This window comes from Thalassophryne amazonica, chromosome 16 (assembly GCF_902500255.1).
Source record: "Thalassophryne amazonica chromosome 16, fThaAma1.1, whole genome shotgun sequence".
Classification (NCBI taxonomy): Eukaryota; Metazoa; Chordata; class Actinopteri; order Batrachoidiformes; family Batrachoididae; genus Thalassophryne; species Thalassophryne amazonica.
In genome coordinates, this window is record NC_047118.1 from 59,341 (window position 1) to 203,519 (window position 144,179).

Sequence of the window (144,179 nt, forward strand, 5' to 3'; positions counted from 1 at the left end):
CTGTTTTAAAGAAATGAGAGGCACAAACACTGTAAAGAAACCAGTCAGAGAGAGACAAATATATTTTATGTTCTGCGCAGAGGAGGAGGATAAGAAGCAGCTTGTAAGTGCTCAGCTCCAAAGCTCTCCTAAAATCCCCTCCTCTGGCTCGGCTTTTTATTTAGTTCACCAACATGAGAAAAAACAAACAAGGACAGTCAGGGAGAGGTTACACATGAGTCATGTCTGCAAGAAGGAAATAGCAAAGCAAGGTAATGGCTGGAACCTTCCATTCCTGCAACATGAGCCTTGTGGCTCGTCAAAGCAGGATAAGGCACTTATGCAAAATGAAAAATAGTTTGCTCAATCATGAAGAATGCAGACTTTCTTTCTTTTTAAAACCTCCTCTTCTCACAAAGAGGAAAAGTACACGTAGTCATAAAAGGAAATAAATGTTAATATAAGCATGAATTATATAAAATAAATGATAATATAAGCATGAACTATATAAAATAAATGATAATATAAGCATGAACTATATAAAATCCTTGACATAATCCTCCCTGTTTATCGTTTATTTACATAAGTTTGTCATGTCCAAAACACACTTCAATAGAAAATTTGTCCACTTTAACCACTTGTCTTATTACATTTTCAGCTAAAGCTTCATGGGCTAAGAGTGTGTTAACTCATCACGTCAACAGTTCAAGCTTAAACTGGAGTTGTGGGCTTTTCAATATCATCATAATTCTCAACACAGTCATTATAGTTTTCTCCACTAAGGTCTGACTGTTTCAATGCTTGATATTTTGGCATAATTTGTTGGAAAGCCAGATTACACTGTACAAATGTATTTGAGACCATTTTGACAACCATTGTTTTGATAGAAGGGATCACACAACACATGCAAAGTCCAATCAGAATTAGGACTACAATAACTGGTGTCATTATTTTCAATAGTAACTGCAACCATGGTCCTGAAGTCAACCAGGACCAGGGATCCCACTGGCTCACGGCTAGGGTGCCTTTATGCATTGCATCACGAAGTTTATTCAGCTCTATCAATGCGTCCTGCACATCCACTGAATGAATGTAGTCTGGGATGAAATTACAGCATGTTGTGTTCAGCAGAACACAAACTCCTCCCTGTGAACCAGTAAGCAAGTCTAAAACCATGCGATTTTGCATCACCATGGTACGTAAAGTATCTATTTCAGTATTTTGAGCTGCTACTATTTTCTCAGTTACATTCATGAACAGACCCAATCGATAATTCAGAGTTTCAATCATTAATGAATTTTTTACCACTCCTATCCAGGGGAACAGTGAATGTGCTATTTTATCTCCTACAGACCACAATTTTTGGTCCTCCGGTACATCCGAGCCCCACATGTGATCATGTGGCAACACATCTGGTTATATCGATCTCCTCCGTCTGGTGCTGCCATTCTTCTCTGTGGAGGTCCTTGACACTACCACATATGTATGGTCAGTCACCTGGGTAGGTGCACACACACCACCCCAATTTGGTGGGAGACTCATGTACAGCCTGGAACCACAAAGCCAATAGATGTCATCATACACCGGAGTACCATTTACAGGTGGTAGCAAAAACTTACTAACATAAGCACATGATTCATCCGTTCCCCATGGACAGGAGCCTGTATGATTACATCCATGTCCAATGTGATGAAGATAAGTACCATCCACATAATATGTTTTGGTTATGCTTAAATCATTTGATAAAACATAAGCTTGGGTACACAGACGTTTCCTAATTTTACCTACAGTTTTATTCCCTGTCCCGTAAAAGCAAATCGGGAATGGCTGTTGTGATGACAATTTAACATGTGATGATATTTTTGCATTTCCCTTCAGTCTTACACTTGGGCATGCTTGTACATCTTCTGTTGAAGTCCCTATCATAAAAGTGGTTGCACTGAGACAAGTGGTATTACGTCTTATCAGATTTGCTGAGAACTGTTGTCCCCGAAATACAGTTTGATTATGCATCCGTGTGATAAGACATTCTGTCACCCTAGCAGGGTACGGTTTAGCCGTCAGATACTGATACTGTTGACCATAAAATTTTATTACAGAGATTAGAGCATGCCATAGGTATTAAAGGCACTGCGCTGCGGTGGTTTGAATCATATTTATCTAATAGATTACAATTTGTTCATGTAAATGGGGAATCGTCTTCACAGACTAAGGTTAATTATGGAGTTCCACAAGGTTCTGTGCTAGGACCAATTTTATTCACTTTATACATGCTTCCCTTAGGCAGTATTATTAGACGGCATTGCTTAAATTTTCATTGTTACGCAGATGATACCCAGCTTTATCTATCCATGAAGCCAGAGGACACACACCAATTAGCTAAACTGCAGGATTGTCTTACAGACATAAAGACATGGATCAATCAATCAATCAATCAATTTTTTTATATAGCGCCAAATCACAACAAACAGTTGCCCCAAGGCGCTTCACACTGCAAGGCAAGGCCACACAACAATTATGTAAAACCCCAACGGTCAAAACGACCCCCCGCGAGCAAGCACCCGGCCACAGTGGGAAGGAAAAACTCCCTTTTAACAGGAAGAAACCTCCAGCAGAACCAGGCTCAGGGAGGGGCAGTCTTCTGCTGGGACTGGTTGGGGCTGAGGGAGAGAACCAAGAAAAAGACATGCTGTGGAGGGGAGCAGAGATCAATCACTAATGATTAAATGCAGAGTGGTGCATACAGAGCAAAAAGAGAAAGAAACAGTGCATCATGGGAACCCCCCAGCAGTCTACGTCTATAGCAGCATAACTAAGGGATGGTTCAGGGTCACCTGATCCAGCCCTAACTATAAGCTTTAGCAAAAAGGAAAGTTTTAAGCCTAATCTTAAAAGTAGAGAGGGTGTCTGTCTCCCTGATCTGAATTGGGAGCTGGTTCCACAGGAGAGGAGCCTGAAAGCTGAAGGCTCTGCCTCCCATTCTACTCTTACAAACCCTAGGAACTACAAGTAAGCCTGCAGTCTGAGAGCGAAGCGCTCTATTGGGGTGATATGGTACTACGAGGTCCCTAAGATAAGACGGGACCTGATTATTCAAAACCTTATAAGTAAGAAGAAGAATTTTAAATTCTATTCTAGAATTAACAGGAAGCCAATGAAGAGAGGCCAATATGGGTGAGATATGCTCTCTCCTTCTAGTCCCCGTCAGTACTCTAGCTGCAGCATTTTGAATTAACTGAAGGCTTTTTAGGGAACTTTTAGGACAACCTGATAATAATGAATTACAATAGTCCAGCCTAGAGGAAATAAATGCATGAATTAGTTTTTCAGCATCACTCTGAGACAAGACCTTTCTGATTTTAGAGATATTGCGTAAATGCAAAAAAGCAGTCCTACATATTTGTTTAATATGCGCTTTGAATGACATATCCTGATCAAAAATGACTCCAAGATTTCTCACAGTATTACTAGAGGTCAGGGTAATGCCATCCAGAGTAAGGATCTGGTTAGACACCATGTTTCTAAGATTTGTGGGGCCAAGTACAATAACTTCAGTTTTATCTGAGTTTAAAAGCAGGAAATTAGAGGTCATCCATGTCTTTATGTCTGTAAGACAATCCTGCAGTTTAGCTAATTGGTGTGTGTCCTCTGGCTTCATGGATAGATAAAGCTGGGTATCATCTGCGTAACAATGAAAATTTAAGCAATACCGTCTAATAATACTGCCTAAGGGAAGCATGTATAAAGTAAATAAAATTGGTCCTAGCACAGAACCTTGTGGAACTCCATAATTAACTTTAGTCTGTGAAGAAGATTCCCCATTTACATGAACAAATTGTAATCTATTAGACAAATATGATTCAAACCACCGCAGCGCAGTGCCTTTAATACCTATGGCATGCTCTAATCTCTGTAATAAAATTTCATGGTCAACAGTATCAAAAGCAGCACTGAGGTCTAACAGAACAAGCACAGAGATGAGTCCACTGTCCGAGGCCATAAGAAGATCATTTGTAACCTTCACTAATGCTGTTTCTGTACTATGATGAATTCTAAAACCTGACTGAAACTCTTCAAATAGACCATTCCTCTGCAGATGATCAGTTAGCTGTTTTACAACTACCCTTTCAAGAATTTTTGAGAGAAAAGGAAGGTTGGAGATTGGCCTATAATTAGCTAAGATAGCTGGGTCAAGTGATGGCTTTTTAAGTAATGGTTTAATTACTGCCACCTTAAAAGCCTGTGGTACATAGCCAACTAACAAAGATAGATTGATCATATTTAAGATCGAAGCATTAAATAATGGTAGGGCTTCCTTGAGCAGCCTGGTAGGAATGGGGTCTAATAAACATGTTGATGGTTTGGATGAAGTAACTAATGAGAATAACTCAGACAGAACAATCGGAGAGAAAGAGTCTAACCAAATACCGGCATCACTGAAAGCAGCCAAAGATAACGATACGTCTTTGGGATGGTTATGAGTAATTTTTTCTCTAATAGTTAAAATTTTGTTAGCAAAGAAAGTCATGAAGTCATTACTAGTTAAAGTTAATGGAATACTCAGCTCAATAGAGCTCTGACTCTTTGTCAGCCTGGCTACAGTGCTGAAAAGAAACCTGGGGTTGTTCTTATTTTCTTCAATTAGTGATGAGTAGAAAGATGTCCTAGCTTTACGGAGGGCTTTTTTATAGAGCAACAGACTCTTTTTCCAGGCTAAGTGAAGATCTTCTAAATTAGTGAGACGCCATTTCCTCATGGATGACCTCTAATTTCCTGCTTTTAAACTCAGATAAAACTGAAGTTATTGTACTTGGCCCCACAAATCTTAGAAACATGGTGTCTAACCAGATCCTTACTCTGGATGGCATTACCCTGACCTCTAGTAATACTGTGAGAAATCTTGGAGTCATTTTTGATCAGGATATGTCATTCAAAGCGCATATTAAACAAATATGTAGGACTGCTTTTTTGCATTTATGCAATATCTCTAAAATTAGAAAGGTCTTGTCTCAGAGTGATGCTGAAAAACTAATTCATGCATTTATTTCCTCTAGGCTGGACTATTGTAATTCATTATTATCAGGTTGTCCTAAAAGTTCTCTGAAAAGCCTTCAGTTAATTCAAAATGCTGCAGCTAGAGTACTAACCGGGACTAGAAGGAGAGAGAATATCTCACCCATATTGGCCTCTCTTCATTGGCTTCTTGTTAATTCTAGAATACGTAATTATTGTATGGCCTTGCCTTACAATATAAAGCGCCTTGGGGCAACTGTTTGTTGTGATTTGGCGCTATATAAATATAAATAAATAAATAAATAAATAGGTATAGAATGTATTAAATCCTGCAATTTCTGCACCTTATCTGCATAACATGGAATCCAGGCTCTGCAATAATTACAGATACCTAAGAAAGTCATCATTTCCTTTTTTGTTGACGGTTTAGGCGCTTTGCGAATAGCGTGCTTTTGATCGTCTTGTATTCGTTTCCCCTCAGCTGATAGGGCGTGGCCTAAATAAGTCACTTGTGGTTGCACGAACTGCAACTTTTGCTTTTTAATTTTACTTCCTGTTTCTGCCAAATGTTGCAAAAGCATCATAGTACATTTTGTACAGCTGTCTTTTGTCTTTCCTGCCACCAAAATGTCATCTACATACACCAAGATTTGTGAATCTTCTGGTGGAGTAAATGAAGATAAGCAACAATTTATTGCTTGTGTAAAAATGGTCAGACTGTCAGCAAAACCTTGAGGGAGTCTTGTATATGTGTATCTTTTCCCTTTGAATGTAAAAGCAAACCAAAATTGAGAGTCTGGATGAACAGGTACTGAGAAAAATGCATTACTGGTGTCTATGACAGAGAAGTACATGTTTCCAGGACTTAATCTATTTAACAGCGTATGTGGGTCTGGTACCAGAGGAGCGCTAGTTTCTACTGCAGCATTTACTGCACGTAGGTCTTGTACCATTCGCCAATTCTGATTGTCTGCTTTTTTCACAGGATATATTGGAGTGTTACAGGATGCATCTAAACATTCCCTGATGACTCCTGCTTCCAGTAATTCTGCAATAACCGGTTCAATTCCTTTTTCTGCTTCAGGTTTTAACGGATATTGTTTGATCCGTGGTCTCCAATCAGATCGTGGCTTAATTTTGACTGGCGGAATATTTTTCAACAGTCCTACATCTGTGGGTGCATTCACCCAGAGATGAGGAGGCAGTTTGGCCAATAAAGTCTCATCTTCCTGTGTCAACAACACAGATGTTGTTAAATTTCAATCATCCAGGTCTACTTCATGTATCACCGGTGTCGTCCAAACACTTACAAACATGTATTTCCGATACAAGCCTGTGGATGGACTGAAATCCCACACCGACACTGCATCTGCTTCGTGCCAATTGTACCATTTGTCTGCACTTTGGGTCAGCACTACACTACACACAGAGGTGGTTTTTCTGTCTGTGTATAGGTGTGCTACTGTCTGTAATTCTGATGGAATTTTCAGAAATCCTGCTCCATACCTTTCATCCTTTTGTGGAGTGAATAGCATAGTTATGTGTAGATCTTTTGGTGACATCATTACTACGTGTTCTCTGTTTTCACAGGTCATCAGACCTTCCTCCAATAATTGTTCAGTTTGTCTCAACTCCGACAGATCCAAAGAGTACTGCCAGGCCTGGGCCAAATTTGTATATACAGTAGCGGGCTGTCTCACAGCTCTCATACCACCTACTGTTGGCGTGACTCCTATAGATAAGGCAGTCATCAAATCTCGTCCCAGTAAATTTACTGGACAATGGGGCGAATAAACCACAGAGACACAAGCAGTTTGATCCGTTTCAGGATCTTCAAAATTGACAAACTTCAATATTTTCTCTGAATTCACCTGTCCATTTGCAGATTTTACCCAAACAACTTCTTTTGCTAATTTAGTTCCAGGAGGTCTGTCTGTTATCACTGTCCTACATGCTCCTGTGTCACAGAGAAAATCCATGTCCTGTCCATTTACCTTTAGAGTCACCACAGGTCTTTCTTCCTCTTTATGGCCTCGACTCTCATCTGTGCTTCACTGAGCCATACTTTTGCACACACTATTTCTCCTTCTTTTCTTGCTTTCCTGTTACCCTTTTTATTTGCTGCTGCTGCCGTAAGTTTTAACACCAAACCTTCACAATCTGGCACAACCAATTTACCTGAAAAGCCATATTTCTTTTCCATTTTGTTATGTACTTCAGATTTTCCGGATTGCGTTTGTGCATGTATTTTTCGTCGCCCTGAAATAGGGGCTTATTTTCTGTGCATGTGTTTCCCATGTTGGTCACCTATTCCCCTTCACTCTGCAAAGTTCAGGTCAAGCTTCTACCCCGTGGGGCGGACTTTCTTTGGAATCCCCCTCTTTGCAGACTCGTCGGGAATATGTGAGTGTGGTGCGTATGGACTTAAAATGACCTACTTTGCAGACGACAGCTTCACTTTTCTCCCCTGATAAAATGGGATATCAAGCTGTCCGTGCTTCAGTCACTCACAGTCCCATTCTCTCACATTCATACCACAAACACACTTAGTTTCACTTTTGGAATATTCAATTAATTTGCGTCTCTCTAACTGCTTCTCCTGAAATTTATTTTTACTCCTCCTGTATTTCTTAGCCGGATGGGGACTCGAACCCCTCCGCCAAATGTGCCGGCAGGACCGGAGACTCTAACTCCCTCCCCCGCACTTTATTCTGGATGGGGACTCGAACCTCTCCGCCAAATGTGCCGGCAGGACCGGAGACTCTAACTCCCTCCCCCCGCACTTTATTACCCACGTTAACGTATTTTATCCTCACAGGCAGGCAGTAATTATTTATGTTAATTTGTTGCGCCTCTCATTTGGTTCGGAGGCGTCATCAATCTACTGCGGTGAGCGGAGGTGGACGTCTATGGTCACCGGCCCGACGGAGAATTCACTCCTCAGGACTTTCTTCAGTGCGCGCTGTCAGCAGTGCGTCTCCCTCCTTTCGCTCGAGAAGATCTGTCGACGCCCCACGTTGGAAAAAAACTGTTGGGTTTGCACCCTGTTTTAAAGAAATGAGAGGCACAAACACTGTAAAGAAATCAGTCAGAGAGAGACAAATATATTTTATGCTCTGCGCAGAGGAGGAGGATAAGAAGCAGCTTGTAAGTGCTCAGCTCCAAAGCTCTCCTAAAATCCCCTCCTCTGGCTCGGCTTTTTATTTAGTTCACCAACATGAGAAAAAACAAACAAGGACAGTCAGGGAGAGGTTACACATGAGTCATGTCTCCATGAGGGAGATAGCAAAGCAAAGTAACGGCTGGAACCTTCCATTCCTGCAACATGAGCCTTGTGGCTCGTCAAAGCAGGACAAGGCACTTATGCAAAATGAAAAATAGTTTGCTCAATCATGAAGAATGCAGACAACAAGTCTTTCTTTTTAAAACCTCCTCTTCTCACAAAGAGGAAACGTACACGTAGTCATAAAAGGAAATAAATGTTAATATAAGCATGAATTATATAAAATAAATGATAATATAAGCATGAACTATATAAAATCCTTGACACACACATTACTACTTTAATATTTGAGATTTCTCCCCTCCACCCAAAAAATAACAGAAATTTATGTTTGCACTAGTTAAAGAATTATTTTATTTCTCTGTAACTAGCCAATTTACCTCACAATGTCTCATAAATAATTTACGATTACTATTATTAGTAGCAGTAGTAGTGCATCCCTCTGACAAAGTCCAGGTTATGCCATTTAGCAGTGTGTAAAATAATAATTTTAAAAAGCCTGACAATTTTTCTGACCGTTTTGAGTACAGTTTTATGGTGAAATTAGATCTTGGGTTTAAGACTGAATTATTGTAATATAAGCAAACCAACTTGGCAAGCATCATAGTAAGAAGGCAAACAAACCACCACCAAGACCACTTCAGTGTACTAATTCCACCCCCCGATTCTGTTTGACCCAAGATCTACTTTTAAAGTTGACAGTGTATTGCGATCTACCAAGCCATATTGAACGTTTTTTTTTGTTTGTTGGTTTGTTGAACTTGTTAGTCCTTGAAGATCTCATTCAATTTGGATTTTGAGGGACCCCATAGGGAAATCATATATTGTGGCCAGAGTAAAGGCCACTGAGACATTTTATGATGCTGGACTACATTAATAAAGAGGACCTGAACTGACAGGATGAGGATTACCTCAAACACAAAACTGGGCATTAACGGCTACTGAACAACACACAACTCAATTTCTTCATTAGTTTCATCCACGTTATTGTTTGGAAATTTTACTTTTGTTTCTCTGGGTTTATTTTTCTTCTGTTTGGGATAAAATGGCATCTCCAGTATAGCTTTGTTCTTCTCTGACGTCAGCAGACACTGGCACAGAGACTCACAGATCTTTTTCCATGAGTCCATCTCGGAACGCCAAAGTGCAGATCTGGCTCGGATGAACTGGGACACTTCGCTCTCAATGCCTTTGGCCAAGCTGATGCTGTCTTTGCAAATAAAGAAGACATCCATGCCAAGGAAGAGAGCATTGAGTGCAATAAAACTAACCCTGGCAGTCTTGGAGAGGGCGAAGGGCCCTTTGAGTGCCGCCTGTCCGATCTCTGGGATATCTGTGGCCACGTTACTAACTGTTTTACCTTCGATAGCTGCCACTTTTGCTGCATTTTCAATTGCCTTTTCATTTCTGAGGACTTTAGCTGCAGAGGCAGCATCAACAAGTAAATCAATGCCTCTTCCAATAGCACTAGTGTTCGCCACCACCTTCACGACTCCCACAGTCACTGGTCCAATCGGACTTTCTTCCATTCTTTTTTCAGCTTCAGTGTACACCTCCTCCAGGCACCTCTGGAGAGCCTGTACATCCTCCATGAAACTCTCAAAGACTTCATGAGATTTTTTTGTGTGCTTGCGATTGACTCCGATCTCTGTGGCTGTGGTTACAGTGCTGTTAACAGCACTAGTAACACCCAACCCAACTCCAGTCATTGTCAAAGCCAATGATGCTCCTGCTGTGAAAGGAATCAACGCCAAACCAACAATGGAAAACACGCCACCAACTGCACCGATTGAGCTGCCTGCAACACTGGAGATCTTTGCGCCCTTCTTCATCTTGTCAAGTTGAACAGCGCTCTCCTCCAGGTCCTGTAGAAACTGGAGCATTCTGGGTTCTCGCTGGCTGAACTCGCTGATGAAGGAGCACTGAGACTCTTCAACCTGGAACATGAAGCCAAGTTGAAAGTGCTGATCCAACCTGTGAAAGAGAAGGATTATGGCAGAGCTACAGAGGCAGTGTTTCTATCTTTAAAAAGTTCTTGCCAATGTTCTAAATCTGTTGCAAAATTGCACAATATGAACTACTGGGGAAGGCGCTGCCATCTTGTCCGCGAACATAGATAGAGCTCTACAGGGAGGGTAGCATTGGGAATTTACAGCAGGCCACAGAGCAGGTGATTAGAGACCCTGCAAGGCTTATGACAAACGTGGATGTGGAATCCATTAGCTTACCTGGGGAAATTAGGGCAGAAAATCCACTATCAATCAATCAATCAATCAATTTTTTTATATAGCGCCAAATCACAACAAACAGTTGCCCCAAGGCGCTTTATATTGTAAGGCAAGGCCATACAATAATTATGTAAAACCCCAACGGTCAAAACGACCCCCTGTGAGCAAGCACTTGGCTACAGTGGGAAGGAAAAACTCCCTTTTAACAGGAAGAAACCTCCAGCAGAACCAGGCTCAGGGAGGGGCAGTCTTCTGCTGGGACTGGTTGGGGCTGAGGGAGAGAACCAGGAAAAAGACATGCTGTGGAGGGGAGCAGAGATCGATCACTAATGATTAAATGCAGAGTGGTGCATACAGAGCAAAAAGAGAAAGAAACAGTGCATCATGGGAACCCCCCAGCAGTCTACGTCTATAGCAGCATAACTAAGGGATGGTTCAGGGTCAGGGTTCAGACTATGGTGATAGTGCAGTTTATCTACCAGGGAGGGAAATTCAACAGGTTGAGTCTGTGGCCTGCTTCCATAGACGTGTCCATAAAAATCATAGAGGGATATGCTTTCCAAACTTAATACCCATTACTACATTGGATGATGTTGAAATTGAGGATGGCCCAGTGGTTGTTCCAGCAATATCAGAGATTTCATGTCTGCTACCTACAACTCGCGTGGAATGTCTCAAACCTAAACCTACTTCTAGGTATCTTATATATGCTACTCTGGAACCACCCCTAAACCCAAACAGTCCAACTGTCAACCCCACTGAAGTCCTTAGTCTGGGTCTCGTTAACATAAGATCACTATCCTCAAAATCGCTGTTGATTAATGATCTAATTATTGATCATCACCTAGATATGATTGGGTTATGTGAAACCTGGCTTAAACCTACAGCTGTCCTCCCCTTGAATGAGGCCTGCCCACCAGCATATACATTTAGTCACGTCCCTCCTGATGCGAAGCAAGGTGGGGGTGTTGCTCTTATTTATGAATCTAGGTTTAGCTTATTAGCTGTTGGGAGTCACAAATATAACTCGTATGAGCATCTGATTCTCTGCTCTGCTCAGGATATTACGCATTGCCAAGGTCAGAAGAATAAAAATCAGCCATATTACTTTGTCACTGTATATAGGCCTCCTGGCCCATATTCTGAATTCTTAGATGAATTTGGTGTGTTCATCTCTAACTTGTCAACTCATGCAGATAATTGATAATTCTGATCATTGGTGACTTTAACGTTCATATAAATAAGGCTTCTGATTCCCTCTGCAAGTCATTTATGGAAATTGTGGATGGATTAGGATTTTGGCAATGCATTCAGGACTGCACACACATTCGTGGAAATACACTGGATTTGGTTCTTGCACGTGATATTGCTGTCATGAATATTGACATCATGCCTCTTTCATCAGTGGTCTCTGATCACTCGCTGATTAGGTTTACAGTTTCGCTGCCGTGTTTAGTGGAACTGCAACCTTATTTATCACTATGGCGACGCATCAACTCCTTAACTAAGACTGAATTTGAAGCTAGACTGCCTGATGTCTTAGCGTCACATTTGGCAACTACCCAATCAGTAGACAGTCTTATGGATAGTTTAAACTCAGTGCTCAAAACTACACTCGACATGATTGCGCCACCTGTGTTAAAACCACGCTCCCCCAAAACACAGTCACCTTGGTTCAATGATTATCTGCGTGACCTCAAGCATAAGGCCAGAGGTCTAGAATGGAAATGGCTATCTTAGACTATAAACATGCATTATTGGCTACAAAGCGGACTTACTACTCTGATTTGATAAACAAAAACAAGCATAACTCAAAGTTCTTGTTCGACACGGTGGCAACACTTATTCATGGACAGCCACCTGTAGCTCACTCTCCTTTTACAGCACAAGATTTCCTGGATTACTTTGAGAGGAAAATAGAAGACATCAGGTTAAACATATCCCAGCATGCCTTAATCCAGCCACTACACCCTGCTATTGATGTGGGCGCCACTACTGAGGTATTACCTAGGTTTACAGAATTTGATAGTATCTCACTAGGCATGCTGATGAAACTTCTAATGTCAACAAAAAGCACAACCTGTTTATTTGATCCTATACTAACAAAACTGTTTAAGGACCTGTGGCCCACTCTTAATCTTTCTTTAAACCTCTGGGGCCGACGCCGTCGTATACGACGGCTAAGACCAAGCTTTACTAAATTATAAATAACTTTTTAATGATATGAGCAGTGGTGGGCACAGATAACCAAAAAATTAACTTCGATAACAGATAATCAGATAACTGAAAAGTTATCTTTGATAAACATAAAACAATAAACCACCCAAAAATGTATCGGAAGTTACAGATAATCAATAAATTCCAGTATTGTCTCTGGTACACTTGCAACTACTAACTAACTGATTTTGAGGTTTAGTACCATGATCGCTTCTGAAAGCATCAAAAGCGACAACAGACCCAAACAATGGGCCCACACTTCTATCTTTGAACATATTGACCCCTGATGGAATTTTCTATTTGCTACATGGCTTCCAGCACAGAAGCAACTAAGAGAAGCTATAAAGCTCAACTCTACTCAGTCACAGGCCGAGGTCTTGGAAAATAAAGCCCTGCTGAGTTATGGTTTGGTGTATAAATAAAATGAATACTGATAGAATAAGACCATTAATGTCAATTCTGTCATTTGTACAAAGTTAAAATATAACATATATCTTTTAATGTTGAATAATGCACTAATTCTGAAGTTTTGTAACAAACACAGACAGATCGCAAAGGATTCTGGGTAAAATGTGCCTCGGCTAAACACTGATTGGTTGGTTGGTTGATTATGTAAACCAACACGTTAATGTGACGTGTTGTGTGTTGGTGTTTACAAATAAATGTGCTTTTGTAAAATATTCCATTTTCTTATTTGTAAAAACAGGCATTTAAAAAAAAAATAAATAAATAAAACAAAACAAAAAAAGCCAAGTTGCAATTAAATAACCGTCTGATATAACTGGTGTCAAAATAAATAGAACACTGTCATGATCTACTGGTGCCAGTGCAAGTTTTGGCCCTTTTTCAGTTGATTTTTCGTTGGTGTGGGAATTTTTTGGATCGCATCAGTGTCAGGTTAATAGCGCGTCCTGCATCGTTTAGTATACATGGAGTAACGAGCTGCTTTTAACATCTCACGACCACCTCTCGCACTGTGCATGTGCAAACACCGCAGACCTGTCTTGTAAAGTTTTTTTTTTTTTTAAACTTTGATGTCTCCCATTGAGAGTTTTTGTAAATTAAGTTAGAAAAAAAGCTTCTGTTTATGTTTTGCTTCTGGAAACAGGAGTCCGACGTGTGTTTTTTGAACATACAATGTGTGTGAGAACATAAATCATGTGCTCTGAACTTTTACACCGTGCAGTTCTGTGGTACACTTTGAGCTGGAACCGCATACAGAAAATATCAGACCAGCTTCAGTTTGAATACTGCCATGAACACTACTGGCCAGTAGATGGCAGTAGAGACTTGCCAAAACAAAATTCCAGATAATCTGTGTCTGCTGCTACTCTGCTATGTTTAAGATGCATGGAATTTAATAAACGCAAACACAATAACGTCTATAAACCCAGAGAATATATTCACAAGAGTTTTAGGCACTAGAGTTTAATGCCCTTATCCGTGGAGCCTGATCAGAGTGTCTCAAATGCATTTTTCATGTCATGAACGTACTGAGATTACCCTATCCTACCCATAATGCACCTGGACACACAGCATGCACACACTAAAACCTTAAAAATTAGCGCATTACTTTAAAGTAGACCTGCATTGAAATAAATGTGGTCAGATTTCAGAAAGAAATAGCTGATATGTATTTATAAGACCCTTGTGAATGCAGTAAAGTAAATCTGTAGGCCCAAATTTGTAATTCAGTGGAGAATCTTCGTTTAAAAATGACAAATTTGCAGCTAAAATTTAGCCCTCTGTGAAAACAGTTTGTACAGCCGTATCATTTCCATGACGTCAGGGACAAGACGACGCGCTCCCGCCTTCAGTCCGATCCCGCTTTGAAATTGATTTTATCTGTTAGTAATGTTACTGTTATACACATCCTAGTTTCAACATCCAAAAGTAAGCTGCACTGAATGTGAGATACAGCTCTGCATGCCCGGTCTGCATGCTCAGATCAACAGCGAGCGACATCGACAGCAGGCGCCGTTCTTCCCCGATGCCTCGCTCTCACTGCCCCTGATGCACTTACCGAGTGCATGTGCTCGTTAAATGCCGCCGCGGGCCACTCACACCCCCATGTCTGCTGTGCAGCTGCAGACACGTCCCTGTCTACTGAATTGAGGTGCAGCCAACTTGGCACAAGTCCTGAGATTACGCTCGCTGTTTAATGCGAGCGGCCGGTACACCTGTTGCTGCAAGGACAGACTTCTTGTTGCAAAATCCACAGCACCGCACTCTATCCATGAAGCCAGAGGACACACACCAATTAGCTAAACTGCAGGATTGTCTTACAGACATAAAGACATGGATGACCTCTAATTTCCTGCTTTTAAACTCAGATAAAACTGAAGTTATTGTACTTGGCCCCACAAATCTTAGAAACATGGTGTCTAACCAGATCCTTACTGTGGATGGCATTACCCTGACCTCTAGTAATACTCATTTTTGATCAGGATATGTCATTCAAAGCGCATATTAAACAAATATGTAGGACTGCTTTTTTGCATTTACGCAATATCTCTAAAATCAGAAAGGTCTTGTCTCAGAGTGATGCTGAAAAACTAATTCATGCATTTATTTCCTCTAGGCTGGACTATTGTAATTCATTATTATCAGGTTGTCCTAAAAGTTCCCTAAAAAGCCTTCAGTTAATTCAAAATGCTGCAGCTAGAGTACTGACGGGGACTAGAAGGAGAGAGCATATCTCACCCATATTGGCCTCTCTTCATTGGCTTCCTGTTAATTCTAGAATAGAATTTAAAATTCTTCTTCTTACTTATAAGGTTTTGAATAATCAGGTCCCATCTTATCTTAGGGACCTCGTAGTACCATATCACCCCAATAGAGCGCTTCGCTCTCAGACTGCAGGCTTACTTGTAGTTCCTAGGGTTTGTAAGAGTAGAATGGGAGGCAGAGCCTTCAGCTTTCAGGCTCCTCTCCTGTGGAACCAGCTCCCAATTCAGATCAGGGAGACAGACACCCTCTCTACTTTTAAGATTAGGCTTAAAACTTTCCTTTTTGCTAAAGCTTATAGTTAGGGCTGGATCAGGTGACCCTGAACCATCCCTTAGTTATGCTGCTATAGACGTAGACTGCTGGGGGGTTCCCATGATGCACTGTTTCTTTCTCTTTTTGCTCTGTATGCACCACTCTGCATTTAATCATTAGTGATCGATCTCTGCTCCCCTCCACAGCATGTCTTTTTCCTGGTTCTCTCCCTCAGCCCCAACCAGTCCCAGCAGAAGACTGCCCCTCCCTGAGCCTGGTTCTGCTGGAGGTTTCTTCCTGTTAAAAGGGAGTTTTTCCTTCCCACTGTAGCCAAGTGCTTGCTCACAGGGGGTCGTTTTGACCACTGGGGTTTTACATAATTATTGTATGGCCTTGCCTTACAATATAAAGCGCCTTGGGGCAACTGTTTGTTGTGATTTGGCGCTATATAAAAAAATTGATTGAAATTGATTGATTGATGTCTCGGCAATTGGAGCTGAGACGCTGAGAGAGGTTTATATATTTTTAATGACTGGGATTCTTTGTGGGTCTCGCCTCCATATCCCGTGATGGTACCGGAGGCGAAAGACAGTAGATTTTCATTGCGACACCACTCAATCAAATGGGCATATGAAAAAGTCCCCCAAAATAATTTTCAGGCAAAAATAAAAATAAATGTATACTCACCAAACGTACCGCAAGACAATATGAAGTTTGAAAAAACCGTTGATCCTTCCGTATAAGACAAAAAGGTAAGCGATGCAAACTGACGTAAATCCACTAATTACAATTGGCGCAATGCATGCTGGGAGAGGGTCTTGTCCGTGACGTCTCGGCAGCGTCCATGATGAGAGGGACAATTTGCGGAGGGCTAAATGTTAGCTGTAAATTTGTCATTTTCAATTGAAGATTTCTCCGTTGAATGACAGATCTGGGCTTGCAGATTTACTTTACTACATTCAGAAGGATCTCATGTGTAAATGTAAGTCATTTTTTGTTCAAAAAATCTGACTGCATTTTTTTCAATGCAGGTCTCCTTTAAAACTAAAACATATATCTGATATTTTCACTTTATAAAACTTCAGATGTAACATTAATTTAAATAACTTGTCTGAAATTAGTTTGATTAAAATTTGAACCATAACTTAAAAATGTATGCCTCTGGATGACTTGGGTGATATTGCCGTCGTATCAGTATGGGGTTAAAAGTAGAGGTGGGTGATACCGGGAATTTTGGTATTGACTGGATACCAAGTAAATCTAATTACAAGTACAGTCTAAATTTATCTTATCTTAAAAGCTTCATAGATCCAAAGGATCCAAAAGACCTAGAATAAAAGTTCGCCAAACATTGGATGTGACAACAAAATACTTTATTATCACAATTATTATCACAACATTTTTGTTTAAAAAAATATCACTCAACACAACTTAAAACAAAATCTCCAGAGGTAGAGGACTGAGAAATCACAATACATGGGTACGCTGCTCTGTGTTGTGTGACACAGCACAGCACTGCTCTTACTGACAGAGAGTAGACTTTGATGAATCTGCGTGCACAGCAGTCAGTGCGTACATGAGGATCATTCAATATCAATACCAGCGTTGGTATCAATATTATCGATATTAGGATTGATCTGCCCACCTCTAGTTAAAAGAAATGAGGTTTTTTATTTTTGTGACCAGTTCTCCTTTACCTGCAGAGGATAGAGCGATTTCTTCAAGAAGCTGCTCTCCTGTTTTTGCAGAGGGTAGAACTACACATCTGCTATAAAACATTTAACAGGTAGGTGTGCGACTGATTTTAAATTTTATAAGAGTTTATAGCTGTTCAGCTATAAACTTAATATTACCATGTTAATGGTCTAAAAATTTTCGGACAAAAATTTATCGGAAGATAATTAGTCCGGTAATGGTTTTCAAAGTTATCTGAAAGATAATGTTGTGTGGGCCGCTGAAGAGGAGGTACTGCTGGCCCACCACCAGATGGCGCTCAGCCACACTGGCACATTTTGGCCCTTAGAGGGCGCACAGGCCGGTTGGCCTCTCTGATGTCACCAGGTGTGCTCGTTGGCTGCCAGCTGACTGTCATCACTCATCACTACCATTCATAAAAGCCTGGGAAGGACACCATAACTCTGCCGAGTTATCAGCTTACCACGCAAGTAAACCGACTCAGCCGTTTTGTGCCATACACACATTCATTGTAACTGAAGTCTTTGCAGTTGTGACTTATACTTGCAGCTTGTAGCCGAGTTTGTGGAAGTTGGAGGAGTTGGCGTCTCCACTCCTCACTTCTGACTTACTAAGTATAACAATTGACACTGCACGTCCTCCAGTTTTTCCTCTGCACTCTGGGAGTATCTGGATTTAGTCCTACAAGAGGATTACTGTGAGTTGCTGATGGTTTGCTGGGTGTTCACGCACCCACCCTTAACCTGTTTTTGTTCCTGCCAGCAGTACCGGGTCTGACAGCCACGAGCGGTGGCCACCTGGGGGGAATCAGGACTTGGCAGCTCTGGTGTGTTGCAGGTCTCTGATGGCGGTGGAACTTCGTGGGTTCCAGCTCTCCTCTGGATAGGCGTCCCCTACCCTCGGGCCTGCCCACACGTCCCCTTTTTGATTACTGATTGACTGAAGCATATTTGGTTTTGTTTGCACATTTGCATAATAAATTGTCTTTTATTTGACTTCCTATTGGCCGTTCATTTACGCCCCCTGGCGTGGGTCCGTGTACTTCACTTTCCCAACAGATAATCTGATAATGAAAACATTATCTTCGATAATTATCGGTTATCAGATTATCGGAACTGTAAGAGATAAAAACTTACTTTTTCTTTTTTTTGCCGAAAAGTTAACTCCGCGGACTTTCGATCCAGCCATCAGCCATCTTTGTACTCCTCATGGAAGCTGTGTGATGACGTGTGCAATGTGAGTGTCCAGTCGGAATTGGTTCATCATCACATGGTTTTCCAAAATCCAATCGTAGGGCAGATTCACCTCATGTGAAAAGCCAAAGATCGTTTTCATGAGTGATATGTTACTAGTTGGCCCATCTGAATAGCTCCCTGGGTGCTCCAATGAGTACAACCAGTGTGTCCTGCACGATTACGCACAGTGATCAGTGAAAGCAGGAGCAGATGGAGAGCCTCTGATGAAAATCTCACGTGCTCAAACAAAGAGTGTGTAACTATAAGGATTGCTCCACTAGTTTGCATGTGAATGTTACTGGATAACTCTGTTGCTTTCTCGGCGTAAAGCACTTGTTTACCATATCAATGGAGTGAGGGGGAGGGCCGCTCCTCAGACTGTAAGGAGCCAAAGTGGGCCAAAGTGTGAATGAAAGCTGCTTTAGGAGCAGCACAGAGCACTCCAAAACACAGCAGAAGTAGAAGTTTATGTTGTAACCATTGTGTAATAGCAGACAGAAATTGCTTTGAGATGAGACAAACAAAACGCATAGACCATTTTGTAGATATTGTTCAAAATGTGCATTTGTGTTTATTGTTTGAACCTTTTTGTTGTACAGTCTTTCACACAAGACCTCAAATTACCTTTATAAAGTGTTTTTATATAAGTGCTTTATATAGTTTGCTGTGTTTTGAATAAATGTGTGTGGAAAATTATTTTCAGCTTTACTTTTTTCTTTGTTATTTTTGATTGTAAACCTTTATTACACTTATAAAACACAACAAACACACAAATATTATGAAAGCACAGGTTGTCCTGAAAAAAAGACATACAGCTTGATTGTGGGATGCAGGGAGAGCTGTTAACAGCAATAATAAAACATTTATGCCAGGCGAGTGAACTGTCCAAAAAATGCCCTCGGACCCCAGAGGGTTAATTTCTGGATGTGTTTGTAATTGTTTCAAATCTGCAGTCATTAAACCATTACTTAAGAAACCTAAAATTGACCCTAGTGTATTGAAAAACTATAGGTCGATATCAAATCTATCATTTTGCTCTAAATTTCTGGAAAAAGTGGTTTCACGGCAGCTTGTGGACTAGCTTACTGAGAATAATTTCTTTGAGCCACTGCAGTCTGCTTTTAGAAAATATCATTCCACAGAGACTCCTCTCACTAAAATGGTGAATGATCTGCTTACAATGGATTTGGACACCACTACGGTTCTGGTGCTGTTAGATCTCAGTGCTGCATTTGATACCGTGGATCATCATATTCTACTTGATAGGCTGGAAAATCATTTTGGGATTACTGGGAGTGCCCTTGCATGGCTGACGTCATACTTGACCAGTTGTTCTCACTGTGTTTTGTACAGTAACACTACCTCTAACTAAGGATGAGCAAGTACACCACTATCTGTATCTGCATCTGTACACGGAGTGGGCAGGGCCTAAACCAAAAGTGGGTGTTGTTTAAACAGAAATGGGTGGGGCTTACATCTATACATTATTTTAAGTCTGAAATTGATATTGATTGATCAGAAGTTGCTATATTTATTGTTTATTTGAAAACTATTTACACAACAGCTTCAAAATTGAGATTTAAATCAATGATTTTGATCACAAAAGTAAGAGAACTATTTACAGAACAAGTTTTTTATGAACTCAGAACATGAATTTTCTTACGTGTATGAATTAATATTTACAGAGCAGCCTCAGAATTGAGATTCAAATCAATGATTTTGATCACGCCCTCCTGTGGGTTCACCACCTGCAGAGGGGGCCATGGGGGTCGGGTGCAGAGAGGATTGGGTGGCCCGACGGCCCGGTCCATGCTCACAGCCCCTGGCTGTTGGGACGTGGAATGTCACCTCGCTAGGGGGGAAGGAGGCTGAGCTTGTGCGGGAGGTTGAGAGATACCGACTAGAGATAGGCTCATCGCCACACACAGCTTGGGCTCTGGTACCCAACTCCTGGAGAGGAGCTGGAGGCTTCATTTTTCTGGCATTGCCCATGGGGAGAGGCGGAGAGCTGGGGTCGCATTTCTTATTGCTCCCCAGCTCAGTCGCCATGTGTTGGAGTTCACTCTGGTGAACGACAGGGTCGCGTCCCTATGCCTTCGGGTCGGGGACAGGTCTCTCACCGTTGTCTTGGCATATGGGCCGAGCAGCAGTGCAGAGTACCCGACCTTCCTGGAGTCCCTGGGAGGGGTACTAGATAGCGCTCCGACTGGGGACTCCATTGTTCTCCCACGTCGCCCACGTGGGCGGCGACAGTGAGACCTGGAGGGGTGTGATCGGGAAGCACGGCCTCTCCGATCTGAACCCGAGTGGTGTTCAGTTGTTGGACTTCTGTGCTAGTCACAGTTTGTCCATCATGAACACCATGTTCGAGCTCAAGGGTGTCCATAAGTGCATGTGACACCAGGACACCCTGAGCCGGAGGTCGATGATCGACTTTGTATCATCGTATCATTAAAAACTTAAAAAGACTTTATTATTATGGTCAAGTCGTCATAAACTTAAAAAAAACCTCCCTTGTTACACCTTCATCAGGGAGTGAAAGCGCTGACATAGAAGGGGAGGTTCTTATGACAACATTCCACCAATCAGAAGACTCCAACTGACAAACATGGTATTCTAGTAATTATATATAAACTCCAGCAGATGTCACAGCAGATCGACACAAATTTAAGGGAATAACTAATGCCTGTGCGGAGTATTGGGGGGGGGGGGGGGGGGGGGTTCAGTGGAAACCATTTGGGGTGTGGAGGTTTAGGCATCCTGAAAAAAGGGGTTACCTAAACCTAACCCAATTGGTGACACTTGCTTAAAATACACTCAACAAAAATGTAAACGCAACACTTTTGGTTTTGCTCCCATTTTGTATGAGATGAACTCAAAGATCTAAAACTTTTTCCACATACACAATATCACCATTTCCCTCAAATATTGTTCACAAACCAGTCTAAATCTGTGATAGTGAGCACTTCTCCTTTGCTGAGATAATCCATCCCACCTCACAGGTGTGCCATATCAAGATGCTGATTAGACACCATGATCAATCAATCAATCAACTTTTTTCTTGTATAGCGCCAAATCACAACAAACAGTTGCCCCAAGGCGCTCCACATTGCAAGGCAAGGCCATACAATAATTATGAAACACAGTCTACGTCTAAAGCAACATAACCAAGGGATGGTCCAGGGTCACCCGATCCAGCCCTAACTATAAGCCTTAGCGAAAAGGAAAGTTTTAAGCCTAATCTTAAAAGTAGAGAGGGTATCTGTCTCCCTGATCTGAATTGGGAGCTGGTTCCACAGGAGAGGAGCCTGAAAGCTGAAGGCTCTGCCTCCCATTCTACTCTTACAAACCCTAGGAACTACAAGTAAGCCCGCAGTCTGAGAGCGAAGCGCTCTAATGGGGTAATATGGTACTACGAGGTCCCTAAGATAAGATGGGACCTGATTATTCAAAACCTTATAAGTAAGAAGAAGAATTTTAAATTCTATTCTAGCATTAACAGGAAGCCAATGAAGGGAGGCCAACACGGGTGAGATATGCTCTCTCCTGCTAGTCCCCGTCAGTACTCTAGCTGCAGCATTCTGAACCAACTGAAGGCTTTTTAGGGAACTTTTAGGACAACCTGATAATAATGAATTACAATAGTCCAGCCTAGAGGAAATAAATGCATGAATTAGTTTTTCAGCATCACTCTGAGACAAGACCTTTCTGATTTTAGAGATATTGCGTAAATGCAAAAAGGCAGTCCTACATATTTGTTTAATATGCGCTTTGAATGACATATCCTGATCAAAAATAACTCCAAGATTTCTCACAGTATTACTAGAGATCAGGGAAATGCCATCCAGAGTAACGATCTGGTTAGACACCATGCTTCTAAGATTTGTGGGGCCAAGTACAATAACTTCAGTTTTATCTGAGTTTAAAAGCAGGAAATTAGAGGTCATCCATGTCTTTATGTCTGTAAGACAATCCTGCAGTTTAGCTAATTGGTGCGTATCCTCTGGCTTCATGGATAGATAAAGCTGGGTATCATCTGCGTAACAATGAAAATTTAAGCAATACCGTCTAATAATACTGCCCAAGGGAAGCATGTATAAAGTGAATAAAATTGGTCCTAGCACAGAACCTTGTGGAACTCCATAATTAACTTTAGTCTGTGAAGAAGATTCCCCATTTACATGAACAAACTGTAATCTATTAGACAAATATGATTCAAACCACCGCAGCGCAATGCCTTTAATACCTATGACATGCTCTAATCTCTGTAATAAAATTTTATGGTCAACAGTATCAAAAGCAGCACTGAGGTCCAACAGAACAAGCACAGAGATAAGTCCACTGTCCGAAGCCATAAGAAGATCATTTGTAACCTTCACTAATGCTGTTTCTGTACTATGATGAATTCTAAAACCTGACTGAAACTCTTCAAATAGACCATTCCTCTGCAGGTGATCAGTTAGCTGTTTTACAACTACCCTCTCAAGAATCTTTGAGAGAAAAGGAAGGTTGGAGATTGGCCTATAATTAGCTAAGATAGCTGGGTCAAGTGATGGCTTTTTAAGTAATGGTTTAATTAGTGCCACCTTAAAGGCCTGTGGTACATAACCAACTAACAAAGATAGATTGATCATATTTAAGATTGAAGCATTAAATAATGGTAGGACTTCCTTGAGCAGCCTGGCAGGAATGGGGTCTAATAAGCATGTTGATGGTTTGGATGAAGTAACTAATGAAAATAACTCAGACAGAACAATCGGAGAGAAAGAGTCTAACCAAATACCGGCATCACTGAAAGCAGCCAAAGATAACGATACATCTTTGGGATGGTTATGAGTAATTTTTTCTCTAATAGTCAAAATTTTGTTAGCAAAGAAAGTCATGAAGTCATTACTAGTTAAAGTTAATGGAATACTCAGCTCAATAGAGCTCTGACTCTTTGTCAGCCTGGCTACAGTGCTGAAAAGAAACCTGGGGTTGTTCTTATTTTCTTCAATTAGTGATGAGTAGAAAGATGTCCTAGCTTCACGAAGGGCTTTCTTATAGAGCAACAAACTCTTTTTCCAGGCTAAGTGAAGATCTTCTAAATTAGTGAGACGCCATTTCCTCTCCAACTTACGGGTTATTTGCTTTAAGCTACGAGTTTGTGAGTTATACCACGGAGTCAGACACTTCTGATTTAAAGCTCTCTTTTTCAGAGGAGCTACAGCATCCAAAGTTGTCTTCAATGAGGATGTAAAACTATTGACAAGATACTCTAACTCCCTTACAGAGTTTAGGTAGCTACTCTGCTCTGTGTTGGTATATGACATTAGAGAACATAAAGAAGGAATCATATCCTTAAACCTAGTTACAGCGCTTTCTGAAAGACTTCTAGTGTAATGAAACTTATTCCCCACTGCAGGGTAGTCCATCAGGGTAAATGTAAATGTTATTAAAAAATGATCAGACAAAAGGGAGTTTTCAGGGAATACTGTTAAGTCTTCTATTTCCATACCATAAGTCAGAACAAGATCTAAAATATGATTAAAGTGGTGGGTGGACTCATTTACTTTTTGAGCAAAGCCGATAGAGTCTAATAATAGATTAAATGCAGTGTTGAGGCTGTCATTCTCAGCATCTGTGTGGATGTTAAAATCGCCCACTATAATTATCTTATCTGAGCTAAGCACTAAGTCAGACAAAAGGTCTGAAAATTCACAGAGAAACTCACAGTAACGACCAGGTGGACGATAGATAATAACAAATAAAACTGGTTTTTGGGACTTCCAATTTGGATGGACAAGACTAAGAGACAAGCTTTCAAATGAATTAAAGCTCTGTCTAGGTTTTTGATTAATTAATAAGCTGGAATGGAAGATTGCTGCTAATCCTCCGCCCCGGCCCGTGCTACGAGCATTCTGACAGTTAGTGTGACTCGGGGGTGTTGACTCATTTAAACTAACATATTCATCCTGCTGTAACCAAGTTTCTGTTAGGCAGAATAAATCAATACGTTGATCAATTATTATATCATTTACCAACAGGGACTTAGAAGAAAGAGACCTAATGTTTAATAGACCACATTTAACTGTTTTAGTCTGTGGTGCAATTGAAGGTGCTATATTATTTTTTCTTTTTGAATTTTTATGCTTAAATAGATTTTTGCTAGTTATTGGTGGTCTGGGAGCAGGCACCGTCTCTACGGGGATGGGGTAATAGGGGGATGGCAGGGGGAGAGAAGCTGCAGAGAGGTGTATAAGACCACAGCTCTGCCTCCTGGTCCCAACGCTAGACAGTCACAGTTTGGAGGATCCCAAAAAATTGGCCAGATTTCTAGAAATGAGAGCTGCTCCCTCTAAAGTGGGATGGATGCCGTCTCTCCTAACAAGACCAGGTTTTCCCCAGAAGCTTTGCCAATTATCAATGAAGCCCACCTCATTTTTTGGACACCACTCAGACAGCCAGCAATTCAAGGAGAACATGCGGCTAAACATGTCACTCCCGGTCTGATTGGGGAGGGGCCCAGAGAAAACAACAGAGTCCGACATTGTTTTTGCAAAGTTACACACCGATTCAATGTTAATTTTAGTGACCTCCGATTGGCGTAACCGAGTGTCATTACTGCCGACGTGAATTACAATCTTACCAAATTTACGCTTAGCCTTAGCCAGCAATTTCAAATGTCCTTCGATGTCGCCTGCTCTGGCCCCCGGAAGACAATTGACAATGGTTGCTGGTGTCGCTAACTTCACATTTCTCAAAACAGAGTCGCCAATAACCAGAGTTTGATCCTCGGCGAGTGTATCGTCGAGTGGGGAAAAACGGTTAGAGATGTGAACGGGTTGACGGTGTACACGGGGCTTCTGTTTAGGGCTACGCTTCCTCCTCACAGTCACCCAGTCAGCCTGCCTTCCCGACTGCACGGGGTCTGCCAGGGGGGAACTAACGGCGGCTAAGCTACCTTGGTCCGCACCGACTACAGGGGCCTGGCTAGCTGTAGAATTTTCCACGGTGCGGAGCCGAGCCTCCAATTCGCCCAGCCTGGCCTCCAAAGCTACGAATAAGCTGCACTTATTACAAGTACCGTTACTGCTAAAAGAGGCCGAGGAATAACTAAACATTTCACACCCAGAGCAGAAAAGTACGGGAGAGACAGGAGAAGCCGCCATGCTAAAACGGCTAAGAGCTAGTAGCTACGCTAAGCTAGCGGATTCCCAAACAGGGAATCCGACACTAGACAGGCTGTGGAGCAGCACAGGTAACGCACGACAACAGTGCTAAAATAAAATAAAATCCACTAGACAGGCTGTGGAGCAGCACAGGTAACGCACGACAACAGTGCTAAAATAAAATAAAAATCCACTAGACAGGCTGTGGAGCAGCACAGGTAACGCACGACAACAGTGCTAAAACAAAATAAAAATCCACTAGACAGGCTGTGGAGCAGCACAGGTAACGCACGACAACAGTGCTAAAACAAAATAAAAATCCACTAGACAGGCTGTGGAGCAGCACAGGTAACGCACGACAACAGTGCTAAAACAAAATAAAAATCCACTGGACAGGCTGTGGAGCAGCACAGGTAACGCACGACAACAGTGCTAAATCAAAATCCACTGGACAGGCTGTAGAGCAGCACAGGTAACGCACGACAACAGTGCTAAAACAAAATAAAAATCCACTAGACAGGCTGTGGAGCAGCACAGGTAACGCACAACAGTGCTAAAAAATAAAATAAAATAAAAATAAAAATCCACTGGACAGGCTGTGGAGCAGCACAGGTAACGCACGACAACAGTGCTAAAAAAAAAATAAATAAATAAATAAAAAAATAAAATAATAATAATAAAATAAAAATCCACTGGACAGGGTGTGGAGCAGCACAGGTAACACACGACAACAGTGGTAAAAAATAAAATAAAAATCCACTGGACAGGGTGTGGAGCAGCACAGGTAACACACGACAACAGTGGTAAAAAATAAAATAAAAATCCACTAGACAGGCTGTGGAGCAGCACAGGTAACACACGACAACAGTGCTAAAAAAAAATAAAATCAAAATCAAAATCCACTGGACAGGCTGTGGAGCAGCACAGGTAACGCACGACAACAGTGCTAAAAAATAAAATAAAAATCCACTGGACAGGCTGTGGAACAGCACAGGCAATGCACGACAACAGCGCTAAAATAAAATAAAAATCCACTGAACAGGCTGTGGAGCAGCACAGGTAACACACGACAACAGTGCTAAAAAATAAAATAAAAATCCACTGAACAGGCTGTGGAGCAGCACAGGTAACACACGACAACAGTGCTAAAAAATAAAATAAAATAAAAATAAAAATCCACAGGACAGGCTGTGGAGCAGCACAGGTAACGCACGACAACAGTGCTAAAACAAAATAAAAATCCACTAGACAGGCTGTGGAGCAGCACAGGTAACGCACAACAACAGTGCTAAAAAATAAAATAAAATAAAAATAAAAATCCACAGGACAGGCTGTGGAGCAGCACAGGTAACGCACGACAACAGTGCTAAAAAATAAAATAAAAATCCACTGAACAGGCTGTGGAGCAGCACAGGTAACACACGACAACAGTGCTAAAAAATAAAATAAAAATCCACTGAACAGGCTGTGGAGCAGCACAGGTAACGCACGACAACAGTGCTAAAAAATAAAATAAAAATCCACTGGACAGGCTGTGGAGCAGCACAGGTAACGCATGACAACAGCGCTAAAAAATAAAATAAAAATCCTCTGGACAGGCTGTGGAGCAGCACAGGTAACACACGACAACAGTGCTAAAATAAAATAAAAATCCACTAGGCAGGCTGTGGAGCAGCACGACAACAGCGCTAAAAAATAAAATAAAAATCCACTGAACAGGCTGTGGAGCAGCACAGGTAACACACGACAACAGTGCTAAAATAAAATAAAAATCCACTAGGCAGGCTGTGGAGCAGCACGACAACAGTGCTAAAAAATAAAACAAAAATAAAACGAAAGCGTTAGCAAGCTAGTTAGCCTGCCAACGCTGATGAAGGCCAGCTGATAAAAGTGCTCCGTCGCGATGCTTCGACCGTTAGAGGTCTTCCTTAGGCGTTGGAGCACGGTGAAAAAGTAAAAAAAAGTAAAAAAGTCTTGAAAAAGACTGTTAATTCAAAGAACTCAAACAGCTCAGTTCAAACAGCTAACAGATACAGCAGAACACCGCTGTGCTCCGGAACAGGAAGTCAACTGATGATTAGTGCACAGGTGTGCCTTAGACTGCCCACAATAAAAGGCCACTCTGAAAGGTGCAGTTATTGTTTTATTTTATTTTATTGTGGCCTGTGGAATGTTGGTCCACTCCTCTTCAGTGGCTGTGCGAAGTTGCTGGATATTGGCAGGAACTGGTACACGCTGTTGTATACGCCGGTCCAGAGCATCCCAAACATGCTCAATGGGTGACATGTCCGGTGAGCATGCTGGCCATGCAAGAACTGGGGCATGGCCAACATAGTTCCCCCCTGGCAGATCCCGAGCAGTCGGGAAAGCAGGCTGACTGGGTGACTGTGAGGAGGAAGCGTAGCCCTAAACAGAAGCCCCGTGTACACCGTCAACCCGTTCACATCTCTAACCGTTTTTCCCCACTCGACGATACACCCGCCGAGGATCAAACTCTGGTTATTGGCGACTCTGTTTTGAGAAATGTGAAGTTAGCGACACCAGCAACCATAGTCAATTGTCTTCCGGGGGCCAGAGCAGGCGACACTGAAGGAAATTTGAAATTACTGGCTAAGGCTAAGCGTAAATTTGGTAAGATTGTAATTCACGTCGGCAGTAATGACACTCGGTTACGCCAATCGGAGGTCACTAAAATTAACATTAAATCGGTGTGTAACTTTGCAAAAACAATGTCGGACTCTGTAGTTTTCTCTGGGCCCCTCCCCAATCGGACCGGGAGTGACATGTTTAGCCGCATGTTCTCCTTGAATTGCTGGCTGTCTGAGTGGCATCCAAAAAATGAGGTGGGCTTCATAGATAATTGGCAAAGCTTCTGGGGAAAACCTGGTCTTGTTAGGAGAGACGGCATCCATCCCACTTTGGATGGAGCAGCTCTCATTTCTAGAAATCTGGCCAATTTTCTTGGATCCTCCAAACTGTGACTGTCCAGGGTTGGGACTAGGAGGCAGAGTTGTGGTCTTACACACCTCTCTGCAGCTTCTCTTCCCCTGCCATCCCCTCATTACCCCATCCCCGTAGAGACGGTGCCTGCTCCCAGACCACCAATAACCAGCAAAAATCTATTTAAGCATAAAAATTCAAAAAGAAAAAATAATATAGCACCTTCAATTGCACCACAGACTAAAACAGTTAAATGTGGTCTATTAAACATTAGGTCTCTCTCTTCTAAGTCCCTGTTGGTAAATGATATAATAATTGATCAACATATTGATTTATTCTGCCTAACAGAAATCTGGTTACAGCAGGATGAATATGTTAGTTTAAATGAGTCAACACCCCCGAGTCACACTAACTGTCAGAATGCTCGTAGCACGGGCCGGGGCGGAGGATTAGCAGCAATCTTCCATTCCAGCTTATTAATTAATCAAAAACCCAGACAGAGCTTTAATTCATTTGAAAGTTTGTCTCTTAGTCTTGTCCATCCAAATTGGAAGTCCCAAAAACCAGTTTTATTTGTTATTATCTATCGTCCACCTGGTCGTTACTGTGAGTTTCTCTGTGAATTTTCAGACCTTTTGTCTGACTTAGTGCTTAGCTCAGATAAGATAATTATAGTGGGCGATTTTAACATCCACACAGATGCTGAGAATGACAGCCTCAACACTGCATTTAATCGATTATTTGACTCTATTGGCTTTGCTCAAAAAGTAAATGAGTCCACCCACCACTTTAATCATATCTTAGATCTTGTTCTGACTTATGGTATGGAAATAGAAGACTTAACAGTATTCCCTGAAAACTCCCTTCTGTCTGATCATTTCTTAATAACATTTACATTTACTCTGATGGACTACCCAGCAGTGGGGAATAAGTTTCATTACACTAGAAGTCTTTCAGAAAGCGCTGTAACTAGGTTTAAGGATATGATTCCTTCTTTATGTTCTCTAATGCCATATACCAACACAGTGCAGAGTAACTACCTAAACTCTGTAAGTGAGATAGAGTATCTCGTCAGTAGTTTTACATCCTCATTGAAGACAACTTTGGATGCTGTAGCTCCTCTGAAAAAGAGAGCTTTAAATCAGAAGTGTCTGACTCCGTGGTATAACTCAGAAACTCGTAGCTTAAAGCAGATAACCCGTAAGTTGGAGAGGAAATGGCGTCTCACTAATTTAGAAGATCTTCACTTAGCCTGGAAAAAGAGTCTGTTGCTCTATAAAAAAGCCCTCCGTAAAGCTAGGACATCTTTCTACTCATCACTAATTGAAGAAAATAAGAACAACCCCAGGTTTCTTTTCAGCACTGTAGCCAGGCTGACAACGAGTCAGAGCTCTATTGAGCTGAGTATTCCATTAACTTTAACTAGTAATGACTTCATGACTTTCTTTGCTAACAAAATTTTAACCATTAGAGAAAAAATTACTCATAACCATCCCAAAGACGTATCGTTATCTTTGGCTGCTCTCAGTGATGCCGGTATTTGGTTAGACTCTTTCTCTCCGATTGTTCTGTCTGAGTTATTTTCATTAGTTACTTCATCCAAACCATCAACATGTTTATTAGACCCCATTCCTACCAGGCTGCTCAAGGAAGCCCTACCATTATTTAATGCTTCGATCTTAAATATGATCAATCTATCTTTGTTAGTTGGCTATGTACCACAGGCTTTTAAGGTGGCAGTAATTAAACCATTACTTAAAAAGCCATCACTTGACCCAGCTATCTTAGCTAATTATAGGCCAATCTCCAACCTTCCTTTTCTCTCAAAAATTCTTGAAAGGGTAGTTGTAAAACAGCTAACTGATCATCTGCAGAGGAATGGTCTATTTGAAGAGTTTCAGTCAGGTTTTAGAATTCATCATAGTACAGAAACAGCATTAGTGACGGATACAAATGATCTTCTTATGGCCTCGGACAGTGGACTCATCTCTGTGCTTGTTCTGTTAGACCTCAGTGCTGCTTTTGATACTGTTGATCATAAAATTTTATTACAGAGATTAGAGCATGCCATAGGTATTAAAGGCACTGCGCTGCGGTGGTTTGAATCATATTTGTCTAATAGATTACAGTTTGTTCACGTAAATGGGGAATCTTCTTCACAGACTAAAGTTAATTATGGAGTTCCACAAGGTTCTGTGCTAGGACCAATTTTATTCACTTTATACATGCTTCCCTTGGGCAGTATTATTAGACGGTATTGCTTAAATTTTCATTGTTACGCAGATGATACCCAGCTTTATCTATCCATGAAGCCAGAGGACACACACCAATTAGCTAAACTGCAGGATTGTCTTACAGACATAAAGACATGGATGACCTCTAATTTCCTGCTTTTAAACTCAGATAAAACTGAAGTTATTGTACTTGGCCCCACAAATCTTAGAAACATGGTGTCTAACCAGATCCTTACTCTGGATGGCATTACCCTGACCTCTAGTAATACTGTGAGAAATCTTGGAGTCATTTTTGATCAGGATATGTCATTCAAAGCGCATATTAAACAAATATGTAGGACTGCGTTTTTGCATTTACGCAATATCTCTAAAATCTGAAAGGTCTTGTCTCAGAGTGATGCTGAAAAACTAATTCATGCATTTATTTCCTCTAGGCTGGACTATTGTAATTCATTATTATCAGGTTGTCCTAAAAGTTCCCTAAAAAGCTTTCAGTTAATTCAAAATGCTGCAGCTAGAGTACTGACGGGGACTAGTAGGAGAGAGCATATCTCACCCATATTGGCCTCTCTTCATTGGCTTCCTGTTAATTCTAGAATAGAATTTAAAATTCTTCTTCTTACTTATAAGGTTTTGAATAATCAGGTCCCATCTTATCTTAGGGACCTCGTAGTACCATATCACCCCATTAGAGCGCTTCGCTCTCAGACTGCAGGCTTACTTGTAGTTCCTAGGGTTTGTAAGAGTAGAATGGGAGGCAGAGCCTTCAGCTTTCAGGCTCCTCTCCTGTGGAACCAGCTCCCAATTCAGATAAGGGAGACAGACACCCTCTCTACTTTTAAGATTAGGCTTAAAACTTTCCTTTTTGCTAAAGCTTATAGTTAGGGCTGGATCAGGTGACCCTGAACCATCCCTTAGTTATGCTGCTATAGACGTAGACTGCTGGGGGGTTCCCATGATGCACTGTTTCTTTCTCTTTTTGCTCTGTATGCACCACTCTGCATTTAATCATTAGTGATCGATCTCTGCTCCCCTTCATAGCATGTCTTTTTCCCGGTTTTTTCCCTCAGCCCCAACCAGTCCCAGCAGAAGACTGCCCCTCCCTGAGCCTGGTTCTGCTGGAGGTTTCTTCCTGTTAAAAGGGAGTTTTTCCTTCCCACTGTAGCCAAGTGCTTGCTCACAGGGGGTCGTTTTGACCGTTGGGGTTTTACATAATTGTTGTATGGCCTTGCCTTACAATATAAAGCACCTTGGGGCAACTGTTTGTTGTGATTTGGCGCTATATAAAAAAAAAATTGATTGATTGAATTGATTGATTGATTTTCAGCTTCCAAGAATTGTGTACAGATCCTTGCAACATGGAGCTGTGCATTATCCTGCTGCAACATGAGGTGATGTTCTTGGATGTATGGCACAACAATGGGCCTCAGGATCTTGTCACGGTATCTCTGTGCATTCAAAATGCCATCAATAAAATGCACCTGTGTTCTTCGTCCATAACAGACGCCTGCCTATACCATAACCCCACCTCCACCATGGGCCACTCGATCCACAACACTGACATCAGAAAACCGCTCACCCACACGACGTCACACACGCTGTCTGCCATCTGCCCTGGACAGTGTGAACCGGGATTCATCCGTGAAGAGAACACCTCTCCAACGTGCCAAACGCCAGCGAATGTGAGCATTTGCCCACTCAAGTCGGTTACGACGATGAACTGGAGTCAGGTCAAGACCCCGATGAGGAGGACGAGCATGCAGATGAGCTTCCCTGAGACGGTTTCTGACAGTTTGTGCAGAAATTCTTTGGTTATGCAAACCGATTGTTTCAGCAGCTGTCCGAGTGGCTGGTCTCAGACGATCTTGGAGGTGAACATGCTGGATGTGGAGGTCCTGGGCTGGTGTGGTTACACGTGGTCTGCGGTTGTGAGGCTGGTTGGATGTACTGCCAAATTCTCTGAAATGCCTTTGGAGACGGCTTATGGTAGAGAAATGAACATTCAATACACGAGCAACAGCTCTGGTTGACATTCCTGCTGTCAGCATGCCAATTGCACGCTCCCTCAAATCTTGCGACATCTGTGGCGTTGTGCTGTGTGATAAAACTGCACCTTTCAGAGTGGCCTTTTATTGTGGGCAGTCTAAGGCACACCTGTGCACTAATCATGGTGTCTAATCAGCATCTTGATATGTCACACCTGTGAGGTGGGATGGATTATCTCAGCAAAGGAGAAGTGCTCACTATCACAGATTTAGACTGGTTTGTGAACAATATTTGAGGGAAATAGTGATATTGTGTATGTGGAAAAAGTTTTAGATCTTTGAGTTCATCTCATACAAAATGGGAGCAAAACCAAAAGTGTTGCGTTTATATTTTTGTTGAGTATATATACGAGGGCTGTCCGTAAAGTATAGGTCCTTTTTATTTTTTTCAAAAACTATATGGATTTCATTCATATGTTTTTACGTCAGACATGCTTGAACCCTTGTGCGCATGCGTGAGTTTTTCCACGCCTGTCGGTGACGTCATTCGCCTGTGAGCACTCCTTGTGGGAGGAGTCGTCCAGCCCCTCATCGGAATTCCTTTGTCTGAAAAGTTGCTGAGAGACTGGCGCGTTGTTTGATCAAAATTTTTTCTAAACCTGTGAGACACATCGACGTGGACATGGTTCGAAAAATTAAGCTGGTTTTCAGTGAAAATTTTAACAGCTGATGAGAGATTTTGAGGTGATTCTGTCGCTTTAAGGACTTTTCACGGTGCGAGATGTCGCGCAGCGCTCTCAGGCGGCGTCATCAGCCTGTTTCAAGCTTAAAACCTCCACATTTCAGGCTCTATTGATCCAGGACGTCGTGAGAGAACAGAGACGTTTCAGAAGAAGTCAGTTTCAGCATTTTATCCGGATATTCCACTGTTAAAGGAGATTTTTTTAATGAAAGACGTGCGGACGGGTCCGCGCGTCGGGACGCAGCCGACGCGGTGCGGCGGCACAGGAAAAACACCTCCGTGTTGATAACCATTTGTTAAAATCCAGTTGGCTTTTGATGGCTTTCAGTGGAGTGAGTATATGAGAAATTGTTTATCAGCTGGAGATGTTCCAACTTGTCCTCAAGGCTTCCAACAGAGGTGTTTTTCCTGTGGCGGAGCATCGCGGCGGCTGCGAGCCGACGCTGCAATCCGCCCGCACGTCTTTCATTAAAAAAATCTCCTTTAACAGTGGAATATCCGGATAAAATGCTGAAACCTACTTCTTCTGAAACTTCTCTGTTCTCTCACGACGTCCTGGATCAACAGAGCCTGAAATGTGGAGGTTTTAAGCTTGAAACAGGCTGATGACGCTGCCTGAGAGCGCTGCGCGACGTCTCGCACCGTGAAAAGTCCTTAAAGCGACAGAATCACCTCAAAATCTCTCATCAGCTGTTACAATTTTCACTGAAAACCAGCTTAATTTTTCGAACCATGTCCACTTCGATGTGTCTCACAGGTTTAGAAAAAATTTTGATCAAACAAAGCGCCTGTCTCTCAGCAACTTCTTAGACAAAGGAATTCCGACGAGGGGCTGGACGACTCCTCCCACAAGGAGTGCTCACAGGCGAATGACGTCACCGACAGGCGTGGAAAAACTCACGCATGCGCACGAGGGTTCAAGCATGTCTGACGTAAAAACATATGAATGAAATCCATATAGTTTTTGAAAAAAATAAAAAGGACCTATACTTTACGGACAGCCCTCGTATATATATATATATATATATATATATATATATATATATGCATATGTAAGAGTTCATGTACCACTATTCTTCTAAATCACTCATTGTTAAAACAGTAATATAAACTAAACTGTTGAGTAATCATTACAACTGTTCCATGAGAAAACAACACTTGTTCTTTTGCTGAACACAGAGAAAAGTAACATTTGTTGGTGAAAGAATTCGCAGATTATTTTGCTAAGAGCTATGTTTTTGTCAAGCACAGATTAATATTTCGGCCTTGAGCAGAGAATAACACATGCCTATACATAAATTCGAGGCTGGCGCTGTAATGTTTCAACTTGAAGAACAATTACTATCTGTCTGAGCAAGACTGCAGGGCGCCTTCCAGGTGCGAAGTGATACAGAATGAACTGACTGAAAAACACAGCTGTGCTTTGTATATTGTTCTGTAATATGTCTGCGTGTTAATAAATTCAGGAGTAAAATGGACGGGCCCTTCAGAGCTGACTGACGGACAGTGACGAGGGGTCACGCTGACTCTCCCTGATCAGGAAATGAAATTCAGTCTCTGGCGTGATCATTCTTTGTGCTTAGTTAACTGAGTTGCTTTTTACAGATTTCAACTCTGACATCTTGGTCCTTCGAATGCCGGGTGCCAATAGACAAGTTGGTCGGCCCGTGACGGAGGAGCCCGTCAGAAAACCGTGGCCACGGCCGGGACTAGTTCCCGCAGACCCTTTTCCGGGGGTGATGGGTCTCCTCCCTAGCTGGTCGACACTTGCCGGGGTGAAGGCATACGGACTTCAGCGGTGGTGACAGAGTGTGATCACGGGTGAGACTGCTTTTCTTTATGTGCACGTGCATGCGTGTGGCTGGGACCACCGCGAGGAAAAACCCCGTAATGTCTTTTTGGTTTGTCTCTTGGCTTAAACACCGTAAGGTGCGAGGCTAACGCCTGGCTGTAAAGCGTTAAATTTTACTCTCTGAGAGAGAAAGAGAAAAGTCAGGTGGCGCAGCGGTTAAAAACCATGTTACGGAGCCACGTGCTCGCGCTGCATTTCCCGCTGTGTCAGACACCTGATGTGTCTGTTGGCTCCAGACAGCCGGCAGCAGTTACAACTGGCAATTAATAAAGCAAGAGACAACTAAAAGACCACTTTCGGGTCCGGAACAGCGCGTAAAAAACTGTACAGTGTTAGGTCGGTGAAACCTTCGGTGGACGAGCCGTAAAATTCTGATATATAAATATATTTGATATAAAAACCGGTTGGAGCAGAAAGCGTGATAACAGCGGAGTTAAAATGTGATAACAGCTGAAGCGCAGCGGTGTGAATGTGTTTGTGTGAATGTGTGTGTTTTTATGACTGAGGACGTACACAACTGACTCACAGGGGCCTGTCACCAGTTTTAACCCACTGGCAGAAACGAAGCCCTGTCTGTGAAGTAGGTTGTAAGCGTTCTATACGCACCACACCTGTTTGTGAACCTACGAGTCTGGAAAGAAGCCCTAAGCAAGGTCACCCACCTCTCAGAGGTCGAAGTGGTGACACTTTTCAGACTGATCTGTGACCAAACAGTGAAAAAAAGAACAACAGCCTGTTCGTTTAGATCTCCCTATGAGATAACCCCACCAACAGCTAAAATGGGTAACTGCTGTTGTTCTCACAGTAAAGATGACACACAACCACAGTCGAATGATTTCAGGTATATGGAGGTTAAATATCCCGGGTCATCTAAACATTTAAGCATGTGGCAAAAACAGTTCAATTTCTCAGGGAAATTACAGCCAGAAACAACAACAGAATTAGTGGATAATATAAAGAGGAAAGTTAAGGACTCTGCAAAAAAGCAAAAAAAAGAAAAAAGAAAAAGGTGTGGGTTAGAAAATGCACTCAAGTGGAAAAGTGAAGCCTACAGGCAGCATGAGGCTGAGAATTAAATCAAATCAAATCAATTTTATTTATATAGCGCCAAATCACAACAAGCAGTTGCCCCAAGGCACTTTATATTGTAAGGCAAAAGCCATACAATAATTACGTAAAATCCCCAACAGTCAAAACGACCCCCTGTGAGCAAGCACTTGGCGACAGTGGGAAGGAAAAACTCCCTTTTAACAGAAATAAACCTCCAGCAGAACCAGACTCAGGGAGGGGCAGTCTTCTGCTGAGACTGGTTGGGGCTGAGGGAGAGAACCAGGAAAAAGACATGCTGTGGAAGAGAGCAGATATCAATCACTAATGATTAAATGCAGAGTGGTGCATACAGAGCAACAAGAGAAAGAAACACTCAGTGCATCATGGGAACCCCCCAGCAGTCTAAGTCTATAGCAGCATAACTAAGGGATGGTTCAGGGTCACCTGATCCAGCCCTAACTATAAGCTTTAGCAAAAAGGAAAGTTTTAAGCCTAATCTTAAAAGTAGAGCGGGTGTCTGTCTCCCTGATCTGAATTGGGAGCTGGTTCCACAGGAGAGGAGCCTGAAAGCTGAAGGCTCTGCCTCCCATTCTACTCTTACAAACCCTAGGAACTACAAGTAAGCCTGCAGTCTGAGAGCGAAGCGCTCTATTGGGGTGATATGGTACTATGAGGTCCCTAAGATAAGATGGGACCTGATTATTCAAAACCTTATAAGTAAGAAGAAGAATTTTAAATTCTATTCTAGAATTAACAGGAAGCCAATGAAGAGAGGCCAATATGGGTGAGATATGCTCTCTCCTTCTAGTCCCCGTCAGTACTCTAGCTGCAGATTTTTGAATTAACTGAAGGCTTTTCAGGGAACTTTTAGGACAACCTGATAATAATGAATTACAATAGTCCAGCCTAGAGGAGATAAATGCATGAATTAGTAATTAGAATAAAGTCAAAAACAAACTGAAGCAGGGACAAGACAATCTTAAGAGTGTCTTTTATAATAAAAATTAAATTGATAATGAGACACCGGGAGGGAGCCAGAGGCCCCCCTGCCCGCAGAATGCAGGCACAGCCCTTTACCCAGCCACACATAATACTGAAGCTACAGCAAGTGTGCCTTCTCCACCTCCCTACACTCACCAGACCACAGACGATGACCAAAGATCCAGCATCACCTGAACACTTAAAAATGTGGCGAGAGACAGTTAACTTCTTGGGAAAATTACAGTTAAACTCCACAACAAAGTATTTGATACCATAAAAGAGAACACCAGTGATTTTACATAAAGGCAAGAGAGATGTGGAGTGAAAAATACACAAGACCAGGGTTTTGCACCAAAAACAGCAGTTTTCAAACCTGCTGGAGCAGTCATAATGGTGTGTGAGGAAGAAGTGTATTTTGTAGGAAAGGGCAAAGGTCAGCGCTGCAGAGCAGCCAGAGGCAAAGCCCATGGGCGTGAGATAAAGAGGAAATTGACATGTTGGAAGTGTGGGAAGAATGGACACTTTGCACGTGAATGTACACACTCGCAAAGATAAGGAGTTCTTCACTTTCAACATGAATTTTGTTTATGTACATATAAGGTTGCAGTTCTTTCTTTTCTAGAATATTATACTTGTTATAAATTTTTCCTTACTTTTATTCTGCTGTCGCTATATAGACAGATTGTGTGTAATTATTGTGAATTGTTTTAGATAAAACTGTCAAGGTCACAGTTGTTGGCTCCTCAAACACTTTAAAGTGTGGAGTTAAGATACTGAGAAATAAGTGCATATTAATCAATTTTGTACATGTATATGAGTGTGAGTTGGTGTCCAGGGTAAAAGATGGAGAATTCTGAAAAAGATCTGTTGATGAAATAAAGCTTTTCAGCTTGTTAAGATGATAACTCAAAGACAATAAATATTATCGTCTTCTTACTGTCCATATTGAATGATCATATAACTGGGATGAAGTGGTTAAAATACGGTTGATTTTTGTACACTGGATAAGGTGTAAAAGTTGGTTACTTTCACCTACTTAACAGATTTTAAGCAAAGCTGATCAAGATTATATTCCGGTACAGTGATTAATGACTGGGTTATTGTTGTGTGATATATTTTTTGTATGTTGTGTGAGGTGATTCTATTCTGTCTGGGGAAAGATAAAAAAATTGAGATTGACTGCTTCAATTGAACATTGCAGTATTTGGCCGATCTTGCCTCAGTAATCATGAATGAGTTACTGTGGACCTGACCAATTAGATCAATAAGTTCCAGCAGGCATTCATTGTCCGGAAACAGGTTCGTGCAAGCAATGAAGACTTTGGGTCATAAAACATTTCTGTGAATCAGTTCCCCAGTATACATATTAAATACTGCTAAAAGATTGAAAAATTGTTGACTGACTGATCCACTAATTATTTTTGATGACATAACAGACAGAAGGGAGCAGTGGCTGTGGTAGATTCTCTGAGGACTACAAAAAAAAAAACCTGATTGTGAGACTGTGATTGCATACCCGGTTCTTGACCTCCGGGCTCCAAACAGCCTGACAGAAGGTTGGTGAAGGAGTAAAAAAAAAAGTCTCCTATCAGTCCATGGTAATTAACAGTTCTGTTGAGGTCTACGGGTCTACATGTGTGTATAATATGTTGCGTGTAATGTAACACAGGTCTTCTTTGGACCTGTGGACGTTTTTTGGGTTTTTATTTGAGAAGAGTTGGGTTATTTGCTTGTTTGTTGTAGCAGTTGTGGTATTCTGTTCCTGGACTGGGGTGTTGGAGGAGGAGCGTGTATACACACAGCTGCTGAGGGAAGCTCTAAATGCTCACCTCCCTCCTCCTCCTCCTCTCCCCGCCGCTCCACACCCCCACAACTTGAGAAAATGAGAAACACTGCAGCGATGTTTTGTTGTGCTTTAACACATAAGATACAGCGGTTTTACATGTAATTGATACTAGTGTTTTAAAAGTGTTTGTTACTGTTAAATTTAGAGAGATATTGTTTATTTGATGTAATCAATTCCTGTTGTATGGCTGGCGTGCCTGGCTGGCTTTTGTTTGTCTTCTGTTTTCTGTCTTTTGTTTTTCCTTCCAGGTGGCATGCGTTCAGGACCAGCTGGTGGCTGGTTTGGAAGTCGGAGGGGTGGCGCCGTTTTGTGCCGTCTGCCATTACCGCTGTTCCACTCCTCCCGATTGACTTCTGGGGTATAGTCGTGGTTGGTGACACTGGACGTACTTCCAGTTTCCACTGCGCCGAGGGGGTGGGGTTGGGGTTGTTTTGTTTGTATGTTTTTTTTTTCTTTTGTTTTTCCCCCCAGTTTCCGCCCTCAGGGTGTGACTGTGGTGTCCTCTGGGAGGGAAAGGGCTGTGGGTCCATCTAGCCATAGACGGCCGGGGCTGGGTCCGTTAGTCATGAGGGGGGGCGTCTCCTGGGGTTTGATGGAACGGTCCTCTGGGAGGCGCTGGGAGTCCCCGTGGGTGACTTTGGATCCCAGAGGGACCTTGGCTGTGGTTATTACTCCTGGAGCTGGCGGGATGTCCTCTGGGGGGTGTTGGTCCCTACATGTTGTCCTGGGGTGGGGGGGGTGGGGGGTGGGGGGGTGTTAGCGTTTTTTGTTTGCAAGCTTAAGTTGGGGTTGTGTTTTTCTTTTCTCCTCTTCCCGGGGTTTGATGGGATGGTCCTCTGGGGGGGGGGGGGGGGGGGGGGTTTGGTTGTTTGTGTTTGTCTTTTTTGCTTTATGACTAATCAGACTTTAAACATGGTTGGACAAAGGCTGACCGCACAGGTTCAAGAACTCCTGGCCACACCTGTGCAAATTGAATGACAGAAACAAAGGCAAAGATGCAGTCAGAGGTGAAGACATCAACAGTTCTGTTAAATGAAGATTCAGTTGGAAGATGAATGCAGATACTGTTTCCAGCCATGGTCCCTGGAGGGGGGTGTTTTTCCTGGGCCAGGTTTGTGTGGTCGCCGGGAGGCTTCCCGTGAGGGTGGGGTGCTGTTGTATGGCTGGCGTGCCTGGCTGGCTTTTGTTTGTCTTCTGTTTTCTGTCTTTTGTTTTTCCTTCCAGGTGGCATGCATTCAGGACTGAGTGGCTGTGTGGCTGAGTTATCAGGACTTCACCCTGATCACCTGAAGCTTGTCATGTGCAGCTCGTCAGGACTCACAGCTGTGGTGCATCTTTATGGATTGGAGCATAGTTGCATTTAAGTCTGGAGTACACAGTGTGTATTTGCCAGAGACTCGACCTTGTGACCAGACGGGTGAGATCATCGTCTAGAGAGCCATCTCATCATCATGGATGCAGAGACCGTACCAGGTTTTATGCCATGGTCTGTGAAAGAGGAGGGGGTGAGGTCTCACGCTCGTCAGCACACTTCCTGAGGTACTTTAGGTTTTGTGACTAACATGAGTACAGTCAGTAGATGTGGTGTCCCTCACACCTTATTATATTGAGCTGTTATGTTAGTCGTTTAATCAGCTTCCACTGCAGTGGAGAATTGAACTGGGTGTTCCATGCCTGCAGGGTGGGAAGCCGATTGGTGATTAAGCCAGGAAGTGTTTGCTGTTTATGTACACCTTTGAGTGGTCTCTCTGTGTGTGGAGTGGTGGACTCACATGATGGTTTCTTCTTTCACAGACTCGGTTGGTCGCGGCCACCTGGGGGGTGTCGGCGGGGTCCTTGGGTCCGAACTGTTCTGGCTCTGGACCGTTTGTGCTGCTGGGAGCGCACCGTCTTTCCACCTCGCCAGACCGCGCACTTATTTGTTTGTAATTCAGCACTCACTGTTATGTTATTAAATTCTGTTATCCTTTGAACCTTGCTCTGCTTATTTTATACTGGGTCCTTCAAACGCTGGCCGGTCCTCCGCCCGCGTCCGACACATAACAATTCCAGCTTTAATGTTGTTTTGCATTACGTTGCATTGACTTTACCAAATACATTCAGTGTTCTATTTTTTGAAGCATGGTTTGTTTTGGGAACAAAGTGTAATTTATCACTCCAGCCGAAGAGCAGAGTAGAAGGTTGTACAGTGTGTGAACAGTAAGACTGTGTTGATTATTGTAACGTGTTTAAGAGCAGAGCAGAAGGTTGTACAGTGTGTGAACAGTAAGACTGTGTTGATTATTGTAACGTGTTTAAGAGCAGAGCAGAAGGTTGTACAGTGTGTGAGACAGTAAAACTGTGTTGATTATTGTAACGTGTTTAAGAGCAGAGCAGAAGGTTGTACAGTGTGTGAACAGTAAGACTGTGTTGATTATTGTAACGTGTTTAAGAGCAGAGCAGAAGGTTGTACAGTGTGTGAACAGTAAGACTATGTTGATTATTTTAACATGTCTATAGAGAAGAAGGTTGTACAGTGTGTGAACAGTAAGACTATGTTGATTATTGTAACATGTTTATAGAGCAGAAGGTTGTACAGTGTGCGAACAGTCAGACTGTGTTGATTATTGTAACGTGTTTTAGAGCAGAGCAGAAGGTTGTACAGTGTGTGAACAGTCAGACTGTGTTGATTATTGTAACGTCTTTAAGAGCAGAGCAGAAGGTTGTACAGTGTGTGAACAGTAAGACTGTGTTGATTATTGTAACAAGTTTAAGAGCAGAAGGTTGTACAGTGTGCGAACAGTCAGACTGTGTTGATTATTGTAACATGTTTATAGAGAAGAAGGTTGTACAGTGTGTGAACAGTAAGACTGTGTTGATTATTGTAACGTGTTTAAGAGCAGAGCAGAAGGTTGTACAGTGTGCGAACAGTCAGACTGTGTTGATTATTGTAACGTGTTTATAGAGCAGAGCAGAAGGTTGTACAGTGTGCGAACAGTAAGACTATGTTGATTATTGTAACGTGTTTATAGAGCAGAGCAGAAGGTTGTACAGTGTGTGAACAGTAAGACTGTGTTGATTATTGTAACGTGTTTAAGAGCAGAGCAGAAGGTTGTACAGTGTGTGAACAGTAAGATTGTGTTGATTATTGTAACGTGTTTAAGAGCAGAGCAGAAGGTTGTACAGTGTGCGAACAGTCAGACTGTGTTGATTATTGTAACGTGTTTAAGAGCAGAGCAGAAGGTTGTACAGTGTGTGAACAGTAAGACTGTGATGATTATTGTAACATGTTTATAGAGCAGAAGGTTGTACAGTGTGTGAACAGTAAGACTGCGTTGATTATTGTAACATGTTTATAGAGCAGAAGGTTGTACAGTGTGTGAACAGTAAGACTGTGATGATTATTGTAACATGTTTATAGAGCAGAAGGTTGTACAGTGTGTGAACAGTAAGACTGCGTTGATTATTGTAACGTCTTTAAGAGCAGAGCAGAAGGTTGTACAGTGTGTGAACAGTAAGACTGTGTTGATTATTGTAACGTGTTTAAGAGCAGAAGGTTGTACAGTGTGCGAACAGTAAGACTGTGTTGATTATTGTAACATGTTTAAGAGCAGAGCAGAAGGTTGTACAGTGTGTGAACAGTAAGACTGTGTTGATTATTGTAACGTGTTTAAGAGCAGAGCAGAAGGTTGTACAGTGTGCGAACAGCCAGACTGTGTTGATTATTGTAACGTGTTTAAGAGCAGAGCAGAAGGTTGTACAGTGTGCGAACAGTAAGACTGTTGATTATTGTAACATGTTTAAGAGCAGAGCAGAAGGTTGTACAGTGTGCGAACAGTAAGACTGTGTTGATTATTGTAACATGTTTATAGAGCAGAAGGTTGTACAGTGTGTGAGAAAGCAAGACTGTGATGATTATTGTAACGTGTTTAAGAGCAGAGCAGAAGGTTGTACAGTGTGTGAACAGTCAGACTGTATTGATTATTGTAACATGTTTAAGAGCAGAAGGTTGTACAGTGTGTGAACAGTAAGACTGTGATGATTATTGTAACGTGTTTAAGAGCAGAGCAGAAGGTTGTACAGTGTGTGAACAGTAAGACTGTGATGATTATTGTAACGTGTTTAAGAGCAGAGCAGAAGGTTGTACAGTGTGTGGACAGTCAGACTGTATTGATTATTGTAACATGTTTAAGAGCAGAAGGTTGTACAGTGTGTGAACAGTAAGACTGTGATGATTATTGTAACGTGTTTAAGAGCAGAGCAGAAGGTTGTACAGTGTGTGAACAGTAAGACTGTGATGATTATTGTAACGTGTTTAAGAGCAGAGCAGAAGGTTGTACAGTGTGTGAACAGTAAGACTGTGATGATTATTGTAACGTGTTTAAGAGCAGAGCAGAAGGTTGTACAGTGTGTGAACAGTAAGACTGTGATGATTATTGTAACGTGTTTATAGAGCAGAAGGTTGTACAGTGTGTGAGAAAGCAAGACTGTGATGATTATTGTAACGTGTTTAAGAGCAGAGCAGAAGGTTGTACAGTGTGTGAACAGTCAGACTGTGATGATTATTGTAACGTGTTTAAGAGCAGAGCAGAAGGTTGTACAGTGTGCGAACAGTAAGACTGTGTTGATTATTGTAACATGTTTATAGAGCAGAAGGTTGTACAGTGTGTGAGAAAGCAAGACTGTGATGATTATTGTAACGTGTTTAAGAGCAGAGCAGAAGGTTGTACAGTGTGTGAACAGTCAGACTGTGATGATTATTGTAACGTGTTTAAGAGCAGAGCAGAAGGTTGTACAGTGTGTGAACAGTAAGACTGTGATGATTATTGTAACGTGTTTAAGAGCAGAGCAGAAGGTTGTACAGTGTGTGGACAGTCAGACTGTATTGATTATTGTAACATGTTTAAGAGCAGAAGGTTGTACAGTGTGTGAACAGTAAGACTGTTGATTATTGTAACATGTTTAAGAGCAGAGCAGAAGGTTGTACAGTGTGCGAACAGTAAGACTGTGATGATTATTGTAACGTGGTTAAGAGCAGAGCAGAAGATTGTACAGTGTGTGAACAGTAAGACTGTTGATTATTGTAACATGTTTAAGAGCAGAGCAGAAGGTTGTACAGTGTGCGAACAGTAAGACTGTGTTGATTATTGTAACATGTTTATAGAGCAGAAGGTTGTACAGTGTGTGAGAAAGCAAGACTGTGATGATTATTGTAACGTGTTTAAGAGCAGAGCAGAAGGTTGTACAGTGTGTGAACAGTAAGACTGCGTTGATTATTGTAACGTCTTTAAGAGCAGAGCAGAAGGTTGTACAGTGTGTGAACAGTAAGACTGTGTTGATTATTGTAACGTGTTTAAGAGCAGAAGGTTGTACAGTGTGCGAACAGTAAGACTGTGTTGATTATTGTAACATGTTTAAGAGCAGAGCAGAAGGTTGTACAGTGTGTGAACAGTAAGACTGTGTTGATTATTGTAACGTGTTTAAGAGCAGAGCAGAAGGTTGTACAGTGTGCGAACAGCCAGACTGTGTTGATTATTGTAACGTGTTTAAGAGCAGAGCAGAAGGTTGTACAGTGTGCGAACAGTAAGACTGTTGATTATTGTAACATGTTTAAGAGCAGAGCAGAAGGTTGTACAGTGTGCGAACAGTAAGACTGTGTTGATTATTGTAACATGTTTATAGAGCAGAAGGTTGTACAGTGTGTGAGAAAGCAAGACTGTGATGATTATTGTAACGTGTTTAAGAGCAGAGCAGAAGGTTGTACAGTGTGTGAACAGTCAGACTGTATTGATTATTGTAACATGTTTAAGAGCAGAAGGTTGTACAGTGTGTGAACAGTAAGACTGTGATGATTATTGTAACGTGTTTAAGAGCAGAGCAGAAGGTTGTACAGTGTGTGAACAGTAAGACTGTGATGATTATTGTAACGTGTTTAAGAGCAGAGCAGAAGGTTGTACAGTGTGTGGACAGTCAGACTGTATTGATTATTGTAACATGTTTAAGAGCAGAAGGTTGTACAGTGTGTGAACAGTAAGACTGTGATGATTATTGTAACGTGTTTAAGAGCAGAGCAGAAGGTTGTACAGTGTGTGAACAGTAAGACTGTGATGATTATTGTAACGTGTTTAAGAGCAGAGCAGAAGGTTGTACAGTGTGTGAACAGTAAGACTGTGATGATTATTGTAACGTGTTTAAGAGCAGAGCAGAAGGTTGTACAGTGTGTGAACAGTAAGACTGTGATGATTATTGTAACGTGTTTATAGAGCAGAAGGTTGTACAGTGTGTGAGAAAGCAAGACTGTGATGATTATTGTAACGTGTTTAAGAGCAGAGCAGAAGGTTGTACAGTGTGTGAACAGTCAGACTGTGATGATTATTGTAACGTGTTTAAGAGCAGAGCAGAAGGTTGTACAGTGTGCGAACAGTAAGACTGTGTTGATTATTGTAACATGTTTATAGAGCAGAAGGTTGTACAGTGTGTGAGAAAGCAAGACTGTGATGATTATTGTAACGTGTTTAAGAGCAGAGCAGAAGGTTGTACAGTGTGTGAACAGTCAGACTGTGATGATTATTGTAACGTGTTTAAGAGCAGAGCAGAAGGTTGTACAGTGTGTGAACAGTAAGACTGTGATGATTATTGTAACGTGTTTAAGAGCAGAGCAGAAGGTTGTACAGTGTGTGGACAGTCAGACTGTATTGATTATTGTAACATGTTTAAGAGCAGAAGGTTGTACAGTGTGTGAACAGTAAGACTGTTGATTATTGTAACATGTTTAAGAGCAGAGCAGAAGGTTGTACAGTGTGCGAACAGTAAGACTGTGATGATTATTGTAACGTGGTTAAGAGCAGAGCAGAAGATTGTACAGTGTGTGAACAGTAAGACTGTTGATTATTGTAACATGTTTAAGAGCAGAGCAGAAGGTTGTACAGTGTGCGAACAGTAAGACTGTGTTGATTATTGTAACATGTTTATAGAGCAGAAGGTTGTACAGTGTGTGAGAAAGCAAGACTGTGATGATTATTGTAACGTGTTTAAGAGCAGAGCAGAAGGTTGTACAGTGTGTGAACAGTCAGACTGTATTGATTATTGTAACATGTTTAAGAGCAGAAGGTTGTACAGTGTGTGAACAGTAAGACTGTGATGATTATTGTAACGTGTTTAAGAGCAGAGCAGAAGGTTGTACAGTGTGTGAACAGTAAGACTGTGATGATTATTGTAACGTGTTTAAGAGCAGAGCAGAAGGTTGTACAGTGTGTGGACAGTCAGACTGTATTGATTATTGTAACATGTTTAAGAGCAGAAGGTTGTACAGTGTGTGAACAGTAAGACTGTGATGATTATTGTAACGTGTTTAAGAGCAGAGCAGAAGGTTGTACAGTGTGTGAACAGTAAGACTGTGATGATTATTGTAACATGTTTAAGAGCAGAGCAGAAGGTTGTACAGTGTGTGAACAGTAAGACTGTGATGATTATTGTAACGTGTTTATAGAGCAGAAGGTTGTACAGTGTGTGAACAGTAAGACTATGTTGATTATCGTAACGTGTTTAAGAGCAGAGCAGAAGGTTGTACAGTGTGTGAACAGTAAGACTGCGTTGATTATTGTAACGTGTTTAAGAGCAGAGCAGAAGGTTGTACAGTGTGCGAACAGTAAGACTATGTTGATTATTGTAACATGTTTATAGAGCAGAAGGTTGTACAGTGTGCGAACAGTCAGACTGGGTTGATTATTGTAACGTGTTTAAGAGTAGAGCAGAAGGTTGTACAGTGTGTGAACAGTAAGACTGTGATGATTATTGTAACATGTTTATAGAGCAGAAGGTTGTACAGTGTGTGAACAGTAAGACTGTGTTGATTATTGTAACTGTTTATAGAGCAGAAGGTTGTACAGTGTGTGAACAGTAAGACTGTGTTGATTATTGTAACATGTTTATAGAGCAGAAGGTTGTACAGTGTGTGAGACAGTAAGACTGTGTTGATTATTGTAACATGTTTATAGAGCAGAAGGTTGTACAGTGTGTGAGACAGTAAGACTGTGTTGATTATTGTAACATGTTTATAGAGCAGAAGGTTGTACAGTGTGTGAGACAGTAAGACTGTGTTGATTATTGTAACGTGTTTATAGAGCAGAAGGTTGTACAGTGTGTGAGACAGTAAGACTGTGTTGATTATTGTAACATGTTTATAGAGCAGAAGGTTGTACAGTGTGTGAGACAGTAAGACTGTGTTGATTATTGTAACATGTTTATAGAGCAGAAGGTTGTACAGTGTGTGAGACAGTAAGACTGTGTTGATTATTGTAACATGTTTATAGAGCAGAAGGTTGTACAGTGTGTGAACAGTAAGACTGTGTTGATTATTGTAACATGTTTAAGAGCAGAGCAGAAGGTTGTACAGTGTGTGAACAGTAAGACTGTGTTGATTATTGTAACGTGTTTAAGAGCAGAGCAGAAGGTTGTACAGTGTGCGAACAGTCAGACTGTGTTGATTATTGTAACGTGTTTAAGAGCAGAGCAGAAGGTTGTACAGTGTGCGAACAGTAAGACTGTTGATTATTGTAACATGTTTAAGAGCAGAGCAGAAGGTTGTACAGTGTGTGAACAGTCAGACTGTATTGATTATTGTAACATGTTTAAGAGCAGAAGGTTGTACAGTGTGTGAACAGTAAGACTGTGATGATTATTGTAACGTGTTTAAGAGCAGAGCAGAAGGTTGTACAGTGTGTGAACAGTAAGACTGTGATGATTATTGTAACGTGTTTAAGAGCAGAGCAGAAGGTTGTACAGTGTGTGAACAGTAAGACTGTGATGATTATTGTAACGTGTTTAAGAGCAGAGCAGAAGGTTGTACAGTGTGTGAACAGTCAGACTGTATTGATTATTGTAACATGTTTATAGAGCAGAAGGTTGTACAGTGTGTGAACAGTAAGACTGTGATGATTATTGTAACGTGTTTATAGAGCAGAAGGTTGTACAGTGTGTGAACAGTAAGACTGTGATGATTATTGTAACGTGTTTATAGAGCAGAGCAGAAGGTTGTACAGTGTGTGAACAGTAAGACTGTGATGATTATTGTAACGTGTTTATAGAGCAGAAGGTTGTACAGTGTGTGAACAGTAAGACTGTGTTGATTATTGTAACGTGTTTAAGAGCAGAGCAGAAGGTTGTACAGTGTGTGAACAGTAAGACTATGTTGATTATCGTAACGTGTTTATAGAGCAGACGGTTGTACAGTGTGCGAACAGTCAGACTGGGTTGATTATTGTAACGTGTTTATAGAGCAGAAGGTTGTACAGTGTGTGAACAGTAAGACTATGTTGATTATTGTAACATGTTTATAGAGCAGAAGGTTGTACAGTGTGTGAACAGTAAGACTGTGATGATTATTGTAACATGTTTATAGAGCAGAAGGTTGTACAGTGTGTGAACAGTAAGACTGCGTTGATTATTGTAACTTCTTTAAGAGCAGAGCAGAAGGTTGTACAGTGTGTGAACAGTAAGACTGTGTTGATTATTGTAACGTGTTTATAGAGCAGAAGGTTGTACAGTGTGTGAACAGTAAGACTGCGTTGATTATTGTAACGTGTTTATAGAGCAGAAGGTTGTACAGTGTGTGAACAGTAAGACTGTGTTGATTATTGTAACGTGTTTATAGAGCAGAAGGTTGTACAGTGTGTGAACAGTAAGACTGTGTTGATTATTGTAACGTGTTTATAGAGCAGAAGGTTGTACAGTGTGCGAACAGTCAGACTGTGTTGATTATTGTAACGTGTTTACAGAGCAGAGCAGAAGGTTGTACAGTGTGCGAACAGTCAGACTGTGTTGATTATTGTAACGTGTTTAAGAGCAGAGCAGAAGGTTGTACAGTGTGTTGTCAGACTGTGTTGATTATTGTAATGTGTTTAAGAGCAGAGCAGAAGGTTGTACAGTGTGTGAACAGTCAGACTGTGTTGATTACTGTAATGTGTTTATAGAGCAGAAGGTTGTACAATGTGTGAACAGTAAGACTGTGTTGATTATTGTAACGTGTTTACAGAGCAGAGCAGAAGGTTGTACAGTGTGTGAACAGTCAGACTGTGTTGATTATTGTAACATGTTTATAGAGCAGAAGGTTGTACAGTGTGCAAACAGTCAGACTGTGTTGATTATTGTAACGTGTTTAAGAGCAGAGCAGAAGGTTGTACAGTGTGCGAACAGTAAGACTGTTGATTATTGTAACATGTTTATAGAGCAGAAGGTTGTACAGTGTGTGAGACAGCAAGACTGTGATGATTATTGTAACGTGTTTAAGAGCAGAGCAGAAGGTTGTACAGTGTGTGAACAGTCAGACTGTATTGATTATTGTAACATGTTTAAGAGCAGAAGGTTGTACAGTGTGTGAACAGTAAGACTGTGATGATTATTGTAACGTGTTTAAGAGCAGAGCAGAAGGTTGTACAGTGTGTGAACAGTCAGACTGTATTGATTATTGTAACATGTTTAAGAGCAGAAGGTTGTACAGTGTGTGAACAGTAAGACTGTGATGATTATTGTAACGTGTTTAAGAGCAGAGCAGAAGGTTGTACAGTGTGTGAACAGTAAGACTGTGATGATTATTGTAACGTGTTTAAGAGCAGAGCAGAAGGTTGTACAGTGTGTGAACAGTCAGACTGTATTGATTATTGTAACATGTTTAAGAGCAGAAGGTTGTACAGTGTGTGAACAGTAAGACTGTGATGATTATTGTAACGTATTTAAGAGCAGAGCAGAAGGTTGTACAGTGTGTGAACAGTCAGACTATTGATTATTGTAACGTGTTTAAGAGCAGAGCAGAAGGTTGTACAGTGTGCGAACAGTAAGACTATGTTGATTATTGTAACATGTTTATAGAGCACAAGGTTGTACAGTGTGTGAACAGTAAGACTGTGTTGATTATTGTAACTTCTTTAAGACCAGAGCAGAAGGTTGTACAGTGTGTGAACAGTAAGACTGTGTTGATTATTGTAACGTGTTTATAGAGCAGAAGGTTGTACAGTGTGTGAACAGTAAGACTGCGTTGATTATTGTAACGTGGTTATAGAGCAGAAGGTTGTACAGTGTGTGAACAGTAAGACTGTGTTGATTATTGTAATGTGTTTATAGAGCAGAAGGTTGTACAGTGTGTGAACAGTAAGACTGTGTTGATTATTGTAACGTGTTTATAGAGCAGAAGGTTGTACAGTGTGTGAACAGTCAGACTGTGTTGATTATTGTAACGTGTTTATAGAGCAGAAGGTTGTACAGTGTGTGAACAGTAAGACTGTGTTGATTATTGTAACGTGTTTATAGAGCAGAAGGTTGTACAGTGTGCGAACAGTCAGACTGTGTTGATTATTGTAACGTGTTTAAGAGCAGAGCAGAAGGTTGTACAGTGTGTTGTCAGACTGTGTTGATTATTGTAACGTGTTTAAGAGCAGAGCAGAAGGTTGTACAGTGTGTGAACAGTCAGACTGTGTTGATTATTGTAATGTGTTTATAGAGCAGAAGGTTGTACAGTGTGTGAACAGTAAGACTGTGTTGATTATTGTAACGTGTTTACAGAGCAGAGCAGAAGGTTGTACAATGTGTGAACAGTCAGACTGTGTTGATTATTGTAACATGTTTATAGAGCAGAAGGTTGTACAGTGTGCGAACAGTCAGACTGTGTTGATTATTGTAACGTGTTTAAGAGCAGAGCAGAAGGTTGTACAGTGTGTGAACAGTAAGACTGTGTTGATTATTGTAACGCCTTTAAGAGCAGAGCAGAAGGTTGTACAGTGTGTGAACAGTCAGACTGTGTTGATTATTGTAATGTGTTTATAGAGCAGAAGGTTGTACAGTGTGTCAACAGTAAGACTGTGTTGATTATTGTAACGTGTTTACAGAGCAGAGCAGAAGGTTGTACAATGTGTGAACAGTCAGACTGTGTTGATTATTGTAACATGTTTATAGAGCAGAAGGTTGTACAGTGTGCGAACAGTCAGACTGTGTTGATTATTGTAACGTGTTTAAGAGCAGAGCAGAAGGTTGTACAGTGTGTGAACAGTAAGACTGTGTTGATTATTGTAACGCCTTTAAGAGCAGAGCAGAAGGTTGTACAGTGTGTTGTCAGACTGTGTTGATTATTGTAACGTGTTTAAGAGCAGAGCAGAAGGTTGTACAGTGTGTGAACATGCAGACTGTGTTGATTATTGTAACATGTCATGTTTATAGAGCAGAAGGTTGTACAGTGTGTTGTCAGACTGTGTTGATTATTGTAACGTGTTTAAGAGCAGAGCAGAAGGTTGTACAGTGTGTGAACAGTCAGACTGTGTTGATTATTGTAACATGTTTATAGAGCAGAAGGTTGTACAGTGTGTGAACAGTCAGACTGTGTTGATTATTGTAACATGTTTATAGAGCAGAAGGTTGTACAGTGTGTGAACAGTAAGACTGTGATGATTATTGTAACATGTTTAAGAGCAGAAGGTTGTACAGTGTGTGAACAGTAAGACTGTGTTGATTATTGTAACATGTTTAAGAGCAGAGCAGAAGGTTGTACAGTGTGCGAACAGTCAGACTGTGTTGATTATTGTAACGTGTTTAAGAGCAGAGCAGAAGGTTGTACAGTGTGCGAACAGTCAGACTGTGTTGATTATTGTAACATGTTTATAGAGCAGAGCAGAAGGTTGTACAGTGTGCGAACAGTCAGACTGTGTTGATTATTGTAACGTGTTTAAGAGCAGAGCAGAAGGTTGTACAGTGTGTGAACAGTAAGACTGTGTTGATTATTGTAACATGTTTAAGAGCAGAGCAGAAGGTTGTACAGTGTGTAAACAGTAAGACTGCGTTGATTATTGTAACGTGTTTAAGAGCAGAGCAGAAGGTTGTACAGTGTGCGAACAGTCAGACTGTGTTGATTATTGTAACGTGTTTAAGAGCAGAGCAGAAGGTTGTACAGTGTGCGAACAGTCAGACTGTGTTGATTGTTGTAACGTGTTTAAGAGCAGAGCAGAAGGTTGTACAGTGTGCGAACAGTAAGACTGCGTTGATTATTGTAACGTCTTTAAGAGCAGAGCAGAAGGTTGTACAGTGTGGGAACAGTAAGAGTGTGTTGATTATTGTAACGTGTTTAAGAGCAGAGCAGAAGGTTGTACAGTGTGCGAACAGTCAGACTGTGTTGATTATTGTAACGTGTTTAAGAGCAGAGCAGAAGGTTGTACAGTGTGAGAACAGTCAGACTGTGTTGATTATTGTAACGTGTTTAAGAGCAGAGCAGAAGGTTGTACAGTGTGTGAACAGTAAGACTGTGTTGATTATTGTAACATGTTTATAGAGCAGAGCAGAAGGTTGTACAGTGTGTGAACAGTCAGACTGTGTTGATTATTGTAACATGTTTATAGAGCAGAAGGTTGTACAGTGTGTGAACAGTCAGACTGTGTTGATTATTGTAACATGTTTATAGAGCAGAAGGATGTACAGTGTGTGAACAGTAAGACTGTGATGATTATTGTAACATGTTTAAGAGCAGAAGGTTGTACAGTGTGTGAACAGTAAGACTGTGTTGATTATTGTAACATGTTTAAGAGCAGAGCAGAAGGTTGTACAGTGTGCGAACAGTCAGACTGTGTTGATTATTGTAACGTGTTTAAGAGCAGAGCAGAAGGTAGACAGATACCCTCTCTACTTTTAAGATTAGGCTTAAAACTTTCCTTTTCGCTAAGGCTTATAGTTAGGGCTGGATCGGGTGACCCTGGACCATCCCTTGGTTATGTTGCTTTAGACGTAGACTGTGTTTCATAATTATTGTATGGCCTTGCCTTGCAATGTGGAGCGCCTTGGGGCAACTGTTTGTTGTGATTTGGCGCTATACAAGAAAAAAGTTGATTGATTGATTGATTGATTATTGTAACGTGTTTAAGAGCAGAGCAGAAGGTTGTACAGTGTGCAAACAGTCAGACTGTGTTGATTATTGTAACGTGTTTAAGAGCAGAGCAGAAGGTTGTACAGTGTGCGAACAGTAAGACTGCGTTGATTATTGTAACGTCTTTAAGAGCAGAGCAGAAGGTTGTACAGTGTGGGAACAGTAAGAGCGTGTTGATTATTGTAACGTGTTTAAGAGCAGAGCAGAAGGTTGTACAGTGTGAGAACAGTAAGACTGTGTTGATTATTGTAACATGTTTATAGAGCAGAGCAGAAGGTTGTACAGTGTGTGAACAGTAAGACTGTGTTGATTATTGTAACATGTTTAAGAGCAGAAGGTTGTACAGTGTGTGAACAGTAAGACTGTTATGATTATTGTAACGTGTTTAAGAGCAGAAGGTTGTACAGTGTGTGAACAGTAAGACTGTGTTGATTATTGTAACATGTTTAAGAGCAGAAGGATGTACAGTGTGTGAACAGTAAGACTGTGTTGATTATTGTAACATGTTTAAGAGCAGAGCAGAAGGTTGTACAGTGTGTGAACAGTCAGACTGTGTTGATTATTGTAACGTGTTCATAGAGCAGAGCAGAAGGTTGTACAGTGTGCGAACAGTAAGACTGTGTTGATTATTGTAACATGTTTAAGAGCAGAGCAGAAGGTTGTACAGTGTGCGAACAGTAAGACTGTTATGATTATTATAACGTGTTTAAGAGCAGAAGGTTGTACAGTGTGTGAACAGTAAGACTGTGTTGATTATTGTAACGTGTTTAAGAGCAGAGCAGAAGGCTGTACAGTGTGTGAACAGTAAGACTGTGATGATTATTGTAACATGTTTATAGAGCAGAAGGTTGTACAGTGTGTGAACAGTCAGACTGTGTTGATTATTGTAACATGTTTATAGAGCAGACGGTTGTACAGTGTGTGAGACAGTAAGACTGTGTTGATTATTGTAACGTGTTTATTCACTTTATACATGCTTCCCTTAGGCAGTATTATTAGACGGTATTGCTTAAATTTTCATTGTTACGCAGATGATACCCAGCTTTATCTATCCATGAAGCCAGAGGACACACACCAATTAGCTAAACTGCAGGATTGTCTTACAGACATAAAGACATGGATGACCTCTAATTTCCTGCTTTTAAACTCAGATAAAACTGAAGTTATTGTACTTGGCCCCACAAATCTTAGAAACATGGTGTCTAACCAGATCCTTACTCTGGATGGCATTACCCTGACCTCTAGTAATACTGTGAGAAATCTTGGAGTCATTTTTGATCAGGATATGTCATTCAAAGTGCATATTAAACAAATATGTAGGACTGCTTTTTTGCATTTACGCAATATCTCTAAAATCAGAAAGGTCTTGTCTCAGAGTGATGCTGAAAAACTAATTCATGCATTTATTTCCTCTAGGCTGGACTATTGTAATTCATTATTATCATGTTGTCCTAAAAGTTCCCTAAAAAGCCTTCAGTTAATTCAAAATGCTGCAGCTAGAGTACTGACGGGGACTAGAAGGAGAGAGCATATCTCACCCATATTGGCCTCTCTTCATTGGCTTCCTGTTAATTCTAGAATAGAATTTAAAATTCTTCTTCTTACTTATAAGGTTTTGAATAATCAGGTCCCATCTTATCTTAGGGACCTCGTAGTACCATATCACCCCAATAGAGCGCTTCGCTCTCAGACTGCAGGCTTACTTGTAGTTCCTAGGGTTTGTAAGAGTAGAATGGGAGGCAGAACCTTCAGCTTTCAGGCTCCTCTCCTGTGGAACCAGCTCCCAATTCAGATCAGGGAGACAGACACCCTCTCTACTTTTAAGATTAGGCTTAAAACTTTCCTTTTTGCTAAAGCTTATAGTTAGGGCTGGATCAGGTGACCCTGAACCATCCCTTAGTTATGCTGCTATAGACTTAGACTGCTGGGCGGTTCCCATGATGCACTGTTTCTTTCTCTTTTTGCTCTGTATGCACCACTCTGCATTTAATCATTAGTGATCGATCTCTGCTCCCCTCCACAGCATGTCTTTTTCCTGGTTCTCTCCCTCAGCCCCAACCAGTCCCAGCAGAAGACTGCCCCTCCCTGAGCCTGGTTCTGCTGGAGGTTTCTTCCTGTTAAAAGGGAGTTTTTCCTTCCCACTGTAGCCAAGTGCTTGCTCACAGGGGGTAGTTTTGACCGTTGGGGTTTTACATAATTATTGTATGGCCTTGCCTTACAATATAAAGCGCCTTGGGGCAACAGTTTGTTGTGATTTGGCGCTATATAAAAAAATTGAGAGAGAGAGACGTGTTTAAGAGCAGAGCAGATGGTTGTACAGTGTGTGAACAGTCAGACTGTGTTGATTATTGTAACGTGTTTAAGAGCAGAGCAGAAGGTTGTACAGTGTGTTGTCAGACTGTGTTGATTATTGTAACGTGTTTAAGAGCAGAGCAGAAGGTTGTACAGTGTGTTGTCAGACTGTGTTGATTATTGTAACATGTTTATAGAGCAGAAGGTTGTACAGTGTTTGAACAGTCAGACTGTGTTGATTATTGTAACATGTTTATAGAGCAGAAGGTTGTACAGTGTGTGAACAGTCAGACTGTGTTGATTATTGTAACATGTTTATAGAGCAGAAGGTTGTACAGTGTGTGAACAGTCAGACTGTGTTGATTATTGTAACGTGTTTAAGAGCAGAAGGTTGTACAGTGTTTGAACAGTCAGACTGTGTTGATTATTGTAACATGTTTATAGAGCAGAAGGTTGTACAGTGTTTGAACAGTCAGACTGTGTTGATTATTGTAACGTGTTTAAGAGCAGAGCAGAAGGTTGTACAGTGTGTTGTCAGACTGTGTTGATTATTGTAACATGTTTAAGAGCAGAGCAGAAGGTTGTACAGTGTGTGAACAGTCAGACTGTGTTGATTATTGTAACATGTTTAGGAGCAGAGCAGAAGGTTGTACAGTGTGTGAACAGTCAGACTGTGTTGATTATTGTAACGTGTTTAAGAGCAGAGCAGAAGGTTGTACAGTGTGTTGTCAGACTGTGTTGATTATTGTAACATGTTTAAGAGCAGAGCAGAAGGTTGTACAGTGTGTGAACAGTCAGACTGTGTTGATTATTGTAACATGTTTAAGAGCAGAGCAGAAGGTTGTACAGTGTGTGAACAGTCAGACTGTGTTGATTATTGTAACATGTTTATAGAGCAGAAGGTTCTACAGTGTGCAAACAGTCAGACTGTGTTGATTATTGTAACGTGTTTAAGAGCAGAGCAGAAGGTTGTACAGTGTGTGAACAGTAAGACTGTGATGATTATTGTAACATGTTTATAGAGCAGAAGGTTGTACAATGTGTGAACAGTAAGACTGCGTTGATTATTGTAACGTGTTTAAGAGCAGAGCAGAAGGTTGTACAGTGTGTGAACAGTAAGACTGTGTTGATTATTGTAACGTGTTTATAGAGCAGAGCAGAAGGTTGTACAGTGTGTGAACAGTCAGACTGTGTTGATTATTGTAACGTGTTTAAGAGCAGAGCAGAAGGTTGTACAGTGTGTGAACAGTAAGACTGTGTTGATTATTGTAACGCCTTTAAGAGCAGAGCAGAAGGTTGTACAGTGTGTGAACAGTCAGACTGTGTTGATTATTGTAACATGTTTATAGAGCAGAAGGTTGTACAGTGTGTGAACAGTCAGACTGTGTTGATTATTGTAACGTGTTTAAGAGCAGAGCAGAAGGTTGTACAGTGTGTTGTCAGGCTGTGTTGATTATTGTAACGTGTTTAAGAGCAGAGCAGAAGGTTGTACAGTGTGTGAACAGTCAGACTGGGTTGATTATTGTAACATGTTTATAGAGCAGAAGGTTGTACAGTGTGTGAACAGTCAGACTGGGTTGATTATTGTAACATGTTTATAGAGCAGAAGGTTGTACAGTGTGTGAACAGTCAGACTGTGTTGTTTATTGTAACATGTTTAAGAGCAGAGCAGAAGGTTGTACAGTGTGTAAACAGTAAGACTGCGTTGATTATTGTAACGTGTTTAAGAGCAGAGCAGAAGGTTGTACAGTGTGCGAACAGTCAGACTGTGTTGATTATTGTAACGTGTTTAAGAGCAGAGCAGAAGGTTGTACAGTGTGCGAACAGTCAGACTGTGTTGATTATTGTAACGTGTTTAAGAGCAGAGCAGAAGGTTGTACAGTGTGTGAACAGTAAGACTGCGTTGATTATTGTAACGTCTTTAAGAGCAGAGCAGAAGGTTGTACAGTGTGGGAACAGTAAGAGTGTGTTGATTATTGTAACGTGTTTAAGAGCAGAGCAGAAGGTTGTACAGTGTGTGAACAGTAAGACTGTGATGATTATTGTAACATGTTTATAGAGCAGAAGGTTGTACTGTGTGTGAACAGTAAGACTGTGTTGATTATTGTAACATGTTTATAGAGCAGAGCAGAAGGTTGTACAGTGTGTGAACAGTAAGACTGTGATGATTATTGTAACGTGTTTATAGAGCAGAGCAGAAGGTTGTACAGTGTGCGAACAGTCAGACTGTTTTGATTATTGTAATGTGTTTAAGAGCAGAACAGAAGGTTGTACAGTGTGTGAACAGTAAGACTATGTTGATTATTGTAACGTGTTTACAGAGCAGAGCAGAAGGTTGTACAGTGTGCGAACAGTAAGACTGTGTTGATTATTGTAAGGTATTTAAGAGCAGCGCAGAAGGTTGTACAGTGTGTGAACAGTAAGACTGTGTTGATTATTGTAACATGTTTATAGAGCAGAAGGTTGTACAGTGTGCGAACAGTAAGACTGTGATGATTATTGTAACATGTTTATAGAGCAGAGCAGAAGGTTGTACAGTGTGTGAACAGTAAGACTGTGTTGATTATTGTAACATGTTTATAGAGCAGAGCAGAAGGTTGTACAGTGTGTGAACAGTAAGACTGTGTTGATTATTGTAACATGTTTATAGAGCAGAGCAGAAGGTTGTACAGTGTGTGAACAGTAAGACTGTGTTGATTATTGTAACATGTTTATAGAGCTTAAGGTTGTACAGTGTGCGAACAGTCAGACTGTGTTGATTATTGTAACGTCTTTAAGAGCAGAGCAGAAGGTTGTATAGTGTGTGAACAGTAAGACTGTGTTGATTATTGTAACGTGTTTATAGAGCAGAGCAGAAGGTTGTACAGTGTGTGAACAGTCAGACTGTGTTGATTATTGTAACATGTTTATAGAGCAGAAGGTTGTACAGTGTGCGAACAGTCAGACTGTGTTGATTATTGTAACGTGTTTAAGAGCAGAGCAGAAGGTTGTACAGTGTGTGAACAGTCAGACTGTGTTGATTATTGTAACATGTTTATAGAGCAGAAGGTTGTACAGTGTGCAAACAGTCAGACTGTGTTGATTATTGTAACGTGTTTAAGATCAGAAGGTTGTACAGTGTGTGAACAGTAAGACTGTGTTGATTATTGTAACATGTTTAAGAGCAGAGCAGAAGGTTGTACAGTGTGCGAACAGTAAGACTGTGTTGATTATTGTAACGTGTTTAAGAGCAGAGTAGAAGGTTGTACAGTGTGTGAACAGTAAGACTGTGTTGATTATTGTAACGTGTTTATAGAGCAGAGCAGAAGGTTGTACAGTGTGTGAACAGTCAGACTGTGTTGATTATTGTAACATGTTTAAGAGCAGAGCAGAAGGTTGTACAGTGTGTGAACAGTCAGACTGTGTTGACTATTGTAACATGTTTAAGAGCAGAGCAGAAGGTTGTACAGTGTGCGAACAGTAAGACTGTGTTGATTATTGTAACATGTTTAAGAGCAGAAGGTTGTACAGTGTGCGAACAGTCAGACTGTGTTGATTATTGTAACGTGTTTAAGAGCAGAAGGTTGTACAGTGTGTGAACAGTAAGACTGTGTTGATTATTGTAACATGTTTAAGAGCAGAGCAGAAGGTTGTACAGTGTGCGAACAGTAAGACTGTGTTGATTATTGTAACATGTTTAAGAGCAGAGTAGAAGGTTGTACAGTGTGTGAACAGTAAGACTGTGATGATTATTGTAACGTGTTTATAGAGCAGAAGGTTGTACAGTGTGCGAACAGTCAGACTGTGTTGATTATTGTAACATGTTTATAGAGCAGAAGGTTGTACAGTGTGCGAACAGTCAGACTGTGTTGATTATTGTAACGTGTTTAAGAGCAGAACAGAAGGTTGTACAGTGTGTGAACAGTCAGACTGTGTTGATTATTGTAACATGTTTATAGAGCAGAAGGTTGTACAGTGTGCGAACAGTCAGACTGTGTTGATTATTGTAACGTGTTTAAGAGCAGAGCAGAAGGTTGTACAGTGTGCGAACAGTCAGACTGTGTTGATTATTGTAACATGTTTATAGAGCAGAAGGTTGTACAGTGTGCGAACAGTCAGACTGTGTTGATTATTGTAACGTGTTTAAGATCAGAAGGTTGTACAGTGTGTGAACAGTAAGACTGTGTTGATTATTGAAACATGTTTAAGAGCAGAGCAGAAGGTTGTACAGTGTGTGAACAGTAAGACTGTGATGATTATTGTAACGTGTTTAAGAGCAGAGCAGAAGGTTGTACAGTGTGTGAACAGTCAGACTGTATTGATTATTGTAACATGTTTAAGAGCAGAAGGTTGTACAGTGTGTGAACAGTAAGACTGTGATGATTATTGTAACGTGTTTAAGAACAGAGCAGAAGGTTGTACAGTGTGTGAACAGTAAGACTGTGATGATTATTGTAACGTGTTTAAGAGCAGAGCAGAAGGTTGTACAGTGTGTGAACAGTAAGACTGTGATGATTATTGTAACGTGTTTATAGAGCAGAAGGTTGTACAGTGTGTGAACAGTAAGACTATGTTGATTATCGTAACGTGTTTAAGAGCAGAGCAGAAGGTTGTACAGTGTGTGAACAGTAAGACTGCGTTGATTATTGTAACGTGTTTAAGAGCAGAAGGTTGTACAGTGTGTGAACAGTAAGACTGTGATGATTATTGTAACATGTTTATAGAGCAGAAGGTTGTACAGTGTGTGAACAGTAAGACTGCGTTGATTATTGTAACGTCTTTAAGAGCAGAGCAGAAGGTTGTACTGTGTGTGAACAGTCAGACTGTGTTGATTATTGTAACATGTTTATTTAGCAGAAGGTTGTACAGTGTGTGAACAGTCAGACTGTGTTGATTATTGTAATGTGTTTAAGAGCAGAGCAGAAGGTTGTACAGTGTGTGAACAGTCAGACTGTGTTGATTATTGTAACGTGTTTAAGAGCAGAGCAGAAGGTTGTGCAGTGTGTGAACAGTAAGACTGTGTTGATTATTGTAACGTGTTTAAGAGCAGAACAGAAGGTTGTACAGTGTGTGAACAGTCAGACTGTGTTGATTATTGTAACGTGGTTATAGAGCAGAAGGTTGTACAGTGTGCGAACAGTCAGACTGTGTTGATTATTGTAATGGTACGTGTGTGCGAACAGTCAGACTGTGTGATTATTGTAATGTTTTAAGAGCAGAGCAGAAGGTTGTACAGTGTGTGAACAGTACGACTGTGTTGATTATTGTAACATGTTATAGAGCATAAAGGTGTACAGTGTGCGAACAGTCAAGACTGTGTTGATTATTGTAACGTGTTTATAGAGCAGCAGCAGAAGGTTGTACAGTGTGTGAACAGCAGACTGTGTTGATTATTGTAACATGTTTATAGAGCAGGCAGAAGGTTGTACAGTGTGCGAACAGTAAGACTGTGTTGATTATTGTACACAGGTCTTTAAGAGCAGAGAAGGTTGTACAGTGTGTGAACAGTAAGACTGTGTTGATTATTGTAAACATGTTTATAGAGCAGAGCAGAAGGTTGTACAGTGTGCGAACAGTAAGACTGTGTTGATTATTGTAACATGTTTAAGAGCAGAGCAGAAGGTTGTACAGTGTGTGAACAGTCAGACTGTGTTGATTATTGTAATGTGTTTATAGAGCAGAAGGTTGTACAGTGTGCGAACAGTCAGACTGTGTTGATTATTGTAACGTGTTTATAGAGCAGAAGGATGTACAGTGTGCGACCAGTCAGACTGTGTTGATTATTGTAACGTGTTTATAGAGCAGAGCAGAAGGTTGTACAGTGTGTGAACAGTAAGACTGTGTTGATTATTGTAACATGTTTAAGAGCAGAGCAGAAGGTTGTACAGTGTGCGAACAGTAAGACTGTGTTGATTATTGTAACGTGTTTATAGAGCAGAAGGTTGTACAGTGTGTGAACAGTAATACTGTGTTGATTATTGTAATGTGTTTAAGAGCAGAGGACAAGGTTGTGCATTGTGTGAACAGTCAGACTGTGTTGATTATTGTAACATGTTTAAGAGCAGAACGAAGGTTGTGCAGTGTGTGAACAGTAATACTGTGTTGATTATTGTAACGTGTTTAAGAGCAGAGCAGAAGGTTGTACAGTGTGCGAACAGTAAGACTGTGTTGATTATTGTAACGTGTTTAAGAGCAGAGCAGAAGGTTGTACAGTGTGTGAGACAGTAAGACTGTGATGATTATTGTAACATGTATATAGAGCAGAAGGTTGTACAGTGTGTGAGACAATAATCAATCAATCAATCAATCAACTTTTTTCTTATATAGCGCCAAATCACAACAAACAGTTGCCCCAAGGCGCTCCATATTGTAAGGCAAGGCCATACAATAATTATGAAAAACCCCAACGGTCAAAACGACCCCCTATGAGCAAGCACTTGGCCACAGTGGGAAGGAAAAACTCCCTTTTAACAGGAAGAAACCTCCAGCAGAACCAGGCTCAGGGAGGGGCAGTCTTCTGCTGAGACTAGCTGGGGCTGAGGGAGAGAACCAGGAAAAAGACATGCCGAGAAGGGGGGCAGAGATCGATCACTAATGATTAAATGCAGAGTTATGCATACGGAGCAAAAAGAGAAAGAAACAGTGCATCATGGGAACCCCCCCACAGTCTACGTCTAAAGCAACATAACCAAGGGATGGTCCAGGGTCACCCGATCCAGCCCTAACTATAAGCCTTAGCGAAAAGGAAAGTTTTAAGCCTAATCTTAAAAGTAGAGAGGGTATCTGTCTCCCTGATCTGAATTGGGAGCTGGTTCCACAGGAGAGGAGCCTGAAAGCTGAAGGCTCTGCCTCCCATTCTACTCTTACAAACCTAGGAACTACAAGTAAGCCCGCAGTCTGAGAGCGAAGCGCTCTAATGGGGTAATATGATACTACGAGGTCCCTAAGATAAGATGGGACCTGATTATTCAAAACCTTATAAGTAAGAAGAAGAATTTTAAATTCTATTCTAGAATTAACAGGAAGCCAATGAAGAGAGGCCAACACGGGTGAGATATGCTCTCTCCTGCTAGTCCCCGTCAGTACTCTAGCTGCAGCATTTTGAATTAACTGAAGGCTTTTTAGGGAACTTTTAGGACAACCTGATAATAATGAATTACAATAGTCCAGCCTAGAGGAAATAAATGCATGAATTAGTTTTTCAGCATCACTCTGAGACAAGACCTTTCTGATTTTAGAGATATTGCGTAAATGCAAAAAGGCAGTCCTACATATTTGTTTAATATGCGCTTTGAATGACATATCCTGATCAAAAATGACTCCAAGATTTCTCACAGTATTACTAGAGATCAGGGAAATGCCATCCAGAGTAACGATCTGGTTAGACACCATGCTTCTAAGATTTGTGGGGCCAAGTACAATAACTTCAGTTTTATCTGAGTTTAAAAGCAGGAAATTAGAGGTCATCCATGTCTTTATGTCTGTAAGACAATCCTGCAGTTTAGCTAATTGGTGTGTATCCTCTGGCTTCATGGATAGATAAAGCTGGGTATCATCTGCGTAACAATGAAAATTTAAGCAATACCGTCTAATAATACTGCCTAAGGGAAGCATGTATAAAGTGAATAAAATTGGTCCTAGCACAGAACCTTGTGGAACTCCATAATTAACTTTAGTCTGTGAAGAAGATTCCCCATTTACATGAACAAACTGTAATCTATTAGACAAATATGATTCAAACCATCGCAGCGCAGTGCCTTTAATACCTATGACATGCTCTAATCTCTGTAATAAAATTTTATGGTCAACAGTATCAAAAGCAGCACTGAGGTCCAACAGAACAAGCACAGAGATAAGTCCACTGTCCGAAGCCATAAGAAGATCATTTGTAACCTTCACTAATGCTGTTTCTGTACTATGATGAATTCTAAAACCTGACTGAAACTCTTCAAATAGACCATTCCTCTGCAGGTGATCAGTTAGCTGTTTTACAACTACCCTCTCAAGAATCTTTGAGAGAAAAGGAAGGTTGGAGATTGGCCTATAATTAGCTAAGATAGCTGGGTCAAGTGATGGCTTTTTAAGTAATGGTTTAATTACTGCCACCTTAAAGGCCTGTGGTACATAACCAACTAACAAAGATAGATTGATCATATTTAAGATTGGAGCATTAAATAATGGTAGGACTTCCTTGAGCAGCCTGGCAGGAATGGGGTCTAATAAACATGTTGATGGTTTGGATGAAGTAACTAATGAAAATAACTCAGACAGAACAATCGGAGAGAAAGAGTCTAACCAAATACCGGCATCACTGAAAGCAGCCAAAGGTAACGATACATCTTTGGGATGGTTATGAGTAATTTTTTCTCTAATAGTCAAAATTTTGTTAGCGAAGAAAGTCATGAAGTCATTACTAGTTAAAGTTAATGGAATACTCAGCTCAATAGAGCTCTGACTCTTTGTCAGCCTAGCTACAGTGCTGAAAAGAAACCTGAGGTTATTCTTATTTTCTTCAATTAGTGATGAGTAGAAATATGTCCTAGCTTTACGGAGGGCTTTTTTATAGAGCAACAAACTCTTTTTCCAGGCTAAGTGAAGATCTTCTAAATTAGTGAGACGCCATTTCCTCTCCAACTTACGGGTTATCTGCTTTAAGCTACGAGTTTGTGAGTTATACCACGGAGTCAGACACTTCTGATTTAAAGCTCTCTTTTTCAGAGGAGCTACAGCATCCAAAGTTGTCTTCAATGAGGATGTAAAACTATTGACGAGATACTCTAACTCCCTTACAGAGTTTAGGTAGCTACTCTGCTCTGTGTTGGTATATGACATTAGAGAACATAAAGAAGGAATCATATCCTTAAACCTAGTTACAGCGCTTTCTGAAAGACTTCTAGTGTAATGAAACTTTTTCCCCACTGCAGGGTAGTCAATCAGGGTAAATGTAAATGTTATTTAAAAAATGATCAGACAGAAGGGAGTTTTCAGGGAATACTGTTAAGTCTTCTATTTCCATACCATAAGTCAGAACAAGATCTAAAATATGATTAAAGTGGTGGGTGGACTCATTTACTTTTTGAGCAAAGCCGATGGAGTCTAATAATAGATTAAATGCAGTGTTGAGGCTGTCATTCTCAGCATCTGTGTGGATGTTAAAATCGCCCACTATAATTATCTTATCTGAGCTAAGCACTAAGTCAGACAAAAGGTCTGAAAATTCACAGAGAAACTCACAGTAACGACCAGGTGGACGATAGATAATAACAAATAAAACTGGTTTTTGGGACTTCCAATTTGGATGGACAAGACTAAGAGACAAGCTTTCAAATGAATTAAAGCTCTGTCTAGGTTTTTGATTAATTAATAAGCTGGAATGGAGGATTGCTGCTAATCCTCCGCCCCGGCCCGTGCTACGAGCATTCTGACAGTTAGTGTGACTCGGGGGTGTTGACTCATTTAAACTAACATATTCATCCTGCTGTAACCAGGTTTCTGTAAGGCAGAATAAATCAATATGTTGATCAATTATTATATCATTTACCAACAGGGACTTAAAAGAGAGAGACCTAATGTTTAATAGACCACATTTAACTGTTTTAGTCTGTGGTGCAGTTGAAGGTGCTATATTATTTTTTCTTTTTGAATTTTTATGCTTAAATAGATTCTTGCTGGTTATTGGTGGTCTGGGAGCAGGCACCGTCTCTACACAATAAGACTGTGTTGATTATTGTAACGTGTTTAAGAGCAGAATAGAAGGTTGTACAGTGTGCGAACAGTAAGACTGTGTTGATTATTGTAACGTGTTTAAGAGCAGAATAGAAGGTTGTACAGTGTGTGAACAGTAAGACTGTGTTGATTATTGTAACGTGTTTAAGAGCAGAGCAGAAGGTTGTACAGTGTGTTGTCAGACTGTGTTGATTATTGTAACGTGTTTAAGAGCAGAGCAGAAGGTTGTACAGTGTGTGAACAGTAAGACTGTGTTGATTATTGTAACATGTTTATAGAGCAGAAGGTTGTACAGTGTGTGAACAGTCAGACTGTGTTGATTATTGTAACATGTTTATAGAGCAGAAGGTTGTACAGTGTGTGAACAGTCAGACTGTGTTGATTATTGTAACATGTTTATAGAGCAGAAGGTTGTACAGTGTGCGAACAGTCAGACTGTGTTGATTATTGTAACGTGTTTAAGAGCAGAGCAGAAGGGTGTACAGTGTGTGAACAGTAAGACTGCGTTGATTATTGATTATTAAACCGTGACTATCCAGGGTTGGGACCAGGAAGCAGAGTTGTAGTCTTACACACCTCTCTGCAGCTTCTCTCCCCCTGCCATTCCCTTATTACCCCATCCCCGTAGAGACGGTGCCTGCTCCCAGACTACCAATAACCAGCAAAAATCTATTTAAGCATAAAAATTCAAAAACAAAAAATAATATAGCACCTTCAACTGCACCACAATCTAAAACAGTTAAATGTGGTCTATTAAACATTAGGTCTCTCTCTTCTAAGTCCCTGTTGGTAAATGATATAATAATTGATCAACATATTGATTTATTCTGCCTTACAGAAACCTGGTTACAGCAGGATGAATATGTTAGTTTAAATGAGTCAACACCCCCGAGTCACACTAACTGTCAGAATGCTCGTAGCACGGGCTGGGGCGGAGGATTAGCAGCAATCTTCCATTCCAGCTTATTAATTAATCCAAAACCCAGACAGAGCTTTAATTCATTTGAAAGCTTGTCTCTTAGTCTTGTCCATCCAAATTGGAAGTCCCAAAAACCAGTTTTATTTGTTATTATCTATCGTCCACCTGGTCGTTACTGTGAGTTTCTCTGTGAATTTTCAGACCTTTTGTCTGACTTAGTGCTTAGCTCAGATAAGATAATTATAGTGGGCGATTTTAACATCCACACAGATGCTGAGAATGACAGCCTCAACACTGCATTTAATCTATTATTAGACTCTATTGGCTTTGCTCAAAAAGTAAATGAGTCCACCCACCACTTTAATCATATCTTAGATCTTGTTCTGACTTATGGTATGGAAATAGAAGACTTAACAGTATTCCCTGAAAACTCCCTTCTGTCTGATCATTTCTTAATAACATTTACATTTACTCTGATGGACTACCCAGCAGTGGGGAATAAGTTTCATTACACTAGAAGTCTTTCAGAAAGCGCTGTAACTAGGTTTAAGGATATGATTCCTTCTTTATGTTCTCTAATGCCATATACCAACACAGTGCAGAGTAGCTACCTAAACTCTGTAAGTGAGATAGAGTATCTCGTCAATAGTTTTACATCCTCATTGAAGACAACTTTGGATGCTGTAGCTCCTCTAAAAAAGAGAGCTTTAAATCAGAAGTGCCTGACTCCGTGGTATAACTCAGAAACTCGTAGCTTAAAGCAGATAACCCGTAAGTTGGAGAGGAAATGGCGTCTCACTAATTTAGAAGATCTTCACTTAGCCTGGAAAAAGAGTCTGTTGCTCTATAAAAAAGCCCTCCGTAAAGCTAGGACATCTTTCTACTCATCACTAATTGAAGAAAATAAGAACAACCCCAGGTTTCTTTTCAGCACTGTAGCCAGGCTGACAAAGAGTCAGAGCTCTATTGAGCTGAGTATTCCATTAACTTTAACTAGTAATGACTTCATGACTTTCTTTGCTAACAAAATTTTAACTATTAGAGCAAAAATTACTCATAACCATCCCAAAGACGTATCGTTATCTTTGGCTGCTTTCAGTGATGCCGGTATTTGGTTAGACTCTTTCTCTCCGATTGTTCTGTCTGAGTTATTTTCATTAGTTACTTCATCCAAACCATCAACATGTTTATTAGACCCCATTCCTACCAGGCTGCTCAAGGAAGCCCTACCATTATTTAATGCTTCGATCTTAAATATGATCAATCTATCTTTGTTAGTTGGCTATGTACCACAGGCTTTTAAGGTGGCAGTAATTAAACCATTACTTAAAAAGCCATCACTTGACCCAGCTATCTTAGCTAATTATAGGCCAATGTCCAACCTTCCTTTTCTCTCAAAAATTCTTGAAAGGGTAGTTGTAAAACAGCTAACTGATCATCTGCAGAGGAATGGTCTATTTGAAGAGTTTCAGTCAGGTTTTAGAATTCATCATAGTACAGAAACAGCATTAGTGAAGGTTACAAATGATCTTCTTATGGCCTCGGACAGTGGACTCATCTCTGTGCTTGTTCTGTTAGACCTCAGTGCTGCTTTTGATACTGTTGACCATAAAATTTTATTACAGAGATTAGAGCATGCCATAGGTATTAAAGGCACTGCGCTGCGGTGGGTTGAATCATATTTGTCTAATAGATTACAATTTGTTCATGTAAATGGGGAATCTTCTTCACAGACTAAAGTTAATTATGGAGTTCCACAAGGTTCTGTGCTAGGACCAATTTTATTCACTTTATACATGCTTCCCTTAGGCAGTATTATTAGACGGTATTGCTTAAATTTTCATTGTTACGCAGATGATACCCAGCTTTATCTATCCATGAAGCCAGAGGACACACACCAATTAGCTAAACTGCAGGATTGTCTTACAGACATAAAGACATGGATGACCTCTAATTTCCTGCTTTTAAACTCAGATAAAACTGAAGTTATTGTACTTGGCCCCACAAATCTTAGAAACATGGTGTCTAACCAGATCCTTACTCTGGATGGCATTACCCTGACCTCTAGTAATACTGTGAGAAATCTTGGAGTCATTTTTGATCAGGATATGTCATTCAACGGTCATAAAAACCTGACTGAGTTTCTTCGATAATTTAGTCCAATGCCATTTTCAGTCTTTTAGCAAAAATTGTCAAGAGTTGAGTTTTGTTTGTCTGTTTTGTGTTTTTCATGGGCCTGGTTTGTTTGTTCTCTTGCTGGGGTTTTCTACTTGGGGTTGTCTGTCTCTCTCTCTGGCCATGCCCTGGTTCTGGTGCTTTCCTGGCACACCTGTTTCTGATTTGCTGATTGCCATCTGGGGTGATATAAGCTCACTGAGGTTGTTTGTCTCTTGCCAGTTTGTCGTGCCCTGTGCCTTCATTCCAGCTCTGTATCCGTGTTCCATAGTCTTGCCTACTTCCTTGTGTGTATCTGACCTCCTGCCTGAATAATCAGGTCCCATCTTATCTTAGGGACCTCGTAGTACCATATCACCCCAATAGAGCGCTTCGCTCTCAGACTGCAGGCTTACTTGTAGTTCCTAGGGTTTGTAAGAGTAGAATGGGAGGCAGAGCCTTCAGCTTTCAGGGTCCTCTCCTGTGGAACCAGCTCCCAATTCAGATCAGGGAGACAGACACCCTCTCTACTTTTAAGATTAGGCTTAAAATTGTTGGGAAAGTGTCAGTACACGGACCCACAACAGGGGGCGCAAATGAACGGACAATGGAGAAAGTCAAATAACAAGGCTTTACTGTTGTGAACGTGCACAACGAATACAACCAATCACGAAATGGACAACAGTCAATTCACAAAAGTGTCGTGTGGGCAGGCTCGAAGATAGGAGACGCCTCTCCAAGGTAAGACCCGAACCACACGGCTTCCTCCGCCACAGGACCCCGGAAATACTGGAGCCGCCAAGTCCCGAACTCCCAGGTGGCCACTGCCTCCGCGTGTCGGACCTGGTACTGCTGGCGAGGAACAAAGAACAGTTAGATGGGGGCGCGTTTGCACCCAAGACTCCGAACAGCAGGGAAGTTACCTCCACCTCTCGTTGGAACAGTAATCCACAAGCTATACACTAATCCAAAAGGATACACTCCGTCAGCTTTGATACGTTACCTCGTAGGTAGAAACGATATCTCGGCAATGAGGTGGAGGTGCTGTCCTGCTGATATACCCCACAGATGATTGCCGTCAGCTGTCTCAGGTGATGGGTGACAGCTGTCACCGTAGCTGCTCACGTGAGGCGGCGGCGCCCTCTGGTGCCTGGAGCCCGCACTCCAGGCAGGGCGCCCTCTGGTGGTGGTGGGCCAGCAGTACCTCCTCTTCAGCGGCCCACACAACAAAAATTTTCCTTTTTGCTAAAGCTTATAGTTAGGGCTGGATCAGGTGACCCTGAACCATCCCTTAGTTATGCTGCTATAGACGTAGACTGCTGGGGGGGTTCCCATGATGCACTGTTTCTTTCTCTTTTTGCTCTGTATGCACCACTCTGCATTTAATCATTAGTGATCAATCTCTGCTCCCCTCCACAGCATGTCTTTTTCCTGGTTCTCTCCCTCAGCCCCAACCAGTCCCAGCAGAAGACTGCCCCTCCCTGAGCCTGGTTCTGCTGGAGGTTTCTTCCTGTTAAAAGGGAGTTTTTCCTTCCCACTGTAGCCAAATGCTTGCTCACAGGGGGTCGTTTTGACCGTTGGGGTTTTACATAATTATTGTATGGCCTTGCCTTACAATATAAAGCGCCTTGGGGCAACTGTTTGTTGTGATTTGGCGCTATATAAAAAAATTGATTGATTGATTGAATTGAAGAAAAATTAAGGAGTACTACGTGAGCTACAGTCAAGCCAAGCACAGAGAGAGATCCTGTCTGTGTGTGCATGCGTGAGAAGCTGCAGACATATGTGTCTGTGTAGGGAGGGGCGGGCGCTGTGTGTAACTGGCCAATCACAGAGTGTGAAGACAGTCAGTTAGCCAATCAGGATTTTCCTTCAGCATGAGCACAGATATTGACAACTTTTACTCAGATCATGCTTGTGCTCGTCAAAAATGCTTTATCCGTTCCGGATACCCGTCTGAAACAGCCCTACCATCTTAGGCCCCCTGCTTTTCTCCCCTTAGTCCGTGACTATCCAGGGTTGGGACCAGGAAGCAGAGTTGTAGTCTTACACACCTCTCTGCAGCTTCTCTCCCCCTGCCATCCCCTCATTACCCCATCCCCGTAGAGACGGTGCCTGCTCCCAGACCACCAATAACCAGCAAAAATCTATTTAAGCATAAAAATTCAAAAAGAAAAAATAATATAGCACCTTCAACTGCACCACAGAAAAAAAAATTGATTGATTGATTGATTATATAGCACCCCTTGGGCACATATTGCGGTTTTTTTGGGATTATCTTTCACTGTTATGCTGATGATACTCAGTTACACATGCTGATAAGCGCTGGTAATCTCACTCACATTAAATCCTTAGAAGATTGCCTTGCATCAGTGAGAAGTTGGATGTCTAGAACCTTCCTACTTTTAAACTCTGATAAGACTGAAATGATGGTTCTTGGTCCAGTGAGACATCGGCATCAATTTGACCAGCTAATCCTTAGCCTAGGCTCGTGTGTCATACATCATACGGACAAAGTGAGGAACCTTGAGGCAATTTTTGATCCTACGTTGTCCTTTGACCTCCACATTAGAGATATTACGAGGACTGCTTTCTTCCACCCGCGAAATATAGCGAAGATTCGTCCCATCCTGTCTATAGCTGATGCTGAGACCCTGATCCATGCATTTATCTCTTCCAAATTGGACTACTGCAATGTTCTATTTTCTGGTTTACTGCAGTCCAGCATTAGGGGTCTGGAGTTGGTTCAAAATGCTGCAGCCAGATTTTTGACAGGAAGCAGAAAGTTTGACCACATTACACCCATTTTGGCATCTCTTCACTGGCTTCCTGTCCTAGTGAGATTAGACTTTAAGGTTCTGCTACTAGTCTATAAAATTGTTCACGGACTGGCACCTCCCTACCTAGCTGACCTAATTAAACCTTATGTACCGGCCCAGGCTTTACGTTCTCAGGATGCAGGACTATTTTGTGTCCCGAGGGTGAATAAGAAGTCTGCGGGTCACAGAGCTTTCTCTTATCGTGCCCCTGTTCTGTGGAATGATCTCCCTGCATCAATAAAACAGTCAGATTCTGTGGAGACTTTCAAGTCCAGACTTAAGACGCACTTATTTTCTCTTTCATATGGCTAGCATACTGGTACAGTTTTGTTTTACACTTTTTACTCTTTTTTATTCATTTATTAGGAATTGGAGCGTGCCACGGCCTCAACTTTACATAAATTCTGGGTCTTTTAGTGAAGTTTAGGGCTAGTGGCCGGCGATCACCTTAGAATTTCCTGTTTTTCTTGTTGTTTAATGCTGACATATTATACTGTATTTTTTGTCTTTCTGATGCCTGATTCTGTTTTTTCTCTCTGTTTAAGGTGCAGCTCCATCCAGAGATGGGTGTGGTATTTGTGCTGGAGACCCTCCTGTCCTGTGCAGTAACAGCATTTCCTGTATATTCCTTTTGTGAATTGTTCTGTAATTTGTGTCTGTATCATGGCCCAAGCAGAGGGTCACCCCTTTGAGTCTGGTCTGCTTGAGGTTTCTTCCTCAGAAAGAATTTTTCCTTACCACTGCTGCTCTAGGGGTTAGTAAGGTTAGACCTTGTGTGAAGTGCCTTGAGGCAACTCTGTTGTGATTTGGCGCTATATGAATGAAAATAAATTGAAAAATTGAAATTGAATTGAAATATTATACCACTTATGATGGAGCTTCTGTCATCACCTAATGTTGAGGATGAAATTGCTATAATTGCACATTGATGCTCTCTGATGCTGCATTAACATGTTGATCATGGAGAAACCATCACCCTGCCCATCTGAACAGAATTAATGTGAGCTGTTTTCATTTTTCAGTCATAACAAGGTAGAAAATTTTCCTCTTTGAAGGATCCTGCAGAGATTTAACTTTGTGCACGGTGTTCTATTAAAACAGGAAGCTCTGGTTCTGCTGGTTGTTAAAAAGTTGACTTTTTTGAGGCTACAACTTAATTTCTGCTTTTAAACAATGAACAAGCACAGAAACATATTTTGGCCTCATCCGACCGTATGTGAGCAGGATTTACCTGATGTTCGTAAGAAGATCAATGCGAGAAAGCATCCATTGTAGTTCATCTTCTGATAAATCCACAGTGAGACTGACCAACGTTTTTGTTGACGTCCTCGTGGAAAAGTTGCAGGTACAGCTGTGGACGACACAGTTATCATCATATTTCACACACTTTGAAGAACACAGTATTTGAATAAAGTCACACGTTCATGAACCTGCTTTACCTTTTCTTCATTCTTGTGCAGATTTTCTGGGTAGTCTGTATGTACTTGTTCAGCTGATAAATGAGCACGACCACAGTGTGAAGGTTGGGACTGAAGAAGACATTTGCGTCTCTTTGAAACTGGAGAAGGAGTGGACACACGAGACCTGCAGCAGTAATGATGTCACAAATGTCTTCACATCTGATCCTTTCTGGCAGATCTAACACCTGGTTGTCCTCCATGAAGATGTGTCGCGAGGTGACCGCCAGCCTCTCCACTGCATCCAGGAAGCAGTCGAGCTCCTCCAGCCCTTCTAGGACGTGCTTCACCACCACAGCAAGCTCCTCCGACAGCTTAGCATGCCTTTCCTCTGCATTAATTTGGTTAAAACTGTGCTTCATATATGCCACAAAAGCCGCCCATTTGCCTTCTGATTGGGAAACGGGGCCAGTAGCCCTGTCATTGATGTCTATCATCATGTTGAGTTCTGTCTCCCTCTGGAGCATCCATTTGGAGATCTTATCCAGGAATTCAGTCACCGTCTCAATGTGGGTGAGGGTTTGTGTGACATACTGGCTTAATGCCTCTTCCACTTTCTCTCTGAAAACCAAAACAATGTCGGTGTGAGGTCATCTGTCATCCAGACACTCAGATATAAAATCATCCTGTGTTAGGACAGGAGCAAAATCTGACACAACCTACAACAGTGGTGTCAAGAAAAGTCAGTTGTGGGTCGGTGTGTCCTCCTTTGACTGGCCTGTTGCCAAGCAACATTAACCATGTCAGTATTCCCCCTCACAATGCTACATATATGGTACCCCCCTCCCCCAACTAAACATACCCTTACATTGTTGAAACTATGGATGTATCATCTCCAAACCTGGACTGTCATAACTGTAATTTATTTGTCTGTATCTCTGTGAAAGCAGGTAGCTCAGTGGGATCAGCAGCTGGCCTTCCAATATGTAGACCTGGGTTTGAAGAATGGTTGAATTGGATTTATACAGTTGACATTTCGAATGAATGAATGAATGAATGAAAACTATTTATTTTGAACATTTGATACAACAACAATTACAAGATAGATCAGTAAAGACAACAACAAAAAAGTTCCTACTGTGTACCCAACATGTCCGAAAAGGGGTAGGGTGAAGCATCAGCTTATTTATCCCTACCCCTTCTTCCCCACAACCAGTAATACCCTTTGCCACATATACACATAGATTCCTACACACCTAAACCGATATCAATATATATATATATATATATATATATATATACATATATACACACATATACATATATATACATACACATATACATATATACACATATACACACATATATACACAAACATAAATATACACCTACACATACCTACTTACATACAAAATACTATATATTTACAAGCCGAAGCAAAAACAAAAACACCCTAACCCTCATTACCCTTCCTCCTCCCTATACCTAGAAAAAAACATATTTTTGTACCGCTGTTTGAACTGGTTCATGCTTGGACATTGCTTGAGCCCCACTCCCAATCTGTTCCACATCCTCACCCCACAGACAGAAATACAGAAACCTTTTAATGTTGTTCGTGCCCACTGATGCTTTAAATTAAATTTCCCCCTCAGACTGCAATCCCCTGATCTGTTAAAAAACATATTTTTAATATTTGCTGGAAGTAAATTGTTCATTGCTTTATACACAATTTGTACTGTTTGAAAATGAACCAAGTCTGTGAATTTTAAGAATTTGGATTGTAAAAATAGTGGATTTATATGATCTCTATAGCCAGTATTATGAATAATTCTTATAGCTCTTTTCTGCATTACTGATAGTGATTGTGTTGTACCTTTATAAGTATTACCCCATACCTCTGCACAGTACTGTAAATATGGTAAAACCAGTGAGCAGTAAAGAATGCGGAGTGAGTTGTGGTCCAGAATATGTTTCGCTTTGTTTAGAACTGAAATGCTTCTTGACAGTTTACTTTGTATATGTTTTATATGAGTCTTCCAGTTTATCTTATCATCTATTATCACCCCCAGAAACGTATTTTCATGTACCCTTTCAATATCTACCCCCTCGACTTGTATCTGAACCTGTATGTCTGTATTACAATAGCCAAATAACATGTATTTTGTTTTACTTAAGTTTAATGATAATTTGTTTCTGTCAAACCATATTTTCAATTTTCCCATTTCTATACTGATCCTCCTCAGTAACTCCTGCAAATCCCCCCCTGAACAAAAAAAAAATGCTTGTGTCATCTGCAAATAATACTAATTTTAATATTTTGGAAACATTGACAATATCATTTATATAAATTAGAAACAGTTTTGGACCCAATACTGACCCCTGTGGGACGCCACAAGCATTGTCCAAGCATGATGTATATTCCCCCATCACAAACTGTTTTCTGTTACTTAAGTAGCTTCTCACCCAGTGCAACACCAACCCCCTAATCCCATACTGTTCAAGTTTACTGATTAATATGTCATGATTGATTGTATCAAAAGCCTTTTTAAGGTCTATAAATATTCCAACTGAATGTAATTTGTGGTCTATGGCGTTTGTAATCTCCTAAACTGATTCTATTAATGCAAGTGATGTTGAACTATGTGCTCTGAATCCATATTGACTATCAGTAAGTAATTTATGTTTATTTATGAATTTGTCTAATCTATTATTGAATAACTTTTCTAATAATTTGGAAAATTGTAGAAGCAAAGAAACAGGTCTATAATTTGTGAAGTGGTGTCTATCCCCAGTCTTATACAGCGGCACAACCTTAGCTATTTTCATTTGATTGGGAAATTTACCGGTTTGAAATGATAAGTTACAGATGTATGTTAATGGTTCTACAATCCATTCAATGACCTGTTTTACCACCACCATATCAATTTCATTTAAATCGGTAGATGTTTTATATTTACAATTATTCACAATGTCTATAATTTCTTTTCCATCCACTGCTGTGAGGAACATTGAACAGGGATTTCTTTCTATGAGATTATTATCCCAATCCTCAGGTTGGGAATTGGGAATTTTTTCTGCCAAGCTTGGTCCAATATTTACAAAAAAATTATTAAAACCGTTGACTACCTCATCCTTATTTTCCTTCTTGACATTATTATCAATGAAATACTGAGGGTAACTCTGTTTTTTATTACCATTTTTGATAATGCTATTTAATATATCCCATATTCCTTTAATATTGTTTTTGTTATTATATATGTTACTATAATATTCCTTCCTACATACCCGTATAATATTAGTTAATCTATTTTTGTATTTCTTATATCTATTTTCTGCCTCTTTAGTCTTTAGTTTTATGAATTCTCTATACAGTGTATTTTTCTTATTACATGCATTTCGTAACCCTTTCATCATCCATGGTCGAGCTTGGATTTTTTGTTTTCTGTAGTCTTGTTTAATTGGACAATTTTTATCATATAATGATGTAAATATTTGTAAAAAAGTTTCATATGCACTATCAACATCACTTTCACTGTATACCTTTTCCCAGTTTTGCTCCTGTAAATCCTTCTTTAGTGTGTTCATGTTTTCCTCTGTCCGCACTCGCCTGTATTTTATTTTCTCCTCTGGCTGATTCCGCCAATGGTTTCTATTATAAACGATGAAAACTGGTAGATGATCACTAATGTCATTGATTAATAATCCACTCACAGTGTTATTCTCAATATCATTGCTGAATATATTATCAATTAAGGTAGCACTATGGGATGTAATTCTGCTTGGCCTGGTGATTTTTGGATATAAACTCATACTGTACATTATACTGATACATTCATCTGTTATTTTATGCTTATTTGGATTGAGCAGATCAATATTTAAGTCACCACAAATGAACACAGTTTTTTGATTAGTTTTTGAGAACATTTTTCCCATACAGTCAGTGAATGTTTCAATACTAGATCCTGGTGCTCTATATATACAGCTGACTAATACATTTTTGCTTTTTTCTTCACATATTTCAATAGTTATACATTCTAATAAGTTATCAATCACAGTTGTCATATTGTCTACTATTTTATAATCCATGTTCTTATCCACATACACAGCCACTCCTCCTCCACTCTTATTCTTTCTGTTTACACAATTAAATTCATATCCATCCAGTTCAAAATCCATACCTTTATCTTCATTGATCCATGTTTCTGATATAGCAATTATGTTAAATATTTTTTTAAATTGACTTAAATATTCTTTAATGTTGTTAAAGTTTGCATATAGACTTCTGCTGTTGAAATGGATTATTGATAATTTGTTATCCGTTTTAATGATCCGATTAAACTGTTCATCTGTATAATAGCAACAACTGTCATTGATATTTGAGAAGAAATTATTGTCCGGGTCTATATCGTGCTCCAAGTCCAGTACATTGTGATCTGTGTATTTAAATGCTCAGTTCTACTTTTCCATGATCAGCAATCCTTTGAGTTATATCCTTCTTGTCTCCAGATGTAGATGACGTAGTAGATGAATAGGTTCCTCTGGTCTGTGTCATGGTGTTGTGATGTGTTTGTGTCCTCATACCTTATTGGTCGTATTTGTCCAGATCCTCGATGTTCCTGATTACCATAACCTTCGCTTGTTCTGGTGTTCCATTCAATTTGATAAATGTTTTGCAGTTGGATGTCCATGTCTGTTGAATTTTTCCATGCTTTTTTAAGAAACGAGCTTTCCTGGCGATGTCTGCGTTTCTTTTGGTCAGATGTTCATTGATGAATACGTTTGTTCCTTTAAGTTTCCGTCCCTGTTTTAACAATGCCATTTTATGTTTTCTGTTGACAAACCTCATTATAACTGCTCGCTTGTCTCCATCCTCTCTCCTGGGCAGGGGGTGGCACGCTTCAATGTTATTACAGTCCATTTGAATACCTTTAGATTGCAGGAAGTCAGCCACCTGTTGTTCCACTGAGCTGGCCTCCTGCTCGCTGGCCTCCCCTCCACTGTCTTCTGACACCGCCCGTGCGTAGGATCGAGGTTTAATATGAATTCCTGTAATAATAACGTTGTTCATCCTTGTGTACTGTTCCAACTCTGCAACACGGTTCTCCAGGTACACCAGACGCCGGTCTTTCTCGGCATTCTGGATCCGGAGAGCCTTCACTTCTTCCACCAGCTCCATAATGGATTTCTGCTGCATTTTAACAACAGAGATTTCCTCAGACAAAAAGTCCAGGGACTTTTTGATATCGTCTCCCTCCTCCGCTGTCAGTGCCTTCTTCGGACCCATGGTCAGATAACTCCGCGCTGGCACCTCGGGCCTCGGTAAAGCCGCGCCGGTGGAACTGCGCTGACGCCTCGGGCTTCAGGTGTAGCCACGCCGGTGGATGTGCGCTGACGCCTCGGGCTTCAGGTGGAGCCGCGCCGGTGGATGTGCGCTGACGCCTCGGGCCTCGGTAAAGCCGCGCCGGTGGAACTGTGCCGACGCCTCGGGCTTCAGGTGGAGCCACGCCGGTGAAAAACAATCCTCAGTAGCTGTGTTTAATTACAGCACCGTGTGAGAAGTTCAGAGTGGCGTCACAGCAACAAACAATCCAACAGAAGCAAGTTGCCAGATCTCCATTTCACTCATTAAGGTTGTCCTCTTGTTTGCTGATGACTGTTACTTGTCTGATCCAGTCACGAGCATCAACTCTCTCTTTCGGCTTCCTCTTCTCCAGGAACCTCCATCACTGGTATGCTATCCAGGGTTTGTGGTCCTTCTCCAAGTATCCAACAATAGCACACATCCTTCTGGCACCACACTGTTTTAGTCTGTTGCTCTGTTCTGTTCTGGTGTCTTGGTTTATTACAACCCCTGGCAAAAATTATGGAATCACCGGCCTCGGAGGATGTTCATTCAGTTGTTTAATTTTGTAGAAAAAAAGCAGATCACAGACATGACACAAAACTAAAGTCATTTCAAATGGCAACTTTCTGGCTTTAAGAAACACTATAAGAAATCAAGAAAAAAAAATTGTGGCAGTCAGTAACGGTTACTTTTTTTAGACCAAGCAGTGGGTAAAAAATATGGAATCACTCAATTCTGAGGAATAAATGATGGAATCATGAAAAACAAAAGAACGCTCCAACACATCACTAGTATTTTGTTGCACCACCTCTGGCTTTTATAACAGCTTGCAGTCTCTGAGGCATGGACTTAATGAGTGACAAACAGTACTCTTCATCAATCTGGCTCCAACTTTCTCTGATTGCTGTTGCCAGATCAGCTTTGCAGGTTGGAGCCTTGTCATGGACCATTTTCTTCAACTTCCACCAAAGATTTTCAATTGGATTAAGATCCGGACTATTTGCAGGCCATGACATTGACCCTATGTGTCTTTTTGCAAGGAATGTTTCCACATGCTCTATGGCAAGATGCATTATCATCTTGAAAAATGATTTCATCATCCCCAAACATCCTTTCAATTGATGGGATAAGAAAAGTGTCCAAAGTATCAATGTAAACTTGTGCATTTATTGATGATGTAATGACAACCATCTCCCCAGTGCCTTTACCTGACATGCAGCCCCATATCATCAATGACTGTGGAAATTTACATGTTCTCTTCAGGCAGTCATCTTTATAAATCTCATTGGAACTGCACCAAACAAAAGTTCCAGCATCATCACCTTGCCCAATGAAGATTCGAGATTCATCACTGAATATGACTTTCATCCAGTCATCCACAGTCCACAATTGCTTTTCCTTAGCCCATTGTAACCTTGTTTTTTTCTGTTTAGGTGTTAATGATGGCTTTTGTTTAGCTTTTCTGTATGTAAATCCCATTTCCTTTAGGCGGTTTCTTACAGTTCGGTCACAGACGTTGATTCCAGTTTCCTCCCATTCGTTCCTCATTTGTTTTGTTGTGCATTTTTGATTTTTGAGACATATTGCTTTAAGTTTTCTGTCTTGACGCTTTGATGTCTTCCTTGGTCTACCAGTATGTTTGCCTTTAATAACCTTCCCATGTTGTTTGTATTTGGTCCAGAGTTTAGACACAGCTGACTGTGAACAACCAACATCTTTTGCAACATTGCGTGATGATTTACCCTCTTTTAAGAGTTTGATAATCCTCTCCTTTGTTTCAATTGACATCTCTCGTGTTGGAGCCATGATTCATGTCAGTCCACTTGGTGCAACAGCTCTCCAAGGTGTGATCACCAATAAAAGGCCTCTCCAAGGTGTGATCACACCTTGGAGTGGCCTTTTATTGTGGACAGTCTAAGGCACACCTGTGCACTAATCATGGTGTCTAATCAGCTAATCTTGATATGGCACACCTGTGAGGTGGGATGGATTATCTCAGCAAAGGAGAAGTGCTCACTATCACAGATTTAGACTGGTTTGTGAACAATATTTGAGGGAAATGGTGATATTGTGTATGTGGAAAAAGTTTTAGATCTTTGAGTTCATCTCATACAAAATGGGAGCAAAACCAAAAGTGTTGCGTTTATATTTTTGTTGAGTATAGTTTTTGAAAAAAAATAAAAAGGACCGTTACTTTATTGACAGACCTCGTATAGTACCTAAGTTCTTAGGTTTCCATTTGATAGCATAATAATTATACTTTTTATTTTCTTATAGTATGCTAACAGAGTTACTTTAGATAGATACCAGTACACTCATACACTCATAGCTTCTGTTTCTATATTAAAATACCAGATTTATAGCTTAGCCTACTAACTATATTTAATTTTACTACTAGTCTACATACTAAATTACCTATACTACAATCTTCTCCTGTGATGTCTTATCCTTCTTATGTCTTATTATTTATTATATTATATATACCTTTTTCTTGAGCTGCTTGGGTGGGTAGGGAGAGTTCCTATGGGATAAAACAGCTTTTTAACCTACCATCCGTGGTTCTCAAAACCAGGCACCTAAGTGGCTCTACTCTACTCTTTTCTACTCTCCTATTTTATGCTTCCTTTTTAGATATTTAGATATACCTTCATATACTAGCATTGTTCCACCTTAGAATTGGAATATAATATATAAGATGTAACTTACTGAATTTTCATGTCAATCATCTGTGCCCAATTATATTTCAGGGGAGGCCAGCGCAACCCTCTGCTCTAGCTCCACCCATGCCATTTGACATTTTCTGTTTCACTGTGGAACAAATTTGTCTACCTGAATCACTTGTTGCTGAATAGAGCATTCAGAAACAGCATTCAGTGGGTTTTATCCTCCACGTGCACATGACAGCCGGTTAACAGTTCACAACATCATTGCAGCGACTAAGTTAGCAGGTTTACAACTGCTGCGTAATGGCAGTATCATAAGTGAACTGTAAGCAGGAAGTTGTGATAGCAGAGTGGAAAAACCTGTCCTGAACAGAGGCGAGGTCTTTGTCTGTCCTGTAAGCGCTGCTTATAAAACAGTCTGAGTAACCTTGACTCCGGTGACTCATGACTGTAGCGTGTGCTGTCCAAAGTTACCTGACACACTGAACAAATCAAAGCTATTAAATTGGAAGGATACCCATCTTACAATAAACCCTGGGCCCTGGACAAATGTTGCTAGTATCATAAAAGTGACGCTTTGTGAGAAGGCATTTAAAAAAGGTTTACAGTGCATTCAGAAAGTATTCACAATGCTTCACTTTTTCCACATTTTGTTATTTTACAGCCTTATTCCAAAATGTAGTAAATTCATTTTTTGTCCCCTCGAAAGTCTACTCACAACACCCCATAATGACAACATGAATTTTTTTAATTATTGCAAATTTCTTAAAAATTAAAAAAAACCCAAGTAATCACATGACACCCCCCTCCCCCCAAAATAACCCTCAAAACAAATCAACAACAAAAACAGAACCAATAAAAATTGCAATAAATTCTACAAAGGTCAATGATTGTAGCTGACCATGATTGGTCATCTACAATCATTGACATGGTTGACCATGTCTTGGTCAACCAAGGAAAAGACATTTTGCCTGGAGGCTTATTTCACCAAAACAAACAAACAAACAAACAAACAAAAAACATACCATTTGGAGCATAAACTTGAAAGCACATGACTTTTATGCGAAGTGATCAAGATAACTGAAACTTTTGGGCAATGATCGTCCACAGATTGAAGTTTAAGTCCAGTAAATCTCAAGACATTTGCTGGACATTTTTACGATTTATTACAGTTTTTATGGGTTCTGTTTTTTGGGGTCACCCTGTACATAAGTATTCACAGCCTTTAGTCAATACTTTGTTGGTGCACCTTTGGCAGCAATTACAGCTTCAAGTCTTCTTGAATGTGTAGGAGTGTGTAGAAGTTTGAGGCAAAAACAAATTTCACCCATTTTGGAATACAGCTGCAACATAACAAAATGTGGAAAACGTGAAACCCTGTGAATACTTTTTGGATACACTGTGCTTCAGTGATTTTGACCTTTTCACACAAAAATCAATGGGCTTCTTGGGGCCACCAGATCTCTCTCACACACGTACATTTGATGACAACCAGACAGTCAGGAAAGCAATTATTGCGCTCAAAACATTTGTATAAAGTATAGTCTTATTATGTTGACCTTTGACCTTTTGATCCCCAGAAAATTATCTTCTTGGGGTCATCAGTCTGGTGACAATCGAGGACATACAACTGAAGTAATTTAACACAAAAGGGAAATGATACATGACTGACTGAACTAGGGGTCTTTTTTTTTAGACATCCTGGGAAAAGCGGCATCTGTTTTCCAAATGTAAACAAAATGATTTACAATTTATGTACAAACATTTTTGGAACATATTCAGCATCTCAAATTCATTCCAAAAACAAAATGTCCATAAATTACCAAAAGTCAAGCATTCAAAGGACTTTCTCTCATATCTTTTTAGTCCTGAAACAGTCAAACTGCTGCTTTTTCATAATGAGAAAAACTTTTATTTTAACACAATCAGAAAAATCTTGTCTGTTGTAACTTATTTAAGCTCTCTCTTCAGTACTTTGACACACTGAGTTGATTAAATATCGTATTTTTACCTTGTCACAGACATATTTCTTCCCATCAGAGTTCGTAAATCATCAGAAACAAAACTGCTCGAGGTTCCAAACCTGTCGGTCCCCTCTGCGTGACGCAGAGCACTCTGAGCGAAAGCAGCACCTCAGAGAGACACTCCACTGGAGACACTCAGGTGTGTTTGCTTTCACTTTTCTTTCTCCACGTGAACAGACTGAACCACGCCCCCTCTGAGGTGACACCAGGTTCAACAGTGAACTGAACTTGTTTTGCAAATAAGGAGAAATGACTGTGTCACCGTGTCTGATGGAGATTTATGAGTTGTTATCATTTATTTAATTAATCATTGCCTGCTTACATGATATTCAATGTAATCAAAAGTAGTCTGAGTTAAGTTTCTGTTTCTTGTGAAATGAACTGTATCAACTATCTGTTATCTGTGTGATGTGGGAGTGAAACCAGCCACAAGACTGAAAGAATATGTGTCTTAACTGACTTGTTAAAGGATTCTACATTTATTACTGTCTGAATTATATTCTTTTATACTTCATTTACTCATTTAATCATAATAATTATGTACCCATTCATATATGCTGCATTTAAGCTAAATGATTGCTCAGCCACAGTGATGAACTAAAGATTGTTTCAGGACTCTGTTGACATCGAAACTTAACAGCTTACTCCCTTCTTTCGGTGAAAGAAATGAGCATGTTTCACAGGAAACCGTAACTCACAAGCAACCGTTCACCCCTCCCTTCCCCAAACACAATGTACCCTGATGCTACGTTGTATTGTTTAGGATTTTTTTTTCTTTTCTAATAAAAGAGCAAGCGCCGGAGGGGCGGCGGAGAGGAGCAGGAAAAGCAAGGTTGGTCTTAGGTTTGTACGCTCTCTCCAAAGCTTCTCCCCTTTGCGCAAAGCTCACAAAAGAGATCTCTGTCTAATGTTGTCTCTTTTTATGTGATTGTGCTTTGAGAAACTGTGTTTTGCAGGATACGATCTCAGGCACAGTTTAAGTGCCAGGTCCAGTTAGGGCAACGGACCTGACATTTTCCTGGCGCCCAACGTGGGGCATCGACACATCCTCCCTCCGTAACCAGAAGACGACGCGCCGCAACCCCGTTAGATGGAGGAAAAGACCACCACTTCAAATGTGGCCGGCGTTCTAGACTGAAGTCGACTTGTGGCTCGGAGGAGGGATTGATGACGCTCTACGAAGCCACTAGAATCACAATTTTGACGTAAGTAAGGAGTCTTTTGTGTGGGATTGTGGACTTTAAGTTAATCACTGCAGTGTAACTAAAACACAGGAAGACCGTTCAACACGTGACCTGTAATTAAAACACAGGAAGACCGTTTAATACGTGACCTGTGACTAAAATACAGGAAGACCGTTTAATACATGACCTGTGACTAAAATACAGGAAGACTGTTTAACACGTGACCTGTGACGGGAAGACAGATTTATTCTTGACCCGATGTGATGTTTGCCACAGGAAGACAGTTAACACTTGACCTGGAGGGCAATTCTAAGACTATTATTTACGTCAAAGAGAGACAACTGTGACAATGTGTAGGATTTTTTTTTTAATGATTTCACAAATTCTAATTGGACATTTTATAAAGTAAAAAAAAAAAAAAAAAGTACTGAAAACCCAAGAAGGGGTAATGAATGATGAATGAATGGAATGTATGACTGGGAACGATCTCAAGCGAATTCCTGTAACTCCGGTTGCAGTGTAGCTTGCGTGACATTCCATACGCACAAAAACTCAACAGCGACCGCAAGGAAGCAGAGGCAAGGTCGACCTGCCCAATCTAAGGATTTGGTAGAAGCTTGTTCGGCACCTCGCGGATGCGCCAGAGTCATTAAAGGGGTATGGAAATATCATTGATTTAGATGGCCCTAGGCCTAACCCCCTCAGTCGTCTAAAATGGGAAACACACAGGGTACATTAAAACTCGAGGGCGACCCCAAATATATCAATCAATCAATCAATCAATCAATTTTTTATATAGCGCCAAATCACAACAAACAGTTGCCCCAAGGCGCTTTATATTGTAAGGCAAGGCCATACAATAATTATGTAAAACCCCAACGGTCAAAACGACCCCCTGTGAGCAAGCACTTGGCTACAGTGGGAAGGAAAAACTCCCTTTTAACAGGAAGAAACCTCCAGCAGAACCAGGCTCAGGGAGGGGCAGTCTTCTGCTGGGACTGGTTGGGGCTGAGGGAGAGAACCAGGAAAAAGACATGCTGTGGAGGGGAGCAGAGATCGATCACTAATGATTAAATGCAGAGTGGTGCATACAGAGCAAAAAGAGAAAGAAACAGTGCATCATGGGAACCCCCCAGCAGTCTACGTCTATAGCAGCATAACTAAGGGATGGTTCAGGGTCACCTGATCCAGCCCTAACTATAAGCTTTAGCAAAAAGGAAAGTTTTAAGCCTAATCTTAAAAGTAGAGAGGGTGTCTGTCTCCCTGATCTGAATTGGGAGCTGGTTCCACAGGAGAGGAGCCTGAAAGCTGAAGGCTCTGCCTCCCATTCTACTCTTACAAACCCTAGGAACTACAAGTAAGCCTGCAGTCTGAGAGCGAAGCGCTCTATTGGGTGATATGGTACTACGAGGTCCCTAAGATAAGATGGGACCTGATTATTCAAAACCTTATAAGTAAGAAGAAGAATTTTAAATTCTATTCTAGAATTAATAGGAAGCCAATGAAGAGAGGCCAATATGGGTGAGATATGCTCTCTCCTTCTAGTCCCCGTCAGTACTCTAGCTGCAGCATTTTGAATTAACTGAAGGCTTTTTAGGGAACTTTTAGGACAACCTGATAATAATGAATTACAATAGTCCAGCCTAGAGGAAATAAATACATGAATTAGTTTTTCAGCATCACTCTGAGACAAGACCTTTCTGATTTTAGAGATATTGCGTAAATGCAAAAAAGCAGTCCTACATATTTGTTTAATATGCGCTTTGAATGACATATCCTGATCAAAAATGACTCCAAGATTTCTCACAGTATTACTAGAGGTCAGGGTAATGCCATCCAGAGTAAGGATCTGGTTAGACACCATGTTTCTAAGATTTGTGGGGCCAAGTACAATAACTTCAGTTTTATCTGAGTTTAAAAGCAGGAAATTAGAGGTCATCCATGTCTTTATGTCTGTAAGACAATCCTGCAGTTTAGCTAATTGGTGTGTGTCCTCTGGCTTCATGGATAGATAAAGCTGGGTATCATCTGCGTAACAATGAAAATTTAAGCAATACCGTCTAATAATACTGCCTAAGGGAAGCATGTATAAAGTGAATAAAATTGGTCCTAGCACAGAACCTTGTGGAACTCCATAATTAACTTTAGTCTGTGAAGAAGATTCCCCATTTACATGAACAAATTGTAATCTATTAGACAAATATGATTCAAACCACCGCAGCGCAGTGCCTTTAATACCTATGGCATGCTCTAATCTCTGTAATAAAATTTTATGGTCAACAGTATCAAAAGCAGCACTGAGGTCTAACAGAACAAGCACAGAGATGAGTCCACTGTCCGAGGCCATAAGAAGATCATTTGTAACCTTCACTAATGCTGTTTCTGTACTATGATGAATTCTAAAACCTGACTGAAACTCTTCAAATAGACCATTCCTCTGCAGATGATCAGTTAGCTGTTTTACAACTACCCTTTCAAGAATTTTTGAGAGAAAAGGAAGGTTGGAGATTGGCCTATAATTAGCTAAGATAGCTGGGTCAAGTGATGGCTTTTTAAGTAATGGTTTAATTACTGCCACCTTAAAAGCCTGTGGTACATAGCCAACTAACAAAGATAGATTGATCATATTTAAGATCGAAGCATTAAATAATGGTAGGGCTTCCTTGAGCAGCCTGGTAGGAATGGGGTCTAATAAACATGTTGATGGTTTGGATGAAGTAACTAATGAAAATAACTCAGACAGAACAATCGGAGAGAAAGAGTCTAACCAAATACCGGCATCACTGAAAGCAGCCAAAGATAACGATACGTCTTTGGGATGGTTATGAGTAATTTTTTCTCTAATAGTTAAAATTTTGTTAGCAAAGAAAGTCATGAAGTCATTACTAGTTAAAGTTAATGGAATACTCAGCTCAATAGAGCTCTGACTCTTTGTCAGCCTGGCTACAGTGCTGAAAAGAAAGCTGGGGTTGTTCTTATTTTCTTCAATTAGTGATGAGTAGAAAGATGTCCTAGCTTTACGGAGGGCTTTTTTTATAGAGCAACAGACTCTTTTTCCAGGCTAAGTGAAGATCTTCTAAATTAGTGAGACGCCATTTCCTCTCCAACTTACGGGTTATCTGCTTTAAGCTACAAGTTTGTGAGTTATACCACGGAGTCAGACACTTCTGATTTAAAGCTCTCTTTTTCAGAGGAGCTACAGCATCCAAAGTTGTCTTCAATGAGGATGTAAAACTATTGACGAGATACTCTATCTCCCTTACAGAGTTTAGGTAGCTACTCTGCACTGTGTTGGTATATGGCATTAGAGAACATAAAGAAGGAATCATATCCTTAAACCTAGTTACAGTGCTTTCTGAAAGACTTCTAGTGCAATGAAACTTATTCCCCACTGCTGGGTAGTCCATCAGAGTAAATGTAAATGTTATTAAGAAATGATCAGACAGAAGGGAGTTTTCAGGGAATACTGTTAAGTCTTCAATTTCCATACCATAAGTCAGAACAAGATCTAAGATATGATTAAAGTGGTGGGTGGACTCATTTACTTTTTGAGCAAAACCAATAGAGTCTAATAATAGATTAAATGCAGTGTTGAGGCTGTCATTCTCAGCATCTGTGTGGATGTTAAAATCGCCCACTATAATTATCTTATCTGAGCTAAGCACTAAGTCAGACAAAAGGTCTGAAAATTCACAGAGAAACTCACAGTAACGACCAGGTGGACGATAGATAATAACAAATAAAACTGGTTTTTGGGACTTCCAATTTGGATGGACAAGACTAAGAGACAAGCTTTCAAATGAATTAAAGCTCTGTCTGGGTTTTTGATTAATTAATAAGCTGGAATGGAAGATTGCTGCTAATCCTCCGCCCCGGCCTGTGCTACGAGCATTCTGACAGTTAGTGTGACTCGGGGGTGTTGACTCATTTAAACTAACATATTCATCCTGCTGTAACCAGGTTTCTGTAAGGCAGAATAAATCAATATGTTGATCAATTATTATATCATTTACCAACAGGGACTTAGAAGAGAGAGACCTAATGTTTAATAGACCACATTTAACTGTTTTAGTCTGTGGTGCAGTTGAAGGTGCTATATTATTTTTTCTTTTTGAATTTTTATGCTTAAATAGATTTTTGCTGGTTATTGGTGGTCTGGGAGCAGGCACCGTCTCTACGGGGATGGGGTAATGAGGGGATGGCAGGGGGAGAGAAGCTGCAGAGAGGTGTGTAAGACTACAACTCTGCTTCCTGGTCCCAACCCTGGATAGTCACGATTTGGAGGATTTAAGAAAATTGGCCAGATTTCTAGAAATGAGAGCTGCTCCATCCAAAGTGGGATGGATGCCGTCTGTCCTAACAAGACCAGGTTTTCCCCAGAAGCTTTGCCAATTATCTATGAAGCCCACCTCATTTTTTGGACACCACTCAGACAGCCAGCAATTCAAGGAGAACATGCGGCTAAACATGTCACTCCCGGTCTGATTGGGGAGGGGCCCAGAGAAAACTACAGAGTCCGACATTGTTTTTGCAAAGTTACACACCGATTTAATGTTAATTTTAGTGACCTCCGATTGGCGTAACCGGGTGTCATTACTGCCGACGTGAATTACAATCTTACCAAATTTACGCTTAGCCTTAGCCAGCAGTTTCAAATTTCCTTCAATGTCGCCTGCTCTGGCCCCCGGAAGACAATTGACTATGGTTGCTGGTGTCGCTAACTTCACATTTCTCAAAACAGAGTCGCCAATAACCAGAGTTTGATCCTCGGCGGGTGTGTCGTCGAGCGGTGAAAAACGGTTAGAGATGTGAACGGGTTGGCGGTGTACACGGGGCTTCTGTTTAGGGCTACGCTTCCTCCTCACAGTCACCCAGTCAGCCTGCTTTCCCGGCTGCTCGGGATCTGCCAGGGGGGAACTAACGGCGGCTAAGCTACCTTGGTCCGCACCGACTACAGGGGCCTGGCTAGCTGTAGAATTTTCCACGGTGCGGAGCCGAGTCTCCAATTCGCCCAGCCTGGCCTCCTAAGCTACGAATAAGCTACACTTATTACAAGTACCGTTACTGCTAAAGGAGGCCGAGGAATAACTACACATTTCACACCCAGAGCAGAAAAGTGCGGGAGAGACAGGAGAAGCCGCCATGCTAAATCGGCTAAGAGCTAGTAGCTACGCTAACCTAGCGGATTCCTAAAAACACGCAAAGTGAATAATATGTAAATAATTTATCTCACCCATATTGGCCTCTCTTCATTGGCTTCCTGTTAATTCTAGAATAGCATTTAAAATTCTTCTTCTTACTTATAAGGTTTTGAATAATCAGGTCCCATCTTATCTTAGGGACCTCATAGTACCATATCACCCCAATAGAGCGCTTCGCTCTCAGACTGCAGGCTTACTTCTAGTTCTTAGGGTTTGTAAGAGTAGAATGGGAGGCAGAGCCTTCAGCTTTCAGGCTCCTCTCCTCTGGAACCAGCTCCCAATTCGGATCAGGGAGACAGACACCCTCTCTACTTTTAAGATTAGGCTTAAAACTTTCCTTTTTGCTAAAGCTTATAGTTAGGGCTGGATCAGGTGACCCTGAACCATCCCTTAGTTATGCTGCTATAGACTTAGACTGCTGGGGGGTTCCCATGATGCACTGAGTGTTTCTTTCTCTTTTTGCTCTGTATGCACCACTCTGCATTTAATCATTAGTGATGTTGGGAAAGTGTCGGTACACGGACCCACAACAGGGGGCGCAAAGGAACGGACAATGGAGTAGGTCAAATAACAACACTTTCTGTTGTGAATGTGCACAACAAATACAACAGATTACAACAATAGATCAGAATCAATTCACAAAGGTGTCGTGTGGGCAGGCTCGAAGATAGGAGACACCTGTCCAAAGCAGAACCGGAACCACACGATTTCCTCCGCCACCAGACCCCGGGAATACTGGAGCCGCCAAGTCCCGAACTCCCAGGTGGCCACTGCCTCCGCGTGTCGGACCTGGTACTGCTGGCGAGGAACAAAAACACAATTAAAGGTGGGCGCGTTTGCACCCAGTAATCTGCACGGCAGGAAAGCTACCTCCACCTCTTGTTGGAGAAAAGGTCTGTTATCACTCACAAAAATCACAAAAGGTTACTGTCAAGCAGTCAGCTGAGAATATTACCTTCCAGGTAGAACGATATCTCGGCAAAGAGGTGGAGACGTCGTCCTGCTGATGTACCCCTGCTGATTGGTAACAGCTGTTGCAGGTGATGCGTGACAGCTGTCACCCTAGCTGCTCCTGTGAGGCGGCTGCGCCCTCTGGTGCCTGGAGCCCGCACTCCAGGCAGGGCGCCCTCTGGTGGTGGGCCAGCAGTACCTCCTCTTCTGGCGGCCCACACAACAGGACCCCCCCCTCAATGGGCACCTCCTGGCGCCCGACCAGGCTTGTCCGGGTGGCGGCGGTAGAAATCGGCCAGGAGGGCCGGGTCCAGGATGAAGCTCCTCTTCACCCAGGAGCGTTCTTCGGGGCCGTACCCCTCCCAGTCCACCAAATACTGGAAGCCCCGGCCCATCCTACGGACATCCAAAAGCCGGCGTACAGTCCAAGCCGGCTCGCCATCGATGATCCGGGCAGGAGGCGGCGCCGGACCCGGAGTACAGCGGGGTGAGGAGTGATGAGGTTTAATCCGGGACACATGAAACACAGGATGGATCCGCAGTGAGGCCGGCAGCCGAAGCCTCACTGCGGCTGGACTGATGACCTTCAGGATCTTGAATGGGCCGATGTAACGGTCCTGTAACTTGGGGGAGTCCACTTGGAGGGGGATGTCCTTTGTGGATAACCACACCTCCTGCCCAGGCCGATACGCAGGGGCCGGGGTCCGCCGATGGTCTGCATGGGCTTTTGCCCTCGTCTGGGCCTTTAGCAAAGCAGAACGGGTGGCACGCCACACCCGACGGCACTTCCGCAGGTGGGCCTGGACTGAGGGCACACCGACCTCTCCCTCAACCACCGGAAACAACGGGGGCTGATATCCCAGACATACCTCAAAAGGGGAGAGGCCGGTGGCTGAAGACACCTGGCTGTTATGGGCATACTCGATCCAGGCCAAATGGGTACTCCAGGCCGCGGGTGTGCGGCAGTCATGCAGCGCAAGGCCTGCTCCACCTCCTGGTTTACCCGTTCTGCTTGCCCGTTGGTCTGAGGGTGGTACCCGGACGAGAGACTCACCGTGGCCCCCAGTTCCCGGCAGAAGCTCCTCCAGACTTGCGAGGAGAACTGGGGACCGCGATCGGAGACGATGTCTGTTGGAATCCCATGCAGCCGGACGACGTGGTGGACCAGGAGGTCCGCTGTCTCCTGGGCTGTTGGGAGCTTCGGGAGGGCCACGAAGTGGGCCGCCTTGGAGAATCGGTCCACTATCGTGAGGATGGTGGTGTTACCCTGGGACGGCGGGAGGCCCGTGACAAAATCCAGGCCGATGTGGGACCAGGGGCGATGAGGCACGGGCAGCGGCTGGAGTAAACCTGATGCCCGGCAATGGTCAGCCTTGCCCCTGGCGCAGGTGGTGCAGGCCTGGATATAATCCCGGACGTCGGCCTCTAGGGACGCCCACCAGAAGCGCTGCCGGACAACTGCCACGGTTCTTCGCACCCCTGGATGACAGGAGAGCTTGGAGCCGTGACAGAAGTCCAGGACTGCAGCCCTAGCTTCTGGTGGGACGTATAGTTTGTTCTTCGGCCCAGTTCCGGGGTCCGGGCTTCATGCCAGGGCCTCCCGGACGGTTCTCTCTACGTCCCAGGTGAGGGTGGCCACGATAGTGGACTCTGGGATGATGGGTTCCGGTGGATCCGACAACTCCGCTTTGACTTCATCTTCATGTACCCGGGACAAGGCATCCGATCTCTGGTTCTTGGTCCCGGGACGGTAGGTGATCCGGAAGTCAAAACGGCCGAAGAACAGTGACCAGCGAGCTTGCCTGGGGTTCAGCCGCTTGGCGGTCCTGATATACTCCAGGTTCCGGTGGTCAGTGAAAACCGTGAATGGCACGGACGTTCCCTCCAACAGATGTCTCCACTCTTCAAGAGCCTCTTTCACCGCAAGGAGTTCTCGATTGCCGACGTCATAGTTCCGTTCGGCCGGGGTCAACCTGCGGGAAAAATAGGCACACGGGTGAAGGACCTTATCGGTCTTCCCGCTCTGGGAAAGCACGGCTCCTATCCCTGAGTCCGAGGCGTCCACTTCAACCACTAACTGGCGACTAGGATCGGGCTGCACCAGAACGGGTGCAGACGAGAAGCGCCATTTCAACTCCTTGAACGCGGCATCGCAACGATCCGACCAGGTAAAGGGGACTTTTGGTGAGGTCAGGGCTGTCAGGGGGCTAACTACCTGACTGTAGCCCTTAATGAACCTCCTGTAGAAATTTGCAAAGCCGAGGAACTGTTGCAGCTTCCTACGGCTAGTGGGTTGGGGCCAGTCTCTCACCGCCGCAACCTTGGCCGGATCAGGAGCGACGGAGTTGGGGGAGATGATAAACCCCAGGAAGGACAAAGATGTGCGGTGAAACTCACACTTCTCGCCCTTCACAAACAGCCGGTTCTCCAACAACCGCTGTAGGACCTGACGTACATGCCGGACATGAGTCTCAGGATCCGGAGAAAAGATGAGTATATCGTCTAGATATACGAAGACGAATCGGTGCAGGAAATCCCGCAAGACATCATTAACCAATGCTTGGAACGTCGCGGGGGCGTTTGTGAGGCCGAACGGCATGACCAGGTACTCAAAGTGACCTAATGGGATGTTGAATGCCGTCTTCCATTCGTCTCCCTTCCGGATCCAAACCAGGTGATACGCATTTCTAAGATCCAGCTTAGTAAAGATTTTGGCTCCATGCAGGGGGGTGAACACGGAATCTAATAATGGCAACGGGTATCGGTTGCGAACCGTAATCTCATTCAGCCCCCTGTAATCAATACATGGACGAAGTCCGCCATCTTTCTTGCCCACAAAAAAGAAACCTGCCCCCATCGGGGAGGTGGAGTTCCGGATCAGCCCGGCAGCTAATGAGTCCCGGATGTAGGTCTCCATTGATTCGTGCTCAGGTCGTGAGAGGTTGTACAGCCTGCTGGACGGGAACTCAGCGCCTGGAACCAAATCAATGGCACAATCGTACGGACGGTGCGGGGGAAGGGTGAGTGCCAGATCCTTGCTGAAGACATCAGCAAGATCGTGGTACTCAACCGGCACTGCCGTCAGATTGGGAGGGACTTTGACCTCCTCCTTAGCCTGGGAACCGGGAGGAACCGAGGATCCTAAACACACCCGATGGCAGGTTTCGCTCCACTGAACCACCACCCCAGACGGCCAATCGATCCGGGGATTGTGCTTTAACATCCATGGGATGCCCAAAATCACGCGGGAGGTAGAAGAAGTCACAAAAAACTCAATCTCCTCCCGGTGGTTTCCAGACACCACCAGAGTTACTGGTTGTGTCTTGTGTGTGAGTAAAGGGAGGAGGGTGCCATCTAGTGCCCGCACCTACAATGGCGAAGGAAGCGCCACCAGAGGGAGCCCTACCTCCTTTGCCCATCTGCTGTCTAGCAGATTCCCTTCTGACCCCGTGTCCACCAGTGCTCAGGCTTGAAGGGTTAAATCCCCGCTCAGGATTGTGACTGGGAGTCGTGTGGCAATTTGTGTGTGTCTCACTTGAATGTCTTGACTCCCCCTTAGCCCAGTCTCTAAAGGTGAGTGTTGACGTTTTGGCCGTTTGGGGCAGTCTCTCTGTGTGTGCTCTGTTGAGCTGCAGAGAAAACACTCTCCACGGATCAGCCTCCCCATTTTGGCCCTGTGCGTTTCCCTAACAACGTCACCAGGGGGAGCTGTTGCCCCACAAAGCGCTGCGGCTGTGGAGCGTGGGGAGGGCGGCCCCTTTTCGAACCCGGAAGGGAGAGGGGCGGCGCGTATCCGGTCACGTCCTTCGTCTCGCTCCCGACGGCGTTCCTCTAACCGATTGTCTAATCGTATAACGAGATCAATAAGCCCGTCTAAATCCCGCGGTTCGTCCTTGGCCACCAGGAGCTCCTTCAGGACCAACGACAGTCCGTTTACGAAGGCGGCACGGAGGGCAGTGTTATTCCAGCCGGACCTCGCAGCCGCGATGCGGAAGTCGACTGCATAAACAGCTGCGCTCCGGCGCCCCTGTCTCATTGACAGCAGCACGGCTGAAGCGGTCTCTCCTCTATTTGGGTGATCGAACACTGTTCTGAACTCCCTCACAAACCCATCATATATCAGAAAGAGCAGTGAATTTTGCTCCCAAAGCGCTGTAGCCCAAGCACGTGCCTTGCCGCGAAGCAGATTAATGACATAAGCTATCTTACTAGCATCAGTCGCATACATGACGAGACGTTGTGCGAAGACGAGCGAACACTGCATAAGAAAGTCCGCGCACGTCTCCACACAACCTCCGTACGGCTCTGGAGGGCTTATGTCTGCTTCCGGGGAAGGTGGGAGGGGTCGTTGAACGACCTGTGGAACGTCACTGTTACGCACAGGGTCGACAGGAGGGAGAGCCGCAGCAGCGCCCTGAGGGCGCGCTTCCACCTGCGCGGCGAGAGCCTCCACCCTGCGGTTAAGGAGGACGTTCTGCTCGGTCATTAAATCCAACCGAGCCGTGAAAGCGGTGAGGATCCGCTGCAACTCACCGATCATTCCTCCTGCGGATGCCTGTGCGCCCTGTTCTTCCACTGGCCGTTCAACAGCCGGTTGACGCCCCTCGGGATCCATGACGCTGGCCGAGATATCCTGTTGGGAAAGTGTCGGTACACGGACCCACAACAGGGGGAGCAAAGGAACGGACAATGGAGTAGGTCAAATAACAACACTTTACTGTTGTGAATGTGCACAACAAATACAACAGATTACAACAATAGATCAGAATCAATTCACAAAGGTGTCGTGTGGGCAGGCTCGAAGATAGGAGACACCTGTCCAAAGCAGAACCGGAACCACATGATTTCCTCCGCCACCAGACCCCGGGAATACTGGAGCCGCCAAGTCCCAAACGCCCAGGTGGCCACTGCCTCCGCGTGTCGGACCTGGTACTGCTGGCGAGGAACAAAAACACAATTAAAGGTGGGCGCGTTTGCACCCAGTAATCCGCATGGCAGGAAAGCTACCTCCACCTCTCATTGGAAAAAAGGTCTGTTATCACTCACAAAAATCACAAAAGGTTACTGTCAAGCAGTCAGCTGAGAATATTACCTTCCAGGTAGAACGATATCTCGGCAAAGAGGTGGAGACGTCGTCCTGCTGATGTACCCCTGCTGATTGGTAACAGCTGTTGCAGGTGATGCGTGACAGCTGTCACCCTAGCTGCTCCTGTGAGGCGGCTGCGCCCTCTGGTGCCTGGAGCCCGCACTCCAGGCAGGGCGCCCTCTGGTGGTGGGCCAGCAGTACCTCCTCTTCTGGCGGCCCACACAACAAGTGATTCATCTCTGCTCCCCTCCACAGCATGTCTTTTTCCAGGTTCTCTCCCTCAGCCCCAACCAGTCCCAGCAGAAGACTGCCCCTCCCTGAGCCTGGTTCTGCTGGAGGTTTCTTCCTGTTAAAAGGGGGTTTTCCTTCCCACTGTCGCCAAGTGCTTGCTCACAGGGGGTCGTTTTGACAGTTGGGGTTTTTCTGTAATTATTGTATGGCTTTGCCTTGCAATATGAAGCGCCTTGGGGCAACTGTTTGTTGTGATTTGGCGCTATATAAATTAAATTGATTTGATTTGATTTAGTTCGCTCTCCTTTTACAGCACAAGATTTCCTGGATTACTTTGAGAGGAAAATAGAAGACATCAGGTTAAACATATCCCGGCATGCCTTAATCCAGCCACTACACCCTGCTATTGATGTGGGCGCCACTACTGAGGTATTACCTAGATTTACAGAATTTTATAGTATCTCACTAGGCATGCTGACAAAACTCATAATGTCAACAAAAAGCACAACCTGTTTATTTGATCCTATACCAACAAAACTGTTTAAGGACCTATGGCCCACTCTTGGGCCGACTGTGCTGGAAATTATTAATCTTTCTTTAACTTCTGGATCTGTTCCTAAATATTTCAAATCTGCAGTGATTAAACCATTACTTAAGAAACCTAATCTTGACCCTAGTGTATTGAAAAACTATAGGCCGATATCAAATCTGTCATTTTGCTCTAAAATTCTGGAAAAAGTGGTTTCACGGCAGCTTGTGGACTATCTTACTGAGAATAATCTCTTTGAGCCACTGCAGTCTGCTTTTAGAAAATATCATTCCACAGAGACGGCTCTCACTAAAGTGGTGAATGATCTTCTGCTTACAATGGATTTGGACACCACTATGGTTCTGGTGCTGTTAGATCTCAGTGCTGCATTTGATACAGTGGATCATCATATTCTACTTGATAGGCTGTAAAATCATTTTGGGATTACTGGGAGTGCCCTTGCATTCGTTCTCGTCGTTCTCACTGTGTTTTGTACAGTAACACTACCTCTAACCTTAGTGACATGAAATTTGGGGTTCCACAGGGGTCTGTTTTAGGCCCCCTGCTTTTCTCCCTTTATATAGCACCCCTTGGGCACATATTGCGGCGTTTTGGGATTACCTTTCACTGCTATGCAGATGATACTCAGTTATACATGCCGATAACTGCTGGAAATCTCGTTCACATAAGTCACGGTGGAGCCACATGGCGCAAAGCAACGCCGTGATGAAGCCTCACAGGACATGTTCTGGCATGTCCAGCTCATGCACAACTTCTCGGATAGTCACACGACTGAAAAGCTACCGAAAGCCGTCTGAAAGCCATCTGAAAGCCGTCCTGTGAGACCAATACGGAGTTGCTTTTGTCCACGCCATTCACGGCTCTGTGGCACATCCCTCCGCTTGTCTTTCCATGAAAAAAACTCCTGTAACAGTGGAATGTGCCGAAAAAGTCTTGATATCCACGTCTTCTGCCATTTCTGTGGAAGTCAGATGACGTCCCGGATCAACAAAGCCTTCACTTTGGAAATGATCTGGTTGATTCAGCCTGTCGATCGGCGCTCGGAGCGCGTCGGCTCTTAGCCGCTGTCTTTAAACCGGCTGGAGCACTCCTTAATCAATCAATCAATCAATTCAATCAATTTTATTTATATAGTGCCAAATCACAACAAACAGTTGCCCCAAGGCGCTTTATATTGTAAGGCAAGGCCATACAATAATTACGTAAAAATCTAATGTATCTAATCTAATCTGTGTAATCCCCATAAAATCGTTCCTGAAAGCCATCTGAATTTTCCGAATGGTGTCCACCTGGAGGTCTCTCACAGTTTCTGGAAAAATTTGATGCAGCAAAGCTCCAAATCTTTCAGACATTTATTTGCAATAAAAATCCGACGAGAGGGGTGGACCACTGCTCACACAAAGCCTGCTCACAGGTGAATGAAGCAACTGACAGGCATGAAAAAAACTCACGCATGCACACGAAGGTTCAAGCTTGGGTGATGCAATCACACGTGATTCAAATCCATATGGTTTTTGCAAAAAATAAAAAGGTCGGATACTTTTCTAACAGACCTCGTATAAATGAAAATAAAATGAATTGAAAAAATTGAACCCCCATACTCTGCCCGGATGTTACACGTTCCATTAATTTAATACACTCACAACATGTACACAGACACAACATTCACAATTAAATCAAACACATCTCGGTCCTCCTTTAGGTCTGGATATTTTGTAGCCTGAAATTTATAAATCCAAAAAGTTTCCAGTTGATTTGTCTTTGTCTGTGTCCTTTTCTTCAGGACAGTGGGATGTGATCAGTTCCACAGGCCTTTGAGGTGGGTGGGTCACTGTAGTTTTTACAGCATGTGGCAACAAAAATAAAACACAGCACATCACTATTTTCAAAATCATTTATTTATTTAGAATAGTCAGCTCATTTGACATTTTATTGACCAGAGATATACACTTTAAGCACCAAGGTCTCTGGATGATGGATAATTATGTTACCTATGTATAGGTAACATAATTATTATGCAATTCAAACAATATACTTTATGTATTTTAAATAAATACTGTCATTATTATTGATTTCTAGTAATTATATTTTATTAATACTAAATACATAAAGCTGAGGATTATGCATTTCAAATAAATAAGATTAATGAATATGCATCATGTAAGGTTTATTCGGTAGGTTTGTGTTAAAATTATCTAAAAAAGTAAATGGGAATCAGTCATGTAATAAAATTACATAAATCTTAAAATTTAGGGCAAATATTTCTGTGAGTGTACATTTACATTGTCAAAGCAAGTGTTACACAGAGCAAAAAATAAAAATGAAGATGTATATACAGTTAATAATATTCTACAGTAAATAAATGTGTAAACAGGAGACACTTCCTGTATATTTGTTTTGTGAATTGTTTTGTAATTTGTGTCAGAAGCATGGCCAAAGCAGATGGTCACCCCTTTGAGTCTGGTCTGCTTGAGGTCTCTTCCTCAGAGGGAGATTTTTCTTACCACTGTCAGCTGTGTTATTGCTCTGGGGTTAATAAGGTTAGACCTTACTTGTGTGAAGCACCTTGAGGCAACTTTGTTGTGATTTGGTGCTATATACAAGGTCTGTGAGAAAAGTATCCGACCTTTTTATTTTATGCAAAAAAATATATGGATTTGATTCAGATATTTTTACGTCAGCCAAGCTTGAACCTTCGTGCGCATGCGTGAGTTTTTTCATGCCTGTCGGTTGCGTCATTCGCCTGTGGGCAGGCTTTGAGTGAGCACTGGTCCACCCCCCTCGTCGTTTTTTCATTGCAAGGAAATGGCGGAATGATTTGGGCTTTTTTTCCATCAGAGTTTTTTCAGAAACTGTTAGAGACAGGCAGCTGGAAACCATTCGGAAAATTCACATGGCTTTCGGTGAAAATTGTATGGGCTTCACAGAGATATGGAGTAATTGGCGCGGCCCTTCGTGTTTGGGGTACATGCCGGGCCAAACCATATATGTTTGTGTGCATGAGAAGTTTTGACTTTTTTTCTGTGAAATAAAGGACATGTGTTTGAATGTAGAAACCATCTCTCTTTATTACAGAAATATTGAAGCCAAAATGAATTATTTAACAAATCATTTCCTGTTGTGATACAAAATCAAAGCAGAAGACAGCAACCGCCAGAAACCAGACATAATCATCAAAAGATCATTTTTTAAGAAAAAAATTGTGTGTGTGTGTGTGTGTGTCTTTGAACACTGAGTAAAGGATCGTCCTGTGAGACGTGTCCATCCTTGGACAGAGGCAGCATCAGTGTTGTCCACGTGCTTCCTGCATTGCCTGGAGATGTGTCCTGCGGTCACAGGGATGGACTTACTGACTTACTGACAGACTCACAGCATCAATATCACTGAGAATTTGTTGACTGTTAGAATCTGATTTCATATCTTATGAATTCTAACTCCATTATTCTCCAAAACCAGATTCACAACAGCTGTGTCCTTTTATCGGTCCTTGTTGTCGTCCCTCCAGCTCCCCTCTATGCTCACTCTACGTCGTGATTATTCATGTAGGTGAGGACAAAATTATGAGTCCCCCAATAGAATTTCATGTTTTCTTCAAAATACATATTTACTTACATTAGAGACTCTGATTCATGCCTTTGTCTCTTTTTGTTTGGATTATTGCAACACCCTACTCTTTGGTTTACTGCAGTCCAGTATTCAAGGTCTCCAACTGCTTCAAAATGGTGCTAGAACCTTGACTAGAAGCAGAAAGTTTGACCACATTACCTGAATTTTGGCCTTGCTTTACCGGCTTCCTGCCTCTGTGAGGTCTGACCTTAAGGTTTTATTGTTAACTTATAAAATTATTCACAGACTAGGGCCTCCCTATCTAGTCGACCTAATGAAACCTTATGTACCAGCCTGAGCTCTGCATTCCCAGGATGCAGGATTACTATGTGTCCCTAAGGTTAAAAAGAAGTCAGCAGGCCACAGAGCTTTCTCTTATCATGCACCTGTTTTATAGATTGATAAAACAGTCAGATTCTGTAGAGTCATTCAAGTCTAAATTCAGGACTCATCTGCTTTCACATTCATGTGACTAACATATGGGTGTAGTGTCAATCCATTTTTGCTCTCTTGTTATATTGTGTTCTTAAGAATGGAGCAAGTCTCAGCCTCATTATATCTAAATTCTGGGTCTGTTCTTGAAGCATAGGTTCAGCTGCTGGTGACCACATTAGTAGCCTCTTGCTTCTCTGTTGATTTAGTAGTAGTACCATATCACCCCAATAGAGCGCTTCGCTCTCAGACTGCAGGCTTACTTGTAGTTCCTAGGGTTTGTAAGAGTAGAATGGGAGGCAGAGCCTTCAGCTTTCAGGCTCCTCTCCTGTGGAACCAGCTCCCAATTCAGATCAGGGAGACAGACACCCTCTCTACTTTTAAGATTAGGCTTAAAACTTTCCTTTTTGCTAAAGCTTATAGTTAGGGCTGGATCAGGTGACCCTGAACCATCCCTTAGTTATGCTGCTATAGACGTAGACTGCTGGGGGGTTCCCATGATGCACTGTTTCTTTCTCTTTTTGCTCTGTATGCACCACTCTGCATTTAATCATTAGTGATTGATCTCTGCTCCCCTCCACAGCATGTCTTTTTCCTGATTCTCTCCCTCAGTCCCAACCAGTCCCAGCAGAAGTCTGCCCCTCCCTGAGCCTGGTTCTGCTGGAGGTTTCTTCCTGTTAAAAGGGAGTTTTTCCTTCCCACTGTAGCCAAGTGCTTGCTCACAGGGGGTCATTTTGACCGTTGGGGTTTTACATAATTATTGTATGGCCTTGCCTTACAATATAAAGCGCCTTGGGGCAACTGTTTGTTGTGATTTGGCGCTATATAAAAAAATTGATTGATCGATTGATTGATTTATTGTTATCAAAACTAATGCTACCCAATTGATTCTGCTCTTTCTCTGTCTGAGGTACTGTATTGCTGCTGAGACGTGGATGTATGGATGGAGTGTGACCTGCACCACACGCCTGACAACTGACTGGAGCATCACAGAATCACAGTGATGGCTAGAAGTGCCACGGCTAGAGGCAGGATACAAGACTGGTGAGGCTGACGCAACATACTGCAAATCTGGCCAAGAATAGTTTATTAGCCTGCCAAGAACTCTGAAACATTCTATTCAAACCAAGATCTTGGGTTCAGTAGGCTTGGCCTTCAGATTGACTTTGCACCATTATGCACTTTTCTGTAACTGTTTGTAATTCTGTAACTGTGAGAATGGCTTAAGCAGTGGGCCACTGCTCTGAGTCTAGTCTGCTTGAGGTTTCTTTCTCAAAACACCAGGCGGATTTTTCCTTTCCACTGTCTCCTTTGTGCTTGCTCACTGGGGTTGGTAAGGTTAAATCTTACCCATGTGAAGCACCTTGAGGCAGCTTTGTTGTGATTTGGTGCTGTATAAATAAATTCAACTGACTTAGGCAAGTTGGGAACTGTAGTCTCAAAGAAGACAATCACAAGAGGCCTGGACAGGAACGGACAGCGATGTTACAGAAAACCCCACTTCTACAGAGAAGAGGCACCTTCAAGGAAAACCTGAAGAGAGATTTTGCATAGTGTGTCCTTTGGTCAGATGAGATGCAACTAGAGATCTTTGGTCAGAGAGACAGTGCTTATGTTTGGAGGAAGAAGCACACAGAACACGTCTCCACAATGAAACACGGCGGTGAAAGAATTATACTGTGGGTAGGCTTCAGAGCTTCTTACCTGGGAATCTCGTCAAGGTAGAAGAAATCATGAAGAAAGAAGGATACATTAAGATTTTGACAGAAAACCTCAAGTAGTCCCCAGAAAAACTGAGACTGAGTCATCGCTTTGTCCTCCAATAGAACAACGACCCAAAACATACATTGCTTCTGGTGAAGAATTACCTCCAGAAGATTTTGAGAAGACCAAAGTGAACATTACTGAGGGGTCTGCACAAAGCCCTGACGTCCATCCCATTAAAGATCTCTGGGTCGAACTGAAGACCAAGGTCCATGCCAGAAGACCAACAAATCTAGAGGAGCTTGAGAGATTCACCAAAGAAGAATAGACTGTCATTTTTCAGGAGACGTTATGTCTGAGACAACAAATGACTGCAGGCTGTTATCCAGCAAAACGGACACACAGCTAACTGTTAGCATTGGGGGGGGGGGGGGGGTGTTGTTAATAATTTTGACCCTGGTAGTTTTTTGTGGAATTATTTTATTTCTGTGTGCAAAATAAAATAATAACATCCAAAATTAAACTAGGGTGTTTAGAAATGCTGTGTTGAAAATCCCTTGTTCTGTTGAAAAAGCACTTGGGATCATTTTGAAGAAAACGTTAAATTTCATGGGGGCTGATACTTTTGTCCTCACATGTATAAGGCAGTGGTCTCAACCTAATTCCAGGAAGGGTCAAGAGGGTGCATGCAGGGTTTCTTTGAACAGATGGTATCACTTAATCAGTGAAATCACCTGGTGGATTTGGTGGTTACAAAGAAACCTGCACCCTCTTGACCCTTCCTGGAATCAGTTTGAGACCACTGGTGTAAGGCATTGATTGGTTGGTGTTTATTACACATGTGAGGAGTGAATGTGAGGTTCTGGGGAGTAAGTGCGGCTGTTTGATTGTATTTGGAAAAAGAAATCAAGTGACTTCCTGGTGGCTTTTGTGTGTTACAGTGCATCCAGAAAATATTTACAAAACTGCACTTTTTCCACATTTTGTTATGTTACAGCCTTATTCCAATTTTTTTTCTCAAAATTCTACACACAAAACCCCATAAAAACAATGTGAAAAAGTTTTTTTTTTTTTTTTTTAGATTTTTGAAATTTATAAAACAAACAACAACAACAACAAAAAACAACAACTAAGAAATCACATGTACATAAGTATTCACAGTCTTTTCCATGAAGCTCAAATTGAGCTCAGGTGCCTCCTGTTTCCACTGATCATCCTTGAGATGTTTCTACAGCTTAACTGAAGTCCATCTGGGGTAAATTCAGTTGATTGGACATGATTTGGAAAGACACACACCTGTCTACATATAAGGTCCCACAGTTGACAGTCAGAGCACAAACCAAGCATGAAGTCAAAGGAATTGACTGTAGACCTCTGAGACAGGATTGTCTCCAAGCAGAAATCTGGTGAAGGGTACAGAAACATTTCTTCTGCTTTGAAGGTCCCAGTGAGCACAGTGGCCTCCATCATCTGTAAATGGAAGAAGTTCAGATCCACCAGGACTCTTCCGAGAGCTGGTCACCCATCTAAACTGAGCGACTGGGGAGAAGGACCTTAGTCAGGGAGGTGACCAAGAACTCGATGGTCACACTGTCAGAGCTCCAGCATTCCACTTTGGAGAGAGGAGAACCTTCCAGAAGGACAACCATCTCTGCAGCAATCCACCAATCAGGCCTGTATGGTAGAGTGGCCAGATGGAAGCCACTTCTTAGTAAAAGGCACATGGCAACCCACCTGGAGTTTGACAAAAGGCACCTGAAGGACTCTCAGACCAGGAGAAACAAAATTCTTTGGTCTGATGAGACAAAGATTGAACTCTTTGGTGTCATGCTTGAAGGAAACCAGGCACCATCCCTACAGTGAAGCATGGTGGTGGCAGCATCATGCTGTGGGGATGTTTTTCAGCAGCAGGAACTGGGAGACTAGTCAGGATTGAGGGAAAGATGAATGCAGCAATGTACAGAGACATCCTGGATGAAAACCTGCTCCAGAGCGCTCTTGACCTCCGACTGGGGCGGTGGTTCATCTTTCAGCAGGATAATGACCCTAAGCACACAGCCAAGATATCAAAGGAGTGGCTTCAGGACAACTCTGTGAATGTCCTTGAGTGATCCAGCCAGAGTCCAGACCTGAATCTGACTGAACATCTCTGGAGAGATCTGAAAATGTCTGTGCACCGACGCTCCCCATCCAACCTGATGGAGCTTGAGAGGTGCTGCAAAGAGGAATGGAGCAAACTGCCCAAAGATAGGTGCACCAAGCTTGTGACATCATATTCAAGAAGACTTGAGGCTGTAATTGCTGCCAAAGGTGCATCAACAAAGTATTGAGCAAAGGGGGTGAATATTTATGGACATGTGATTTCTTAGTTTTTTTTTTATTTTTAATAAATTTGCAAAAATTCCAAATAGACATTTTTCATGTTGTGAGTAGAATTTTGAGGAAAAAAATGAATTTACTCTATTTTGGAATAAGGCTGTAACATAACAAAATGTGGAAAAAGTGAAGTGCTGTGAAAACCTATGCACTGTGTTGAGAATTGTGTCATGTTTTGAAAAAAGTATTTTATGAAATTGAAAACTGAATCAAAGGCTGAGAAAGAGTTTATGGTTTTACAGATATGAGCATGATTTAGATACAGATACGTCACAGATAACGAGCGCTAAATTGCTAATTGCTTGTCAATCACAATCTGTTAATGCCGAAGATTCAAAGTTTTAAAATACAGATGCTGTCACTGCGCTAAATTCCATTATGATCTTGATCATTAATGTCCTGTTTGTCAACCTCACCTATTTCAGTGTTTCCTCCCACAACTTTGTGCTGTCAGGTGGACAAACCCTAAATCAACAATACCCTCTAGTTTGTGTATTTGACAGATGCAATCCTCACTGTGCACTGTGGTAACTTTCAGGAATTGTGTGACACGTAGAATTTGTGTGTAAAGGGTTTAACACATTTCTAAAGAGGAATTCATATGTTTCTTTAACTTTGTCCATATATGTCTGTCCATGGAGATCTCATTCAGTTTAGATTTTGAGGGGCATCATATGTTGTGGACAGAGTAAAGACCACTGAGACATTTTATGATGTTGGACTACATTAATAAAGAGGACCTGAATCGAGAGAATGAGGATTACCTCAAACACAAAAGTGGACATTAACAACTACTGAACAACACACGACTCATTTTTTTCATTCGTTTCATCCACATTATTGTCTGGAAATTTTACTTTTGTTTCTCTGGGATTCTTTTTCTTCCATTTGGGATAAAATGGCATCTCCAGTATAGCTTTGTTCCTCTCTGACGTCAGCAGACACTGGCACAGGGAAGCATGGATCTTTTCCATGAGTCCATCTCGGAACGCCAAAGTGCAGATCTGGCTCGGATGAACTGGGACACTTCGCTCTCAATGCCTTTGGCCAAGCTGATGCTGTCTTTGCAAATAAAGAAGACATCCATGCCAAGGAAGAAAACATTAAGTGCAATACTGGATGGCATTACCCTGACCTCTAGTAATACTGTGAGAAATCTTGGAGTCATTTTTGATCAGGATATGTCATTCAAAGCGCATATTAAACAAATATGTAGGACTGCTTTTTTGCATTTACGCAATATCTCTAAAATCAGAAAGGTCTTGTCTCAGAGTGATGCTGAAAAACTAATTCATGCATTTATTTCCTCTAGGCTGGACTATTGTAATTCATAATTATCAGGTTGTCCTAAAAGTTCCCTAAAAAGCCTTCAGTTAATTCAAAATGCTGCAGCTAGAGTGCTGACGGGGACTAGAAGGAGAGAGCATATCTCACCCATATTGGCCTCTCTTCATTGGCTTCCTGTTAATTCTAGAATAGAATTTAAAATTCTTCTTCTTACTTATAAGGTTTTGAATAATCAGGTCCCATCTTATCTTAGGGACCTCGTAGTACCATATCACCCCAATAGAGCGCTTCGCTCTCAGACTGCAGGCTTACTTGTAGTTCCTAGGGTTTGTAAGAGTAGAATGGGAGGCAGAGCCTTCAGCTTTCAGGCTCCTCTCCTGTGGAACCAGCTCCCAATTCAGATCAGGGAGACAGACACCCTCTCTACTTTTAAGATTAGGCTTAAAACTTTCCTTTTTGCTAAAGCTTATAGTTAGGGCTGGATCAGGTGACCCTGAACCATCCCTTAGTTATGCTGCTATAGACGTAGACTGCTGGGGGGTTCCCATGATGCACTGTTTCTTTCTCTTTTTGCTCTGTATGCACCACTCTGCATTTAATCATTAGTGATCGATCTCTGCTCCCTTCCACAGCATGTCTTTTTCCTGGTTCTCTCCCTCAGCCCCAACCAGTCCCAGCAGAAGACTGCCCCTCCCTGAGCCTGGTTCTGCTGGAGGTTTCTTCCTGTTAAAAGGGAGTTTTTCCTTCCCACTGTAGCCAAGTGCTTGCTCACAGGGGGTCGTTTTGACCGTTGGGGTTTTACATCATTATTGTATGGCCTTGCCTTACAATATAAAGCGCCTTGGGGCAACTGTTTGTTGTGATTTGGCGCTATATAAAAAAAAATTGATTGATTGATTGAATACAACGAACCATGGCTGCATTTTTGAGGACTTTAGCTGCACAGGCAGCATCAACAAGTAAATCAATGCCTCTTCCAATAGTACCAGTGTTAGCCGCTACCTTTGCTACTCCCACAGCCACTGGTCCGATCGGACTTTCTTCCATTCTTTTTTCAGCTTCAGTGTACACCTCCTCCAGGCACCTCTGGAGAGCCTGTACATCCTCCATGAAACTCTCAAAGACCCCATTAGATTTTTTTGTTTGCTTACGATTGACTCCGATCTCTGTGACTGTGGTTACAGCACCATTAACAGCACTAGTAACACCCAACCCAACCCCAGTCATTGTCAAAGCCAACGACACTCCTGCTGTGAAAGGAATCAACGCCAAACCAACAATGGAAAGCACGCCACCGACTGCACTGACTGAGCTGCCTGCAACACTGGAGATCTTTGCGCCCTTCTTCATCTTGTCGAGTTGAACAGCGCTCTCCTCCAGGTCCTGTAGAAACTGGAGCATTCTGGGTTCTCACTGGCAGAACTCATTGATGAAGGCGCACTGAGACTCTTCAACCTGGAACATGAAGCCAAGTCAAAAGTGCTGATCCAACCTGTGAAACAGAAGGATTATAGCAGAGCTACAGAGGCAGTGTTTCTATCTTTAAAAAAAGTTCTTGTCAGTGTTCTGGATCTGTTGAAAAATTGCATGATATGAACTATATGATACTACTAATGATGGAGTTTCTGTCATCATCTAATGCTGAGGTTCAAAAGTGCTATAACTGCATGTTGATGCTCTCTTGTGCTGCATTAACATGTTGATGTTGTTTTCATTCTTCAGTCATAACAAGATGGAACATTTTCCTTGTTGAATGATCCTTCAGAGATTTAGCTTCATGCACAGTTTTCTATTAAAACAGGAAGCTCTGGCTCTGGTAGTTGCTTAAAAATGCTGTCCACCCCTTACATAAGAGATACAGAGATACAGGAAATAGAGAGTTTATTGGGGTTCAAAATCCTAGGTGGTGTCACGCCAGAACTGGGATCCGCAGATGGTACATGCTTTGGCTGTAGTTACCTGAAGTCCCCGGGTCAGAAAGGTCCTGTACAAGTCATGCTTCTGCTGTAAGTCCAGTGAACCTGTGTAATTTATTTGTTTTGTTGTGTGAATGAGACACTGTGTGGCTGGCGGCATTTTGAAGCAGCCTGAAGTCCACTGAATCACACATTCACAGACATGTTGCTGTATTTTACTTGTGATTTATGCAGAGAAGCTGAAATGATTAAGTAAATTATGTGATTAAGTGAATTCTTTGTATGCAAGGCTCCACCACACTTTAGACAAAAATAGTTTTAAGATGAAGAGGGTCTGCGTGGGTCATCAAAACAAATATGTATGCCTTCAAAGTACATTCAAACTGATTACAGTGTGATTAGACATGGGAAAAATATATAAATAAAAAGAGAGACAGAACACAATGCAGAGGAAAAAAAAGGAAAAAAAATAATGTGACCCCTTCTCATGTCCACAGACAAAGCAAGTAAAATCAGGTAAAATCAGGGGATAAATTGTATTAATTATCAGGGCTTCTTAAAAGATTGCACTTTGACAACTGATTTCTTGTGGGAACATTTTCGTTCACAGATGGCGTTTACATGTTTACAGGTACCCAGTGGCGGTTGCCCAGCGTATTGAAGGTCGTCAGACCTGCGCCAGTCCAAACATTAACGGGGAATTCATAACAACACATGGACAAACAGAGAACGAGCGAGAAACCAAAACATATTTTTCTCACCCATCGCATAGAATTGACATTTACACACTAGAGGTTTGAAAAAGGACAAAACCCCTTTCTATAAACCTTTCTTCATCTGCAAATTGAAATCATAACTTACCTGATATTTTTAAACAAATAAAATAACATGGAAATTAATGTGTACATTTAAATTTTAACCAGAAAAGGGGACACTGTGACTAAATGCAAAAAGAAATGATCTGTTATTAACTGCAGGGTGATTGTAAATTAGATTTTCTTAATATGACATACAGTAGTGTTCAGAATAATAGTAGTGCTATGTGACTAAAAAGATTAATCCAGGTTTTGAGTATATTTCTTATTGTTACATGGGAAACAAGGTACCAGTAGATTCTCACAAATCCAACAAGACCAAGCATTCATGATATGCACACTCTTAAGGCTATGAAATTGGGCTATTAGTAAAAAAGAAAGTAGAAAAGGGGGTGTTCACAATAATAGTAGTGTGGCATTCAGTCAGTGAGTTTGTCACCCACCCCCGACAGTGGGGATTTTCGAGTTGACTGGGCCTGCGTCCATCACCCCTTGTTGTTCATTCGGCTGCTCCCGGTTTTGTTCGGGGTCGCCACAGCAGATACAGCCAGATCCGCATTGGTAATTGGAACAAGTTTTACGCCGGATGCTCTTCCTGGCGCAACTCCAGTTTTACCTGAAGAAACACATACAGCTGCTGGTGTTCCAAAGAGGTATCCCATCCAAGTACTAACCAGATCCTGCTCTGCTTAGCTTCTGAGATCTGACGGTATCAAGCTGCGCCCATGACCCCTACGTGGCCTAAACCCTGGAGACAACGCTGGCCGTCACGGTCCAATCGATTGTCCCTTGTTGCCCCTAAAAGTCACAGGGTAAAGGCTTTTCCCAGCCTGGTTACTCGTTCCAGTGAGGCTTTATAATTTTTCTGGTCTTTGTTTGACAAAGGCCCGGAATGGGCTACCCAGGCCCATGCGCTCAGGGTAAAAATGAACTGTGCATTGGCAATCCTACTGACCCTGTTTTTAAGGAAAAAACACCACACAAGTAAGTCCCTTCGGCTGCTCCCTTGTTTGCACTAGGGGTCGCCACAGCAAATCCAAGGTGGATCCGCATGTTGATTTGGCACAGGTTTTACGCCGGATGCCCTTCCTGATGCAACTCCACATTACATGGAGAAATGTGGCAGGGGTGGGATTTGAACCCAGAACCTTCCGAACTGAATCCAAGCACATTAACCACTTGGCCACCACTCCTGCTAGGAAAAAACACCACAAATTAAATTTAAATTAATTTCAATGGATGCATTAACGCACATACCAGCAAACAGACGGCATGAATAAAAAGAAAAAGAATTGATTCACAAATTATTCATTCATAGTCATAAGTCATCAATTCATTAATACTGTTTATCCAATTTATCCAATTCAGTTGTTAGAGTAAGCTGTACCCTAAAATCTCCAAATACTACTATAATCTCACTAGTCCTGTCTAATGATCATATACTGGGATAATGACAGTAACTAAGACAGCCCTGACTGCTGGAAAAAGGGCCCTGTCATCAATTATTCAATGGACAACGTTAGCATAGGCCGATGGTCTCTTTGGAAGATGGGATGAGCCATTCCCTCCTACAGCAAAGTTACACCTTGAATCACATTGTAGCCAGGCACTACATTAACACTATACCATCAAATAACAATAATGAACCTGATAAAAAACAAACAAACAAACAAAAATAAAAAAAACAACAGCAACAAAAAACACCCACCAGTGATGACTGATGAACAGGGGGCAGCCCCTGCAGCTATACCCATAGATTTAGATTTTCTAGTTTATCCTGCCCTTTTAAGCAGAATGCTAATGATCCGTTTTGGAAATAACTGACTGAAAAACAGGAAGTTGTCAGGCAGTGGCAGCTGGTCAAAAACAGTCTTGGTGGGGCTGCTGTGCCAATAGATTCCCTGCCTTGTCCAGTACAGGCATTCAAGTGAACAGTCAGAAAATTACTACAATTCCACAATAATCATTTCATGTCCTTCTCAAAATCAGCAATTTTACAGATAAAGTTAACTATTTACAGCTATATTAGGCCCCATTTCTACTTTGGAAAGGAACAGTATCAAATACAACACTCAAGTTCTTGAGCAAAGAACATTTCACCATTTGACACCAATTACACACATAGTAGACCAAACTGTACTGAACTGACATTATATTCAGACAAACAGATCCTGGGGTTCACAGTGACACTGACCTTAACAAAATAGAAAATATCACCAAATTTACACTCTTTCAAAATATGGAAAAATTCTTCAATTGACAAAAGAACATTATGTACATACGGCAATGTTCACACCACCTTCAGAGAGAGAGAGAGAGAGAGAAAATGTTTGTGTGTGTGTGTGTGTGTGTGTGTGTCTGTGAGAGAGAGAGAGAGAGAGAGAGCGTGTGAGAGTGTGTGTGTGAGAGAGAGAGAGCGTGTGAGAGTGAGTGTGTGTGTGTGAGAGAGAGAGAGAGTGTGTGAGAGTGAGAGTGTGTGTGTGTGTGTGAGAGAGAGAGAGTGTGTGAGAGTGTGTGTGTGTGAGAGAGAGAGAGTGTGAGAGTGAGAGAGAGAGAGTGTGAAAGAGAGACAGAGTGTGTGTGTGTGAGAGAGAGAGAGAGAGAGAGAGCGTGTGAGAGTGAGAGTGTGTGTGTGTGTGTGAGAGAGAGAGAGAGCGTGTGAGAGTGAGAGTGTGTGTGTGTGAGAGAGAGAGAGAGAGTGTGTGTGTGTGTGTGAGAGAGAGAGAGTGTGAGAGAGAGAGCGTGTGTGTGAGAGTGAGAGAGAGAGTGTGTGTGTGAGAGAGAGAGCGAGAGAAAATTAAGGTAATATTTTGCATGAACATTACTGAGTGGAATGGAGGCAAACTAAAGAAGCTTGAAAAACTTAAATAACTTAACTAATAACACCAAAACCTTTAAATTAAATTGGTTAAAATTAACAGTGTAGAGGACAAAGCAAATGAAGTTTACAAAACCACTTAATTAAATGTGTTGCTAAACTTGGGTTTGTCTGACTATAAGTGTCTTGTGTGAACTCAGTGGCTGAGTTAGAATTTCTTTAAAAAACATGCAAATTGCTATTTTAGTGTTTTGTTTTGTTTTTAAACTGAGCAAATAATTTATTTTAGAGTGTGGAATACTCCAAAGAATATTTCACTTCTGTGAACTGATCCTCATAACGTGTAAAGTGAAATCAAAATACCTGCATGGCTGCAGCTTTGAACACTGTTACAAACAGCCCCGGCCTCCCCTATTACCATTCTAACTGGTCTGCTGTCCCAATAAAGATCACAGCTTTGACCCCTAAAACAAACAAAAAAAACATCACTCATTCATTTTATCTTAAGTTTTCATCCTCGTTTCCACACCAGGAACAACATTGGGGAATAAATCCGAGCAGCTCGTCAGCTGAGCTGAAGTGGATCCAGAGGAGTCAGTTCGCAGCTGGCAGAGGTGGATGCGCTTCTTTCTACCCCGCAGTAAAGAGCGCAGATCAGCAGCCTCCGTGACGTGTGCGCGCTGACAGTGTGAATGAAGCCTGACACGGTTTATAACGAGTCAGACAAACGTCTCTCCTCCAACCGGGATGTGCAACTGTCATTAAACCACGAGAAAGATCTGATGTGCGCACCTCCATGCGCCTCCAAAAGGATCCCTGCCAAACTTTGGTGTCATTGATTTGATTAGTTTTGTCATTGATTTGATTAGTTTTGTCCCGTTTTAAACCTCCGAAGAGTTCTTCAACTTACTCCAGCAAAACACACGGAGACAAAATAAAAATAAATAAATATAACCCAAACGTCACCATCATCTCTTCCTGACTGACTGACAGCAGCAGCTGCAGCGTCACGTGTATCACTGACTGTAATCTAACGTTTCCGCATTTTTGTAGCAAGGGCTAAAATTCCGGCGCCCCAAAGCCATTAATTTTGCCAAACATTTCTTAATTTTCCCTAGCAACTACATACAATTGGTTATTTCGCTGCACTTCAAGGGCGCTGTTGGAGTTATTCTGTAGATACACTGTTTTATTTTATCATGCATGTTTTGTGTTCTCTGCTCTGGTAGAATGTAGTTCTCTCTGCTCTGATAAAGTGTATTGTACCGGTGTGATGGGTGAAGGTTACTTAAGATATGTGACATGACGTGTTTCTGCAAGTTGTGGTATTTCTGTGTGCACGCTAAGCTCTTTTTCAGGACATGTGAAGATGACTCAGGCAGGATGCAGCCGTAAGCGGAGCAGTGAGATAAAGAATAGAGAATTGAATGTTCCAACCACAGTGTGATTATGATACATTAGTCCTTCTGTCAGAAGAAGTGTGATTAATCGTTAGATGTCTTAAACACATCTTAATCGAGCCCAAGATTAAAAAGGTTCTGAACGTCCTGAATGTATTGTGCAATCAGCGGTTCTGCTGCAACAGCTCACGCGCTATCACTCTTCCCCTTAGGAGCTGTACCGCCCATGTACGTATGTAGGGAAGTCCTAAATAAAAAGAGCGGGAGCGCAGGCCAGACTTTAGTGTAGCTTTGGTGTACAGCCTGACTGCACTCCTCGCGAGCTTAAAATTGAATTCTATCTCTCACTTGTTTTATTGCCTGGTTGTCTCTTCCTCTTATCAAAGACACAGTATTCTAAACCCGACAGGCGCTTTGAATGAGCGCCCAAGACGAGGAATGATACGTTCTCTGCTTCTGTTGGTGGAAATGCACTGTTGAATGAGAGTCAGCTGGAGGAAGTGTTGTTTTAATCATTCATATTACATGTAGGCACATACTATTAAGTAAAACTGACATTGATAATACTTTTTAAATATATATATATTATTACTTTTCCCCTCCACATCTAGGAGGGCAGCGCCCGAGCGCCCCCTATGGGCCAGCCGCCACTGTTGTCAGGTAAAACCATCACCCACAGTCCAGACAAAAAATTATACTAGCGGTTTGCCAAACGCACTATGTCCGTCGCAACATAGTTAATCTAAACTAGTTTGATCCCTAATTAATTCCATTATGTAGTTAAGAGACTTATGGAAGTGGGACTTCTAACTGAATCACTAAACTAATAGTGGGATATTCATCGCGACAAAGCATTCAGGCAATCACAAATTGTTTTCTTTTTCCAGAGATATTATTTCCCCCACATCATTCATATAGTCCAAACTTAAAAAAGCTCATTCCACAACTTATCACTATTATTATTAGTTATTCATGTAACCTTTATTTTGCCAGCGGACAGTCATTTGACAGCTTGTTGTATCTCCCGAACGCTACACAAGGCAGTCATGCAGTTTCCCACCTGTAGGTGATAGATCGCATTACACTCTCTCACAGAAAACAAAAGGAAGAAAATGAATGGGAATGGATACACAGTGATTTTTCAACATTTTAATCTTACTTTTGTATGTACCTGATGCTAATCACTAATCTTAATGTATTGTTCAACAATTCTTAATTGTTTAAAAACTGATTAAGCTGGTTCAGTCATAATGCTGATTGGACATGTAACTGTTTGATGATTTACTCCTTCACTTTGATGAATGTGAGGATACATGTGTCTAAAACCACTTCATATGACGCTTGATGTCTTCCAAATTATTAGAAACTAATTCTGCTTTCAGCATTGCAGTAACCATACAGTCACATCTAATGTGACTGTATGGTTACTGCCTAAAGCCCGTCAACATTTTGTTTGAAGTATTTTTCCTACCAAGATTACTTGGTAAATCTTTCAATTAACTTCTTTTCAATTTCAGATGACACTTTCATTGCTTAAGAACACAACTTATTAAAATATTAAAATGTTGGGTGGTGCTTCTTGGATATCACTGATTAAAGAATTAACATGAATATTTTGTTTCATCAGGAACGCGAACGGTCTGCGACCTTCTACAGTGAGAATGTGTGCACCCTGACCACATGTCCTCCTGGCCATACGGACTCAGCTGAATTATTCCAGGAGGTATTACGGCCTGACTGCAGTGATAATGCCTGTTATGCTGAAGCCAGTTTGCACAGAACTGATGACCTCATTTGTACAGATGGTTAAAAAAAAAAGTACTTTGTGATACTAGCCTTCATAAAACTGATGTCGGACCACAGTGATCACTGGTGAATCCGATCATAGCAAAAGAACTACAGAATGCAAATAAGGGGACTTTGTTGTAAGTTGTAAGTAGATATGTGTAAACAAAAAAAGGGATAAATGATGAAGAACAATCACGCAGGAACACACATAATACATCTTTAACTAAAAAATCAGACAGACAGAAATTACGATACACATTATGATACAATAAATATACGTTACCTTAAATAGTTTTAAATGAGTTCAACACCCTGGAAAAGGGTTATTGAAGGTTGCCCCACTTTGCCCCACTAACAAGATCTTTTAGAGAACAGACCTATAAGGGACCATTTCAATGGCTACATTGCCACTGCGGAAAAACTTTATACCAATTTCCTTTAAATAAATTCTCCTACAATGATGACAATACAAGCAATATGGCTTGGGGTTTGATGGTTATTTATTAATTAGACAATTCCGCCTGCCATTATTGACATAGTCAAGGGTAATACATGTAGCGATACAATGTGTGTTAAATGGTAGTGTGAAGCATCTAGTATGTTGGCTAAGTGTATGGGTGCTTGTCACCTCTTGCTTTCAGCCCTCACCACTGGCTAGCACCGCTGTGTAACAGCACTGTGAAAAGAGAGCCAAGTGCGTAAGCCTCTCCCACCAGTGCATTAGCCTCTCCACTACAAGCCCTTTGTAGTGCCTTCACGCGGCAACACATGTTCACTGGGTTCCTTGCAGACCCAGGCTAAACTACAAGGAGGAGGTTTGGCCCCGAAACATGCAACGTGCAGGCCCACTGGTGTGTGGACACGCCCTGGTGTTCATGATCCAACCCCCCAGCTATGGGCAAATAGCAGAGCAGAGGGAGCCCTGTAGTCTTGGCTGACCCTCCCTCTAAAACAAAACGAAGTTTGACTTTGGCAGATTGAGAGGACGAAATCTCTCGACACGTTCAACAACGGGCATGAAGGCAGTCCCGGCAGAGTGCTGTGGAGTGCGACTAGGGCACAATGCCACCAGTAAAACACCACTGGCCATCCACTGCATCCCGGCCCATCCCCGGCCATCTTGATTTGTATCTTGCTGCCGGGTCCAGATGTGCAAAAATCAAAATCAAATTTATGAAATTAATATAGTGCCAAATCATGACTAGTTGCCTCAAGGTGCTTCACAAATATCATTTAAAAGTCAGAATAAAATGAATTAAGATTAAAAACACAATCAAAATTGAAAACTTAAATAAGTAAAATAAATAAAATAAATAAAAGGAATAAAAGAAGACATAGAATTGTAGAAAATACTAATGATAAAACAGGGAAAAAAATGTATGTGTTATGTGTCGACGCGGATTGAGGAGCGAACCTGCGTCAGACAGAACCCAGCGCTAAAAATAACCAGAAAGCGGTTCCAACAACAAAAACAATTTATTTTTCACCTGTGCCTAAATAAAATGTACAAAACCAAAACCAACGTCCTTCTGGAGGAGTGACTGCTGGCACGCTCTTCAGCGCCCGCAAGGAGAGAAGTCCGGCGCTCCTGGACCCACTACCACCAGACAAACACCCCCCAGGTGGACACGACAAACTGACTCTCTGTGAAGCAAAGAAGATGTGAGGTAAGTCAGCAGTTACAACAATGTCTTTCAAAAGACACACGCTATCAGCAACACATTCAGGTCTGTACTTTTTATCTTTATGCAAATGAGCAGCTTCTCACAACAAGTGGAGGATCACTTATCCTGCACGCCACAGCAGTGAGAAGCAAGCTGCACAATTCTCATCACAATTCAAGTATACTGTGTAACAAAACACCAAGTTACTATCAACAATTAGTCAAATACTTAATTACCTTTAATGTGTGCTGACAGCATGTGTCCTCACCCTTCCTTGCTTCACGGCTCGATGTGTCAAACCCAGGTGCGGTCCTCAGTGTCTCACAAACGAACATCACAAGGTAGAGTTCCCGGCAGTTCTGCTTGAATCACACATGCCTTAAAAGCAGAACGCCATCCAATTATCTGCTTCAGCTGAAAGTCTTTAAGGTTGCATGTGAGCACCAGTCACAGGTGCTTCACATGATGTTGATGAGGGTGAGGATTCTTCAGCCAGCACCTTCTCCACAGACAAATCAGTTTCCATGCCACCTGAGGAGCAAAGAAAAGAAAAGAACACCAAAACATCCAGCCACACCCCCCAACACACAACAGTATGTTTTCAATCTAGCCTTAAAAGTCTCCACAGAGTCCGACTGTCGAGGCAGACATTGAGGCAGGTTGGGGGAGTCTCTGTGACGCCATCTATGCTGCTGCCTCAGATGTGTTAGGCCCTGTCACCCGCCAGCACCAGGACTGGTTCGATGACAACAATAAGGCCATCCAAGCCCTGCTTGAAGAAAAGCACAGAGTTCACAGAGACCTCCTCAATGATCCCTCCTCTACATCCAAGAAGGAAGCCTTCAGTAACACCAGAAGAACTGTTCAGTGTGAGATGCGCCGCATGCAGGATGAGTGGCTCAGTAAGAAAGCCGACGAGATCCAGGCCTATGCTAACAAGAAGGATATAAAGAACTTGTACAGTGCCCTCAAGACTGTCTACGGTTCTACATCATCTGGATCACCCCCCCAGTGCAGATGGGAACACTCTGATCACAGACAAGGAGAAGATCCTGGAGCACTGGGCGGAACACTTCCATGACGTCAACAACTGCCCATCCACAATCAACGAGGAAGTTATTGTCAGGCTGCTGCAGGTCTCCATCAACCATTCGCTCACCAATCCCCCAACCGAAGAAGAGGTGGTGAAAACCATCAAGCGGCTGTCCAAAGCACCAGGTGCTGAATCAGTCCCCGCTGTGATCATCGCCTCTGGCGGCCACCATCTGACCGAGCGCCTGACAGAGCTGTTCAGATCTATGTGGCACCAAGAAAAGCTCCCCCAGGAACACAAGGACACCTCAATTGTCCACTTCTACAAGTGGAAAGGAAATAAGAAAGCATGTGGCAACCACAGTGGCATCTTGCTACTTTCTATTGCTGGAAAACTGCTTGCCAGAATCCTCCTGAACTGGCTCAACACACATCTCGAGCAAGGCCTGCTACCAGAGAGCCAGTGTGGCTTCAGGAGTAGACGCAGCACCATGGATATGATATTTGCTGTGCGGCAACTTCAAGAGAAGTGTCAGGAGCAGAATGTTGGTCTCAACATTATCTTTGTGGATTTGACCAAAGCCTTCGACACCGTCTGCAGTGAGGGATTGTGGATGATTATGGTTGAGTATGGATGCCGACAAGTTCATCTCACTGGTCCAGCAGCTCCATGATGGCATGTATGTGAGAGTACAGGATGACAGAGAGTACTCGGAACCCTTCCCTGTGACCAATGGCGGAAAGCAGGGCTGCATGCTGGCCCCTGCCTTGTTCAGCATGATGTTCGCTGCCATGCTCAACGACGCCTTCCGGGATGATGATATCGCTATTGAATTCAGGTACCAGACTGACAGGAAGCACTTCAACTTGAGGAGGCTGCTGGCCAAAACCAAAATACAGGAAGACACTGCCCGTGATCTTCTCTTTGCTGATAGCTATGCATTGAATGCCAGGACACAGTCGGAGATGCAGGATAACATAGACCTGTTCTCCTCAGCATGTGATGACTTTGGCCTCACAATCTCCACCAAGAAGACCGAGGTCTTACACCAGCAACCGCAGGAGCCACCTACATAGCGCTAACCATAATGGTCAATGGACAGAGACTTGCTGTGGCTGACAAGTTTGTCTACCTTGGAAGTACCCTGTCATGCTCTGCCAACATCGATGAGGAAGTGGACTTCAGGATTGCCAGAGCCAGCACAGCCTTCAGCAGACTCCATGACGGAGTCTGGGAGTGACGTGGACTGAGCTTGCAAACCAAGCTGAAGGTGTACAGTGCCGTGGTACTTCCTTCCCTACTGTACGCCAGTGAAACATGGACTGTCTACAGTCACCGTGCCAGACAGCTGAACGCCTTCCACATGAGATGCCTGAGAACATTGCTCCGCATCAAATGGCAGGACAAAGTTCCAGACACGGAGGTTGTCAAGCGACCTCAGATGGACAGCATTCGCGTCACACTCATGTGCTCCCAGCTTCGAAGGGCTGGCCATGTACACTGCATGGAAAACAACCCACCTCCCAAAGCGTCTAATACTATGGGGAGCTCAAGGAATGGAGGAGATCTTGTGGTGGACAGTGAAACAGCTATAGAGACACCCTCAAAGCATCCCTGAAGTGCTGTAACATCCCACCTGAATCCTGGGAAGAAGTTGCACAAGACCGTCCTGCTAGGCATGCCTCAGTCAAAACAGGCGTAGTGGACTCTGAAGTAAAACACATCCAAAAACTGCAGCAAAAGCGACAACGCTGGAAAGACTGGTCAAGCTCCCTTTCCCAGCCAGACATTTCGTGCCCACACTGCAGCAGAAAATTTAGAGCGAAGATTGGCTTGGTTAGCCATCTAACCATGTAGCCTGGACATGCCAGAACATGTCCTGTGAGGCTTCATCACGACGTTGCTTTGCACCATGCGGCACCACCGCAACACGCAGAATTCCTCTGCTCTTCTTTCCATGACAAAAACTCATGTAACAGTGGAATGTGCCGCTCATTTCCAAACTGGACACTGTGTTTTATCCGGGACGTCGTCTGACTAGCACAGGAATTGCGGAAGACGTGGACATCAGCACTTTTTCGGCACATTGAGACAGACGTGTGGAAGAATTCCGCGCGTCGCGGCGGTGCCGCATGGCGCAAGGCAACACCGTGATGAAGCCTCACAGGACATGTTCTGGCATGTCCAGGCTCATCCACAATTTCTCGGATACTCACATGACTGAAAAGCCACCGAAAGCCACCTGAAAGCCATCTGAAAGCCATCCTGTGAGACCAACACGGAGGTGGTTTTGTGCCGCGCCATGAACGGCTCTGTGGCGAATCTCTCCTCTTCTCTTTCCATGAAAAAACTCCTGTAACAGTGGAATGTGCCGAAAAAGTACTGATGTCCACGTCTCCTGCCATTTTTGTGTAAGTCAGACGACGTCCCGGATCAACAAAGCCTTCACGTTGGAAATGATCTGGTTGATTCAGCCTGTCGATTGGCGCTCGGAGCGCGACATGCTCTCAGCAGCTGTGGGTGGTCTTTAAACCGGCTGGAGCACTCCTTAATCTGTGTAATCCCCATAAAATCATCCCTGAAAGCCATCTGAATTTTCCGAACGGTGTCCACCTGGAGGTCTCTCACAGTTTCTGGAAAAATTTGTTGCTGCAAAGCTCCAAATCGTTCAGACATTTTATTCGCAATAAAAATCCGACGAGAGGGGTGGACCATTGCTCACACAAAGCCTGCTCACAGGCGAATGACGCAACCGACAGGTGTGAAAAAACTCACGCATGCGCATGAAGGTTCAAGCTTGGCTGATGCAATCACACGTGATTCAAATCCATATGGTTTTTGAAAAAAATAAAAAGGTCGGATACTTTTCTAACAGACCTCGTATGTGTTGTTTTTGCTTTTATTTTTGTATTACACTTTTGTCTTAGGTGATGTGACTTAAGGTCATGTCAGCAGGGGGAGTTGTTATGTCTCATGGCTTATTTGCTACTTTGATAACTTCATATAATGCTAATGATAACATATAATAATACTACTAATAACATGATATCATCTTATACAGATAATGATAATAATAATACTATATAATTATGTTGTGTGCCATGATACATACTGTCCTTCTGCTTATAATAATAAATGAGAGGTGCTGAGCTGGGGTTCTGCAGAGAGAGAAAGTCATTACACAGGTCCAGGTGGGGAAAAAACCTGACAAGAACACAGTTTTACACGTACCGTTTAATACAACGCGTGTACTCACCGCAAATAATGGTCTAACTGCAACATCTTTCAACCACAACCACATAATTCATTGATCCACATTGAGAGGAAACGGGTTAGGGTTAGGGTTCTGCGACATGTGCTGGACTTCTTTTTTTCCTATATGGTCACGGTCACCTAACATTAACTACGAGTTTATTGATGAGATTTTGGAACAGTATGATGATTTGCAAAATGCACACATGGGCACAGAAGGGATACCAGAGTATGAGAACCTTGGCTGGAGACATGATTTTAAATTCCTATTTGAGCTTTGTGCAGCATACAAGTTTTACAAAACGGAGGAAAAATGGTCTCACATCAAATGGCACAAGCTGCCATCACTTCACAGGGCCAGGTAGAACTCACAAGGAATTTTTGCACTTATTGCATTTTCCTTCTTCCAAAGTGGCGAGAACAGCTGGGTCGCGGGCCTGGTTTTATAACCAACACTATTCAGAGATGGATTATGAAGTCCTGCTGTCATCAATATCCAAACTTAAGTGTCCCAAAGCTGTGAAATGCTTCTCTACTCACTGGAAAAAGGAATCATCTACTTGCAAAACAGACAAATATCTTAACAGCAAATTTATTAACACTAATACACAAATCTGAAACACTATTAAAAACACTACAAATGCTATATGTACTCATTTTCATGTATTCCTCATGTGTATTGTATGTAAAACTGACATGTTATAAAAAGAGTGTTTGAGCCGCAAGGTGTTTTAATGTGAAATATGAAACTGTCTTAGGTGCGGGAGGTTTTTTCAAGATCTGGCAAAACCAAAGTAATTTTTGTGAGTTTTAGGTAAAAGTTCATCATTTATAACCCCAGGCTAATAAATTTGAGATTTGTCATAACCCTAACCCTAACCCTAACCTCTAACCCCTAACCCTAACCCTAACCCGCTTTTTCGTGTTTTTTTTTTTTGTTTTTGTTTTTTGGGTTTTTTTGGTGTTTCGGGGAGATTGATTTTGTTTAAAAGGATTGCACATTTGAGTGCTTTTTGTGTTTGTTTGTTTTTTTGAGTGAAAAAAACCAGAAGGTTATTGTACAACAAAATTGTTGTTTCCTTAGTTGTTTTAAATTTTATTTCTGTTTGTCTCACTAATTTTGGTGAGTTTGATGGTTTCTTTTAGTTAGTTTTATTTCAGGGGATTGAGATACCCAGAAGTGTACGGCAAATTTGCTGCTCTTTTAGTTGTTGCTATTTCTCTTTTTTTATTATTGTTATTACATACAGCAATTTTGCTAGTTGTTTCTTTGTTTTAAAGAAAAATTTGTTATAGGAATATGTCCAATTGGATTACAGTCCGCCGTGGCCATCATTATGGTGGCCATGGGGACCAATGGAACCGCCCACAGTGGCCTTTTCTGTAGGGGAGGGGGAGACAGGATGGGAGAATGGCCTCTGCAGCACCTGGCCCTATGATATATGGGGGTCGGGATTTTTTCCATTCCCCTAACCCTAATTGTGTCTTTGTAGCACAAATACTTTTTTCTGTCTGTCTACATGCTGCTCCAAGCAACAGTGGCCTTGATGGTCATCAGTCCTCAGCTTTACAAAATGAATAAGTCCAGTTAAAGAAATATTAACACCCTCAACCATCACCAAATTCATCCATTCTTTCTTATACTGTCAACCCAGTCAATTGTGGTCAACCCAGTCGGTCATCTGTGGTCTAGTGTAAAATTCAGTGCTGAATTTGACCAGTGGATAAAGAAAAGTACACAATAGAAGAGATATCATGTCTGTTCAAATAATCTGTTAATTAATCATTGGGGTGTGTGTTGTTTTCTTTAAAACTCCTTATTTCTAACTGAAGCAACTTGGAACACAAAACAGGCTTGTGATACAGGGTCAGGTCTGGGAGTATGTGCCAGTGCCCCACTTAGCCACGTTCACCACACAATGGTGCTGTCCTGGACCCTGATTGGTAAGGTCCCAGGAGGTCCATCTGCACCTCCAGATCATGGCCATCTGTCTGCCACTCCCAGATGATTTGGTGGCATCACCTCATCCTGCATGCTGGATCATTCAGATTCAGATGACTATTAAAGAAGGGAAATTCATTTATACAGTCAACCCATAATTACAGAATAAATATGATAAAGAGATAAGGAAATAAATAAACAACCAATAACATCCACAATCAAACATCATCACATCAACAACAAGAGCAATCCCAGATTTCTGAAATCCATCAATCCGGATCCGGATCACCTCCAAAATTCAGTGGAGTCTTCCATGGGCTAATATGTGGTGCAAATTTGGTGAGAATCCATGAAGTAAAATCTTGATCCAGAATGCAGATCCAGATCATCTCCTGAATTCAGTGAAGTCTTCCATGGGCTAATATGTGGTGCAAATTTGGTGAGAATCTGTGAAGTGAAATCTTAATCCAGAATCCAGATGCGGATCCGGATCACTTCCAAAATTAAGTGGCGTCTTCCATGGGCTAATATCTATCTGTGGTAAAAATTTAATCAAAATCTGTGCAGTAGTTTTGATGTAATCCTGCTAACAGACAAATAGACAAATAAATAAATGCCATTGATTTTATTACATCGTTGGATGAAACAATCACATCCAGTGACGGAACAGCAGAGCAAGATGCAAAATCATCCCAATTCATCTCTGCCCTTCTGCATTTAGCAACCTTACAGCCAAAGGAATAAAGAATTTGCATAACAGTTTGTTTTTCAAATGGGCACATAATACCGCCGACCTGATGCCCTGGATACGAATTCACTGCCAAGTACACGATCAGGCTTTCTGGACCACTTGTATTTTCCAGAGAGAGCCAGAGGTCCGTACGTTGGACACCAGTAATTTTGGCGCACACCCTGATGATGTCATTCAGACACTTCTTGCTTTTCACAGATAGACCGTAAAAGCAGCATATTCAAGAAAATGTTAAAAAACTCTTAGCAAGTGTTTGATAAAAGCTTCATAAGATATTTCTACTGACACCAAAGCAACTGAGTTTCCTCCACAAGTGGACTCTTTGTTTTGCTCGTTTCACAGTGCTGTCTGTGTTGTCACTGAGTTTGAGTTGGATCATGCTCGTGGGGGGGAGCACATGGCTGTTGTGGAGTATCAATAGTAAGATACTTTCCAGGAGTCAGTGTAGAACCGGTATCTTCTCATTCTGAGCCTGTTCACATGATGTCACAAAGTGGCTGATGCTGGCCGGTGTAGCAGATTCTCAAAAATCTCTAAGAAACACCTGAGAAGTCTCGCTCCATTCACACTCTGAGGATTCGCCCGTCATTTGCCAACAGAGAATGAAAAGTTGATTTATGTCGACCAGCATCCAGGTCGCCAAAGTACAGAGGAGCTGAGTTGAAGTCAGTTGGTAACGCTGATGTTGGTTGTGTCCAGCAGAACAGCTCGACTAGTAGAGGTGATGTAGTGGTAGAGAAGCTCAACCATTGCCGACCGTTTAGTATGTGGAGATTTTCTGACCCACTGTGGTTATTTGCCTTGGGGCAACTGTTTGTTGTGATTTGGCGCTATACAAGAAAAAAGTTGATTGATTGATTGATTGATTTTTTTATTTTATTTTTTCAGTCTTCGGTACTATACTCAACAAAAATATAAATGCAACACTTTTGGTTTTGCTCCCATTTTGTATGAGATGAACTCAAAGATCTAAAACCTTTTCCACATACACAATATCACCATTTCCCTCAAATATTGTTCACAAACCAGTCGAAATCTGTGATAGTGAGCACTTCTCCTTTGCTGAGATAATCCATCCCACCTCACAGGTGTGCCATATCAAGATGCTGATTAGACACCATGATTAGTGCACAGGTGTGCCTTAGACTGCCCACAATAAAAGGCCACTCTGAAAGGTGCAGTTTTGTTTTATTGGGGGGGGGGGGGGGATACCAGTCAGTATCTGGTGTGACCACCATTTGCCTCATGCAGTGCAACACATCTCCTTCGCATCATCCGTGAAGAGAACACCTCTCCAACGTGCCAAACGGCAGCGAATGTGAGCATCTGCCCACTCAAGTCGGTTACGACGACGAACTGGAGTCAGGTCGAGAACCCGATGAGGACGACGAGCATGCAAATGAGCTTCCCTGAGATGGTTTCTGACAGTTTGTGCAGAAATTCTTTGGTTATGCAAACCGATTGTTCCAGCAGCTGTCCGGGTGGCTGGTCTCAGACGATCTTGGAGGTGAACATGCTGGATGTGGAGGTCCTGGGCTGGTGTGGTTACACGTGGTCTGCGGTTGTGAGGCTGGTTGGATGTACTGCCAAATTCTCTGAAACGCCTTTGGAGACGGCTTATGGTAGAGAAATGAACATTCAATACACGAGCAACAGCTCTGGTTGACATTCCTGCTGTCAGCATGCCAATTGCATGCTCCCTCAAATCTTGTGACATCTGTGGCATTGTGCTGTGTGATAAAACTGCACCTTTCAGAGTGGCCTTTTATTGTGGGCAGTCTAAGGCACACCTGTGCACTAATCATGGAGTCTAATCAGCATCTTGATATGGCACACCTGTGAGGTGGGATGGATTACCTCAGCAAAGGAGAAGTGCTCACTATCACAGATTCAGACTGGTTTGTGAACAATATTTGAGAGAAATGGTGATATTGTATATGTGGAAAAAGTTTTAGATCTTTGAGTTCATCTCATACAAAATGGGAGCAAAACCAAAAGTGTTGCATTTATATTTTTGTTGAGTGTAGTTTATATTTACGAGGTTATTGTTTTTTACTCTGTTAAGAGAATGCAGTAGGTGTTTGAAGATTTCAAAGCACACAAGTAAAGTCGAACAGTTTGTTGTTTGTTTGCTTGTTTTGTAACAAGCACATAGTCAAACTCCCAGTACTTTATCCTTGTTTTATTTTTATTTCATACCATGTGAAATCCAATTGTTCTGTCCAGAATAAAGACCCCAGAAAGACGGCACAGTTTTGCCAGATTGTATTTGTGACACCTAAACAGACTACAGTCAAGGCAAAGTCCACTAAAACTGTCTACCTGCCAAAAGAATCTGAATCAAATTTATTACCAAGTAATTTGTTGTGGGCTGCCTGCTGCTGCTGCTGCTTTTCTCCTCTACTCTGCACAGATGGCGTGCCGCAAGCTGATCGACACACCTGTTCCATATCTCATCAACATCTGTATATAAAGCTGGACTCTGCACTACATCCTCGCCAGAGACCTTGTGAACCTTCCCAGACGGCGTCAACAGCCTGCGGGCGGCCACCTGGCTTCTAATCCATCCACCGGGATCGACCGAACTGCGGATCCGCTGGTTCCACCGCTGAGCGGCCGGTCCCCACGCGGCTAGACAGTTTGCACATTGATACTCTGTAATTCATCTGTCAAACAGCTCCAGAGTAATAAATCCGTGATTAATATCTTCTCTCTGCTCCCTGCTTCTGGGTTCGTCTCCCACTCACGCACGAACCGTAACATAATTTCTCACATACAAACAATTTGATCTGGTGTCATCTGATCATTAGTCTAATAGACACATTTTTACAAAACGGTAGTGGAGTTGCTCAGTGGAACACAGTGTATGGAGCCAAAATGAACAGGCTCCATACAAATATGATGTCCTGGCACTCGTTAGCCAGCATTTTAATGGATGTTTTTCATTACAAATTAATAATTTACAACTTGGGAGTAGTAGTAACAGATAATGGTGAAAATTTTTATTTCTCTAAGGTTATGTTCAGTTTCAGGTTTCTAACTCAAAAAAAAATAAATGAATAAATATCATTTATTAAGGTTGTTCTGTCGAGTCCCAGATGAAGGTCAAGCCCAGGTCACCGAGTCGCTCCTGAAGAATTTGATTAAATCTTTCACTCTGGGCCACAGTGAAGGTGTTTTTCCAGTCACCAATCTTACCTGTAGCAGTAAAATAAATAATTAGCAAGTACATAAATCAATACTGAATTGAATTGATGAATATATCTGTGTATAGAACATGGCAACATCACCTTTGCGCATAAAGTTTCCCCTCACTGTGATCTTGGGGACACACTCATAGTTGGCTTTTGGGTTTTTCTTCATATTTTCAAACAGTGATTTTTCAACAACTTGATCAATAGCCGCCTCACTGAGGTTTTTCCCCAAGAAAGTGCACATTTTATTCACCGTTGCCTTCAAATTCTAAAAAAAATATTAAAAATAAAAGAAGGCAAAAGAAAATTTAAATGCCTCTCAAAAATTTTTTAGAAGGGTGTTGAAATGAACATTGTTTTTGACATTTATCGACCGCCCTGCTACCATGTTGACCAAATGCAGTGTTTTGTCATTACCCATAATGCAATGCATAGAGTGGCATATCACAGTGGGGTTCCAACACCAGATTCCTTGGACCGGAGACCAAGGTTTTACCAGGTTAGCCAAAGGGGAATTCCCCAGTGTGTTGCCATATGGCCTTGCCTTATGAATTCCTCTTGCTTGCCTCTACTGGTGGTTGGCTCTCACTGCGGTATTGTATCACTTCCTGTTCCGGAGCACAGCGGTGTTTTTCTGTATCTGTTAGCTGTTTAATCTGCGCAGTTAGATTGATCTAGTTATCTAGATTACGATTTGTTTCCCAGTGTAATCTTTACGTGCCTTAACTAAAGCACTCATTCTGCTGAATCACCTCTAAATTATTTACACATTATTCACTTTGCGTGTTTTTAGGAATCCGCTAGCTTAGCGTAGCTACTAGCTCTTAGCCGATTTAGCATGGCGGCTTCTCCTGTCTCTCCCGCACTTTTCTGCTCTGGGTGTGAAATGTTTAGTTATTCCTCGGCCTCCTTTAGCAGTAATGGTACTTGTAATAAGTGTAGCTTATTCGTAGCTTTGGAGGCCAGGCTGGGCGAATTGGAGACTCGGCTCCGCACCGTGGAAAATTCTACAGCTAGCCAGGCCCCTGTAGTCGGTGCGGACCAAGGTAGCTTAGCCGCCGTTAGTTCCCCTCTGGCAGATCCCGAGCAGCCGGGAAAGCAGGCTGACTGGGTGACTGTGAGGAGGAAGCGTAGCCCTAAACAGAAGCCCCGTGTACACCGCCAACCCGTTCACATTTCTAACCGTTTTTCCCCACTCGACGACACACCCGCCGAGGATCAAACTCTGGTTATTGGCGACTCTGTTTTGAGAAATGTGAAGTTAGCGACACCAGCAACCATAGTCAATTGTCTTCCGGGGGCCAGAGCAGGCGACATTGAAGGAAATTTGAAACTGCTGGTTAAGGCTAAGCGTAAATTTGGTAAGATTGTAATTCACGTCGGCAGTAATGACACCCGGTTACGCCAATCGGAGGTCACTAAAATTAACATTAAATCGGTGTGTAACTTTGCAAAAACAATGTCGGACTCTGTAGTTTTCTCTGGGCCCCTCCCCAATCAGACCGGGAGTGACATGTTTAGCCGCATGTTCTCCTTGAATTGCTGGCTGTCTGAGTGGTGTCCAAAAAATGAGGTGGGCTTCATAGATAATTGGCAAAGCTTCTGGGGAAAACCTGGTCTTGTTAGGAGAGACGGCATCCATCCCACTTTGGATGGAGCAGCTCTCATTTCTAGAAATCTGGCTAATTTTCTTAAATCCTCCAAACCGTGACTATCCAGGGTTGGGACCAGGAAGCAGAGTTGTAGTCTTACACACCTCTCTGCAGCTTCTCTCCCCCTGCCATCCCCTCATTACCCCATCCCCGTAGAGACGGTGCCTGCTCCCAGACTACCAATAACCAGCAAAAATCTATTTAAGCATAAAAATTCAAAAAGAAAAAATAATATAGCACCTTCTACTGCACCACAGACTAAAACAGTTAAATGTGGTCTATTAAACATTAGGTCTCTCTCTTCTAAGTCCCTGTTGGTAAATGATATAATAATTGATCAACATATTGATTTATTCTGCCTAACAGAAACCTGGTTACAGCAGGATGAATATGTTAGTTTAAATGAGTCAACACCCCCGAGTCACACTAACTGTCAGAATGCTCGTAGCACGGGCCGGGGCGGTGGATTAGCAGCAATCTTCCATTCCAGCTTATTAATTAATCAAAAACCCAGACAGAGCTTTAATTCATTTGAAAGCTTGTCTCTTAGTCTTGTCCATCCAAATTGGAAGTCCCAAAAACCAGTTTTATTTGTTATTATCTATCGTCCACCTGGTCGTTACTGTGAGTTTCTCTGTGAATTTTCAGACCTTTTGTCTGACTTAGTGCTTAGCTCAGATAAGATAATTATAGTGGGCGATTTTAACATCCACACAGATGCTGAGAATGACAGCCTCAACACTGCATTTAATCTATTATTAGACTCTATTGGCTTTGCTCAAAAAGTAAATGAGTCCACCCACCACTTTAATCATATCTTAGATCTTGTTCTGACTTATGGTATGGAAATAGAAGACTTAACAGTATTCCCTGAAAACTCCCTTCTGTCTGATCATTTTTTAATAACATTTACATTTACTCTGATGGACTACCCAGCAGTAGGGAATAAGTTTCATTACACTAGAAGTCTTTCAGAAAGCGCTGTAACTAGGTTTAAGGATATGATTCCTTCTTTATGTTCTCTAATGCCATATAACAACACAGTGCAGAGTAGCTACCTAAACTCTGTAAGGGAGATAGAGTATCTCGTCAATAGTTTTACATCCTCATTGAAGACAACTTTGGATGCTGTAGCTCCTCTGAAAAAGAGAGCTTTAAATCAGAAGTGTCTGACTCCATGGTATAACTCTCAAACTCGTAGCTTAAAGCAGATAACCCGTAAGTTGGAGAGGAAATGGCGTCTCACTAATTTAGAAGATCTTCACTTAGCCTGGAAAAAGAGTCTGTTGCTCTATAAAAAAGCCCTCCGTAAAGCTAGGACATCTTTCTACTCATCACTAATTGAAGAAAATAAGAACAACCCCAGGTTTCTTTTCAGCACTGTAGCCAGGCTGACAAAGAGTCAGAGCTCTATTGAGCTGAGTATTCCATTATCTTTAACTAGTAATGAGTTCATGACTTTCTTTGCTAACAAAATTTTAACTATTAGAGAAAAAATTACTCATAACCATCCCAAAGACGTATCGTTATCTTTGGCTGCTTTCAGTGATGCCGGTATTTGGTTAGACTCTTTCTCTCCGATTGTTCTGTCTGAGTTATTTTCATTAGTTACTTCATCCAAACCATCAACATGTTTATTAGACCCCATTCCTACCAGGCTGCTCAAGGAAGCCCTACCATTATTTAATGCTTCGATCTTAAATATGATCAATCTATCTTTGTTAGTTGGCTATGTACCACAGGCTTTTAAGGTGGCAGTAATTAAACCATTACTTAAAAAGCCATCACTTGACCCAGCTATCTTAGCTAATTATAGGCCAATCTCCAACCTTCCTTTTCTCTCAAAAATTCTTGAAAGGGTAGTTGTAAAACAGCTAACTGATCATCTGCAGAGGAATGGTCTATTTGAAGAGTTTCAGTCAGGTTTTAGAATTCATCATAGTACAGAAACAGCATTAGTGAAGGTTACAAATGATCTTCTTATGGCCTCGGACAGTGGACTCATCTCTGTGCTTGTTCTGTTAGACCTCAGTGCTGCTTTTGATACTGTTGACCATAAAATTTTATTACAGAGATTAGAGCATGCCATAGGTATTAAAGGCACTGCGCTGCGGTGGTTTGAATCATATTTGTCTAATAGATTACAATTTGTTCATGTAAATGGGGAATCTTCTTCACAGACTAAAGTTAATTATGGAGTTCCACAAGGTTCTGTGCTAGGACCAATTTTATTCACTTTATATATGCTTCCCTTAGGCAGTATTATTAGACGGTATTGCTTAAATTTTCATTGTTACGCAGATGATACCCAGCTTTATCTATCCATGAAGCCAGAGGACACACACCAATTAGCTAAACTGCAGGATTGTCTTACAGACATAAAGACATGGTTGACCTCTAATTTCCTGCTTTTAAACTCAGATAAAACTGAAGTTATTGTTCTTGGCCCCACAAATCTTAGAAACATGGTGTCTAACCAGATCCTTACTCTGGATGGCATTACCCTGACCTCTAGTAATACTGTGAGAAATCTTGGAGTCATTTTTGATCAGGATATGTCATTCAAAGCGCATATTAAACAAATATGTAGGACTGCTTTTTTGCATTTACGCAATATCTCTAAAATCAGAAAGGTCTTGTCTCAGAGTGATGCTGAAAAACTAATTCATGCATTTATTTCCTCTAGGCTGGACTATTGTAATTCATTATTATCAGGTTGTCCTAAAAGTTCCCTAAAAAGCCTTCAGTTAATTCAAAATGCTGCAGCTAGAGTGCTGACGGGGACTAGAAGGAGAGAGCATATCTCACCCATATTGGCCTCTCTTCATTGGCTTCCTGTTAATTCTAGAATAGAATTTAAAATTCTTCTTCTTACTTATAAGGTTTTGAATAATCAGGTCCCATCTTATCTTAGGGACCTCGTAGTACCATATCACCCCAATAGAGCGCTTCGCTCTCAGACTGCAGGCTTACTTGTAGTTCCTAGGGTTTGTAAGAGTAGAATGGGAGGCAGAGCCTTCAGCTTTCAGGCTCCTCTCCTGTGGAACCAGCTCCCAATTCAGATCAGGGAGACAGACACCCTCTCTACTTTTAAGATTAGGCTTAAAACTTTCCTTTTTGCTAAAGCTTATAGTTAGGGCTGGATCAGGTGACCCTGAACCATCCCTTAGTTATGCTGCTATAGACGTAGACTGCTGGGGGGTTCCCATGATGCACTGTTTCTTTCTCTTTTTGCTCTGTATGCACCACTCTGCATTTAATCATTAGTGATCGATCTCTGCTCCCCTCCACAGCATGTCTTTTTCCTGGTTCTCTCCCTCAGCCCCAACCAGTCCCAGCAGAAGACTGCCCCTCCCTGAGCCTGGTTCTGCTGGAGGTTTCTTCCTGTTAAAAGGGAGTTTTTCCTTCCCACTGTAGCCAAGTGCTTGCTCACAGGGGGTCGTTTTGACCGTTGGGGTTTTACATCATTATTGTATGGCCTTGCCTTACAATATAAAGCGCCTTGGGGCAACTGTTTGTTGTGATTTGGCGCTATATAAAAAAAAAATTGATTGAATTGATTGATTATGGGTAATGACAAAAGACTGAATAGTACTGTAGCAGACCAGAGGGAACATTCTGGTCTCTTGGTACAAATGATTCATTTGTTTGATGCAATGTACAATGTCAATACAAATCATTCTATATCATTCAGCAGTCAAAGAAAACAGTTTTACCAAGTTCATGTCCTCGTAGGTCAGGAATAGGATGTTGTACTCTTGTCTTTCAGCGTGCCACTCTCTGATGTGGTCAAACCAGGATCCTCCCATAACTGTACCAGGGTAAAATGGATGTTGTGAACGATCATCATGTCAACCAAAGTTATACCCAAATTTAGATCTTAAGAATAGAGTTTAGCAGACATCAACTGGGACGATGCACATGTCTTGTGTTGTCCAAGGACAATCAAACCCCAGTCTACATATTAGTAGTCCAACTCCTATCCCTAAAGCCACCTGTGTTAAATCAGGTACTTGTGGTGGTACACTCAGCTTGATATACAAGGAGTTCAATATTTTTTTGTCTGACAAATACAAAAAAAGGACGTAGGTGTGTTTTACGGGATATAACAGATCATAATTTATCCATGACCCATACTGTGAAGAACCAGTTTGTCCTGTTTCAAAATTTGTATTTACGCAGGGAGAAGCAGAATGGAATTTCATTTACTTTGCCAAATAAACAGCAGGATAAAGCAATTCTAAAAGTTGGTAATGATGGTGGAGCAGTGAGACAATGAAGATGCACTTGTAGAATAAACATTTTGGCTTAATTCAAGAGGTTGAACAAAAATATCACATTATGCATTTACCAGTAAAAGCCATTTTTCTCCAAATTAAGAGCCAGCAAGTAACTGGACAATATAAGTAAATACTGGCATTTGTTAGAGATAAATTCTGTATTTTCCAGAAGAAATACACACAGATCTGAAAGACTCAATGATTGTCACTGTCTACAAGCAGAAAGGAGACAAGCTTGACTGTGGAAACCATTGTGGAATCTCCTTACTCTCGACCACAGGAAAGGTTCTTGCACCAATTGTCAACAACTGTCTGAAAGCACCAGCAGAAAACATTCTTCCTGAAACCCAGAGGAGCTTCCAACCATCAAGAGGGACAACAGACATGATCATCACTGTCCACCAATTGCAAGAAAAGTGTCAAGAGCAGCACCAACTGCTTTGCCTCACCTTTGTTGACAAAGGCATTCAACAGTCTCTCACACCCACTTCTGTGGAAGGCCCTGAGCAAAACTGCCTATCCGGAGAAATTCATCAAGATCCTACGTCTTCTCTATGATGATATGTTCACCACAGTTCTGTTAAATGGAACAAAAACTGAAGTTGTCAATGTTCAGTCAAGAGTAAAATAGAGCTGCATCATCGCTCCAACACTCTTCATTATCAAGGACAAGGTGCCACCATTAAATGACATCCTGTACTGAGAGCCAAGAAGAAAATCACCATCACTTCTCTCCTGGACTTCCAGTATTCCAACAACAGTAGCATGCCATCCTTCATGGAAGAAAATCCTTGAAACCTTTTATGAAGCCTACACGAAGCGTGATCTTTACATCAACCTGAAGGAGACACAGATCCTGTATCAGCCTCCACCCAAAATGGTCAGTCCAAGGCTTCCTGCTGTGAAACACCATGGACATGTTTTGGAAAAAGTGACCCACATTCCAAACCTGGGAAACCAAGTGCCATCAAATGCCGACATTGACAAAGAGATCCAACACCAACTCGTGTGTATGAACTGCCTTTGCATCAGTGTTTTTAACAACAGAGACCTCTGGCACGAGACAAAAATCCCCATCATGCCAAACCTGCTGTATGGAACTGAGACCTGGACCTGACTATAATCTGACAATGAAGACCGTCAAGTGATTCCACCAATGCTGCCTGAGGAGTATCCTCCACATCGAGTGAAAAGACGACTGTATTAACATCAGTCTCTTGGCTGAAGCCACACAACATCATCAAGAACCAGCTTAGGTGGACTTGACAAGCAAATCTTCTACTCCTAGTGCAGCAAATGGTCCAGAGAAGGGCACAAGAAATGCTACACAGACTTCCTGAAACACAACCTCAAGAGCTGCTCCATCACCTGGAAGACCTGAGAAGAACAAGAGAGTGACTGAGACAGCTGGGGAGCAATGATCCACATGGGAGTGGTCGTCTTTGAAAAGAGGCAAAGGAGGAAGGAAAGAGGGCAAGATCACCATAAGCAGAAGCTACTCACAGCAACCATGTGCAGCGTCTGTCAGAAATGGTGCTCATCAAGACTGGGCCTGTTCAGTTATCTCTGGGTCCACCATCCTGTCTGGGAATCGAACAAGAGACCATCCTCCTCACCACCAAGGGATTGTCACAATGACAATCCACTACACTGTCCAATGCTTGCCTGAGCTGGGCATTGGTTAGGGCTGTGGAAACCAGTGCCTTAGAGGCCTTTGTTGGCAATGGATGCCCTAAATGCAGCATTTTATAAGCTGAACAAGTAATCAGAGTGTCTTGGATCAAAACTAAGACCAGGCTGTCAGTGACTTCCTGGACTTGACTGTCAGACGTGTACCTGTGTGGACCTGATTCCAGCATCAATAATCTGCACTGAACAAAAATATCAATGCAGCTTCAACTGTATTATGAGATTTTGATATCACAACAGCAAAACGATGAATGGACTGTATTTACCCTTATTTCCATGATTAATGACCCGGGCGTTTATTTTTTTCAAACTGCCTAAACAAGGCAGGCGAGTATTAACTAACTGCTGCTTGCTGCCTGCTCTGTAATTTATAAGTTTCACTCAGGTCCCTGGGTGTCGCGAACCAACGACAACCATTTTACATCAGTCATGTAGCGTCTAGGTCGACGTTCTCAATATCTGATAATGGGATGGTAAGAAATCAATACAGTGCTAAATCAAAACCATACCAGTGTGCCACCTACCATCATTCCTCTGCAGCTGACACTATGGCATGCCGTTTCATCTTAGGATTTTAAGGTACCACTTTGCAGCGGACTTAGAAAAAAGAGTGACTCAATCAAATATAACCCTTTTTAATATACATATAACACAATTTTTTTTCATCACACCAGAACCTAAAAATTGTACATAAAGACTAATTTAAAGAAGCGACGCCTACAACTGCTCACATGGACATTCTGCCAGGTAGAGACATCTGGTTGCTAAGAGAATGACCGAGCTTTTAAACAAGACCAGCGCTTATTTTTTCTGACGGTTTTGACCCAGCAATTAAATGAGGCAGGCCATATTTAATATCAGGCGTTTAATTAAGGAAATACGGTATACAGCGCTTTCCTATCTGCATCAGAAGCTCAAAACATTTTACAGTTATGCCTCACATTCACACTCACACACCGATGTCAGGGTGCTGCCATGTAAGATGCCCACTACACACCGGGAGCAACTGGGGGATTGAGGAGCGAGGATCCTGTGGTTTGAAGTCCAATGCTTCACCAGTAGACCATGGGTATTCAGCTCCTTCCAGATTGGAAAGAGAGGGTGCAGGTTTTCTTTGTGACCGCCCACTCCACCAGGTGGTTTCACTGATTAACTGATCCCATCTGCTCAAAGTGATGTTAATGCTAATGTTAATGTCAATGCTGCATTACAGTTGCAAATTTGCGACCGTAATCCAGCATTAACGTCCGCAAATCATCAGATACAAACAGGTTATTCCCATTCTGATCCAATTCCAACGTTTGCACAGATCCGTGTCCACCACTGAAGGCTACATCTTAATCCGCATAATAAAGTAGTTTGATAAAACTGTTATGCAGACAAAGGGTGTGGTTGACTCGTCAAAGCTTACCGTGGCAACAGCATCTTCATGCTATCCTGGAAAATCTGTGAGCAGAATCCACATCAATCCTTTCATATAGAGTTTAAATTAATCCATTTCGGCATCGTTGTCACTAATACCCGGTCAAGGGCAAAGTAACACATCAAATCTGAAACTGTTTTAATATTTTGCCGCTGTCCACGCGATATTTTATGGTCTGAAATCTCACACGACTAACCAGTCAGACTTGCGGAAAAAATGTAATTGGATTAGAATGATAGTTCTTGATGCTGTTTCATCTGAGGGATCTGAGATCACTTGTGCAAAGCTTTGACTTGTGCGATTGTCCTTTACTCCCTGAAATTCCTCCAGATTCCTTGAATCATTTGATGATTTTCTGAGCAGTAAATGGAGAAATATGTGAATCATATCCAATCATTCTTTGAGGAACATGGTTTTTAAACTTTTAATAATTTTCTCATTCATTTGTTGATAAACTACAGGTGTTCTGACAATTTTTTGTTCCTCCAAGACTTTGTGTGATGTTGCTTTAGTGCTGGAGTGACACGGTGGCTTAGTGGTTAGCACTGGTACCTTATAGTGAGAATGTTCCAGGTTCTCTTCCCACCTGGTTCTTTCTGTGTGGCGTTTCAGCTTTTCCCAAAGACATGCAGGTTTGTTCTCAGTTTTGCATTTATTTTCATTCCAGTTTTAGTTAAGTTTCTGTTCCATGTTCTTGTAGTTATTGCTTTTTTTTTTTCTTTGTGCCTATTTAGTATTTTAGTTCTGCTTTATATTTAAATGTGTATCTGGTTCAGTCTTACTGAAGTTTTTTTTTTTTTTCTCTGAATGTCCGGCTTTGGTTTTATTAAAGAGGTTTTTTTCAGATTTGCCCTACTTCCTGTTTTACTTTGACATGGTCTTCCCTGTTGTTGTTTGGTTTACTTTATTCCTTTTTTGTCCTTCACAGCTGTGTTCATCAGTTATTTGTGCACCTGTACCCCAAATAATCACCTCCAGTCTGCTTTCCTGCTTCCTGGTTTGTCTCTTATCTTTGTTCTTGTTTTTCAGGTTTGACTTCCTGGTTTTGAACTACACTTTGTTCTTGTGACCTCCAAGCCAGCTTTTGAGTTTGGAACTTTTGCTTGAAGAATTTCTCCAGAAGAAATACACACAGATCTGAAAGACTCAATGATTGTCACTGTCTACAAGCAGAAAGGAGACAAGCTTGACTGTGGAAACCATTGTGGAATCTCCTTACTCTCGACCACAGGAAAGGTTCTTGCACCAATTGTCAACAACTGTCTTAAACCCAGAGGAGCTTCCAACTATCAAGAGGGACAACAGACATGATCGTCACTGTCCACCAATTGCAAGAAAAGTGTCGAGAGCAGCACCAACTGCTGGGCCTCACCTTCGTTGACTTGATAAAGGCATTCGAAAGTCTGTCACACCCACTTCTGTGGAAGAGCCTGAACAAAACTGTCAGGTTTTGGCCCTAGCCCGACCCTGAGTGTTTATTTTCTGTTTCTTCCACTTTAGTTTTGATTTTATTATCTGTGATGCTTCTGCCACATCAAGTTCTGTTCTAGTTTATTCTCTTGCTTTTTATTTGTCATTCTGTGTGATCACGTTAGGCTTGAGTTATCTGTTACACTTCTGCCACTTATTGACTTCTCCTCTAGTTTAGATCCATCCTTGAATTTTCTGTTGTTCTATTTCTGCTTTTTCTTTTGTGTATTGTTTCCTGCACATTTTGTGTTTTAGGTATTATTAGTTCCTTATTGTTTCGCATTTGTTTTGTCACCCACTTTTCCTCGCTTGCTCTGACACGCTCACCTGTCACTCCACTGTCTCATCCATCCACACCTTCTTCCCTGCACCTGCTTCTCATCACTCCCTGACTAACCGTTGTATTTAAGTCCATGCTTTCCTCTGTTTCACTGCTTGTTCATTGTGCTTCATGCCTTGTGCTCTTGCCCTCGTTCTAAGCCTTCCTTGTCTTGTTTTTGCTCTGTCTTTTTGTGCTTGACTCTCACCGTTTTTGACCACGTCTCTGCCTGCACCAGTGAACCTGTTTCTCCGTGTCTGATCCTCGCTTGTTGTTCGACCAGGTCCTCGCCTCTGGACCATCTGTACCTCCACCTGTACTGATTGACTTCTTGTGTATTGACCTGGGCCAGTTTTTTGGATAAAGTCATGCATTGGTGTCCATCCACCCACTGTGCCTCACCACCTCAGTCCCTGACAAAAACGGTTCCTGTCTGGAGAAATTCCAGAAAGGAATTGAATACTGGCTTTGATTAAAGAATGCTGTTTGACCTCGCCCTTTCTGTTCTCTGCATGTGGGTTCACATCAGAACTTAAATCATTATCATTTGGGATAAGTGGGTACAGAAATTGGATGGATGATTTTGTGGGTGCTGCTTTTATAAGATGTCATGATTACAATCATCATTACCTGTTAGAAATAACATCATTAGATTTTTACCTCATTAGTAGCCCTAAATTACGTCATCACATCTTTTTTAAATGTGTTTCAGCCCTTAAATGCAGGAGCGTCTATCAGCAAATGAAATTGACCACACAAAGTATGGAATGTCTGCAGTGAAGTCGAAGTCAAATCAGGATCATTTTCCATATTGTCCAAACCTTTTCTGATGTGCGGTTGTAGTACTGACCAGCCCCAGACACACGTTTTGATGGTCTGTACTGTATTTAGCGTGCACCACATAGCGTGCATCATGCTTAGGAACTTTCCTGCCACCTGACAGTTACATGAATGTAGCCATGACAAACAGTATGTGGCAGACACGTCTACAGGGAATTACAAATGCAAAGTTGTTTTTTGTTTAGTTTTGTGGGTTTTTTTCTCCATTGATGTGGTGCATTAAAGGTCACCATCCTCTGACTTGTACCTTGTTATCATCTCTTTTAATCTGATGAGATGAGAGCATGTATTCTTTCTGAGTACCGGCGGGCTGTGATGGAATACGTTTGTTGAAAGACGAGCCCAGCACGTTTATCAGTGCAAGGAACACATCGTTCGGAGAGCTGAGATAACTGATGCTGTCTTGTGTAATGCTGTTTTGCTTTTACGCCGAGGTTTTATCAGTTAGTGGATGTTTTGTTACTGTGGGACACATCAGCAAACATTCCATGCATGTCCAACATGTGACGTGTCTGACAAACAGGCATAATTGAGTGTGGGGGGGCTTTAACCCCGGGTTCAGTGAGTATAAACCCCATGATTTGTTTCCTAAAACAGGTGAGCTCATCTACCTGCCCGAAGAGTTTAACAAATTACAGTCAGCTGGTTTAGTGAGCGCATGAAACATATATGTGGTAGGACTTTAAGTTACTGAAGGTGGGATGATCCGCCTCTGAACATGGCCCCATCGGATCACCTGCTCCCCAAAATATTCAGCAGGAATTTTAAGTTCCCAATCGGAGGAGCATCATAGAGCCTCTACATACCTGACTGAACTGGAAACTAAGCCTGTTTTCAGAGGTTTGTTGCCAGTTAAGCAGTGACAAGTTCAGAAGTGTGTATGTTTACCTTCACGTAAGTCATCTTTTCAATGTACCGTTTATATATCTCATACAATAAAATTCTGTATATTTCTACGATCTCCACCGTCATTCTCTAAACATCGTCGATTAAGGAAAATCTTTATGTTTCTGTGTTTGATTATTTAATTTTCTCTGTTAGTGTCCTTGTTGGTGCATGAACCGTCTTTATTGTCACATCTCACTGTCTTTGTCATGCTTTGTTTCTTGGTGTTTTAACATGCCACACTCCTTTTTCACAGGGAAACGGGGCAGCTGTGACTCTTACTAGAGTGATACAATATGTACAGACATGGGGTTAAAAAATGGAGATGTTTTTCTCACTTGAAGGCCGAATAGTCTCTTTATCATTATGACTTTCAGCCAGAACTGTCTCACCTTTTCCTGACAGATACTCCTCCAGAAAATCTTCAAAGCTCCCAGAAGTTTCCAGTTCAGCCATGACCTTGCTAAAGTGGTAGAAAGAAACAATGTTGTCCTTTGGGTTTCGCATCACATAGATCATCTGAGGGATAGAGGGAAAAATACCTGATCAATAATTTCAGTCAGTGAAAACAAAACTGGAGACATTCATCACAAAATGCCCTGTGCGCAGTACTATTTTCCATGTAAAGTGCAGTAATATGTACATCTGTGGGGTAGGTATTTGGTTGAACCCTCATGTGTTTGATCTAATCTGGGATACACAGTGGAAAAATTGAAGATTGACATTATATTTACTTAGAGGATGTGGCCAACAATGACCATAAAAAGTCATTAGCCTTCAAACAAGTAGTACTCCTCCAAGGCATGTACCCACCAAATATGAAGTTTTTGCGAGCAATAGGTGCCGAGCTACGTTGTGGCGAACGAATTGCGGCTGGACGGACGGTCGGACAGACAGACAACCCGGATACTATATGCCCCACCTTGCGGCGCAAGCACCATGTGGGGCATAAAAATGATACATCAAGATGATTGAGTTATTCATGTCTTTTATTTAATACTTAATCTGGCTGCATCTGTCTCATAAATCGTGAACTATTTAACAGATCATCAAATTAAGGTAGTGAAAGCAAAAACTCAAACTAATAAATGAGATTTATTCCAAGATTAGATTAATTTCAGCTTATACAATGCGAGCCTTCTCCTGCAGTGATGGGCTGAAACCAGACTCCAGCTGAAAGTCACCTGAACTAATCACCTCATCCTGCTACACATGCAAACCCACATTTCTCCCAAACCAAGAAGGTCATGGGATTGATTCCCACCTGTAGCCTTTCTGTGTGGAGTCTGCATGTTCTCCCCGTGTTTGTGTGGGTTTCCTCCCACATTTTAAGACATGCAGATTACCCATGACCACATATACAGTCATACCCCTAACACTGTATGTTTGAATAAGAGGCACAGCCGTCACTGCACCGAGTCTGTCATTGCACTGAGTGCTGGTGTTGTGATTTTCTGCAGCCATCCACAGTTTTGAGGAAAAGGTTGTTTCGTAATCTTTTTGTGCACGTGCTGGGAGTTCTCAGTCAGTCTGTATTTGAGGAACAGGTGGTGAAGACGTGGTTTCTAACTCATCAATATTTCAAATTCATGAATAGACAGAAAAGAAAAGAACACTGCTGGCTGCATAAACTGCATAAGGAAAGAAAGTTAGTGCTGACAGTAAACTTTACTTTGCCCATGTGTCTATTTGACTCCTTTACTTCTTACAGAAGTATGTTTGTTTTTCTTTTTATTGGTCTTTATGCACAAATGACAGCTCATCAAATTTCTTGTATGTGAGAACTTACTTGGCAATAAATTAGATTCTGATTATACTCATTAAAAACAGGAGCAGGTTTAACTGTTTTAATAGTACACAAACAAAGATGTTCAGTTGCAAGGAATTTAGGGATTCCATCATCTACAGTCCATAATATAATCAGAAGATTTAGGGAAACTGGAGAACTTTCTACACGTAAAACCCCACTTCACACTGGCTCAAACGTAAAGCTGCGTATTTTGGCGTACCGTCTACACTGAGGTGAGCAGCTCTACGCTCACTTTTAGCAGCTCGACACCAAGTTCTTTTCTCCCTACGTAGCAGTATGTTGAGGGCTACATGTGTAGGACAGAAGAAATTAATCATGTTTCATTTTTTTGGCGTAGAGCACTGGACAGAGAAAATATGTAGTTTTAAGCAGGTCTGCGCAACATGGCGTTACTGTACACATCCAAAAATTGAGTACGTGCATCCAGAGTCAATCAGCTGGAGGGCATGATCACACAGCCGCAGCGCCTCTGTGTGCTCAAAGCAGCTGATATAACTGATGGACGTGTGTGTGTTCAGAACAGGGAATCGAACCTCAACTCATAAATCTAGAAACAGAACAGAAACAGCTCTCTCTCTCTCTCATGCATGCTGGGAGATTGGGCGCGAGTGAGGGTCACAGGTGAGAGTGTGATGCAGTTCAGGTGAGGTGGTGTTTTTTTTCTTCCTTTTCAGCATTTTTGTTAATTTTCAGTTTGTTTGTTGGTTGTTTTTTATTGTTTTGATTGGTTTGCATGTGGTTTTGTGTGTTTTTTTGTGGCGGGTTTTGGCGCGGATGGTGTCTGGGTCGCCGCCAGCCCTCTCGCTCCGTCACGGGGTGAGGGTGGTCCCTGACCTGGCTGTGTCTGTGGAGGATGTCCTCCTGGCTGTGGGCGAGCAGGTCAGACATGAGAACTTAATGTTTGCGTCCAGGATGAACAGAGCCGTGTGGTTTTTCTGTCGGAGGAGCATTTCTCTGCTCAGCTTGTCGAAAGTGGGGTTTATCTGAATGATTCTTACCTGCAGGCTTCTCCTCTCTATGCTCCATCCACTAAAATCATTATTTCCGGGGTTCCTCCGTTTGTTTCAAACAAGGCTCTCAGTCGGGAGCTGCAGAGGTTCGAGAAGTTTGCCAGCAGTTTTAAGACGATCGGACTGGGCTGTAAGAGCGAGAAACTTTGCCACGTTCAGTCCTTCCATCATCAGGTGTTCATGTTCCTGAACTGTCCGACTCAGACTCTGGAGGTGTCCTTCCGAGTCAAACATGAAGACTCTTTTTATATGGTTTATGCCAGTTCAGGAAGCATGAAGTGTTTTCAATGTGGGGACGTCGGTCACAAACGTCTCGCGTGTCCACACAAACGCGATGTGTCTGGAGTGTCGGTATCGGCAGCCCCAGGTCCGGTTCCCGGGCCTTCAGCCTCGGGGCTCGGAGCCCCGGTGATGGTGTCTGGTCCAGGAGAGGGGCTCAGCGTGCAGGAGGAGGCCGTTTCTCTGCAGCAGGGTGTCTCTGAGACTGAAGCTGTCAGTGTAACTGCTGATCAGCTGACCAATGAACATTCTGGGTTGACTGAAGCTGCGGTGATTGATGATTCTGAGGTCCGTCCGGTTGATGTTTCTGTCTCTCCTTCTGTGGTCGACGCTAATGTTTCTGCTGTGGGTGAGTCTTTGTTCATCACTGGACGGGGTGAACAGGCTGATGGGAGACACCGGGCCCAGTGGACCCCAAACCCCCATGGAGTCAAAGTATTAATGATGGCAACATGGATTATGATTCAGACTCCAGCATGTCCACCACCGGTTCCTTCTGTCAGAGCAGTGATCTGTACACACTGCAGGACATCAACAGCTTCCTGGATGATTCATTTGGTAAATCAGTGAAAGTTGCGGATTATTTTCCCGACACAGAGAAATTTGTTAAATCTGTTAAAGTGTTGAGGAAGCTCGTTGGTGGTAAATCCACCAGATAGAGAGGATAGAACACCCGGTGAGACACACTCATACTCTATCTGTCTTTCTCTCTGTTCTCTCTCTACTCAGTCCATATGCAGCATCTGAAGGTGGGCTCTTTGAACATGAATGGTGGCAGGGACGGCCGGAGGAGGGCTTTGGTCTCTGAGCTCTTTGAACAAAAGGGGTTACAGCGGTTGTTCCTGCAGGAGATTCACTCTGACATAGATAATGAAGTGGACTGGGCTTGGTGGTGGAGATTACAGTTTTATCAAAGTCATGGCTCCAACATCAGTGCTGGAGTGGTGGTTTTGTTTTCTCCTCGACGTGACTTTTTTATCCACCACTGAGATTGTTCAGGGTCGGGTGCTGTTGGTCAGGGCTCAGGTCAAGGGGTTGACCATGGTGTTCACAAATATTTATGCACACAATGAGGGCTCGGAGCGGGTGGGGTTATTCAAATGGGTGAGGAACATTTTAGTTCAGCAGGATCCTGGATTGGGGGTGACTTCAACTGCACTGTAGATATGTCACTGGATCGGGTTGGTGAGGACCCACATTTGCAGTAGGTTTCCTCACTGGCTGGTTTTTTAAATGTGGTGTGCATGTGTGACCCCCATCCGCCCTTTCCAATCACCCTACAAGATCCTACTCAAAGCCGACTGACAACTTCTATCAGGAGGGACCGACCACCAAAACAACATGAAGACAGACAAAAATGAAAGACAAGTGGTGAAAGCAATAACTGTGAAGTGAGACACAGAGGAGACGGTGCCCCAACATAAAACATGCCAGAACAAACCGCCACACATGAACAAGCAGTGACAGTGAGCATTCATTCCCTAATCTAGGACACCAGAGTCTTGATCCCCTTGAGAGCACCCAAAACCGAATTGTGGTGTCGGCCACGAACACGTGACCAGCCACACACAGAGACCCAGATCACAGCTATATATCTGATCACTACTGGGGCTGGTGTGTTGGGCCAAGATAAAATTACAGAACCCTACCATAAGACATGGACCACTCCTGCACATCGGAAGCCATACGGCCGACCGCAAGTGACAACGGAAAAGAGCCCAAGACACAGGGTCCCAGGAGGAACCAGGCAAAAAAGGGAAACGGGGGGCACAGTGGCCAGGAAGGGCAGCCACCAGAGCCACCAGGGCAGCATGACAGACCAACAAGGGAGTGGCCCAACGGTGCCAGAATGCACCCCCGACACCGCCCCCCCAACGAAGGCACAGGAAGTAACCCCACACATGAGGGAAGCACGCAGGGCACCGGCAGGGCCCACCAAGGGAGGGGCCCAGAACCGCACCACCCCGCCCATGTCACCGGAGAGAGTAGCGAGCGGCAGCGGGGAAGGGGGGCAAAGGAGCCACCGCAACTGAACCCAGAGTGCAGGCAGGCAGGCGGGCGGGGCCCGGCCCTTAGAAAAGAGGCGAGACCCACCCCCGGGCCAGGAGGCACACTAGGCCCCCCGAGACCCCACCCAAGCAGCCCGTAGGACCCCCCCAGACTCCTCTAGCCCCCAAACCACCCCCACCCCGGATCCCACCCCAGAACCAAGCCCAAGGTCAGGAACCGCCTAAACGAGAATGAGGCAACACCCCATCCCACGGAAACTGTGGCCCCCAATCCCACAGCAGCCGTCCGCCCCCCCATGCCAGACTCCCATGCCCCACGGGGAGAGCCCTCCCCCAGGCACCAGACCCCAGCCCACCAATGGACAGGCCCAAGGTGGGTAGGAACAATGGCCATCCAGTTATCCCCCACCCACTGCCACTCCACCCCCCCAATAGGACCAGAAGCCTGGCGCCGCTGCACCACGGCCCCCCACAGGCAGACTGGCCGCGGCTCAGCCCCCCTCAGGTCAGGGGCACACCCGTGCCCCGAAAGGGAGGAGCCAGAAGGGAGCGCGGGCCGGCACCCGACCCCCCCCAGAAGCCCGCAGAGCCACCGGGCAGCACCGGAGAGCAACCCCCCCCCCCCCCCCCCATTTGTTTGAATAAATGTTTGAACCGGTTAATATCTGGACATTGCTTAAGTTTTTCTGGTAAATTATTCAATTTTTTTGGGCCACAAATGCAAAC

General features: G+C 42.2%; 3 protein-coding genes and 2 long non-coding RNA genes across 5 annotated transcripts in view; 2 read left to right on the plus strand and 3 right to left on the minus strand.

Moving 5' to 3' along the window:
- Positions 1-8,943: 8,943 nt before the first annotated feature.
- Positions 8,944-82,732, minus strand: LOC117528527. Its single transcript, XM_034191164.1, has 4 exons — positions 82,594-82,732; positions 72,618-73,196; positions 72,410-72,529; positions 8,944-10,249 (listed from the first exon to the last, which is right to left on the minus strand). The coding sequence occupies exons 1-4, from the start codon at positions 82,617-82,619 to the stop codon at positions 9,214-9,216; spliced, it is 1,761 nt and encodes a 586-aa protein (XP_034047055.1). The 5' UTR covers positions 82,620-82,732; the 3' UTR covers positions 8,944-9,213.
- A 21,930-nt stretch (positions 82,733-104,662) lies between these two features.
- On the minus strand, positions 104,663-106,979 carry LOC117527914 (apolipoprotein L3-like). The gene is given in 3 exon segments (XM_034190420.1): positions 104,663-104,897; positions 104,900-105,062; positions 106,127-106,979. Coding segments are annotated over 3 exon segments (831 nt in total). The 5' UTR covers positions 106,616-106,979; the 3' UTR covers positions 104,663-104,718.
- A 31-nt stretch (positions 106,980-107,010) lies between these two features.
- Positions 107,011-114,067, plus strand: LOC117528227. The gene is made up of 2 exons (XR_004565709.1): positions 107,011-107,220; positions 113,791-114,067. It is a non-coding gene; the product is annotated as an uncharacterized LOC117528227 (long non-coding RNA).
- Positions 114,068-125,351: 11,284 nt separating this feature from the next.
- Positions 125,352-144,179, minus strand: part of LOC117528226 (amine sulfotransferase-like) — a 52,334-nt gene continuing 33,506 nt past the window's right edge. Inside the window, exons 3-6 of the mRNA XM_034190824.1 lie at positions 138,738-138,864; positions 131,156-131,250; positions 125,884-126,055; positions 125,352-125,791 (exon numbers count right to left, since the gene is read on the minus strand). Coding sequence (XP_034046715.1) covers positions 125,667-125,791; positions 125,884-126,055; positions 131,156-131,250; positions 138,738-138,864 — 519 coding nt within the window. The 3' untranslated portion in view covers positions 125,352-125,666. The remainder of the gene's footprint in view (positions 125,792-125,883; positions 126,056-131,155; positions 131,251-138,737; positions 138,865-144,179) is intronic.
- LOC117528228 overlaps positions 138,326-144,179 on the plus strand; it is a 23,121-nt gene continuing 17,267 nt past the window's right edge. Inside the window, exons 1-2 of the long non-coding RNA XR_004565710.1 lie at positions 138,326-138,336; positions 141,379-141,390. This is a non-coding gene — a long non-coding RNA (uncharacterized LOC117528228). The remainder of the gene's footprint in view (positions 138,337-141,378; positions 141,391-144,179) is intronic.

Excerpts from the sequence above, each read along its gene's own strand:
- LOC117528527 (XM_034191164.1), bottom strand. The coding sequence starts at position 82,619 with ATGGGAAGAAATATGTCTGTGACAAG. Across the intron at positions 72,530-72,617 it reads TGCACAAGAATGAAGAAAAG|CTGTACCTGCAACTTTTCCA; the intron begins GTAAAGCAGGTT and ends TGTCGTCCACAG. Across the intron at positions 10,250-72,409 it reads GATCTTCTTACGAACATCAG|GTTGGATCAGCACTTTCAAC; the intron begins GTAAATCCTGCT and ends TCTCTTTCACAG.